This window comes from Brassica napus, chromosome A8 (genome assembly GCF_020379485.1).
Source record: "Brassica napus cultivar Da-Ae chromosome A8, Da-Ae, whole genome shotgun sequence".
Classification (NCBI taxonomy): Eukaryota; Viridiplantae; Streptophyta; class Magnoliopsida; order Brassicales; family Brassicaceae; genus Brassica; species Brassica napus.
In genome coordinates this window covers 9,018,357-9,160,674 of record NC_063441.1, presented here as the reverse complement: position 1 = coordinate 9,160,674, position 142,318 = coordinate 9,018,357, and the positions used below count along the sequence as shown (strand labels likewise).

Here is a 142,318-nt window from a genome sequence, read left to right as displayed (position 1 = left end):
TATAGGGGATATTGGCCAACTTAATATATGCATATCTAGAGAATTTGTTCACGACTAATTTGTTCATAAATAATTTGTCTGTTGTTGGTTATTATACAAAGGAACAGCTCCATGTGGTTATAATTTGTAACTCGTGCCAAAAAATAAAACTAATAGTTGTACATATAAATACTTCATGATGATGAGACAGAAGGAAAAACACCGAGATATAATACATACTTCAGTCATCATTTGAGCTTGTCTGCCAAGATCTTCACTGAAAGGATAGCGATTGGCCCCCAAAACGTATCTTAAGAATTTTACTTTTTGTTCTATCCCCAAATAGAATATATAACGAATACATGTTTAGCCGTCTGGAACATTATTTTAGATCAAAAGTCAAAAATCTAATAGAGGAAAGCAGTAAAAATATAGTTTTTTCCTACAAAAACCTGCATTCCATATAAAACTATTCTTGGCTAGGTAGATAACAAAACAAAATAAAGAAATAGAGGCATAACCAATGTCAAATCACTACAAAAAAAGTCCACATTAATAGCACATTGTTATAGTACGTTTTACCGAACTGCTATTGTAGATGAGTTTGAAATTTTTGTACTATATAATAGCAATTAATAAACGCTATTATAGAGTGAAACCTAAAATAGCACTTAATTAATGCTATTTTGAAAATTAAGTAAGTGAGCGGGAAGATAAAACCAATGATTCCGCCAATAATTGACGAAAAATTATAGTTAAGCGCCAAAAACATTATTTAAGCGGTTTCAGTAATGCTATCAAAAACATATTATAGCATTTTTCTAACGCTAAAGAAAGCTATTTGAACCCCTAAACTCTAAACATGATTTTAAACCCTAAACTCTAAAGACATCCCTTAAAACTTTAATATTTTCATATTATAACTTCAAATCTTAAAATTAAACTCAAAATGTAATCTTCTTGATCTTAAACTATATTTTCCTAAACACAACTCTTTAATGTTTACTCAAACTCTATATCCTAAAATCCTAACTTCATACATAAACTATACATTCACTACTCTAAGTAAAAACTTCAATCTTTATATCATAAAATACTAAAATTTGTTTTAAACACTAAACTTTATTTATATAACTTATACCATAAAACACTAAGTTTACTTTAAATATCAAACTCTATATCTAAGCTTTTAACCCTAATTATTTTCTAACTCTTACTTACAAAAGTGACAAAATATTAAAAGCTTCAAATCCTTATTAAATTTATAAATGTTCAAACTTTTCAAAAAAATTTAATTTCATACACTATATCCAAACTTTAACCTCTTATCTTAAATTTAAACTCAAAATTTAATATTATATCCAAACTTCAACCTCATATTTTAAATTTAACCCTAATAATACATACTATAACCTCATATCTTAAATTTAAACTCAAAATTTAATCTTTTTATTTTAAATTATAATTCTCATACCCTCTATCATAAACATAACTTTTAAAGTTCAAATTTTAATATTTTGATTTTCATATTAAAAAAAATTAAAAATCTTGATATATAAATTTTATATTATCTAACATATAAATTAAATAGAACTATAAATGAAAATTTTATATCACTTTACCAATAAAAAATCAACTAACAAAAAAAATTGTCATTGACCAATGATATCAAAGTACTCAGATCACAACCTCCACCATTGGATTAGATTAATCCAACAGACCAAATCTAATCCCGCTTTATCTTTCCCTTTCCTCTCTATTTTCTTCTTCTGCGACATTCACTCTCTTCACTTCTTCTTTCTTTTCTCTTCGGGTGTAACTGGATTACTATTTTTTGGAATAAAACTGTTTGGAATAGCTTATTCCAAGAGATTCCAAAAAAAATACACCATTTAAGTAGAATTAAAAACAGTTGTCATTCCATTAATTCCTGTGGAATAGGTGGAACCCAATGGAATCTAGTTATAATCCTTTCATGATAAAAAAGAACGTGAATGACTGGAATGGAATCAAATTAAATCAAAAATAAAAGTTTAATTAAGTTTAAATATTTTTCTTGTTATTTATGGCAGTCAGATAATAGATTTGTTAAGGTTTTAAAATTTAAAATTTTGTTCTGGTAGGTTTTTAAGGTTTTTTACTAACTAAATAATAGCAACATCTTCTTCTTATTTAAACATTAATACGTAATCAAACCCATCGATCAAAATTCGTTCTCTCCTGGTAAGTCTTATTTCCTTTCATAATTGCTATACTGTTTTTTTCTGAGAAAAAGCTTAAATTTTACCGAACCCTATATCTTAAACCTTAAACCTTAAACCCTTGAATGTTTAGTGTTTAGTGATTTTGATTTAGAGTTTAGGATTTATCCAAGGGTTTAGGGTTTACCCAAAGGTTTAGGGTTTAGGATTTAGGGTTTAGTATTTTGCTGACGACGTTAAAAATATATTTTTTTGTAATTATTAATATTTTTTATTTATTTATTTTTACTTTTTAATTTTAAATACATAATATAATTTGACAATTTTTTGTTTCTTTTTTTAAAAGATATCGAATATGAAATAATACAATTCTATTGGTTGGTGAACCTAGAAGTTCACCGTAGGAGGTGAATTCAAGAATAAGTCTTGTTTTTTGGATATATTATTCTTTTCAGTCATCTATTTTCACTTGTTTTTTTTTAAATGTTGACCATCTCATCTTGATCTAGTGTATTTTTAAAGTATTTATTCTATATCAAGATATGTTAGACTTTGAAAAAAATAAATCCAATCAAACTAATAAATCTGTTTGATTTTTGCAATAACAACCGTTCATGTTTTAAGATATTAGTTTTTTTCTGGGTAGAAATATGTAGCGAAATCATATAGTTAATTTTTGTTTGTTTGTTTTGGAATAGTTGGTGATTCCCTGTAGGTAGGGATGTCAAACAAGTTTACCCATCCCGTTCTGTCCCGTACTGCAGCGGGTTAGTCGTCGAGCGGGTTACAGCGGGCCTGTCCCGCGTGGGCTGCGGTCTTCAAAATGCCGGCCCAAACCCGTACCGCAAAATATATAGGCCTTCGCGGGCCGTCCCGTGGGACGCCTCCTTATTAAACCGCCTACTACAGTTTTTTTCATGAATGCTCAAGTATAAGAGTGTGTAAGAGAATTGAAGAGAGCTCATTTAGCTTCACTAAAGACTTATCAAAATCAATGCCACAAAGCTCCGTTTGTGCTTGCGTTAAAAGCCTTCTTTTGTTATCAGCATAAGCTTTTGTTGAGTTTGAATCTGATTGAGTTATTATCTTTGTAATAAGTTGGCTCAAGTGTTTTATGTCTTCATCAAACCATCTCTCTTTTTAATTATTTGGATTGCAAAGAAAATCGTGAATCACTTTACCAAATTATACAAGTGACGTTTAATACAACTAACTTTTCTCCTAAACAACACCACTGTAACCAAATTTAGTTTAAGAAAAACACCACTTCACAATACTGAAAACAAAACCAATCAACTTAAACAAGAAATATCACATTGTAATAAAGCAATTCATAGTTGTGTGTAATAAAAAGAGAAAACCAAATCAAAACAACACCAAAGCTCGAATCGTATCGCTGGAGCTGGAGTCGTCATCGCCGGAGCTCGAACCATCATCACCGGAGCTCGAATCATGCATCATCGTCGGAACTCCTTATGTTTTATGGGAGAAAAGTCACAAGAATCGTTTTCTCTCTCTCTCTCTCTCTCTCTCTCTCTCTCTCTCTCAATGTTTTAGGCGAAAGCAGAAATGGGGACTTAGGGTTGCGGGTCTTCAAAATCCCGCGGGTTAAGCCCATCCTGCTTTCGACCCATCCCGCTTTTGACCCGTCCCGCTTTTAACCCGTCCCGCTTTGAACCCGTCCCGCGAGGCCCGCAATTTTGCGGGCTTACCAAATGGAGGCCCAATCCCGCCCCGCAGCAAGCCTTTACGGGCCAGGCCCGCGGTCCAGGTCCTTGATTGCCATCCCTACCTGTAGGGAGGTGCATAAACACTTGAAATAAATAGATATAGATACCAGATCATAACCGAAGTTTATGTAAAAATTCTGTCTTAAACCTCTTTATCATAAAATCAGAAAAGTAACTGCATAGAAACCTATAACACACATGTTAAACTTTTGAAAACAAACCTCCAATAACTCGTATGTGATAGCACGGTGACGTTTGAATAAAAGTCCACTTCGAGAAGACGGATGTGATGCATTTGTGAAACTGGTCATAGTACGATTCGAAATGCCTAGCTTGTTGGGAGGAAGAAAAACATGATTAAAATTCTTGAAATCATTACTGGCAAATTACTCAAGAGCTAGATAGTGTATATGCAATAATTCAAAACTGAAAGTTTGTAGGGCGTTAATTTCTATCTTTGTTCAAAGTTTGCATAGGATATATATAATTGTAGCCAAAAGTGACGAATCAGTCTTATTTGTGTGAAAGATAGGAGTATTGACATTTGGAACTCTCAACACCCGTACTGTTAGGAGAGGCACATTTGTTTATTGTGTTTAGAGTTTTTCCATTCGTGAGCCTTGGACAATGCGGATTTGGCCGACAACCAGTTCCAAAACAAACAAAAAAATTTTGTTAAGTAGAGACTGTTACGAACCAACTCTCGATTGATCCATAACACACAATACAATGTATCTCAAGTGACTCTCTCCTCAACATCTCACTTTCTCAGAATACGATTTATCAATTAAAACTTAAGAGATAATAGATCGATGAAGATCTCTTTCACTCTTATCTCTTTATTTATACCATTGCTTCCCATAGCTGTCAAACCCTCTCTTTCTCTTCAATTCTTTGCTTCTCTCATCTCTCCTTCCACATAAGCAACTGATGAGTATTTACAGCTTATCAGAGACCTGAAAGGAGAGTTCCAGCCGTTATCTGGCCATGTAGACAACTTATGTTATTTCTTTCCATTAAAATTTCAAGACCTAGTTCAAGAATCACATTTAGTTAATGATACCAGATGAGGATCATGCATGAAGAAAAAATTAGGGAAAGAAAACTCAAGAAAAGATTTTTAAAAGTACAGTTTAAGTGAGCTCAGGGAATAAATTCAAAATGTGTAGGAGAATATCGTAATATTATACACGCAGTATGCAAAGACATAGATTCTATACCATGTAAGATAAGCAAAAAAAAAGTGAAATTAGAATAGACCACCATTGTTGATGACACCGTAAGAAATGCAGCTACGAATATTCCTACTGTTAGTTTAGCGCGTCATAACTGCAATGAAGAAACATTTAAGTCAACTGAATGATCCAGAATTAAAGCCTCTCATATGTCATAGTTTGCTTGGGCCTGTGAAACAAAAATAAAATAACAGCCACGACTTGCACAGGTCTACTACTATCAGCCTGAGAATACTACAAATGCCCAATAAACAAAATCATCCTTCCAAGAAACCATAAGATTTTCTTGACGCATTTATTGCCCACCAGAGCTTTTTTTTGTCCCCTCCCCCCTCTCTCTTCCCTGAAGCTTGAGGCTGAGATTTAGTTCAATCATCATGTATTCTGGATTTGAAAGTCCCTTTGTTTTCTTATCATCTCTGTCCCTGCTCTTCTCCCTTGCACGAGGTCAGTCATCATCATGTCTATGTCTTTATCTCGTCCCAATTTCTTGTGTTTCCAACTGACTCTTGAAAGTTATCTTTGAAGATTCCTGCTTCGAAACAAATGTTAAAGGCTTCTTCAAAAAGTTACGTAAAAGTAAAAAATATGAATTTAACATCATAGTATAATATATGAAGGCTCCTGATGCTGCAGCCAATTCAAATCTAATTCGATGTCGGCTTCTTGAAGCACCATATGGAACAACAACCACATTTTCTCAAAGTTCTCTTTGAGTTAGGTACTTGTATTCTCCTTATAAGCTCAGAATCCTGATAGCAATTTCATCATCAAAAGCAGATCAAAACTTTGACCTTGGAAAAACTCCAAACAATATGATACTGAAAAAGAGAGAAAACCTGGTGAGTGAGAGATCTACTGCTGCATGTGACTAATTCTCATGAAATTTTCTTCTATCTCAATTACCACATTATCCCAGTGAACATGTTTTTCTGCTATCAGCGACGTTTCCATTTTGATTTGATAACTGGAAAGATTGGAAAATGATGTTCATACTTATTATCATAACTTAGGCAGGCGTAAGTTTAACATACTATATTTACCAGTGTTCGGTGCACTCGGAGTAGAGAGAAACTTGATCTGCAAATTGTGAAACTTCATCCAGTGAATGGTTTGTGCTTCCCTTCAGAATAAGAGATCTATCTGTTAAGTTTCTGAGGCAGGACCTGCAAACTTTCGGATCTAAGATTGTATATTTGTTGTAATTCACATGAGTCTCAAATTTCTTCTTGTTTCTGAGATTTTCATTCCATAGTCGAGTAGTTTCCATCCTCAAACTAAAGAAAACAAAAGAATATCATCGATTAGACTAATTGAATAACCTTGCTCTTAGAGAACTTTCTTCTCCTAATCTGATCCGTTCCATAGAGGTAGAGCGTCAAATATCTGAAGCTCCTTACTTGATGAGAAGGAGGCGATGAAGCAAGGAAGATGAAGGATAATAACAGAAAGAGGAAGGAACATTTAGATTTGCCGTAGCTAGAAGTTGACATCGGATTATATAGTGCTGCAGTCATAACAGAGGAATTAAAAAAAAGGATTTGAGGAGTTATGGAGGAGGGAGATAGTGAAAGGTGGAGAAGACCGAAGTTTCGTAATATGCGACGTTCGGGTTGTCAGGGGAGGCGTGAGAGAAAGAAAGAAGGCAGCTAGCTGACGTGGAGACTCTGATGAAGTGTGAACTCGTGATAGGTTGATTTATTTTGACACATGGACACCCTAAACACTCAGAGTATTCTCTTTTAGTATTGTGATTAGTTATTATGACATTCGGTCCTCACAAACGAACGAGTCCTGGAACCTAAAATTAAATGCTCAACGTTAATGATTAAAAAAACTGATCGCTCTGAAAAACACTTATATTGTTTTCTGATTTGATTTCGGCTAACTTAAAATGCTCGACTTAAATAATTATTATATGTTGTTACCTATTTAACATGCGAAGCTGTTCTATATGAGCTAAATCGGTAAAATATATTCACACATCTACGGGAAAATTGCTGCCATGAGGCAGAAGACCATGTCGTAACTGGTGGAGCCAGACCAAAGTTTCATAGGGAGCAAAGTAAAATTTGAGCTTCAATTCATAGGGGGCAGTAGAAGAAATTTTACCCACTTAACCATATAAATTCTGAATAATCAAAAAAATATACAAAAAAATAAGAATTTCATAGGGGGCAGCTTCCCCCCCCCCTTCCACCCTCTCTCCCTCCGCCACTGGTCGTAAGCTCGGGTAATACTAGGGTTGAGGCCAAGGCGGAGGATCTGGTGACGACTTAACCCTAACCGTAAAACTAAACCTCACAATGCAGTTAGATATCGTATACTTTATCGGCCGTTTTGAGGTCCACTTCGACCTAGGATGATTATGGACTGTCTTCATCAACTATGACGTGTGTATCAAGTCGTATAATAGGTAGGAGGTTTGGGCGAGCGATTTTGTACGCCGACCTGAGCCACGGAGAGTACCCATTAGCCGTGTAGACGTAGTCTTAGAGGTAATTACTAGTAGTGCACTGTTTTTTTGTTATTTTTTTTTTGAACTGACAATTAGGTTTCTTTTTTCTTTATTTTTTCAAATAACCAATATAATAAAGAAATTTATAAATTTTAAAAACGAAAATATATTTTATATATATATTATAATTCATAATAAAGAAAATTCACAAAATTATCTTGATTTTAAAGTAAAAAAATAACCTTCCTTGTAAAAGATAATCTTAAACAACATAATATATATTTTAAAAGTATCAAGCATTTTATTTAAATCAATCTACTTATCAAATTATTAAAAAATAATAATTTAAATAACATAAATTAAGATATCTTTAATGAATAAATTTTAATTTAATCTTTTTTTAGGTTCCCTTTTTTATTTTTCAAATAAGATATATGATAAATAAAATATTAATAAAATTTAAGACGAATATATTTTTATATATATAATGTATATTCATAAAAAAAAAGTTTAGAAAAATAATCTTGATATTAAAGTAAAGAAATAATCTTTCCTTTTAAAATTTATCGGTTATGTTTTTATGTAACTTTGTACTTATCATCACTTTATTTTTACAATTTTGTTTCTCCAAACTAACATATACTAAATTACTAAAAAATCAAAATATATTTACACATCTAAGATGAAGAACCAAACTAATACAATGAATAGAAATAGTTATACTTTAATTTGACGGAAGATATGTAACAAAATATATCCACAAAATATTGTGTATGATTTATGATCAAAATATTATTGAAAGGAGATAAGATGTTCAGATTATTACTATAACAATTAAAAATTCTACCCAAAAATATATGTAAATAATAACCACACATGCTATTAAATAACCAATAAAAATGCATAGCAAAATGTTACCAATCGTTTAGTCGTTTATAATAACAATTATGATGTATAGCATGGATATACACAATTAACCAATCATTTAAATGTTACCTAGACCAATTTTAAATTTTTATACAAAGACAAACATTAAATTAAAAATAATATATTTTTATTTATAGTAATACTTTTATACATATAAATTATAGAACGGCTTAACATATTAGAAATAAATATAAATTTTTCAAATAATATTATAAATATTATAGTTGAATCGGAAAAGTAAATGTTATCTAATATATCCAAATAATAACCAAACAGCCGAGATATTATATATCCAAAACTATACATCTAATTAAAATAATATAATATTGTTTAAAACTATTCATATTGATTACAATATAAATAATAAAATAATTAAAAATTTAAAATAAATTATTATTAAATTATTATAATGTATTTATTTATAATATTTATACTTGTGCATAACCACAGGAAAATCACCTAGTATTACATTGGAGTAGCTAATCACCATAGCAGTGCATCCAATCACTGGAGTAAATTAAGTAAGATTCAATAACCAAACGACACCAACAAATGTTTTTTGTAGATAAAGCTATCTTCTTCGTTCTCCTTTTTATGTTCCAATTTCGTTCCCAGATGTTGAATGCTCAGGCCGACTCTTTAGCAAAAGCAGCTCTCTGTATGGCACTCTCTGTTTCTGCAGCTCATTAGCAATTGCCTTTTAGTGAAAGTATGTGTTAAAAAAAAAAGCTAAACCAAGTGAACAGAAAAAGAATTAAAACCTACAAAAGGTAAAAGATAAGCAAAACAATAATGTTTTTAGTGGTGGTGGTGAGATTGAGGTAGCGGATTATAGCGAGAATTCAAAGCAGAGATGGTAATGAGAGTAATCCGGTGACAGAGGTGGTGGACGTCGTTGATAGAGATCCTACTGATATAGACGCTGGAGTATTTCTTGAAGTAAGATGAAGCAAATAAATTTTAATGTTTTTCACCTTTTTTTTATATGTTTGTGTCTTTTTGTTGTTTTTAAGACCAAAAATAGTTTTTAGAAAAAATGAGTTTGATTTGTTAGATCAAAACTTAGAAATATAACCTGCTTTGATACTATATTGAACATAAATGATTGTACTATATTATTGATTACGAGACTACAACTTATATATAACCACCATATAACATAAACTAATGGCATAATTAAACGATTACACAATATCTCTAATCTAACTCATGTGTATCCAATGAAACAGAGTCATTCGGAAGGTGAATCATGGTTTAGAAATCTCATATGGCCTTCATTTGATGCATGGCCCATATTACTTATATATTTTTGTTTTTATGTACAAATTAAGAAAAGCCTCCTGTATTTCTCTTTCAAGAGCATGAGATGACGAAATACTTCATAATCAGTTTGGATTGGTTCGATGACGTTAGGTTTTTAGGTTATTTAGTAACTGATGTTTTCACCGAATCGTAACCAATTTTTTTCGTTCGTTTGATTTTCATAGAAGAGAAATCATTATTCAATCATATATAATATGTTATTATTTTCAGAATTTTTAATTTTAGATTGCTGAGTTATCTGTTAATTAATCCGGTCAGATTAAATTCGACTTGGTTTAGCAAAATACTCATCGGTTTAGAACTAAACTTTCCTTCACATTGATAATTACAGTTTGGTTAGAATGCCTAGTTCTATAAATGTTTGTGAGTCTGTCATGTGCTCGCGTTTGTTCTTTTAGATGAAACATTCACCAAGAAAAGGAAAAGGAAAAAGAAACAGAGAAATATACCTTCATTAACCGAAGAGTAATACATTTATTAATTTATTAATTTAAATCAAACCAGACAATCTTACTAGATTATCACTCATTGTACCTTTATTGGAGAGAATAAGGTCTTAGACTAGACTCAGTGACATATCTATGTTTTGTAGTAATGGACGTTTTTAGACTAATTATCTGGTTGATATGGTTCATATATGTATGTTTATGGAATACAACTCAAAGAAATCTAATTGTGTGTAAACAAGTCACTTCGAAGGTGGATCAAGGCGGAGAGCTCCCATTTTGCTCTCAATTGACTTGGATGAAGATCCATCATTATTATTATTGTTTTGAGCATCCTGAGAAAGAAAGACATTTAAAGAACACCATAATTGTATCCCTTTGTTTAAGATCTTCATATTGCATATATACGATAGACTATTCTAGTTATAGTTTGTGTTACAAAAAAAAAATTCTAGTTATAGTTTAAAGACTTCAAGTTTACCTGAGTGTTGGAGTTTTGCCTAGGAACTACATTCACTTGCAACTCCTGGTTACAACCAAGAAAACAATTTAATATTGACAGAACATATGTAAATTTGAAGTTTTTTATAATACGAACCGTGATGTCGTTTAGATTGAAGTGGTTAAACCCTGAGATACGTTCATATCTTCCATCCACCCTCCACACACCTACTGTAAAAGACCCCATACAAAAATCATTTGAGTCACGACAACATAAAACTAAACAGAAAATTAACAAACGAAAGTAGAAACCCTCTTTCAAATTTTGCTGACAAGTTAACAAGAAAATAAATCAGGTTCTAAGATATTTTCAATCTAAAATCTTAAATTTTCAAAAATCCACCACTACTCTCTCTACGGAAAACACAAGTAGAAATCCTAATTCATTACTCATAGAGTTAATATATATTGAACACACCGTTCTGGATTCCAAAAAGGGAACCATTTAATTGGGGGCTAAAATAGAAGACCGATCCATGAAACCGCTCTCCGGTACTCCTCCTTTTGAAGCTAACCGTAGTTCCTATGGCTAATTCTTGGAAGCTCGAGTTTTCGTTCGCCATTATTGAAAAAGTTGTGGCTGATCTTGTATGTGGTTTTCTTTTTCTATGGGAAGGTTTGTTTGTTATCTGACTCATAGCGGAGTAGTGCTATAATCATGTGTATTATTTATACACCATTTGGAGCGTAACAAGTTTGCTTCAATATCCTTCTCTTCGAAACCAAAAGCCATTTCTTTTCTTTGAAATACTTTCTCTATCTATTTAGGAAAATATTGATAAAGTTACTTTCTTACAAACAATTTCGTCACCGTCTTGACATTTTTTCCCTCAGATTTATTTCTGTTTCAACTTTATTACTCTTTTTGTTTAGCTGACTTTGCATGGACGTGGTTTTTTACATTTACCCAACCATACAAGAACACAAACTGGCTATGCATTTATACTTTATGACAAAATACAGCTAGCTGTTTATTTTATTTGTAGGCAGAATTACACATATATATATATATATATGCTATTTCAATTGGCAAGAAGACATTAACGTACAAGAAATCGTGTTATATTTAGCTCTAATGCTAATGCTTTTTATACGCAGATGAATGTAGATATTATTGACCTCGATCTAGTTTTCATGAACGTAAAACGTGCACTTCATCGAGGAATAGTTCAAGAGGTACGTTCCCCATTTAAGTAAATAAATTTCAGACCACCCATATAGTTAGATGGGTGCATATGCATTCTTAGACACCTGACACCTGGTATTTACGCATTAGTCGTTCGGTTGGACATAGTGGAAAACTGAGTAAAACATGGAAAACAAAGTTTTTATTAAAAACATGGAAAACATGGGAATACACGAAAAATAGTTGATAAACAAACACTAGTAGAAAACTTTGATATAGACACGGTAATTTTCGTGATAGGGACTCTTTTTTCGTGACTATATGACATCATAGACACGAAAAGTCACGGAAAAAAAATGTGTCTATACGATCGTGACCAAAATTGACCGTGATAATTCGTGACTATTTTAGTCACGTTTTGGACACAGTTTCATTTGTGGCTGTAATTGTCACATTAAGTCATAAAAGCAATCGTATCTACTCAGTCACGTTTTTTGTTGTGACTTAACGTGACTATCTACGAAAAATATTTAAAAAAAAATAAACACAAAATAAAAATAGATTTTTATTAATTTAATTCAGAAAACACAAATTATGTAATATACATAATTACATATATTTACAGAAAATTACATACATATATATATATATATATTATATGGAATCAATGCCTCCACCGCTCCACCATCGGCTCCGCCACCGGCTTCTCCACCGACACCTCCATCAGCTTTTACACCGACATCTCCACCTGCTCTGGATGCCATGGGTTAAGCGATGACTCAGTCTGCTGGTGGTAGGCCACCGGTGTTACGGCTGAACCGACGAACTGATATGCTCGCCACGCCTTCTCCGCCGTCAGGCTTCTTATGCCTCCTCCGCCATCAAGCTTCTTCTATCTCCTCTGCTGTCAAGATTCTTCTGCCTCCTCCTCTGCTGTCAAGATTCTTTTTTAGATCTGCATCTGAAAAAAGAAAAAGAAAAAAACACTGAGAATATAGAAAAATAAATAAAAAGAGTAATCAGGTAGAGAAGTGGTGAATGAGGAGGTGGAGATTGAGATAATGGTGTCGGAGGTGGTGGTGTTGGTTGTTAAGACTGTTTAGATTCACGAAGACAGAGAGATAGAGGATACGAAGAGTTGAGAGGAGAGAAAGGAAGAAAGAGATGGAAGAAAAAGTGTGTTTTTTACCTTAGTGCATTTTGGTCCGTTAGATTCACTTTTATCAATGGCTGTGGTTAAACAGAGCATGATCCGAGCCCTTGTATCTGATAGGCTGCTTTTATGTTGACCAATCAGATCTTATGTATTTGATTTCCTATTTTTTTCCTTTGATTTCCTATTCTAATTTGTTTTTAATAATTCGTAAGAGCAATTGGTGCCAAAATTCCATCATAAGTCCAAAATTGAGTCTAATTTTGATATAAAATAGGGTTTAGTTTAAATTTTGAAACTGAAGTTTGGAAAAATATATTTAAAACTTAAATATAAGATTTAGAGTATAGATATAAGAATTAGAGTGGGATATAGGGTTTATGGTTTATATTTAAGATTTTATATTCAGTTTTGAATATCAGTATATATTAATTATTATATTTTATAATTAAAATTAGTTAAAAGTCTAGAAGTTAGTTTTTATCAGTGTATATTAATTATTATATTTTATAATTAAAATTATTTAAAAGTTTAGAAGTTAGTTTTTATACTTTAGGGTATGAAAGGAAATAGGATTTATATGTTATATGTTTAAAGTTTTGGATTAAGATTTGAAAAATAGATTTGAAAATTTTGATCTTCTTTAGATATTGATTTTAAGAATATTGTAATAACTGAAAAGTTATTTTAAAATTAAGGCTTAAGGTTTTTAATCTAGGGTATGGAGTATATATATAGTATTTTAAGGTTTATAGTTAGGTGTATATAGTGTTTGGAGTTTAGATTTAAGATTTGAGTTTAAGTTATGAAAAACAACAAATTATGAGTTTAGTTTTGAAGATTTGAGTTTAAAATATTATGTTTTTAGGTTTGTGTGAAGATTTTAGGGTTTAATGCTCCATTTAGGGTTTAGGGTATCATATAGTCACTAAAAATTTGTGGCAAATTCGTGACTTTTTTAGTCACGTTTTTAATTTCGTGATTATTTCGTGACTTTTTTAGTCACGTTTTTTACTTTGTGACAATTTCGTGACTTTTTTAGTCACGTTTTTTAGTTCGTGACAATTCCGTGAGTAACTAAAAAATAGTCACGTTTTTTCGTGACCATTTCGTGTCTATAGACATTTTTTCTACTAGTGAAAGGGACTGAAATAACTCGTTATACAGTAGTTTTTACAAAAAAAAAAAAACCCGTTATATAGTAGTAGTCTGATAGACTATACCCCGTTTATGATTTCTGTTTTCAATCTATAAGTATTAGTAAAACATGATTATTTCAAAAGTTAAACAAAAAAAAACAAGGTTATTCATCAAAAAGACTGAATCTCATAAAAAACTAGAGGTAATTATAAAATAAGATTATACAATTAAACATATGTTTCAAATAATACATTAATAAAATACTATTCCAAATAATATTAAATACTGAATCTCATGATATTTTTTTTTAGTTTTGTTTTAGATCCAAGTATAAATTATTTGACAAAGCAAATAAATCTTAATAAAAATATCCATTACAACTTTCTAAGAGCATTTTCAAAGGAAATTTTATTTTAAAGTTTGGTAAATTTTAAAATATAGGGTTTTGATATCATCTCGAAAAGCAAAATTTTATACTAAACTTTAAATTTTATATATTTTACACTTTTACTATTGATTAAAATTAGTTAGAATCATAAAATTTTTATAATAAGTAAAGAATCTACAAGAATAATTTGATGAATTCATTAACAACAATGACTTTAGATTAAGTAAAAATTATGTGGATAACTTTTGGAGATTTTGCAAATTAAAATCAAATATACATAAATGTTAGTATTATTTTCATATTTTAAATTTATTTATGATAGTTAAATAATAAAATATATATGTAAATTTTGATGAGATATTGAATTATAAAGATTAAAATGATAAAATAAAAAATTTAGCAAAATTCTTTGGAAGAAACATAAGTATAAAAATTTAAAAGTAGAGACCTCAAAAAATAAAATTTGAACCGTGAAACCTTATATAAGAAGTTTCCCTGTTCAAAATTTTAAATTAAAAGTTTTAAGGTTCTTTTTAGAATACACAAAATAATATATTTAAAGTTATAAGGTTGTTTTGATAGATACTCTAATAATCAACCAGAATAATTTTTAACAAGCAACCATCAATACACATAATAATTTTATTCATATAATAAACATTTGATTTGATGATTTAAATAACAAAACATTTATCTTTATAGAATAAAAGTTTTTAATTTAAAATCGTTATACGTGTCCAAAAAATCATCTAGTATTAGAATTTTGTAATATAAACATAACTACAATCTTCAAATAGATAATATTACTTAAAATCAAATATAAATAGTCAACCTAATGATATGGATCAAATCATGTATTACTAATATTTATATAATAACATAATTACCTTTAGTTATGATAGTTAAATAATAAAATATATGTAAATTTTAATGAGATGTTGGAATTATAAGGATTAAAAAGATAAAACTAAAAAGTTGACAAAATTATTTGAAGAAACATAAGTATAAAAGTTAAAAGTAAAGAACCTCAAAAATAAGATTTTGAACTGTTTTTAAATTAAAAGTTTTAAGGTTCTTTTAGAATACACAAAATAATATATTTAAAGTTATAAGGTTGCTTTGGTAGATATTCTAATAGTCAACTAGTATAATATTTAACAAACAACAATAAAAAAAATATTATTTTTCTTTATATAATAAATATATGATTTGATGATTTAAATGACCACATTAATCATTTATAGAATAAAAATTTAATTTAAAATAATTACAGTTGTCCAAAATATCATCTACTATTAGAATTTTGTAATATAAACACAACTACAATCTTCAAATAGGTAATATTACTTAAAATTAAATATAAAATGGTCAACCCTAATGATATGGATCAAATCATGTACTACTAATACATATAGACTAGCATAATTACCTATTGCTAATTGTTTACATATTTTAATATAAAGACTTTTAACAGTTTTGAAATGAGACTTTGAAAATAGATTGTAAAATAAAAATTAAATTTTAAATAATATAATTTTAAATACAATATAATAAAAATTATATAACCATATCATATACATTAAAATAAAATTTTATTTGCATTTTATATTTTGACATATATTCTTCATACAAAACAGAACCAGAAAAAATAAACAAAAAAATATTTTTAATTTTTAGAAATGATTAAAATTTATTACTATATCATGCATCTATACTAAAATAAGCCCATCAAACATATCTTAAATTTACACAGTTATGAATATATATTATCTAAAAACTCAAATACATTAAAATGTATTTCTCTTGGATTAGAATGTTGGTAAATTTCTGTCAATATAAACTTGTCCTGATCACTGCAAAATTTAAGATGTACATAGAATCCATATATAACTTAAATAAAAGTTATATGACCTGTTGGTCCATTTGAGCTATGCAAGAACGATATCTCCTATTAATGTTTTTCTTTAAATTATATATATATATATATATATTTAAAAATATATTATTATATATTTTAAAAATTTTGGTATCTCCAATAACAAAATTTAAATATAATCCTCGATTAATAATGTTATAAGTTGACTAAGATCATTTAACTCTTATAAATATAAAACACACATTTAAAACATATTACAAAATATTAGTTAATAAATATAAAATTATAATAATTAATAATTAAAAATACAAACTAAATAATAAATTACAGCTAAACTATCAAATTACTCAGCAAACTATTTTCTGCAATGTTCTAATATATAATTAATTGATATGTTTAAAATATTTATTAATATTTTGTTATTTGTAAATAGGCAATGAGGTAAACATTATTGAATCCGGTACTTTTAGATATAAAAATTCTTCTAAAACGGCTTTATTATTTTATTAGGAATTATAATAAATATTACATATATGAATGGGAAAATTTCAATTCTATCACTTTTCAAATTTATCATTAATGAATGACTATTTTTACAAATATCCTAAATTTGTGATAAAATAACACTAAGTTAATTTTAAAAAATATTTATAGAACATTTATAAACCCAATCCTAACCCCTTAATACTAAACCCTAAACAGTTATCACTAAAGTCTAAACCCAAATATTAGTGTATATTTTTTATTGGTGATATTTTTAAAAAGTGATACTTAACTTGTGGTATTTGTAACAATTTCTCTATATGAATTTAAAACATATAATATTACATGTTTTATGAAGATTCACTTCTACGATAGTTATATTTGTACCACTATGAATTGTCTTAAGAAATTTTACGCCTAACAGTTTTACTTGCATCATGTAAATATTTTCTTCATTAATATGTATAATTTTTAATCAATTATTTACCTAAAATACAAAATAATACTTCCTAACGTATATGCATTAACAAATTTCCAGTCAAACTATTGTACCTATGGGGCTTTCACATATATAAAATATTTATAAGATATAAAATGGTATGAACTAAAAATAATAACTATTAAACTAACCATTTGAAAGATATATAATTGTAAATAATTGAAAATACACAACTTTAAATTTTAAATTTTTGATTAGTAAAACTTCAAATTTAAAATTTTACTATTCAAATTTTTTTATAAAAAAATTCAAACTTTCGAAATTAAAAAGGTTCTTTTGGGAATGTCATCAATGTTAAACACAATCTTATATTTTACCTTGCATGATTGACATATCCACCCGTCCGCATACCCACCCATGGAGTATAGTACACATTCATCCTTTTAATGTTTAGTTTATTGAATTTTAATAGTCTTAAACTTAAAAAAAAAAGCTTGAAGATTCCCAACGTAGTAACACTGAATACTTTTTAAATTATATAAGTACATATAGTAGTTTTTCAAAAAATTTTATACAACATCTGGTGTTAATATCTTAATTGTTATAAATCAAAGATATCATGCATTTAACTTGTCCCCTAGATTCAACTATATACATGGTGATTGAATAGGTTGTAAAGGCTATTTTATCTTTAACTTTTACCAGTTGATCAAAAAAATGCTTTAATTTTACCTATAACCTAAAAATTACTAATACTCCTTTCATTTCATAATATAAAATATTTTGAATAAAGCACATAATTAAGAAATTTAAATTTTTAGAAAATATTAATTATTAATAATATAAATTTTAAATAAGTTAACCAATCATAAATAATGTCAGAAAATATAATTTGTTAATCAGTTTAGAACAAAGTTAAAATATCTTAAAATATTAAATTATTTTATATTTTGAACCATTAATTCAGATTTAAAACAAGCCTCATCCGACGACCTAAGACACACCGACCTAAGATCCGATCCACATGACTTAAAGATCAATACCAGATTTCACCAAGGTCCAAAAACATATACCAACGAAGGTTAAAGAACCACCCCTGACTCAAAGAGTCAAACATGCTGAACTTGGGGAACTCAATGCAAAACATAAAGAAAATCAAGAGCATTAAAGATCATTATCAAATCAATTGATCCGTGCTGAAGATCATATCACCGTTACTATTCGCCGTAAGTACCTACAAAAGAGGAAGAAGGAGCCAAAGACAGATGATCTGTATTCTTTAATAGTGACACTATACTCTTATTTATACAGTCTCCTTTGTTATCAAGTACCCTATGAACTCGTTACAAAATCATCAATACTCATAGCCTAGTGTTTTATAGCTTACTTATTAGTCAAGTTCTATGATCACAAACTCTACTTTTGAATGAATTTTAGGATTTATCAAACAACGAATTCCTTCTCATTGACATATTAATTTTAAATAAGTTAACCAATTATAAATAATGTAGAAAAATTATTATTGGTTAATTAGTTTTCAATAAATTAAAAATAATTTGAAATATTTTATATTTTATATTTTATATTTTGGACCATTAAATATTATCTCAAACATCTTATATTATGAAACAGAAAGAGTATAAGTTATGCTAAATTTAAAACTACAAAACAGCTAACAACCCATAGATTGGCCTAAATTCAAAGCAGACTTCGAAGAGTTCAGCAGCTTAGGGTGTTTTGCTAGATTTCTAACTTCTATACTCTCTATTTTATTTTAATTGTCGTTTTAGGTTTATGTATACAGATTAAAATACATGCAATTTTGCATATTTCTAAATAAAAACATCATTACCCATAAATCTAACTATATTTCACCAATAGAATGCCGTTCCCATGGATGGGAGCTTACAGTTTGGTATACAGAGTCAGTATGAGTATGTTATTTTTAAGTTGATAACAAAAAAAAATAAAAAATTCAATCAATAGAAAAGTAAACTGGAAAATATTGTCAGTAAATTATGCATTAAATTTCTAAAATAGTACTTATTAAGCGAAAATTTTACTTTACAACGACAAATAAACTAAAACGAATGAAATATATCTATGTTGCACAAAAAAACAACTTATGTATATATATCGTTGCCTTAATAACCATATTGATTCCTTTTTTAAAAAGGACATGTGTACGTTGTTCTTTATCATCCCATATAAATCAGAGCCAAATCCATGCTATCGATCCTCCAGAAATTCAAAATAGTTACCAAATATGATTTAGACCAAATATGATTTAGTTTATATGGGTTCTGTTAACAAACATAAATACATTACCTTTACTAAGTTTGTATTTATTATATCTTACTTACTAGAACAGAAATCACAACTTCTATGTGACTTTTTTTAAAGTTGGACTATCTATTAAAATCTTTATTAAATGTATTTTTGTACTTATCTAATAATCTTAACAATAAATTTTGACTTTGATTTTCATTGTACTATTAAATTATAAATTTCACACTTCCATAGATTTGCATATAAATTGTGCGCCTTCTACATAATATAACAAACCTAAATTTCAGAATAGATAAAACTAATTATGGTTTTTTTAGAATATAAACTACAGTGAAACCTCTATAAATTAATAATGTTGGGACTACACTAAAACTATAATTTTTTTATTAATTTATAAAAATATTAATTTATCGATATACTAATTGAACCAAAAATTCAATTTGAGACTATAAAATTATATTATTTTATAAAGATTTTTAGTGTACATTAATTTATAGAGGATTAATTTAAAGAGGTTAAACTGTAATTATGTTTCCCATCATTATGCAACCTATATCAGATTGGCTTTCCCAATTAATACTTTAAAAAAAAATCCAATTTTTTTTGTCTCAAAATTTAATCTAATTCGCGAAACAAAATCCATCTAACTATGCTTCAGCTAATTTTTTTATTTTTTTTAGTATCAAAAGCTGATCTATTACTCGAATTTAAAGTAGTTTGAGAATTCATATCAGAATAATATAACAAACAAAAACTAAATTTTTATGAAAAATTTGTGCAGTTTTAATCAAAGCATTAGTTGTCCAGTTCTGCATTTTTCGTGTGCGATCTTGAAATCCTGAAATGCTATTTCTGTTAATTCTATTGAAAATTTTGGCCATGCTATCAGATTCAGATAAGTTTGATCTTATCTAGTATTCTCTTTGTTCAGTACATACTTCTCTTCCAGAAGCAAGATAAACATTTTGTAACGTAATGTTAGATCGATACAATCTAATCAAAATTCATTGAAGAGGGGGGCAACTCTATCGTACTTTCAGATTGGTTAGTTTAATGCATACATACAAATGTAATTTATTTGTGGGTGAAAAGGCATGTTCTTCGCACTATAAAACGTTGGTATATAATCATAAATTTCCTGCAAATATTTTGTGGTTATAATTTTAGAACCATAAATCTATAAACAGACACAATTTTAAAATTTTGTAACTACATGTTTCTTTTGGTTCCATTATACAAAAGCAATGTTTAGGCACAAATCAAACAGCCACAAACAAATCAACTTTAAATGTTAACTAGATTTTCACCCACACAACCGTGCGGATATATATTTTTACATTTATATGTATAGATATTTGCTTTACATAATTATTATATATTTTTAATGTTACTCACATATTTAAATGTTTGTATAATTATGCCAAATATAATAATTTTATAGTTTTCATGCTGTAAATTAAAATCATCACATATATATGTTGCTTATTGTATGTTTGTCCTATTGAATTTGCGTTTGATTACTAAACTAAATTTTTTAATGCATGAAACAACATATATGCAAACAAAATTTGTATTTAATTTATTATAATCATGATCTGTAATTCAAATCGCTAGATTTTTTAGTAATTTTTTAATGTTTATTAATTTTATATAATAAATTGATGTATATTAAAAAGTTTAAGATAAGATAAATTTTTATACATGTATTATATAGTTTACTAATATTAACCCGTTCTACCAACATATTATATTTTTAGCATAAATATTTAATATTTATGAAAATAAAATATGTTAACTTATCAATTTAAAATAATTTTATCATATTTTTTTCAATATAACGTTTTTATTTTAAAATGATAGATATTATTATAAAATTAATAAAAGAGGATATAATTTTACTCTTTTAGTAACATTTCATTACTAATTAAAAAATTAGTTGAAAATATTTATATTCAATTTATGACAATTAAGATCTTATTATAATCTTTTTTAAAAGATTTGTTAGAATTTTAATTTTTTTTAAAAAAATTAAAAGATATAAAAGATATTATGATTAAAGTAGTTAAAAATATTATATATATTAGCATTAGTGATGTACATTTAATAGAAAATTTAAATGATGGTCCAAATAAAAATATCACTCATCAAAAAATCATGATTTTTATTTTATTAGAAAACAAATTTGAAAAAGTTATAATAGAAATAAATATTTATTTCTAACAAAATCTTTAAAAATTATTAGTAAATGTATTTTTAAAATTAATTAATTTCATTTTATTTAAATTTTCGTTTATAAACCAAAATTATATTCAATTTTTATTTCTAATTATATTTTATGATAGTTTAAATTAAAACTAACTAATTTTCGAAAGTAAATTTAAAAAGATTCTGAAAAAATTTTAAAAAGATTTTGTTAGAACATTTTAAATATATTCATTTGTATTTCAAATAAAAAGATAAAGATATTAAAAAATATAATAATAAACTTATGTAAAATATAATATTTTTTAAGAATTGTCCAAACTAAAAAAATCACATATAAAAAGAAGTAATGACTTCTGTTTTAATATATTAGATATATATCAGTCATAACTCGAACCAAATTAATGCCACTCTTTCATAGATATATAAAGATACATTAAAAACAGATAACACACACGCATATATATTAAGCTTAATATCAAGTTGTTACATACGATAATATATAGAGAAATCATAGAGATCGCGAAATATCATATTCATATGATCATTTCCACTTTCTTCGTCCGAACATGCCATGCTTGCCTCGTTTGCCTCCAAACATGCCGTGCTTGCCACGCTTATGCTTCCCTCCAAACATGCTGTGCTTTCCTCGCTTGTACTTTCCTCCACCGAAAAACCCTTTCTTGTACTTACCACCGTGATGGTGGCCATAACCACCATGATGGCCCGCGTGGTGACTTCCCATTGCAGCCGCCGCAGCTGTTGCCGCTCCAGCTATCAATCCCCCGACTCCTCCTCCAAGACCTATTCACAAGATGTGCAAATGATTCGTGTGAACCAACCAGAACAAAATTTAGCTCACACTAAAACGAAACTATTTATAAACTGAGGATGTATCTCGAAACCAAACCAAACCCACAATGTATTCTACTTGAATACGTTAACACAAAACAAATTTATATTTGAATAATAAATAAATTCGTACCATATTTACGAAAAAACAAATAGAGTTAGAATTAGTTTTATTAGGTTTGATTGACGAAACCAAATTTTCCTTAAATTTACTCAAAATGAAATTCTACATTAAAAAAAAACAAATTAACCAAAGCATCAAGCAAACGTGTAGGAAGACATAAAAATTCACCCTTTACACTTAGTTAATGTTTTCTTTAACGCCACGTCCAACAGTTAACTAATTTACCGCTATAGTCCTAACCAATTCAACCAAAATTCAATTTATAATCAAAAGGTGTCTGAGCTTCACATAGGCATAAGACTTTCGTATGACTCGAAATCAATAAAGTCTCTTATATAATTTAGAGAACCAAACTCATATGTTAAGTATTTAAACTCATCTTTACTTATTGGAATTTCAAATCGCTTAAATGGACCATATACAAAATTTAAATCCATATTCCTCAAGATATGGTCTAAGAAGCTATTCTCTTTGGATTAACCAAGCAAGACATCCAGCAAAAGAAAATGATATGCACTTGTCTTTTAAATTAAATGCATATTTTGAGACCTAGACTGGATGAAACTGCATCTAAAACATACAACTACAAACCACAATCGATCGGACTACTAAACTGTTCATTTCAATTCCAAGGCGAGGTTAATTAAAGAGACATGAGACAGAAATTAAATTAAATAAAAAAACCTGGACGGTGAGGACCAGGGTAACCGGCGGGAGGATAAGCACCAGGAGGAGGTGGATAAGCTGCAGGTGGATAGCCCTGCGGAGGGTAACCCTGTGGAGGGTACCCTTGCTGAGGGTAACCATGCGGTGGTGGATAAGCTCCCGGCGGAGGAGGAGGATAAGCTCCCGGTGGATACCCATGGCCGGGATGATTATGATGTGAAAAGAATCCTTTGTCTTGTTCGTGATGCTTGTCTTTACCCATTCTATAATAACATAAAGATCTTAATTAAAAAAAAATTAGAGGCTAAATTAGATTCATATAAACTAAAACATTAGTAGGAAATTCAAGATACGATTACAAAAGCTTTTGAATTACCTGATTTGAAATCAAGAGGCAGAAAGATAAGAAGATTTATATGAAAAACGATAATACAAGATTTGGTAAGATGTAATTATATAGTCTATAACATTTAGATACACAAACGTATATATGTAGCGGAAAGAGCTCTTGGCTATTGATTTGAAGCGAAAAGGACGCGTTGATGTATACTCGTTTTAACAACGCATTTCGTCTTCTTACATAAATAAATGACACGTGTAATCTAGTATAATAAAATTGCTGACCAATTCATTTGAAAATAATATTATAAACAACGAAATCAACAGAGTATATAAAAGATATTTAGCAAGTTAGTTTCCTCCACGATACATCCACCATCCATCATCCATCATCCATCATCCATCATCCATATTTGATTGTATTTTAGGTTCAGAGAATCACTGAACATAAATAAATGTAAATCAAAGAGCAAAGGAAGCAAGCTCAAAGACAACAAGTATCAATGACAGTGCGATAAAATTGTCACAGTGCATATAATATTCCCTAACCGACGATGGATCAATATGATATGACAAACGAAACCAAATTCAACAAACAGAACCCGAGAATCAGATACTACAACGCAATACACATACCCAGAGATGCTCAAGTGATTTTTGTACTACCACAACACAATACATTCACCCAGAAATGCTCAAGTGATTTGTTTGCATGCAACACGTTGTTCTTTATTAATGGAACTTATGCATATGAGCTTTACTGGACTTCAAAAAAATATGGAACCCGGTGGATGCTTTATGGAAAGGATTAATCTGCTTTTCCTCCTCCGTAAATAGTCTTCGTCGTCTCCGCTGCATAACGAAAACGATAAGGTGAATGGAAACTCTAATTAACATCAGTGGGATCGAATTTGTGTATTAGATCGAACCGAGAAGAAATCGGTTGATTTTTGTTCCTCTGTCTAAGGCAAAATTTTAAGAAAGCTTGACGCTATTATATTGCATTTTCATGTTGAAGTCTTGACTATAGTTTTTATTAGGAACCGATCACTTGTGTATGAACGTTGCTGTTTAGTTTCTTATGTTTTTCGATCAATCTATGTTGGTGTTTAATACAGTTTGAACATTTTCTTGGTTGACCGAGTTTATGTTGAATGGGTGAGTCACAACTTGTTCACTCAAATAGTGAATGCAGTTAGGCGTAGGTCCTCATAAGACATGTAGTATTGTCGGTTGTCGAATCGTCTATGTAATCTTTCTCATATCATAATAAATCAGCGTTAAAAAAAAGTGAATGTTTGATTCATAAAAAGTTCAGATTCTTGTTATAGCCTGAGAATCTTGTACCACTACTCCTATGTAACGACTAGAGATTTCTCAAAACATATATGTCGTATCCGGGCTACTTAATCCAGTAGATGGTTCATTTTGATAGATGAATTCTTAAGTGTCTGGTTAAATATTTGGATAGAATATGAATAAAAAAAAAAGTCACGCCGAACCGGTTCATTGTCGAATAAATATAGGTTCGGGTTGGTTTGTTCATAAACCGGTTCGATCTATTATAATTTAGGTCAACCAAAGCCCTTAAAAACTATAAAGATACCCAAGACTTAAAAATAGGAGGCCATTGATTCGAACTCGGCTGAGTAGTTGTAATACTCTTTCAAGTAGTAATGAACTGTTTGGTCCGAAAACAAAAGAAAGTAGGCCATTGACATTGACTAATCTACGATGAGAATGACGTGAAGCATTTTAACATACGCGCAGATTTCGCACGTGTAAAACACGTATGTGTTTAGGAAAAGATTTGTTAACCTTAAGAGTTTGGAGTAACAGAACTACTAAAGAAGAGATAATGAGTACACGTTAGTAAAAGCGACACGTCACTTCTCTCACCATCTTCTTCCTCCTCCTTCCTCTCTCCGCTTCACTTTTCTTCAAAATTTTGAATTGCTTTCATGCTCTGTAACTGAGGCTTCTCCAGCCAAATCCGGTTTCATGGCTATGGCGTTTCCTCTTTCATATACGCCCGTTTCTGTTAAACCAGTAACTCACTCTCGGAGATCGAAACTCGTGGTTTTCTCTTCTTCTTCTAATGGAAGAGATCCCTCACCCTCTGAGGAGAAGTCAGTACCTAATGGAGTGAAAAGCATCGAGAAGCTTCAAGAGGAGAAGCGTCGTGCTGAGTTATCTGCTCGGATTGCTTCTGGAGCCTTCACTGTACGCAAATCCAGGTGAGTTTTCAAATCAACAATCAACATGGATTAGACATTAAAGTATTGATGATAATTCTTATGTTTGTTTGTCTTTTTGTAACAAATGATAATTCTTATGTTGCTTCAGACACAACCATGTGTTCTGTTATATGACATGTGCTTTTGTTTTTTTTTTGTTTTTATTGTTCATTGTGAAAGCTTCCCATCAACAGTAAAGAATGGTTTATCTAAGCTTGGAGTTCCCAGCAATGTTCTGGATTTCATGTTTGATTGGACCGGAGCTAACGAAGATTACCTCAAGGTTCCAGAGGCTAAAGGGTCTATTCAGGCTGTCCGTAACGAAGCTTTCTTCATCCCTCTCTATGAGCTTTTCCTTACTTACGGTGGTATCTTCAGGTTGACCTTTGGTCCAAAGGTGTGTGTTTTGCGCTTTATATTGATTGAGGATAGTTCTGAATCCAATCACTTATGTGTTCTTGGTTTTGTCCGTAGTCGTTCTTGATCGTGTCGGATCCTTCTATTGCTAAGCATATATTAAAGGACAACGCTAAAGCTTACTCCAAGGTGAACAAAACAACACACTAGCTGACATTTAGCAACCCATGGTCTTGTTTCCTTATACGTCTCTACTTGTTAATCTTTAGGGGATTCTAGCTGAAATTCTAGATTTTGTGATGGGGAAAGGACTCATACCTGCTGATGGGGAGATATGGCGTAGGAGAAGGCGTGCCATCGTCCCTGCCTTGCATATGAAGGTAACCCAATTTATGACCAAAAAGGACAGTTGGAGATTGTAGTAGCCATTTGTGTTTTACGTTTTCTCTGTTTGTTTTAGTATGTAGCAGCTATGATCAGTTTGTTTGGAGAAGCTTCAGATAGGCTTTGCCAGAAGCTTGATACAGCTGCATCTACAGGGGAAGAAGTAGAGATGGAATCACTCTTCTCTCGTTTGACGCTTGATATTATTGGCAAGGCGGTTTTTAATTACGACTTTGACTCCTTAACCAATGATACCGGTGTGATCGAGGTTCGAACCCTCCTCTGCTTTCAGTTTTGTTACCTTTGGATTAACGAAAATGAAAGCTTTTTTTGTGTTACTCTTTTGTTTAGGCAGTTTACACTGTTCTAAGAGAAGCTGAAGATAGAAGTGTTTCACCTATTCCTGTTTGGGACATACCAATCTGGAAAGATATTTCCCCACGTCAGAGGAAAGTTGCTACTTCTCTCAAGTTGATCAATGACACCCTCAATGATTTGATCGCAACCTGCAAGGTATAAGTCCAAGAATTTTGTTCATTCTCTCTTGGATTCTCATCCTGTTGTCTTTACAGAGAATGGTAGAGGAAGAGGAGCTTCAGTTTCACGAGGAGTATATGAACGAAAGAGATCCAAGCATCCTTCACTTCCTCTTGGCTTCAGGAGACGATGTAACAATCTATCTGTGTCTTCTTCCAATAGTTTTTATCAGCTTCAATTGATTCTTGGACTTTGTTTTCAGGTATCTAGCAAGCAGCTACGTGATGACTTGATGACAATGCTTATAGCTGGACATGAAACATCAGCTGCGGTTTTAACATGGACCTTTTATCTTCTTACAACGGTAAAGAGTGTGGACATATAACAACAAACAGTTAAATTTGCTCCCAAATAAAAAAATGTATAACTTTTGTTGGTAATTGCAGAATCCCAAAGTAGTGGCCAAACTTCAAGAAGAGGTATGGATACATCTCATTCTCGCATACAAGAACATTCACATGGTCAAAAAAGACATGTTTGGTTCTGTGTGTAGGTTGATTCTGTTATTGGAGATAGATTCCCAACCTTAGAAGATATGAAGAAGCTGAAATACACTACCCGAGTCATGAATGAGGTTAAAAAAAAAGAAGAAGCAATTTGAATATCTTGTACTTATTTGGTTTAACAATTTACTTTGGTGTTGGTGCAGTCATTGAGATTATATCCACAACCACCAGTACTGATCCGTCGTTCCCTAGAGAACGATAAACTTGGACCGTATCCCATAAAAAGGTCAAACATTATGGTTTTCATTTGTATACGCTTTTGGTAAATAGCATGTGTTTAAGAATGCAACTTCTGAAGATTTGTGTTTGAAAAAAACTGACAGAGGAGAGGATATCTTCATTTCTGTTTGGAATCTACATCGAAGTCCCCTTCATTGGGATGATGCGGAAGAGTTCAATCCAGAGAGATGGCCTCTTGATGGACCAAACCCAAATGAGACAAACCAAAACTTCAGGTACAAATATATCCTTATTTTGCTTACCACTTGAGTTGAACTTTTCTTCTACAGTTACTTGCCGTTTGGTGGAGGACCTCGGAAATGCATAGGCGACATGTTTGCTTCATTTGAGGTAGAGAAACAATTTACATCAATCAATACTTATTAGTTATTACATGTTAGCAGATCTTCTTATAGTAACTGGGATATGTTTGTAGAATGTGGTAGCAATCGCAATGCTTATTCGAAGATTTAACTTTCAGACTGCACCAGGAGCTCCTCCGGTATAGTCTTTAATCAAACTCTTCCTTTTTTTGTCTCGATACAACGCAAAGATTTCATAACCTGAACTATAAAGATAAAGGCTTGTTGACATTCGTTTTTGTGGATGGATAGGTAAAAATGACCACAGGAGCTACAATACACACTACAGAAGGACTGAAATTGACTGTAACAAAGAGAACACCACCTCTCTCTGTTCCTATCCTTCCAATGGAAGCTCCTCGAGATGAAGTTTCCTCTGCTCGGTCTTGAGTCTTCTTCATCTTTGCAAAACTGAAGAAATAAACAAGCTCAAACAAGAACAACAACAAATGCTTCTAATTGTTTCTCTGCATTATATTATGCAGACAAGTAGAATGTAAAGAAAATTATTATTCTTTGAAAAAAGATATACAAAGTTTCAAATATTTTCTAGGACATACACACGAAGCTCGGATTTTACATCAATGAATGAAGTGATGATCATATAGAGTTTATACTTCCATCATCAAAGTTGTCTATGATCTAGGAAAGATCTCTGCTCGTGTTTGGTATGTGCAACATCGAGTACTATAAAACAAATCTTTCATCGGTCTGAACCCCTCGGGTTGTTAACGTTCCATGTCTATGGATTCTGGAGGTTAACATCATTCGTTATCTTTCTTTGCCAATGGCACCTCTTTAGTTGCATCTTTCTCTAGCTTCTTCTTGTCAGCCTCGGCCTGTTTTTCATTCTCCTCTCGAGATTTGATGAACGTTTTCATGAAAAGAATCAGAATCTTGGTCACTGCAGATAATCACAATGGAGATGAGTGAGTTGCATTTATCACATAATAGCTTTACCATATCCTCACCGAAGTACTGGCACAAGGAATCTGCATTTCCTCCCTGTAAATTACAAATCAGTATTAGGACTTCGAAGTCCCAAAGGGTGTGTGCAACTAAATAATAGTATAACTCACAGATTCTTTATGTAAGGAAGCAAGCAACCTCACTTCTGCTTCAGCGATATCAAGAAACTCCTTCAACACCTGAAAAAATGAAGTTATCTCATTTAGAACAGCTACCAAGATTTTGTGGATCTTATCATCAGGCTACGATGAATTAACAAATATGAGCAAAAAACTATGAACATCTATTCACATGTAGCTCACCTTCCGGAAACCCAGAGAAATTGCACCATCGTTTTCTGAAGCTACGAGTTCTTGCACAACCTTTTTAAGGCCTTTATCAGCCGCCTGCATTTCTTCAGCCAATGTTTTCAATTCAATCTGCAATTTCAGAACCTAGTAAGGAAAATGCAAGCACTAGCAGAAGGGCGTAGCAAAGCAAGCATGAATAAAAAGGGTACCTTAGGCAGCTTCCAAGTGAACAAGGTCATTAGCAAAATCCAGCAACTCTGGCATTTTTTCACCAACAAGCTAAACAGTAGCAAAGAAAATTTACAAAGTTCATCTTAAGGAAACTAACAGGGTAAACAGTTTTATGCACCTCTAATACAAAAGTGCACTCTGGAATTATTGAGATAAGAGAAATATGTGCATCTACCTTGCATAAGTAATGCATCAAAGTCATTTTGTTATTTCTTGCACGAGTGTCGGATAATTTAAGAAGACTGTCCAGTTTGAAACCCACAGCAGACCCTGGAACACAAAAGGCAATACATTACCGAAAGATGCTACAGAAAAAAAAAAACATAAAATTGAAAATGAATAGGAATATATGTAACCTCTTGCAGTTCCCTGATTTAGAGCATTTCCCAGTGTTAAAATTGTTTGCATAATCTGACGCAACTTAGCTGACTCCTTCACCTGTAACATGATAATAATCACTTAATTACCAAGATGGAGGTATATTTCCATGACTTAGAAGATCTTACCCTCCACTATATACCTCTTTAGTAGCAGCGTTTATTGTATTAAGGCAGCTTTTTAAGTCTTCCGCCTGAAAAGAGCAAAAAATAAAATCAGCACAACATGTCTGAAGACAGAAAAGACCAATTGCAGAGAGTATTTGTAGTTATACCTGAGAAGCAAAGGTAATCTTGAAGCCAAACACTCGTAACTTTGCTTCTATACGTGGAACCTTCATTAGTTCCAAGAAAAACTGATACATTTGCAAAGTTAGGAGTCAGAACAAAGGTTATGAACATGTAACATCCAATGCTTCAAGAACTGGAACAAACCTGTTCACACTTTCCAAGCATTTCTTTGTCACCAGTATAAATTCTGTAGACAATAAACAGCATGGGTTAGCTTTAGGTATTAAAGAATTGCTGAAAGGAATATATGAACAGAATCTTTCTTTGGTACAATTCTGATCGAGCTTGCTGGTTAATAAAATCAGAGTAGATAAACCTTTCACAAGGAAAAGCAACTAGGGTTTCGAAGCTAAACAGAACATACTCAAGAAAAGTATGACAAAAAATAATATTAAAATTACCCTCAACAATTCCATTTCTTCCTTCGTCGGACAAAACTTGATGAGATTTTCAACCTGGTCGATGTCCAGAACTGACGAATCTAAGGCTAGAACTGCGCTCTAAGATAAGAAATAGATATGAAATTTTCGGTTAGTATACACGTGAACATGATATAAAAGAGATTCAACTAGGTAAAATGATAGACAAAGACATGTTTCAATGCTAAAATAATGAGCGGCGGATATACTGACAGCAAAAACTTACAAGCATATCTGGTAGAGGAATCTTTATTTTCGTAAGCATTATTTCAGTTATTTGCTCTTCGCAGGTCAGCCTGATACAATACAAAAGGAAAAAAAGTTAGTTAGCACTTAGCACTAAAAGAATAAGTACACCTAAGAGGCAAGAATCATAGTCGTTAAATTAGTTATAGTAATACCCATTTAATGGAATAAATGTAACTTGCAAAGCATATCAAGTGTCAAAGCCTTCTAGTAACCAAAGAATGGAGTTAACTATCTATTTCATGCAGTCTAAAGTTGTCGGCAATACCAACTTAACAAATCCTACTCATGGCAATATTTTGGAAATTTTACAGAACTGCATTTACATATAACAAATTTTACAGCTGCCTTACCAGTTGAACTTTTTCAGGTTTGCTGATACTCGAACGGCGACCTGTGCTTTTCTTATAAAAATGCAAAAAATCATCTTTTCAGAGGAAGCATATATTATATAATTTTTATTAATTAAATTAAAGTTAGGTAAATACCTGATTTGTTTGTTGTTATATATATGCGGGATAATTGTGAAATAAAATATGTTTGGAGAGCAAATGTATAATTTACGTGAATCAAAACGTTAAAACGGAGTTTTATACTCTTACTAATTAATGTTTTTAAATGGATTGCGTTGACAAAAGATGGAATGCGATTGATTATCATGATTATGATGCATGTGGTAACGGACATATACCCTGTAGATAAGATTTATATTCAAATTAACAGGATGATATCACACACAGATAACCTATGGTCACAATTTTCATTAAGCCGCTTCGTTGAGACCAATATCACAAGAGAGAGCCCAAACCAGATGACATATTAAAATCAAGACCAAGTTCACAAAGTAAATACAGATTCATAAACGATAGAAACACAAGAAACAAGAAGAACAAGTCTTATGCTAAGTTATTTGAAGCTTAGATATAGGACTACTGCAGACAGAGGATGAATCATTATGTAAATATTCATCAAGTTGAAGCCGCGGCAGCCTCTGCTTCAAGGAGTTGCTTCACCTTAGTGATGTAGTCACTCATGGCTTCGTCAGTCGATTTCCCTGACATCCACAAACAAAACCAAGACAAAATCAAAAACCCCTCTCGAATCATGGGAGAGTACCATTGAACTTCAGACAGGAACAGCAAAAACTACATCAGGTTACAAGGAAATCAGTAGCAACTCAAATATGAAATGAATTACCTTCAACAGCCTTCCAAGCATCCCACTTGGCTCTTTCCTTCATGCTGAACATTCCAGGACGACCTTCGAGACAATCATAACAAAAAAAAAAAAAAAGCTTTATTAAAACAGCAAAAGTTGAACCAAAAAGCAAACTGAAAGATCTTAACATGGGCAATATTAACTGGTGGTGACAGGCCAGACGGTGGCTTGCTTGTAGAGTCCGTAGAGGATGAGCAAGTCCTCGTTTGAGGGGCTCGTTGTGAGCTTCTTGACATTATCAGCATGCTCCTCGAAGTCCTCCTGCACAAATCAAGAAGAACAATTTCTAATTACTTTAAATAAAACTCAACACATGCGTCACTACAAACAAAGATTCAAACCTAAAAAAAGATTCGATTCTTCATGAAGCTATATACGCTTATGAGAACAAAAGATGATGCTTAACCGGGGAAAACAATTTCGCAGCCCAAATCTGTTAAACAGTTTCACAGCTACATAGAAAATCGAGGATTCAATCGAGGATTCGAGATCACTTAACAGGTAAGATCGATTACATTCTTTGTCTGATATCACATCTGAAATGATAATTAAGCAAACAGTAGATCCCAATATGAAAGCAAAACCTAAATTGGTCCGAACTGATCAATCGTACCTTCAAACCCATGATGATAAGACGACGGAAGTTTGATATAAGTAAAATATGGAGTAATAAGACGGAGACGAGGACTACGCGTGGTGCGGTATATATATTGCCGACACACTCACGCTCTCAAGTATATTTTTAATTTCTAAAGAAATTCTTTAAAAAAGTTTTTATCACAAAAATATTATTAAATAAAAAAAAATCACCAAAATAAATTTTATTAAAGAGAAAAAATCTATTTTTATTCTAGAATTAATTAATTTAAACTTAGTGTTTAAAGTTAAATGGTGAAGTTTTTGGGATAAAATTTCAAATTTGTAAAAACAAAATATAAATATTAAAAATTTCAAAATAAAAAAATTATTTTAATTTTTTTTTAGTATTATTTTTAGAGAAAAAGACTAGGATAGCACCAAACCAAGTTTTTGTTCCCAAAGTAGCACTCAAGGCTCAAAGTCACAAAAATAGGTTTCATTAAAGAGATAAATATACACTTATACCCTTTGGGTTAATTAATTCAAACCTTAGGGTTTAGAGTTAAGGGGTGGGGTTTAGGAATTAGGGTTTAAAATTTTATAAAAAATAAATACTAAAATAAAAAATAAAAATTTTAAAAACAGTTTCAAAAAGTATTTTTAAATTATAAAAAGAAAATTTGAAAAAAAAATAAAAAAAAATTTCAAAAAAAAAATTTCAAAAAAAAAATTATAAAAATTTCGAAACTGAAAACATATAATCTGAAACTATAAAAATTTTTTTTTTTTTTTTTTATTTATTTTTATTTTTTTTTTATTTGTTTATTTAATTTTAAACCAAGGGTATTAAGGATATTTTACCCTTTAATGAATGTCATTTTTGTGACTTTCTCCTTTTAGTGCTATTTTTGAGACATAAACTTCAAAAGGTGCTATTATTGACAATTGCCTTTATTTTTATAACAAAACCTTAGAAAATAATATATGAAAGAATTGCTCTTCTAACAATTATATTAGTATTTTTAAAGAGAGAAGAAAAAAAAAACTTTTACTGTACGTGTAGACCCATGAACCTCGCCGATTAGCTTATCCCGATCAACGTGGGCACAAGGCAAACATGTTATGTGTTTTTATTCTCTACGATCATGTTCCTTCTCCATTTAAACGAAATACACCAAGGCATAACTTCTTGAAATTGAGTCCGTGAGAAAATATTAGTTATTATTGAAAATAAGCTTCGTATCTCTATCAATATTCGATCCAGTTTGAAAAATGTCAATTCATTCTTAGGTTCAAAATAAATTTATAAACACGATCCGCTGAGAAAAGATTTAACGATGAAAGAGATGGATTTACAAAACACTGTTAAAAAAAAATAACTAAAATAGCTTGGATTTAGTGGTTCAACCGCAGGTCCGGATTTGGGTTTGAATTTGGGTTTACAGGTTCAACCGCAGGTTCGGGTCGGATTTCAAAACACTATTCAAATCCAATCTCATGCTCGAGGGACCACTAACCAAAAAGTATGCTTGATGAATCAACAAGGTACGAATGATTTAAGTCTAACTAGTATTTGATATCTTGAAACGAAATAAGATGCATTCGCATCGTAGAGAATATGTCACTTCATCTAACATCACTGAATATATTGTTAGAACTATTTTTACAGACCTTTTGGGTTGAGTAAAAATTGAGTATATGTGAATAGTATATTACAAGCATGTTGGACTAAGTAAAAAATCTAATCTAATGTGAAGTAAATGTTATACTTTGTAAGAAAAAAGTTCATCAGATTTGCAAATTTATGGGTTGAGTAAAATGATAGAAAAACATTTTAGTAAAGTTGATGACTAAGCTAAGTCTATTTGTGACAAATGGCTTAAGCTAAGTAAATTTGGTGACTAATCTAACTTAGTGACTAAGCTATGCAATTTAATGACAAATAACAATTACTAAAGCTCACTTGGTATCTAATTTTGATGACTTAGTAACAAGTGTTAAAAGCTTAAGCAAATTTAATAACACATGTCAAGTAGCTTTATGACTAAGTTTTGTGAATCTCTCCTATAAATAGACATCTTAACTCTCCATTAAGAACACACTCTCATACACTTGAGAACTCATAAATTCATACATAAGCTTTCCACATACAAAAGTTCCATCAATACCTCTAGTTTTTCAAAGTACGTCTCGAGAGTATAGCGTGGTATAATTGGTTCGCAGATTATGTTTTAGGTGAAGCAAAATAGTCTCACGTGGTTTTATCCAGAGACTCAAAATCATATAGAAACCGTCTCACCTACGGGTGATTTATTGAGTTAAGGAAAGTGATCATATCACGACTCCACGTATTCATCTATTTTTCATATCGGTTTCAAACGTTTTACCGCTTTATATTATTATGATCACACTTTGTTTCGTAATTTTCAATATGGATTCTCGCGTTCTAACATACTTAACTCAATAAATCCGCTTCCTGCTTATCGCTTGAATCAGATTAAATATTGCGAACAATATTTCTAAACAATTTTATAAATGGTTTTATAAAACGTTTAAATCAGTCCAAAACGGCTTTGTGAACGCTCTTTAGCTATTCGGCAGAACGCTTTGGTAAAAGTCGAATTATCTTTAGAAAATGATTTACGTGACATTCATTGAAAGGTTCACGATCTCATTTTTCTAAAAAAAAAATAGCGTTTAAGATAGCCTTTTAGTGAAATCTGAAAAACGACTATTAAAGTTCAAGAACGCTTTAAGCGATTCTGAGAACAATTATTCGCAATTCAAAATTGCATGTTCGAATTTAGTTCTCAGTACGGTTTTTAATTTGTGAACAAATTCAACAATGGCTTATGTCCATGGGGAGAATGGTAGTTCAAAAAGTGAGGAGACAACCCAAACTGGGAATGGTCTACCACTTAGAACGCGGCCTAAACAAGTTCTGGTTGTACTAAGTAACATAAGCAGACTTGAGCCCAACAAGTTCGAAATGAACTATGAAATTATGGATAAATCTTTAAGATTGTGTCCAAATGAAATATCTCTTTTGAACAGATCACAATCTAAAGATTGAAGATTGCATTCAAATGATCATGAAATATTTTATACAAATGTGACGAGTGAGACGACAACCCTCTTTGGGAAGGGTCATCCACTTGGATCGCTTTGGCTATGCCTAGTAAGACCACTATATAAATATATAGTGAGTTGAATTCTTCCATGAAATTTTCGTTTACAATGACATCAAGGCAAAGAACACAAGCTCAAAGAAGTGTTCAATGACAAACTATCTGTTCAAAGAGCTTTGATTCTTCATGCATGAGATGGAGACTGCATGTATGACAATTTATTTGCATACTAGGTCTATAGTTAAACTGGGAAAGAAAAATCCAGAAAAGCTATTTCTCATAAGCAATGGCTAAGAACCATATGACTTGATTATCAGGCAAGACAAAACTGTGCAAATCACAAAGCATATAGTCTTCATAATTATGAACATAATGCGAAAAATGATTTTAGCAAAAGAACTAGGTAAACCTAGAATCCCATAAAGTTGTACAACAAAAGTTCTAAACTTTAAATGGATGAGTGAAAAAATAAATGATCTTGAGTTGTCTAAAGAAATGTGGGGATGTGTTGCTTACCACATATAATAAATGGCAAAATGCATATACACTTAGGTAATGTATATTCGTACAAATACCAAAAAATGTAAGGGTGCTTAGTAAAAGTCAAAGTACTAACTCCTAAAAATATGGAGATGCTAAGAAAAAGTTGTAAAACTACCTCCTATGTTATTTTTTTTGTGCAAAAAACATAGAAGGTAGTTTTACAACTTTTCTTAGCATCTCCATATTTTTAGGAGTTAGTACTTTGACTTTTGCTAAGCACCCCTACATTTTTTGGTATTTGTGTGAATATAAAAAGTAAAAAATTATACCTAAAAATTGTGATCTCATAAAGTCAGTTGACAACCTTATGGATATTTTACCAAAGGTTTAATATGAGATTAAGTTTTGAAATCATCAAAGGGAATGAGTTTATTGTCTACGACTAAGGATGTTTGATGGAAACCCCACCATCGAGACTGGAGAACCCAAGAAGTTGGTTCAAGGGAACAACTAAATCAAACAATATCCGATAAAATCACTGAAACCTGCCCATATCCCAAGATTATTACAGTGCTCCTATACGTATAAGGTTAAAAATTGGCTTTTAATGAGATAATACCATGGCCTTCATATGCGTATATAAAGTATAACATGGTACTTTATTATGTTTATGACATGTGTACAAGGAAATCACCTAGTGAGTGAAATGAGGTCGTTTATAGGAAGTGATCAGGCTACACCCTCCAACTTCACTCATGAAACACCAGGCAAGTTCACGGCCAAAATGAACACAAACATGAAAACTTAACACCACGAGAAAATGCAGCTGTGTTAATATATGTTGACTCGGTTTACATAAACTTTTAGGTGGTTCATGACATCAAGTTCACCACCAGAAAAGTAAATCCGACAAATACTAATAGTGAGTAGTGCAAGGCTAAAAAATGCTATAACATCATGTACAATTATTTTTTCGCTTATACTCTCGTAAAGTCAGTCTGTCTAGTCTTAGTTAAGTCGAGTCTGTATAAGTTTTTTCGAGGCTTGCATATGTTTAGATTATTTCTATTCATGTGGGGGATTGTTGGAACTATTTTTACAAGCCTTTTGGGCAATGTTTTTAAACCCAACCCGGACACCGAACTGGACGACTTACCGGATTGTTGGGTCACTGGATAGACCGCGGGTGAATCGCAGATTAATAAATAAATTAATTTTATTATATAATAATATATTAGCTAGGAAAATAAATATATAAGAACTACAGTTTAATATTTTTAAATGTTTTCTAAAACGTAAAATAATAGTTAGGATATGTATATATTTTATGTTTAAAAAGTATTTAGAAAATACTTAACTTTAATTTTTATATTTTTATTTTCATTTGACATACAAAATATCAAAAATTAGTTTAGATTATTTAAATTTTTCTGTAACAAAGTAAGAGTTATGACATCTAAAAAATCAAGATATAAAATTCATAAATATTTAAATGTCTAATGTGAATAATAAAGTAAAATTCAAATTAAAAATAAACCAAAAGTAAAAGATTATTGTAATAAATTATCAATATCGGAAATAAACAAACACCAAATCACATCAACTAATGGTTCTCTCTACCGTCGTTGACTTCATTTTCTTCAAGTGACATAGTGAAATCTTCATCAAAATCTAAAAATCACAAATATAAAACTGAAAAGGGAAAACCTAACTTTTTTTGTCAGCATCTAACTTCTTAATTGGAAATTTAGAATATAAAACATAATCTAAAAACTAAAAAAATGACGTAAAATTTATTTATTGGTTCAACCGGTATCGGGTTCCGAGTTTTAGTAGGTTTTTGTGAGTTTTTAAATATTGGATTTTTTTCACAAAACCCAAACCGGATTTTTTCTGGGTCACCGGGTTTACCAGTTTAACCGCGGGTCCGGATCGGGTTTAAAAACACTACTTTTGGGATAAATAAAAATTAAGTATGTGTGATAAAATCTTACAAGCCTATTGGATTAAGTAAATTGATGGAAAAACTTTTTACTAAAGTTGATGACTAAGCTAAGTCTATTTGTGACAAATGGCTTAAGGTAAGTAAACTTGGTGACTAATCTAACTTAGTGACCAAGCTATGCAACTTAGTGACAAATGGTAATTACTAAAACTCACTTGGTGTCTAACCTTGATGACTTAGTCACAAGTGTTAGAATTTTAAGCAAACTTAGTGACACATGTCAAGTTTCTTTATGACTAAGTTTTGTGAATCCCTCTAAATAAACAGCTTACATTTCCATTAAGAACACACTCTCATACACTTAAATTCATACATAAGCTTCCACATACAAAAGTTCCATCAATACCTCTAGTTTTTCAAAGTAAGTCTCGAGAGTATAGTGTGGTAGTTGATTTGCAAATTCTGTTTTGGGTACATAAACCGTGGTTTTATCCAGGGACTCAAAATCGTACATAAACCATTTCACCTACGTAGACTTATCGAGTTAAAAAAGTGATCATATCACGACTCCACGTATTTGTCTATATTTTTCATATCGGATTTCAAACATTTTACAACTTTATATTACCGTTATGATCACAATTTGTATCGTAATTTTCAATCTGGATTCTCGTGTCTTAAAATATATGACCTCAGCAATAAGAATAACCAGCTATATTTGGTCTATTCAAACCACCAACCGTTTTGCAAAAGAAAGCTTAGGGTCCAATTGGCATTAGGGCTTTCAAGGCTTTGGGATGAGAAAATCTCTAAACCTTCATTTTTACCAATCAGACTTTTTAAAAAATTAACCATCCAAAAATCTCTAAAGTCTTTTGAAGTTTTTCTCTCCTTTTTGTGTTATTTTCCCTAAAACCAACAATACGCGATTTTACAATTTTTTTTTTTCTATGGAAATTTTTCTTTTCTTTCCTTCATAACTAAATTTTTTATTTAAGTTTGTAACAATTTTACTAAAACTTAAAAAAATTCTTGTTCACTTGAGATCCATATTGTACAACTTTTATAATCATATATATTTAAACTTGTAGTAATAATATAATTTCACATTTTAACTATCAATTTTATTTTAATAAAACTTAGACTAACAGTCAAAGTTTCAACAACCAAATTCTCTACATCCATATTTGTAAAACCAAAACCTAAAGCGGAAATCGTTACCAATCTAAGCCTTAATCGACTAAAAAAGATCTAGTTTCTCCCCAGAGCTCCTAGAGAGAGATCTTAAAGAGATAAACCAATGATCTTAATACTTTATTTTAAATTATACTCAACAACCGCAACTATATCAAAGGACTCAACCATTTTCGTCAATCTTCAGATGGAAACTATGACAACGGTACGTATTTTATGGTATATTAATGTTGTGCATAGGTAATTTCGACGAGAGAAATGAATAGCTGGATAACTATCATGGAAAAATAATCAATTCAGGTCCAATCAATGTTGGACCATGATTAAGAATTCACTTAATAATTATTTAGAAGACTAAGTATGTAACCAATACATCTACAATAAAGCTCCTAATAGATTGCCACATCAACATTGACAAAGCATGCAAAGATTGTTACTAACTTAAGAAGATGAAAAAATTAATTATCTTCCTTCTAACAAGATAATCACAAAACAAACACATGCATTTACATTTCTTTTTCCTTTTGGAAAATCAACTCTACTTTATGTTTTAAGTTTAGCTATATTAATTTTGGTGCAAGTATCAGCTATTTAAGGCCCGACTGGTTCAAATGTAGCGGTTGCAGTTATGGGTGCAGGAGTTTACGGATGCGTGTGGTTGCGGCTTCAAGCGCTATTAAGCGTTTTGTATGACTGGCACAACGTTTGAAAATTGTTGTGTTTGCGGGATATTTGCGACTGTTGATTATAAGATATTACAGCGGTTTAATAATAAATTATCAATATTAACCTATTATAACATTATAAAATATAAAAACATACAATTATATAAAATATAATAATTATCAATATAATATGATTAATAAAAGTATTATGTTTATTTATTAAACTTCTTAAATTAGTTGAAAGTTATAGATTTAATAAAATTTTTTTTGGAGATTTGTATTAAAACTTTTAAAAGAATATTTTATTTCATTTTATATATGTGTATATCTTTATATATGTGTATATTAATATTTTAAAAATTGTAATGAATGGTTAGTTTAAAGATTTTGTAAAACAAATTATGATATTGTTTGTGAATTTAAACTAATGTATAAAATATGTATATATTTTTATTTTTAACATTTCCAATTTAATGTTTTAATTTTAAAATTTTAAAATAATTTTGAAAATAATTTTATATTTATTTATCCACATGCAACCGCAAACGCTAGTTGGAACCAACTTTTGATTTTAAGAGGTTCAGAGTGGTTCTAAGCGGTTTGACGCGATTTGTAGCGGTTTGTATGATTGTTTCGAAACACTGTCAACCGCTACCAACCGTAAAATCTGCGTTTGCGGGTAGTAGCGGGGAAACCACTCAGACATGTATTCAACTTTTATTGAATCGAGCGGTGAAAACTACATATACTATTGTCAGTAACAACTATCAAATGGATCAAAAAAAAAATTAATTCATTAGAGAATAAAACATACGAATCCAAAAAAAATATACAAACCCGGCGCGCAGTGCTGGAATACCACTAGTAGAATATAAATAGTATGTGTATAAGTGAGTTTATTGACCTAAAGTATAAATCTCTCTTGAAAAATCCTATTATGTATTAATTGAGAAGTCACTTAAATGACTTTTGTTTAGGTGTCATTCGTAGGTAAAATTTAGAATTAATTTTCTTAATTTGAATGGTTGTTAGTATTTGTATTTTTATTTATTTAATTAAAATTTTAGAAAGGAAACTAATTCTAGAACTACCTAATCTAATCTATATTATCATATAAACAATTAAACATTTTAAATATATAAGAATTAACATAATGTTTTTATAGAAACAATTAAATATTATATATTACATTATAAAATTTAGAATATATATATAAATACATATGATATGAAAGAAACAATTATATAAAAAAATTTAAACATATTTCTTTTAATAGTGGATACAATAAATCATAAATTACAAAAAAAAAAATTAACCTAAACCTAATAATATTTTTTATACTCAATATACATATATATATATATTCTAAATATGAGTCCAATGAATACAGTCAAATATACAATTTGAAAAACATTCAGTCATTTTTCAGTGACAAATGTTGATAGTATAGTTGAGTTATCATTGTCATAATGATTCAAGTATTTGTATATTTAAAATATATATATATGGTAAGTTTTTTAATATATATATATATATATATATATAAATGAAAATATTTACTGTAATATAAAGTTGAAAATGGAACATTATATTAATACGAGACTAGAGCTAATATACTCTATTAATATAATTATTATAGTTTTGATTATAATAAAATTATATGTTAAATAGTTTAAAATAATATTAATCAATGAAAGTTTTATTATAATATAAATTTAAAAAAAAAACAGAAACAATATATTAATACAAGACGTTAAGATCTTATTGATATAGTTTTGATTGTAATAAAATTGACATGCTTATTTTTTGTAATAGGAAAAAGGAAATGATACATATATAAAACATGAGTGAAGAATAATAAAATTTGTTTATTGTATTCTTGCTTATTTTATACTTTTAGATACTTAATTTTTTTATTTGTTTGCCTAAAAATATGGATCTTACGTATTACTACAACTATTAGTTTCATCTGTTTTTATAACATGAAGTGTAAAAAGTATTATAAAATAACTTTTTGTTCATTAATCTTTAGGTTTTTTATTCATCATAAATTATGTTATAAGAAGATTTTTAGAAATTTATGTTAAATTTTATAGAATTATCACTATATCTCAATACCAAGATTTTTTATTTTCAAACTATTTAAAATAAAAAGATTATTTTTAATAACTATGATACTATTTAAAATTATACCCGCAAAATAGCAGCCAACCATATTCCTTTATCAAACGGAGAAAAAAAAATTGTTTATTTACCAACAAAATATTTTCTCTACCAAAAACGACTTAGAAACTGAAGGTAACCTTTGAGGACATTGTTGACAAAAAAAAAAAAAAAAAACCTTTGAGGACATTATTAATCTGTTTTTAATGACATATTAATCTCACTCTTAGTGGTCTCTTCAGTTCCAGAGAAAAGGCGAATCTTTTCTGTTCTCCAGAGTAAAGTCGGAGCAAATGCAACCCATTACAAAAGACACTGAAGTAGAAGTGTCTTACGAGGAGGATGGCGTCAAAGGCGCTTGGTACAGAGCCATTCTTGAAGACAGCCCAACCAAATCACAACGCAAGTTGCTCCGAGTCCGTTACAGGACGCTGCTCAAAGAAGACCTTTCGTCTCACCTGACCGAAATCGTGGATCATAGCTTAATCCGGCCTGTCCCACCTAAGGATGACGGAGCAGAGGAGTTTGAGGAAGGCTCGGTGGTCGACGCTTATTACAAAGGTGGTTGGTGGAGTGGTCTGGTTGTTAAAAGGAAAGAGGAGGATGATACATATCTTGTTTATTTCGATTCACCACCAGACATCAATCAGTTCGAGCGAAAGCAGCTAAGGGCTCACCTTGACTGGTCCGGTTCCAAATGGGTCCGACCAGAAAACAAGGTATACGATGCTCTGATTTATTATATAAACGTTGTGGGTTTTTGTGTTGCATGTCAAAGTTTTGAACTTTGGACTTATCCTCTTTGTTATATGTCTTTGAAGGAGCTGGGCAAGTCCGAGTTTAGTTCTGGGACCATGGTTGAGTTGAGATGGTCATCCGCTTGGCGTCCGGCAATGATCATTAAAAAGGTGGAGAATGAGGAGAGATTCATTGTCAAGTACTGTGATGATACGTCCTTCAGATGCAGCAAGAGATCGAGAATCAGTGTCATTGATTCGCGAGAAGTCAGGCCAAGACAGCCTCTTTGTTCTGTTGGAGAGTATGAGTTGTTGGATCGTGTTGAGGTGTTTGTTGGTTCTGTATGGTGTGAAGGTGTGGTGAGAGGGATTGTCTTCAAGGGACGGTACATGGTTAGTTTGGGGGAAACAAAGGTGGCCTCTGTGCAAGTCAGTTGCTCTGATGTTAGGCCTCCAATGGAGTGGGAAGATGGGATCTGGCACAAAAGACCAAAGGTAGAGATTTGCTTGTTTTGGTTTTATCTAATGCAAAAATATTTGTCATTGAACTGTCTGTAATGTTCTTTCCATTTTTTCAGACAAAATCCAAATTCTTTGGCAAGTTTTATCGTCGTAAGAGGAAACGAGGACATGTACAACACAAGTCAGACCTCAATGATACTGGTATGTGTTAAAGCTCAATGTTTCTTCATATACTTGTAGATATGCTAAAGAATAATGTCTTTCTTTTTTTGTCATTGTTTTGGATCTGTCTAGTGCGAACCCCTACTTCTAATGTGGAGGACACTCAAGCAACGGACACAATGAGGGTTCTGCCCTTTGCAAATAAGTCACCGTTGTGGAAGATTTATGAAACAATGGAAGTCTTCAAGAAACTGCCACAACGTCCTCATTTTAGCCCGTTGATTGAGTCGACTAGTGAAGATTTCCGTGAAGGGTCTGCGTTAGGGATGATGGCTACCTTTTCTGGATTATTAGAGAAACTGAAAGATATGGAGGCCGACGTGGCCGTAAGCGAACTAGATAGCCTCAAAGACACGTTTACCAAGCTAGAGGAGCATGGGTTTGATGTTACAAGGCCTTTATCACGGATCAACAAGCTGTTGGCTCTCAAGGGTAGGCAACTGAAAATATTGGAGGGACGTAGAGGTCTTGACAAAGAGAGGATGGATGAATCTAGCAAAAGGCACAAGGCTGAACTAGAGTTTGGTGAGACCGAGCGCAAGATGGTTGAGGTTAAACGCAAGATTCTCGAGCTGCAAAGGCAAGAAGCGGCTCTGAAAGAGAAGAAGGAAGCAGCGGAAGAACAGAAGGATCAAGCCTGCAGAAAGATATGGAAGGTTGAGTCATGTGCGAGAGATCTTGGTGTAAAGCTTGAAGATGTGGAGTTTGATTTTGAGACAATTGTGTCTGCTCCTTGGTAAGTTAAACAAAAACAAAAGGTATATATGATGAAATCTCTCTCTCTTTCTTGACTCAAAAGATTTGTCTGAGATTGTTGTCCCTTGTGGATTTATGGTTGATCTTAATTTATGTTTTGTTGATTTCAGGTGAAGAAGAGTGAAATGTGTGTCACTGAAGCTGATGTGGTAAAGACTTTTTTTTGTATGTTCACCTGATGTGGTAAAGACTAGCAATGTAAAGGTCTCTTGACAATGTTATTGAAATTGTATTTTGCTTTTTCATTGTCCTAAGTTTTAACTTGGAAAATCTTAATCCCAAGTTTCTAAACACAAGTAGTGTAGTTGCACAGAGGTTATTGGAAGTTTTGGTTGATTTTAAGAATAACAAATTTGTTAAATTTTTAAAGAGTTACCGAAAGTTTTGTATTGTTTTTTGGTCATCAACATTTGGGTCATCTCCAATCTCACTCTATTTTTTACTCTAAAATTAAGTTTAGAGTAAAAATGCTCCAATAGTATTTTATTTCCCACTCTATAATAGAGGAAAAAATAGGTTTACTCCAAATATAGAGTAACTTATTTATTTTTTGTTCATCACTTTATTTTCTACTATAAAATAAAGTACCATTTGAGCAAACTCAAACTTTATTTTAGAGTGAAAAATATGATAAACCATTGGACTGATTCTGTAAATCAAGTTGGTAACTCTGCATCCATATGAACGACAAAAGACGATTGTTTTCTGACATGCGTGCTAGACTATCCGTCCTCTTATTCTCCGTCCGAAGTACATGAATGATATATGAGTTTATGAAACTTTCTCTCAACATCTTTATATCTTCCGGATACATTTCAAAAGCTTTGTTAATTTATGAATTTTCTTTACAAAAATAATACTTCAAAAATTTAGAGATATACATATAACACATGATGACTTTGAAAGTTTGAAAACATAATAACACCTAAATCTTGAATAACAATGAACTTTACGAGAAATTACAAATCAGAATTAATAAAGAATTAGATCTTGTTCCGCGCAACCGCGTAGATGTTTGTGTTCAGTTTTATATACATAGATATTTATTTTAGATCATCATTAGTGGTATATACTTTAACGTTAATCATATATTTAAATGATTATATAACTATTTCAAATACTTTAACTTTATAATTTACATGTTATAATTGATAAATTGTTTAAAACTGTCACATATATTTGTCACTTCTTATTATATATTTTTCTTATTGTAGTTGTATTTATTTATTAAACAAATTAATATATCCATGAGAAAACATATTTGAAAATTATTTTGTATTTAATTTATGCTAAATTTTGATATGTCCCTTCAAAGCTGAATTTTATTTTACCAAAATCTTTTATGCTTATTCATTTTAGATAATATATTATTGTATATAGAAAATTCTAATATATTTTAATTTTAGACACATTTTATATTTTTAACATAAATAGTTTATATTTATGAAAATAAAATTATAAATGTATCAATTTAATATACTTTTATCATATTTAGTTCAATATGATAATTGTATTTTAACATTATAATTAAAAAATAGATAAAATAGGATAGAATTTAATTTTTTTCATTTTATGAAGAATAATTAAATATATATTAATGCATAATAATAGTTCACTGCTAATTATGAAATTAGTGAAAATATTTACATAAATTTTTTGAAAATTAAGATATTGTTAAAATATTTTTCAACATATTTATTAGAATTTTTAAAATATAATATAATATATATATATATATATTTATATTTCAATTGAAAAGATATGACGATCATAGTAGTTACAGAGATTTTATATTATTGGCTTTAATTAAAAACAAGTAAATGTTTATACATGTATTATATAGTTTGATAATCTTATCCCGTCTTACCAACATATTATATTTTTATTTTTGAACATAAATATTTTATACTTATGAAACTAAAGTATATATATTTATCAATTTAATACAATTCTATCATACTTAACCCAATATAATAAAAAAATTTAATATGATTAATTATTATTATTATATAATTAATAGATAAAAATAAAATAGAATTGAATTTTTGTTTAAAAACGATAACTGAATATATTAATGTTTAATAATATTTTAAAAATAATTTCAAAGTTAGTGGAAATATTTAACTATAATCTTTGAAAATTAAGATCTTGTTAAAATCTTCTTAAACAGATTTTTTTTAAAAAATTAAATAAATATATTTATATTTAAAATGTAAAGATATCAAAAGATATTATAATTAAAATAGTTCAAAGATTTTCTATATTATTAATTTTAATATAATAATTTAATAAAATTTCTAAATGATGGTCCAAATTAAAAAAAAAAAAACATGAAATAAGTCATGATTTTTATTTGAATAAATAAGACGACAATATAATACGAAAATATTAACGCAATACAATTTTCACAAAATCCATTAGAGCAGAAAAGGAAACCGGGTTCGCATCACGTGTCACTGATGTTTGATTGTATGAACTGAACGGTTATTTTATTGCTGGGTCAATGAACGAATCGAACATTGCGTTTTAGACTGTAAACCGGATCGGATATGCGGAATAACCGGTCCAGTCCAGTTCATAAACTTCTCCAGCCGCCTTGATCTCTCTGTTTTGCGATCGTGACTCTCAGGTCTTCTGAGGCTGTATGTAATAGCTTCGATCTCTAATTCATATTCTCCTGTCGAACTCTCTTCTTCTCTCTCTCTCTCGAGTCGCCAAGCCGTCCATAGGTATGCAAGTTTCTTAGTTTTAGGGCTTTTGCTTTTGATTCAATAGATGCTTTGTCCGACTTTCCAATGTCTGATTGGATTTTGCCATTGAGTCTCTCAGTTTCTGAAATTTGTTTCTTTTGTTGTGATTGACCAAAGCTGAAGTCAGTTAATCTGGTGTGTAGGTAATAACATTACATTTGTGTTGGATTAGGCTTTCATAATTAAACATTTAGGCAAATCAACACAAAGTATTATCTCCGCTCAATGCAAACTCTTCTTTATTATTATAGATGTCTTAAACTCTTTGAGTTTCACTTGCAGTCGTTTTCTTTGAGGCAATACAAAGATGACAACAATTGAAACAGGTCCAAAAACTACTCAAAAGCCATCTCCTCCTTCTACTCTCAAGCAGCCATCGTTTAAAAGGTGGGGAAGGAGACACCCTTTTGTACGATACGGACTTCCCATGATCTCTCTCACTGTTTTTGGAGCCCTTGGTCTCAGCCAACTCCTCCAAGGCAGGTCCGAGTTTTGTCTTCTTTTTTCATGACTAAGCTATATAATCTCTCTGAAACTAAAGAATTCTCCACATGATTGGTGTTTTTTTTTTGTTAGTTCAGTAAGGACATCGCAAAGGTGAAAGACGACCAGGAATGGGAGATTATTGAGACCAGAAAGGCTCTTTCTAGAACAGGGCCTGTCGATGCTTACAAACCTAAAAACACTTCCATCGAAGACGAGCTCAAGGTTGGTTACTTTTTATTTAACGCATAAAAGAAAAAAAAAAGCTTTGATGAAGAACACTTTAAATCTTGACAGGCGTTTGTTTACTCACCGTGCAGGCTATGCAAGGGAAGGTGGACATTAACTCGTACGAGTACAAGAAAATTCCAAAGCTAAACGAAGGCAAGTCCACTTAGATGTGTTTCTGTTTTAGCTTTTTAAAGAACTCTTCACATAAACTCTGTGTTAGTTTTGACCTTGCCTAAACCATTAACAGAGATGGGTTGATAATAATACTTGGTTGGGTTCATCTACAACGTCTGGATAACTATTACTTCTCTGCATGTATTCTTTTTATATACCAACTGCTTCTCTAACACTTGATTCTGAATTCATATTGGTTGAGGGTATTGTATAAGCTCGTGCTACTTCATAATGAATATATCAAAGAAGACTAAACTTTTTATAGTATTTGACATGTTGAGTGCATTTTCTAATACCATGATACGATATGTTATGTCATGAACCATGATAACATATTACTTGTGTTAGTAATGTAATTTTTCTAAACCAAGATGTAAAGGGATCGTCTTAACTCTTAAACCTCAAATTGTCCCGTCTTCAATCTTATAGCCATTTCTTCTTCTTAAGAGTATTCATGCGCCTACCAGTAAGTAAGCATCACATCATTAATCTTATATACGACAATTTTTTTGATACAGAACATCAAATGTTTAAATAATACAATTGAAGATAAAGATTAGAGAAATTCTTTATGATAGTTTTTTTTAATTTTTTTTGACACAAAATAGCACTCGAGAAAAATGACCAAATTTTTTTTTATTAAAAAGTAAAAATATATTTATATTCTATGGTTAACTAATTTAAACTTGGATTTTAGAGTTAAGGGTTGAAGTTTTGATGATATGGTTTCAAATTTTAAAAGATATATATTAAAATTTTCAAAATAAAAAAAAAGATGTTTTGACAAAAACTTAAAAAAAATGATTCGAGAGAATAGTCCCGAAGATTACGTAGTTCAAAATCAACGCTTCAGATCATTGTCTTTATTTTCATTTTCATTTTAACTCCATAAACACACATTTTACCTCTAAATATGCCGTTAGTAGAAATATCTTCACATCCGAGGCTCCGGAGTTTATTTTCATTCAACCGATCACTTTTAGAACTCATATATGATTCTTTGTAAGCAAGACTTTTTATAAATAAAAAGTGAAACTAATGCTGCACAAATGCCATATTGAAATCTAAGTTCTAGAGTATATATATTCATAGAACAATATAAAACAAAACACAAGCTTATGTGGTCTCATTTTGAAAAGCTAACATCGATTGCTCTTTATAATCGGGTTTCTGGAACTAAAATGAATTACTAACGTCCCGATTCCTGGCATATGATAAAAAGTTTAATATAATTGATTTTGCTATCTATGTTACTAAAGTGCGCTTATTTTTTTGTCACACATTTGTTCTAAACTTCAAAGTTAAGCGCGTTTGAGCTAAAATAGTATAAAAATAGGTCAACTATATTGAAGTGAGTCGTGATATCGCGCAAGTGAAGCCAAAATACAAAGAAAGTTCATGTGATGATTGCACGTGAGAAATCATATATCATTGTGGATCATAAAACTCACACACTAGGTATTATTTGGTAGTGATATTAGTGATGTTTGTAAGAGATTAGGAAATACAATAATGTGGACAATGATATCCTGGTAACATAACGATGTAATCTGATTTTGATTGACAAAAATGGACTTTATTGATAAGGATTGAATTAATACAATGATAACAAAGAGATCCGGTTACAACAACTAAAAACTAAGAACAAAATATCGAGAATGAGAGAGTGAGAGATCGAAGTCGAGGGTAATGTGTGTAAGCTCTAAGGTTTTGAATGTGCGCTTCTCTTCTCTTCTCTCCCTTTATGATCGCTCCATTTTCCTTGTATATTAGCGAGATCTTCTCACGATGTTAACGGCTCCGAAAGCTTTGATCCTATATTTTAGGAGAATATTCTTCTTAAACTGATTTAATTCCTTCATGCAAGCTGTCGACCTCCCTTCCTGCGACCCTGCGACCACTTATCGGTCTAACGTGAGCGAACTCCGTGTTAATAATAGTGGGCCGGGTCTTTGTCTGAGTGGTTTATATTGTCGCTATTTGCTCCTATATTTCAGTTTCATGGAAATAAAATTGAGATTATTGGCTTACATGACCCCAAATCCACTTCATATTAGCGGCATGCCTACACCCAAATCCTTTACTTTTCCTTCCCCAACTTACCCCTACTATCCTCACGACCCCTACGTAATAGACTTCTGATTTCTGTCAGAAATTGGACTTCAAAGGGAGAAATAAAATGTAATATGATGAGCATTGGTGTCCATTGTGTAGCTCGAGAACATGAGGCCGTCTGATGGGTTCCAGGAAAAAGGCAACTGCACCTCTATTACACCTCTTCATCTTTAATTATATTTTTATTACATTTCTCTTTCTTATTCAAATCTCAATCTAAATTTTCCTCGGAACCCAGTTTTCCGTCTAGAATGTTTGCGGCCGGTGAAAAACCCTTCGGTGAACAAGTGACATACATTATCTGGAGTAACAACATACATTCATGAGAGTCAACACCAGTTTAGTTTTCCAAAGAATACTCACTCATGAAAAGAAACTCTTTGGTTTACTACTTCAAGTTCAGACAAGTGAACGTTAACTACACAATGTACCAACTCTTCTCTTATGTTTTAAAATCTACTTATCTTCACGATAGATTCATGAAGTATTGTTGATTGCTTCCATGTGCTTACAACTGCTGGTGATGGCATTTGCGGAAATAACTTTGTTCTTTAGGAAAGTGATGCAAAAGTATAGATAAAATGAAACCGTTAATATTTCAGTTTATTAGTTCATCAGTTATTTAGTTTAGATTAGTCAGCTTCCAGGTATTATTTTCATTTACATTGGCTGGTTGTTATCGATTGTTAGGTTGTATCTCAAATTTTAAACCATAAAGCTAGTTTGGGTCTACAATTATATGTGTACATGTTAAATTTCTCTTATACACGCAAGTTTTCTGATATTAATATGGTAGACTGGTCGGTTATCCTAATAATGCTTGGCTATTTATCATTGTTATATCTTCTCTTACCAGTTAACATAATATAACAGTAGCTAACCCACTTGCTTAACCCTTCATCATTGTATGCAACTGTTATGGGTTTTTGTGGTAATGATCAACTACATTAGCCGACACACCGTTGAAGCCTTTTACTGTCTCACGGTGCAAAGGAGCTCATCAAATCACCACTTTATTCTATGCAGCCGTCATGATTGTGCTCCTTCTTGAAGCCCATGCATTTGCATGGCATCGATGAGTGTAAAGCATAACCAACCCTGTTCTACCTAAAGCAGCGAAGCAGTTGCTAGTCAAGTTCTTCAGGAACTTGAATCTTCAATCTTCACAACATTTTCCTACCTAATTTAAACTCTATGACCATGTACTGTTGCAATCTGTTATTTGGTACTCTTTAAATAAAGGTTGCTTATGCATGTATCTTGATTATTTTAAAATGTTGTTAGGTTACGGTGGACCTTCCTCGTAATTATATTTTATATATTAAAACAGAAGTCACAACCTTATTCATGTGTAATTTTTTTTAAAAAAAGACATATTCATAGAAAATCATGTTACATTTAATATCTAACTAGGTGTTTTGCCCGCACATGCAGGCATAATCATATTACAAATACTTATTAATTTATGTCTTATTAATCCAAAAATTGGCATAATAAAACTCTAATTGGTGACCATGTTGAATAAAAATTTTTATTGTGAATTCGTTGTTCCTCAAAATTTATATCAGTTATGTTGAAATTTTAGTCAAAATATTGAAAGGTGGATTCCATTCTTTTTCCTCTAAATTCCATATGGAGGAATAAATTTATAAGAAAAAATTTCCTTATACAATTTTAATAAGGAACTAATTGAACAAAATTCATATTTTATTTTATTTTTTCAATTCGTCGAATGAAAATTTATTTTTCATTTTGTTCATTTTTTTCATTCTTCTAGTGATCACCAACTAAAGCCATAGTGTTTCTCAGATTAAACTTAAACTGGTTTTAAGTAAAAGCAATTAAAAGAAGGATTTTTAACATTAAACCCCCTCAATTAAGTTTATTTTGGGTAGAAACTCCTAAATTAAATAGTCAATGAAAAAAACCTCAACCTAAGTAATGGTAATAATAAATTGGCCCCTCCGTTACTCGTCACGTTAAAACCAAATGCAGCGTTTTGGGAATGTCTTAAAACAATAGGATTTGTCAATAAAACAGTACGATGTTTAAATACAATGTCTTGTTGTTTACCATTTAATTTTAAATTCTTAAGATTCTTAAAAGTTCCACGAGATATTAGGATGATAAACCCTAATTTTTAAAAGAGAAGGGTTTTGAGTTTCATTTGGTGATTGTGAGAGTTTGAGAGACGCTAAGTTCGAGAGAGGGTAAGTTATAGTCTGGTGACGGAGTTGAAGTTATATATATGGTTCAAATGAACTTACTAGTCACTCCTCGTTACACTTTTGATCGCCACTGAACTCTCGCATCACCTTAGCACACTTAGTCTGCTCATCTAAGAACTTGCTGTTTTTTTTTTAATTTTCGAACTCAGCTTTAGAATCCATGTTGGTGTTTCAGATTAACTAAAATTAAGTTCATTTGAACCATGTTTTGGTGTTTTTTATAGCTCAGGTTATGGTCGTTACAACCATTAAAATGAAGTGAGCTATGTTTGCTTGTTGCTATGTGACTTGAACGATCATGTTATTTGTTTACTTCCAACGACAAGTGCAAGACATTGTCTTAAAGGGTCACATTATTAATCAACTCGTCAAACACAACAACAGTAGAAAAAAAGTTAAAAACAACACATGAAACACTACCAAATGTCATACATGCCAGTTAAAAACGTCAATTAAACCACAATGATGATAGTCCTAGAACAAGCTACTGCTGAACTTTTTCTCTTGGCTTGAGCTCTCACTCTTCTCACGGCCAGCCTCTCTTTCTTCTCTTGTTCATACTTGTTGAGCTTCTCTCACCCTCATTCTGTTTTACTTCATTCACACTCTCTGTTTTTGTTTACTCTTGTGTTTCATCTTAACACAAGCTTGCTCTTTCTCTTTACTCTCACGTTTCTTTTGTGTTTATGTAGAGAGAGAAGAGAGTTTAGTTGGCTTTTGCTTCTTCTTATTTCCTTGGGTGGTAAACTAAAACTTTACTGGGGAAGAGGAAACCGAAAGCTTTTAACTTGAGGAACAGATATAATCTCAAAATTTTGAAGAACCTTAATTTATATTTGGAAATTTTTGACTCTCACATATGAAGAAGAAGAAAGTCGGGTCGTTTTTCTTTTGACACTAAACGCTGTGTTTCAACTAACGGAGTTTTTCAAAAATTTAACTTGACGAGTAGTGGAGGGGCCAATTCATTAAGATTATTTAGGTTGGGGGCTTTTCTGCTGAATTTTTAATTTAGAGGTTTCTACCCGAACTAAACTTTTTTTTTTTGACAGCAAAAAAACATCTACAGACTCATATTGACTCTGTAAACCAATTCGGTAACTCCGCATCCATGTGAACGACGAAAGACGGTTGTTTCCTACCACTGCGTGCTAAGCTATCCGCCCTTAAGTTCTTCGTCCGTGGTACATGAACGATGTCTGAGTTGAGGAAACGTCTTTTCAAAAGCTTAATGTCCTCCAGATAACTTCCAAATGCTGGCCATTCTTCTGGTTCCGAAACCATCTTCACCAATTGAGAACAATCCGTTGCAAACGTCACCTGAATCTGTCTTAAATTCTTCATACATTCCATTGCCCAAATCAAAGCCTCCATCTCCGAATGAAGAGGTGAGAGACATGCCCTTACATTTCTTGCCCCTAATAAACCATCGAAACCCGGTAAAGTACTATACCAGCCTTGCCCTGAAAATAAATCCTTATCTTTCCATGATCCATCTATAAAGCACCATCGTCCTGACGTCACTAACGTAGAAGTGGTCTGTACCTGCTGCCCCCTTGTTGGGTCCTTTGCTACTTGTGCCTCAGACCAGAGTGATGACTCCAATTCTGCTAATTTAAGTGTTTCCCTCGGATCAATATCCAGATTGCTAAAAACTTTACTATTCCGGCCTTTCCATAAATACCATAATATCCATGCAAATTGGTGGTCATCCATATGTGGGTTGACTCTCCAAAAAAGATGATCCATATTAGCAAACAAAGAACAGACAGGAAAAATATTGGGATGCGATGGGATTTTAGATAATGTCCATACTTGACGTGTTGGAGGACATTCAAAAAACACATGGTTTATTGATTCCTCTGGATCTCCGCATCGGGCACAACATATATCTCCTTGTATCCCTCTTGATTTTAGATTTTTCAGTACCGCTATACATCCTGAAAGAAGTTGCCATAAGAAGTGTTTCATTTTCGGGGGGCACAAGTTAATTGGAGAATTTTTACATTAAAAACCCTTAAAAGAAAATTTGTTTTAAACTCAGTCACAAGTTAAGTTATTATTTATGATTTCAAATATTTAAATCAAACGCCAAATTATTAATATATGTCAAAAAAACGTTCATCAAAGTATACATTTATTATTTTGTTAAAAGGTTTTAAAACACTCATATATTAAAAATAGTTAGAAAATATCTTTATATGAATATTGTTCTTTGACTAATTTTTAATTATAAATTGTTTTATATCTTAATTTTTTAAATTTATAATAAAAAATATTGTTTTCAGATAGCAACATAATATATATAAGAATTCTCTTAATTTTTAAATATATTTTCACAATTTTATTATATTAGTTTATAATTAATTATTTAATATAAAATATAAATTTAATATTTTTAAAATAAAATGCGTGTTTTATTATATATAAAATTCATTACGGGTTTTATGAAAATTAATAAATACTCAGTTAAAAACTAATAATAAGTCAATGACCTATATAAAAGCTTAAAACCTAATAAAATATGACAAATAAGAAAATAAGAATTTTAATATAACATACATATTTAAATATTATTAAATCAAAATTCGTTTTCAATTATATATAAAATTCATTACGCATATTTTTTTAAATTAATAAATTAGTGATTCAGCTAAAAATTATTAATAAATCAATAACTAAGGTAAAACTTAATAAAAACATGGGTGTTTTTCAAAACCAACCCATATTTTCAATTCAAACCCAAAATCAACCCCTTTTTTTTTGTCCATACTATTCATCAATAAAATTTCCATACTATCCTTATGTTTTTGAATTATTCACAAAATTGCCATTTTTATTTATTTTTTTATTAATTTCGAAATTAACAAAAAATCAAATACACCCTAACAATTTCTTCTTATTTACAAAAATGCCATCATCATCAATTTTTCCAACCACCATGAACCACCATTTTTGAGCTCTAAAGCTCTAGAATTCAATTTTCAACCACTTTTTTTTCTCATTATAACCCAAAAAACTTCATTTCCTCTCATCTCCTCTACATTTTCATCTAAAAAACTCTCATAACTATCATTTTCATAATTACAAACTTCATATTTTTGAGTTTCTTCATTAGTGAATCGTTAAAGATGCTTCTTTTTGCTCATATTTGGAGTTTGGACGGTTGAAAAGGTTAGAAACGAGCTTTACACATGAAAAATGTAACTATTTACATGGTTTTCGTTCTTTTTCAGATCTGTGTCGCGACGGTAGACTGTTTTGTATGTCTACGCCTCCGTGGAGACTTACGATGCAGTCTATTTGTCAACGCACGGGTTAGTTTTGCAATTGACCAGACAAATTTTTTTTCTAACGCAGACTTTCGCAGTAGTCTTCGTCTTTACCTTTGACAACAAAAATAAAACTTTCGGTAGACTTACTAAGACGTCTACCTAAAAGAGGTTAGTTTTTCATTTGACCGAACTTTTGACTTTTCAAAATAGACTTCAACGGAAGTCTACAAAATGTAGACTGCCAACGAAGTCTATAAAAGGTCAGTTTTGCATTTGACCAAAACTTTGATTTCGTGGAATAGGTTAGTTTTGTGTTTGACCAAAAAGTTTAAAAAGCAATCAAAAATTTATTAAATTGTAGACTTCATATGCAGTCTTCTTATCTTAAAAAAAAATGTAGACTGCATATAAAGTCTACTTTTTTATTTTGGTCAAATGCAAAACCAACCTGTCGGATTTGAGAGTAGACTTCACAAGAAGTCTACACACCCGTAGACGTTCATTTTAATCTACTGATTTGAAGTCAAACTTGGTCAATTGCAAAACTAACCTCTTTAAAAAAAATTTAAACATGTAGACTGCATATGAAGTCTAGTTCTGAAAGTCAAATCTTGGATGAATTCTGGTCAATTGCAAAAAGTAACCTTTTTAAATTGTAAACTGAAATGAAAGTCTACATGTACAAAATTACAACTTTTATTCAACTATAGAAAGCAACCCGTAAAATGGTCAATTGCAAAAACCAACCCAAAGAGTAGACCTATTTGACAGTCTACGTCTGTAAACTGAAAAGAACGTCAACATCTTCACAGACTAAATATTAAGTCTTCATAGAAAAATCTATAAAAATGTGAATTTGTGTATTATTCATTAAATTTTTTCTAGTTTTTTTGTTTGACAGTGTGTGTTAGTTAATCCTAATGGGTTTGAGTGATTTTGAAAATAATTTTTTTTTATAATTATGAAGGTATAATTCATTTGATTTGATAATGTTGTTAGCTAATAATTGTAGACGTATTTCTAAGTCTTCGTTTATAGTTTTGCTAGTAAGGCTGAGCTTGTTTCAAAGCTGAAGTCGGTGACTGTGGAATATAATTTTACATTTTCAGCATATAAGACAACAAAAACTCTGTATGTGGCTAAGTGTCGTGTTCAAGGATGTGGTTGGAAACTTAGAGCGAGTGTGAAGTATGGGCCAAAGATATTTTGGGTGACAAAATATTCGAAAAGGATGAAGAATCGGAAAGGTTGAAGAATGTTCCTTGTGCATGATGGCTGTACACATGGTAAACTTCTTGAAATGACACAAGAAGATTATGATCTGGACAACAAAATTGAGAAGATGGTGCTAACCTATTCCTTACCAAACATCATTTAAAACAAATGACTCCGAATAGGAATATACTCCTCTTATGTCTGTCATGAATAATCGACAAGTACAGAACTTGATCGAGTTATCTAAGACACACTTTGTACGCCTTTGTGTATCAAGCCTGCGCCAATACACTAAAAAAATTTGGATTGACTATATGTTAAATAATAAGTGTAGACGTTTTTGTAAATCTACAAATGTAGACTGCAGTTGAAGTCTACGTCGTAAATTCTATTAAAAGTGTATTTGTGTATTATTCATCATATTTTTTCATGATTTAATTATTTTACAGTATATGTTAGTAAAATTTTAATGGTCTTGGATGAATTTCACAATTTAATGTGTTATAATTATACACTTGATACTTATTGCAAATTGTTTTGATTAGTGTTATTCTTGAAAATTTTTGGGAAAATTTTGTATAGATTTTCTTCTTCTCACATGTGTGTTAGTTATTATTTTAGCTTATGGTGGTTTTACTTGTTTGGTTGGTTAGATCTTGTGAAAGAATTGATATCTAACAAAAAATTAATAATATCATACAAGTGAAAACAACTAAAAATGAATACAATGTTTATAGATTATGCATTAAAAAATTATTTAAAAATTAATATTTTATTATGAAAGTTATTACAGAGCAATATATTAAAATGTATTCTTGAGTATGTTTGATTTTTCATAATCTTGATGCTTCAAATAAAGTCTTGGAAAAAGTACCTGCCAAATAAGATAGAGTTATGAGAAAAACATTAGATAAAAAATGAAATCATATTTTAGTAGACTTTTTATTAAGTCTACGTAAAGTTATTGTTTAGTAGACTTTAGTTGAAGTCTACACTAATGAAAAATTTTCATATCTAAAAGTGTGCATTTAGAAAATTTGAAAATACTTTGTTCTGCAAAATATTTCAAAAATGGTTTTTTGTCATTCTTGTAACAAAGCAAAAAGATAATGTATGAATCTATAAATTTAGTTCATTATAAACACAAAATATCTTATAATGAATATATGGAAAACTTACATTTTTGGGAAGATGATTTGAAAATATTAGAAGAGAATACCTGCAAAATAAAATAAAATTTTAAAAAATAAGATAAAAATTAAAATCATATTTGAGTAAACTTCTAATAAAATTTGCTTAAAATTCAAGGCTAGTAGACTTCATTTGAAGTCTACCAGCCGTAAGTTTTAAGTAGATTTCAAATGAAGTCTACTCTATAAAAAAAATAGATCTGAAAAATAATACATTAAAAATATGAAATAAGTTTAAATCTAAAAAACTTTTAAAAATATGATTTAATAGACAAAATAGTTATAAATTAAAGACATATTAATATGAATTTTAATATGTAACTTTATTTGAATATAAATATTAAAACACATATTTTAAATCTATAGATGTAAACCTTACATTTCTAGGAGGAGAAGAGAACAACTATGGAAGAAAATACCTGCAAAATAAAATAAAATTATTAAAAAACATAGAAAAAAAATTAAAGTCATATTTTTGTAGACTTCCAATGAAGTCTGCTTAAACTTTGTAGCTTAGTAAACTTCATATGAAGTCTGCAAGCTTTAGTAAACTTCTTTAGAAGTCTACACTGTCTGATAATTTTCAGATCTGAAAAAATCTATATATTTTGAAATGTGAAAATAATTTTAAATCTGAAAATACTTTACATAATAGAATTTATAAGGTAAACTAGTAGCAAATTAATGTAGAGAGCTTGATCTATAAATTTATTTGAATATAAACATGTAAATACATATTTAAAATCTATTAATCTAAAACTTACATTTTTAGAGGAGATGATGAAATCCATGAGTGATAATACCTACCAAAAAAAGATAATATTGTGAGAAATAAACATAAAAATACACATTTAAAATCTATAGATCTAAAACTTACATTTTTTAAAGGAGAAGATGAAAACCATGAATCATAATATCTAAAATGACAAGATAATATTGTGAGAAAGACTTGAGAAAATTTTAGAGAGAAAGAAGATAATGAGAGAGATTTAGAAACAATTGAGAGAATTTTAGAGAGAAGAGAGAAAGTTTTAGAGAGAAGGGAGAGAGTTTTAAGAACTTGTGCAGCCACTTTAGAGAGAGATTGAATAAATTTTGTTTATATAGGGAGACAAAAATGTAACTAGGTTAAAATTTACGATACTGTAGACTTCGTTTGAAGTCTACTTAAATTAAAATTTTGGAGTAGATCTTACTATAACATAGTAGACCTTTTTGGAAGTCTACTATAATAATTTAATTATTGTTGTTTATTCTTTATTATTTCAATAATTTTAATATATGATTTATTAAATTTATTTCTTTATTTTTTAATAGTTATAGTATATGATTTCACTTTTTTATTCTTAAGGAACTTAACTTAGTTTAAATATAATGATTTTTTGTAAAACAAATTGAAAAATATAGACTGAAAAAGACGTCTTCAGATAAATAGACTTTATTGTAGGTCTACGAAACCCTAAACCACAAATATCAAACCCTAAATGTTTTGCTTGATAATCAAAAAGTCTCATTTATACAAAATATAAACTACTAAACATTAATATGCAGATTTAAGTTAATAAAACAAAAAAAAAACAAAATCTAAAATCTAACCCTATGAAATCAACTACTAAAAGACATAACATGTTAGAACCTTTTGTTTCTAAACTATGAACATAGTCTAGCACATGATAACCAAATTAGTATATATTCTTCAAAATTGTTCGATTATATGAAATTTTAATTTGTTTACTTCATATTATCCATTATATTGATGATTAGTTAAAAATATCACAATAATTATTTTTATACATTTTTAAAATTAAATTAGTAGACCAAATTAGAGTGGAGACTACAAAACAAGTCTATTAAATAGACTTCGTAGGAAGTCTATATATATGTAGACTTCTTTTATTACGTGTAGACTTCCAAAGGATAGAAACGTAAAATACATTTATGTTTTTTGTTTGGTCATAAGGGTGAAATAGTACTTACACTACTCCTTTAGGTTGGTTTTGCATTTGACTGAAAGTGGGGTACACTTTTACAATTGACTTGAATATTTGAGTTGGTTTTAGCAAATGTCCCTAAAAACATGACAAATAAGAAAAATTGACTAAAATCATGGAAAATATGACAAATAAGCAAAATCAAAATAATTATATATCTAATTACATATTTTATAGTTATATTATTTAAATTAATAAATAATGGACTCAACTAAAAACTATTAATAAATTAATGACTCAGGTTAAACCTAATTAAAATATGACAAATAAGCAAAATTACCTAAAATCATGAAAATCATGACAAATAAGCTAAATCACTTCATAAATAATACTATATAAGATCTTATCTTAAATTTTAGACCTACCAAAATTTTTATTGGGCTATCAATAATTGGATTTAAACAATAGATGATCCATTAGATTTATAGATAGTATAAATTAAATAAATATAATTTAATATTGTAATATTATACCTCTATATGCTAAATATTTAAATATTTGTCGATGTTAACTTTTAAAATTATAAAGATTTTTTTTAAATAACAAAAATCATATTATCTAACAATGATTAATATTTACTACCTTAAACCAATGAAAACAAATTTTAAACTATCTAGTTTATTTTAAAAATTAAACAAAAACTAAATGTTTATTTATTTACTCGATAATTTAATCTATCAACTAAATTATTTTATAAATTAATTTTTAAAAAGCTTTATAAATTTGTGAAATGTTACAATATCTTTGAATATGACAATAAAACAATATTTTACTAATGTTTATATATATAGTTATGATTTTAATAATAAAATAATAATCTGAAAAATATATATATAAGAAGATACAAATACATGTAAAAGTTGAAAACAATATATTCAATAAAAAAATATACAGTAAACTTATTATGTTTTAAAAATTGATATACACATATATATTATAATATATACTAATTTAGAATTAAAAAAATATTTATATAAAAATAAATAAGAATAAAAACCCGCGCTGTTGCACGGATCGAGATCTAGTTATCCCTTTTATTATTATTTTAGGAGCATTATTAACAATTAACCTTATTCCCATGTGTGATTAACCAAAATGCCATTACTTATGTGTCATTATGAGAATCATTCTCACAATCTTTATTAAATAACTAATCTTTGCCTAGACTAATTACATGTAATGTCATTATTATTATTTGGATCCTTTCATACAATATACAATATAATTCATAATATTAGTGTATTTTTCGATGTGTATACTGCATTATTTTACAAATTCATAGTATAATTTTAGTGGATTCTTCGATGTGTATGTTGTATTATTTTATAGAAGTTAGCATACATTAAGTGTATTTGTCTTACCTATTATATCATGGCTATATAACAAATTTTGATGGATAAAACAAAAATCCATATTTTTATTATATATTGTTAATAATCATGTTTTTGAGTGATTGTAAAATAAATTCAAAAACGAATTTTATATTAAATTTCTTGCAATCCCTTAACTTTTGCATCAAGACTTTTTGATTACAAAATTAACATAAATGCTGACAGATATTAATTTGAAAATTTATATAATTCTTTCCTGTTAAGGTTAAAGTCAAATATCATGTTCTTTACGATTCATAAATGATACATGACATATTTTAGGGACACGATTCATAAGTATGTTCTTCTATAAACATTGGTACGTACGTGACATTAATTTTGATTAATTTGTTTTGTATTTTATGGGATACGTGACATTTATTTTGGGATTGAGCAATAGAAACTCGATTATATTGTAAAATCAAAATATTGTATATAAAAAAATTTAACGCAATCTCGAGTGATTGTAAAATACATTCAAAAGGGAATAACATATTAAATTTATTTCAATCTGTTAACTTTTGCAGCAAAATTTTTTTATTACGAAATTAACATAAATGGTGATAGACATTAAATATGGAAATTTATATAATTCTTTCCGGTTAAGGTTAAAGTCAAATATCATTTTTAATATGGACTTCTTTTATTTTGGCTCCTTGCATATAATACTTTCTATAACTGTATGGAAATGTACGAACAATAGGGATTTGCAACATTTCTTTGTGGCAATGGGATATTCATTTTTTTTTTTAAATCTCCTGGGTCAAAAATTTATTAGTTGTGTATATATATCATACTATCCTAATATCTACGGTATTACAACCTAAACGTTTCAAAACTAGCAAAGAAAATGAGTGGTATGAGTTTCATCTCTGACTTGAAGCCAAAGAAGTCTTTGTGGAAGATTAGGTTGAAAGTCATAAAACTTTGGAAGCAGTATTCAGCTGCTGATGGAAAGACAAGTGAAATGGTTTTCTTATGCGGTATATTCTTTAAATCTTAAATAAATATCGAATGTTACTTCTGCTAATCTCTATAGAGGTGCTCAATTTGGATGTCGGTTCGGTTTCTTCGATTTTTTCGGTTTTTTGGTATTTCATTTTATAAAAATAGCTACCATATTAAGACCATATCTATTTTGGTTTGGTTCGGTTTATATACAGCCAGCTTCCGATTTATTTGGTTTTATACCAAAATACCATAACTATAACTTTTTATAACATTTTGTCTTTAATAGCATTTTGTTTCAAAAAAAAAATTTATCTTTTATAATTTTATAAATTTTACTTTATATAATTAGATATTGGCTTTAATAAAACACGAAGATACTTTGGTTTTTAAATAGACTATTTTTCTTTTACAATTTAAAATAATTAGTAAACATATTAAACTGATAACAATAATATTTTCTATAGAATAGAAAAATTAGCAATCCATAATATTATTAACTAAATATTAGTATACATATATGTCAGCGTAAAAAATAAAATTATGTTTTTTTTTAATTTGATAAAGATGAAATATATCTTTTGAGTTAAAACAAAATACTAAATTAGTAAAACAAAAATTTTAAGTATGAAGATCATATCAATAAATAAATTATGTATGTGTTACTAATTATATTATAGAATTTACATATAATTATACAACATATTTTTATTTTATTCGCTTTGATAAGTATAATCTGTTTATATGCCAAACCATATCCATATAGCGCGTTTTCTTTAAAATAACATCCATTTGGTATATTCGGTATTACCAAATTCAAAACATTTTTTCTATTTCGGTTTAGTTTTACCGGATTGAAAATCTAAATCATGTATAATATCTCACTATTATTTTTACCTATTCAATATCTATTGATTAAAATTTATAAGTTTTTTAGTCTACTCACTCCGCGTAGGACGCAGATCATCACCTAGTCTCTAATTATTTTACTAGGCATTTATAGAATAGGTGTAAAGTATATCCATATAGCTAAATTTATGCGGAGGTCCAATCAGTTATTTCACGTCATAGGCAATCTTTCGATTTGGACCTCCACTTTGAGTATGTAGCTCATTGTCTCAGGCTTCGAATGACATGCAGATCAAGAAAACGCAGATCAAACCCATAACGCAGATCAAGCAGAACAAATGCAGATCAAGCAGATCATGCATAACAAATGCAGATCTAACTGGTTAAGCTAATTTATCGAATTAGTGTATTTAACCAAATATTAAAAATAATTTTGTAAATTAAATATTTAAAACAAAAATACAAATTCTTATCAGTTATTTTTTTATTAATTTAATAAATGCAAAGAAAGTTTAAACATTATATAAAAGTTAAACACAATTATAACAAAAAAATCATAAAAAAAATATATAATTCTAATAAATATATTGAAACTTAAAAATTATATAAAATTCATTAAAATGACAAAGAGTATTCCTTTTTCATTTAATTATTTTTATAGTCCAAATTACGAGTTTATCGATTTTTACGAGATTTGAAGGTTTAATTCAAATCTGATTTTTAGAGCAATCCGAAACATGAAGATGTATGAGTTACGGTTTGACCGGTCAGTCCAGTCTGGTTTTCAAACACTATTCAAAACAGTTTTATCTTCATTTATCAAATAAACTTACTAAATTATCATATTTTATTAAATGTTAGAAAATAATAATTAAAATTAAATATATAAACCAAATATACAAATTGTTATTTATAAATAATGAAATTTAAATTACCAAACATCATAGATATATTCATTAGAATAAGTTTTACAAAATATTAGAAAATAAAAATTTATAAAAATTTATTAATTATTTTAATTATATTACTCATAACAAGAATAAAAATAAAATATACTATAATATATATGTTTTCTATCAATGTAAATATTATAAATGATTTTTAGTAAAGCAAAGAAAATAGATAATACAAAAATAATATATATATATATATATATATCTAGTTATTGCAAACATAATATATAAAAATATGAATATGTTGAACATATACTTTTATGTAAATGTTTTATAAAATTATTTAAATTCTATAAAATAAACTCGTTTTAAAATAAATTATTTATAAAACGAAATTATTAAATTTTTGTTTTAAAGATTTAGTTATTTAGTTTCAAAGTGAATAACATGAATTAGTAAAGTAGACTATCTATTTAATAATTAATAGCCATTATAAATAAATTTATATTATTGATCTGTAAGTGTACAGCCTCTTCTTCTTCCTTAGTTGCAGATCAAAATTTTTATGTACAATTTAGATCTGCATGCAGATTTTTTATTTTTTAATCATTTATTTTTGATTTGCAAAAAATGTGTTGAATGACAAAAAAATTACAGTCCATTCTGTATTTAAAATGTCCTGCATTTATTCTGCATATGTACTGTGTTACATTCAGAGCCTCAATAAAATTTTACACACTTCGTAAGCTTAAACTTATGGTCATCATAGGCTCCTTTTCGACTGGAAAATATAAATATTTTTGAACGAGTAGAATACGAATACTATAAGAGACGTTTACACTGAGAGACACTTTGTGTCTTTTGTTAACGCTGAAAGGCACATTATGATATGACACACATTGTTGAGACAGCTGTCTTTTTGGTGGACACAAAAGCCCTTTAAAGACCAAACCAGATATCTTCTCAATTGGAATAAATGAAAAAGGTGCAAAAGTAAAAGTAGTTGTATGGATTTTAGAGTCTCTTTCCTGACCGTCGGATCATTTTTTAAAAGAAAATCTAATGGCTCAGAAGAAGCGTATTGGTTTGGCTCAGAATAAATGTTGTTTTTTAAACGTAACTTGTTGTGGGTTTCGTTTTTCAACGAAGGTGAGAGATAAGGCGAGAAGAGATTAAGAGATAGAACTGGCGAAGGGAGCTTCGTTTCGAGTTCCGTCGCTTCAGAAGTCATGGTCAGTTTGGTTATGGATGTCTTGTTTGTGGTTGTGGTGGTTGGGTTGTGGCTAGAGAGGGTGTGGCTACATGGGTGTTGTGGTTGAAACCATAAAGGTGGGTTGTGGTTAGAGAGGTTGTGGCTACATGGGTGTTGTGGTTGAAACCATGAAGTTGGGTTGTGGTCAGTTTGGCTAAAGTTTCGTGTGTAGGAGATGCCTGTTTTTATTTTTAATATGTGTGGATACGACCGTGGGGATTGTGTGTTTGTGGTTAAAGAAACTTTTTTAGATTTGGGAGTCAGCACAATGGTCGGGGACCCGCAATGGCAATGGCTGGGGATCTGGATTTAGAACCATAATTAGACCTTAGATCTAATACACTCAAAAACCTCAACAATCTCGCTGATATCTTACTTCATGTCAAGAAGTTCTTGCTTTAGTTGGATCAGGTCTTTGTTTTAACCTGGCCTGTTTATCTGCCAAAAGGGCCAACTCTTCGGAGTTTGCTTTGCCAACCCATTTGAAACATGATCTGTAACGAAAGAAGAACCTTTTCCCAGGGCTTTCTTTAGACTTGGAAGTTAGTTGGACCTTGTTGATGTAGAGGAACTAAAAATTTGTATTTGTGGTTAGAAGGGTGCTGTTGTTGATACCACGAAGATGCATGAACTATGTTTTTATACTTGTGGACAGGACGGAGTGTATTTTTTGGTTGTGGGTTAAGGAGTGATTTTTAATTGGTCGTGGATGTTATGTTTGTGGTTCGGTGGTGTATTTAAAATATCATCCACATTGAGGTTGGGTTGTGGTTAGAGAGGCTGTGGCTACGGGGGTGTTGTTTTTGTTACCACGTAGATGGGTTGTGGTTAGACAGGTTGTGGTCAGAGAGGTTGTGGCTAAAGTTATGTTGGTAGGCGATGACGAAATTTTTTTTATACATGTCGATATGATCATGGACGCTTAGCAGTGGTTACAATATAGATGTGGTCATGGACACGTAGTAGTGGTTGGTGAGTGGTGTTTTGTTGCGGGAATCTATCAGTTGCAAAAAACCTTTCGGAGGAGGCGGATATCAACTGCGTTATCTGCAAAGTATTAAACAAAAAGCAAAATTTTAGGGTTTGTTGCGAGCAGACGGAATCAATTAGTTTATATGTGGGAAGAGTGAATCAAGAAGTTTAAGAAGAGGGATCTAACCTTCCATTTGGAGTTTATCTGAGAAACGATAGAACCGCAAAAACCCAGAACTTCGAGGTCGAGACACTGAGTGCGAGATGATGATAACGCGAAACACAGACCCTAATTTGGTGAGGAGAAAAAGCAAATCAAAGAGATGAGGGTTGGGAAGGTGAGATTTGGGTCGAATTTCAGATTGTGATTTTTGGATCTAGAAGATGTCGCTGGCGAAAGGAATTAGGGTTCATAGGTTTTGGAGAAGATTAACAAGAACCGTAAAAATGGAAAGAGATAAGGTAAGATATGGTTTTGTAAAAAGTTAAAAATAAGGAATCGGTTTTCTAGTTTTGAATTGGTTAACAAGATTGGTTAGTTGGGTGAGTTTCTAGTTAACTAAAGATGTGTCTTAGTTGAGGGTTATATTAGTAAACTTAGCATAAGAAAGTGTGTTGTAGTATAATGTGTTCCTGAGTGAAATTGTAAACACAAAATGTGTCTCTGAGCGTAAAAATTTCATACTATAAGCTGAGTCGTTTCAGACTATTGGCAAGCTGATTATATTTGATTTCATTACTAAACGTACATTTATTTAGTAGAATATGCATTGGTAAGTCTTATAAAATCAATAAATCCCTTTTTTTTTGCAACTAAATAAATCCCTATATTTATAACTAAATAGTTATAGTATAATGATAAGAAGAAGAATTTGGGGCAAAACATAAATATGTTAATATTAAAAAAAAAAACTAAATTGGTACTATGTAGCCAGACGAAGATGAAATGCCTCACTAAAAAAAACACACTCAGATTAGTACATCGATAATACTTTGATCTTATATAGTTTCAAGTTAATTAAAATTCATAATATTTATAGATAATTAAAATTGTAATATAAATTTGATAACTATAACCCTGTTCAATTATTCTATTTGAACATATTGGATCCGATCCTGATAAAAAATATTATTGGTAGAATATATTATATATTACATAAATCATTTAATTGTAATCTATTAATATGAATAAGATATAAATTTTTAAAAATAATAATAAAATTGAGTTATTACAAGGAAATTATATTCAATATAACATTTGAAATTTTTTAAAAGAAAATAATGATTGTTAGATAATTTAAATTCATTATGAAAATTGAGATTTGAATTAAAACATTTTAAAATCTTATCTAAAAAAATAACTTAGATTTTGATATTGTAATTGATAAGTTCTACCAAAATACGTCAAATTTACTATTTGGTATATTTCTAATAATAGTTTTTTTTTGCTAAATATTTCTAATAGTGATTTCAAAATACATTTGAAACTCATAGATTCAATACCACTAATTTTAAATAATATTTTTACATTTTTTATTTTTAAAGATTAAAAGTTTGGTGAAATAAGGCCAATAACAATACTTTAAATATACAATGTCTTTGTATAACACCGGTGATCCCAAAAAAAAAATATTTGATGTGATCATGTATCTCTCTATACATACACATACTATGCGAATGACTTGCCAATTCCATGAATCTGCATGCATTTGGAGCTGAGAAGGTTTGATTGGACCACACCACCATATCCATATTCCTCTATTTGCCAGCTATCTATTCATTTATTTATTTCAGGAACCATATACTTTTAAAATTCCACAAAATATTTTTTAATAACCAGAATGTGTTGCCTCTTTAAATGCACACATTCAAACAAAATCCACCGGTCATGCATGAAATTTTATATGCTCTAATGAATTAATACTCGCCTACAATTTACAATTTATCAATGGCTTCACAGCTCGAATCGAAAGCATGAGATATCGTGTTTTTTTTTTTGTGTATACTTGATGTTTATTCAACAAACCTATGAAATGTTACCTACTAAAATGAAAAAAATAGACTGCTAAACGGAAAAGTAAAAAAAAAAAAACGGAAATTTAAATAAATGTTTGATTAAGGCCATATATAAGACGCTAATTATATTTCCTTTTGTATTTTCTCAATACATTTGTTTTGAAATGTGAAGTGAGTATCGTTCTATTCTTGAATATACAATCAGCCTTATGACATTAACATGCTTAGCAAAAAAAACCAGCCTTATGAGAAGTTTTACTTGATGGGCATGCCCATGCGGGCTGGAAGATAGAGACCGAAGACAACCTTACGGCACAGTCACACGTGAAGAAGGTACGAGGGAAGTGATACGTGGCAAAACTTAGACAGGATTTAAACCAAAGTACAGAGAGACGCCATTTCCATGCCAGCTTGTCACTCCCATTATTTATTTGCCTTTTAGTTTTGTCCACTTTCTCATTTCATTATAACCTTTTTATAAGAAAAGAGAGAGTTCAATACAGAACAATGGGTTTGATTGATTTCAATTATAATGCATGGGAAAGCTCTACCAATCTGCAGAATGGGAAATCCGTAATTAGAGCCTGAAACAAGAGGCAGGACCTAATCATTTATGGTTCTCCATAAACATTTGTCCTCGTTTATCACTATACACAATGATTTATTATCCCCTTCCTTAAATAAAATATTTATTTGGGATTTGTAGATGTATCCGAAATACGAACTAAATTCAAATCGAACAATATGAATTTGCATCCGATCCGAGTTTTAAAAGTGCTTAGACGTATTTTGTGTATATCGATACCCAGTAGAATTCAAAACTAAAAAAAACTGAATCTGAAAATCAAAATTAGTATCCACAATAAGTAATTGAAATTTAAATAAGAATATTTCACATATTCAGTTTTATAATCATTTTGATCCAATATGTCAAAATCTAAATCTAAAGAAGTATTAAACAAATCTAAAAGAGCATGGATCCAAAATATGTCTCATACAAAGTTACGAAATTATCCGAAACTGAAGAAGTATTAGTTGAATCCGACCAAAATATAGACTAATATACACAACTTGAATGGAGCGTATGAGATTGAGCACAAAATTTCAAAAATATGAAAATCCGAAGACTCGATATATATCCAAGCGGTATGCTATGCCTACTAAACTTTCAAATTTTATGTAATTATAAATTTTCCTCTATAATTTAAAGAAGGATGTTATAAAAAGTTTTTGTGAGGTTAATATTTAAATTTTAATTAATGCATGTTATTATTTTAATATTAAAATACATATTATAATGTAAAATATGATTTGTAGTTTTATTGGAAAATAAATAAAATTATAAAATAATTAAAACTAAACCATAAAAAACAAGCAATATTATTGTGTAAAAATCTAAAATATCATTTTAATACATAAAGAATTTAAAAGACAACGGTTTTGGTGATCCATTTCAACGTAGATTAAGGGGGTGGTATTGGATCCAGGAATGTAATTGAATTTGAATGAATTCATAAGTAAAAGCTTCTGCAGTATTTTAAAAGAATTGATGAGATTTTAATGCATTCATCCAATTCTTTTTATGATGGATTTTAAAGGAGTATACATAAATTTGATAGAATACTAAAACTGTTGAAATGTATATTTTAAAAATTTCACGAATAAAATATTTATTAATATTAAAACTGAAAGAAAAATAATAATAAGTACTACAATATTTTATTGAGTGTAGCAATTTTATTATAAAATCATAAAACTAATAAATAAAATCTATGGATCATCTTAACTCGTAGCATCTCTCCACATATCTTCTGCTATAGTCTTTCTCCAAGTATTTGCATTTTCTCTATCTTGCTCTTGTGTTCCTAAAGGCTCTTGAACAACTTGATTCGTAGTCGTTGCAGATTGTTGAGTGTCTTCTTCAGCAGGAAATTCAGCAACATCTGATCGGCATTCTTTACGAAGGAAGTTATGCAACGCTGCACATGCTAATACTAATCCAGCTTGTTTTTTGTAAGAAAAAGGAGGTGCAGATTTAAAGATCGCAAACCTCGATTTAAACATTCCAAATATCCTTTCGATCACATTTCTCAAACTAGCATGACGAAGATTGAATAATTCGGATGCAGTGCTAGGATCACGTCCTTGGCCAGTCCATTCTTGTAGATGGTATCGAACACCACGAAATGGAGCCAAAAAATTGACTCGATTTGCAAAGCCACAATCAACTAGATAGAATTTACCTAAAATGTATAAAAGATAAATATTAATAATGGTTAGACATATAATTTATAAATAAATTGTAAATTTTTACCTTCTGGTACTTGGAAATTGTTTGTTCTTCTAGTTAAAGCGTCATTTAATACTTTTGAATCGTGTGCTGAACCTTCCCATCCACTAAGAACATATATGAACTCCAAATCAAAGTTACATACAGCTAACACATTTTGTGATATTGTTCCTTTTCGGTTACGATAACTTGCCACCTCTCGTCCAACTACCCTTGCAGGTATATGTGTACCATCTAGCGCCCCTACACAATTCTGAAATAAATTAAAAAGAAAGGTTAAATCACATTTTTTTAAAAAAAATAACAAAGATGAAATAGCAGAAAAATTTAATAAAAAATGAAATAATGTACCTTAAAATATGGATAGAATCGTGTACTTTCTCTAATTTTCATAGGAACTAAACCATTTGGTTTCACCATTTGGCTTGGAGCTATGACAAGTAAAGCTTTCAAAACACGATTAAAGCTAGTGCTTATTGCAAACTTGGACCTTTTAAATGTATCCTTTACTGAGCAATATCGTGAATTTTGCCCAACAGTAAGCATGAAAATTGCAAGCATCTCTTCGACAGATATGAATCTCGTGTCTTGTAAACCAGCTTTCTCTCTCAGAATACTGGATAACTTCAGAAATACATCTGGAAACATACGGTACAACACCCGAAAATGTTTAGAATCTTCTTTTAATACCTTTTGTATGTATTGTTCTCCAAGGTTTGTGACTGGTCGACGAAGTGGACGTTCAATGAAATGTTGACCCATGATACGCTTTCTTGAGTTTTGAAACTGAGCTCCGATAGCAACCATCACCACCATAAGAAATAGGCTTGCATCAAAATCATCATTATTTGTTTGATCGATATCCATCAAGATGTCTTCTTCTTCGTGGAAATTTTGATCCATGAAAAAATAACCAAGGATTATAAAATGAATCTTTAAAAAACTGAAATTTGGTTTTTGAGGTTCTCTTTTACTTTTAATTTTTGACTTTGATATATGGGTTATATAGGAAATATGTAACGTTAAATTCTAAATTTTAAAATTGAAGTAAGTACTATTTTGTAGGGATTATATGCTATTAGTTGACTACAATAAAAACTATTTTCAAGGGCTAGTATGATATTGTTGACTACATCTACAACCAACACTATTTTTAGGGGATAGTATGATAACAAATCAAAGGATTTTATATTAAAGAAATAACACCAGGAATTTATCAAGAGAACACAATGTCATACTACGACAAATGTTGTTTACTTGCAAATATGATTTCATGCTGCGTATGTTTCTCTTTCCCTCTCCATGTGAACTTTTCTGCAATCACTTATATTTAAATAGTTTTTTTAACACAAAATACTTAAAACCACATGAAGGATATCAAATTGATCAAGTATGACACATAAAAAAGCTAGACTTTTTATTATTGGAAGAAAACAAAAGACATTATTTCAAATAAAAACTAGAAAGACTACTGCTAGTAGCACGATTATTCAAATCAAATTAAATGCATAGCTAAAGCCTAAAATAATATCCTAAACATTACGTCGGATCCAACCCAAGCGTTCTTCAACCTTCATCCTAAGAAATACGTCTTTCATATTCAACGTATGAATTTTAGTTACTGCATCATAGCATATATCCTGTTCCAAGTCAGGAATCTCTTTGATTGCATCCCATACATTATTCTTTCTCTTTTCAGCTTCTTTTTCTTCAGCTTCTTTTTGATGTCTTTCTTCTCTTTGTTGCATAAGGTTCATGATATTAGTGCTCACTCCAATCATTTCAGTTAGCACCTTTTCAGAACGATCACCAGGATTAATTGACCCTGATGCATCTCCATCACCATTGGGTTTCACTCTCTTCCTAGAAGGCAACTTTTCTTTAGAAGCTCTACGTGTGGTTTCATTGGTTTCAATGACATTCTCTGTATGAATCTCATCTTCTTTTTCTTGAAAATCATTCTCAACTTCAAAAGCTTCAGCATTTGCATCATCACCGAGTCCAAATGAGTTGTTTCCCCTTGCTGTAGCACTTTCAAAAATGATTTGTAAGTCTTCAAAATCTTCAAAAGTGTTGTCCCGCATATTTTCAGAGTTTGGATGTCCCTGGTGAAAATATGAAATATCAAAGTGAAACTTTTTTAAAAACAAAAATTTAAAAAGTTAATAAAACTTTGAAGAGGAGTTACAAAAATTACCTTAAAATATTCTTTCCATACTTCATCTGGAGCTGTGAATCGTTTTGTGATAGGGTCCCAGCCAAAACCAGAGCTACATCGCAAAAGCTCAGCATAACCATTATATTCTTTTCTCAAAGATTTCATTCGATTTGTGTAATGCTTGTAACTCTTATTGCATCGAAGCTGTTTGTTTAGAACCGGTAATATCTTCGCCTCGACTGTTGTTTTGGTCATGGAGCCATTTGAATCACGCCATCCCCGCCTGATACCATCAACTAGAAGGCGCATCAACAATTGACTCTCTTGAGATGTCCATTGCAGATATCCAGCTCTAGCTTTTTTTGGTAGTGACGGTTCTCCAGTTTCCATCCTAATACAGAAATAATATACTTTTATTAGTCATCTTTCACATTCATATAAAATCAGATTATATGATATATACACACGTAAGTGATTATAAACATATAAAATACAGAAATAAAAACTCATGATAGACAAAAACTATTGGAGACTACTGGAAAAAACGCCATGAAGTAATGATAACAGAAACAAAAACTAGTAGTTTAACTTTTGGGAAAACTATACTTTTTCTTGATGATTTTTTTTGCTTTGAGAATGACTGGATACGCAGTGATGTATATATAAGAGAAGTGTATATATCATATAATCTGATTTTATATGAATGTGACCACAGGGGGAAAATCTTCAACGGAGGAAACATGTTGTCTCTGTCTCTGGACCGGGTTTCCGGGTCGGGGTTCAAATCCAAGAAAGAGTATCTATTCGGACGTATCGATATGCAGCTTAAACTCGTCGCCGGTAACTCAGCCGGCACCGTCACTACTTACTACGTACGTTCTCGAAACTTACACTGTTACAAAAATTTGAATAAATTCTTTCTAAATGTTGTCAATAAAATTTGCAGTTGTCGTCACAAGGAGCAACGCATGATGAGATAGATTTCGAGTTTCTAGGGAATGAGACAGGTAAGCCTTATGTTCTTCACACCAATGTCTTTGCTCAAGGGAAAGGCAACAGAGAACAACAGTTCTATCTCTGGTTCGACCCAACCAAGAACTTCCACACTTACTCTATTGTCTGGAGACCACAACACATCATGTAAAGATTCCATCCATCTCTCACTTCAACACTTTGTTTCTAGATGCAATGACACTACAAAAGAGATCTTGACTTTTTGTTGTTGTTGCTCTTCTCTCTGTGCAGATTCTTGGTGGACAATTTGCCTATAAGAGTGTTCAACAATGCAGAGAAGCTTGGTGTTCCTTTCCCAAAGAACCAACCAATGAGGATCTACTCGAGTCTGTGGAATGCAGATGATTGGGCTACAAGAGGCGGTCTGGTAAAAACTGACTGGTCCAAGGCTCCTTTCACAGCTTACTACAGAGGATTCAACGCTGCGGCTTGCACTGTCTCTTCAGGATGTGATCCCAAATTCAAGACTTCTTTAAGTGATAGTGAATTGCAAACGGCAAATGAGCTCAATGCATATGGCAGGAGGAGACTCAGATGGGTGCAGAAATACTTCATGATCTATAATTATTGCTCTGATCTCAAAAGGTTCCCTAGAGGATTCCCTCCTGAGTGCAGGAGGTCAAGAGTCTAATGAAAAACAATAAACATCCCATATGATTATGTGTCTGCTTGTTGCAGTTTCCTCTCTTTGATTCTAAATATTTGTTTCTTTTTTTGCTATGTTTCCATTGTACATTCTCGAGGTCAATAAATCTATTTCCTGCTTTTAAAATATAAACAACCGAATCTAACGCTTCAAATTACGAAGACACAAAGATCACAAACAAACATATGTAGTAAACATTTTAACAACCACTTCTTGTTATATGCAACTTGCTAAAATATGATCGCAAAGGGCTCTATTGACATGTGATACTTAGGGAATGAGCAGCTCTGCAATTCAGAGGTGCAATGTACTACTTAGGGATAGTATTCAAACTCATATCACAAATTAGATTTCTGGTTTCGAATTAAACTAGACAAGTAAGTAGTAAGCAAGTAACTAGCAGTAAGCGATTAAGAAATACGCTATACTAAAGGAAATTCACAAGTAAATCAAAATTGTAGAGAAATTAACTGTTAAGGGTTTATGAAGAATAATTATAGATCTCAAAGAACTAAAATCAAATCAATTAACTTTGGTTGCGGAAAGATTATATATTTATATAGTGTATATATATCCTAAATTTTTAACCAGTTAAGATAAGCATTAAGATCATGTTAAGTTCAATAAATCCCTAAACAATTTTTTTTCGCAAATATATATTTAGCTCATTCATGATTAATTCATGCAATCAATAACACTTTTGTTTCTACCAATTATCTCCTATGATCTAGATTTCAGGTTGTCAATCCAAATCTAGCAATAAGAACAACCAAAATATAAAATAACTCTACCAATTCAGTCTAACAATGCATCATTTCTTTGAAACCCTAAATCTAACATTCCAATGAAACACAAATCATAATCGGAATAAACTGTATTAATAAATAAAAGTAAAAAATTAAAGAGGCTGATTTTTTTCGGGAAAAATGCCAATTTCAACCCCAACAATTTCAGTCGTGCCAAATACAACCTGAACAAATATGCCAAATACAACTTCAACTCAATTATAATTCAAAAAAACTATCCGAATTTCTTAAAACGTGCATAAATCTACATTGACTCTAACATGAGTTTGTCAATCGTTAACAAGCTAAAACTACGTCTTTTTCATCCCGAAATGAACATATTTTTTTAAAAAAAATTAGATCAAAATAACGTCGTTTTAGCTTGTCAACGGTTGACTAACTTCTGGTAGAGTCAATGTAGATTTATGCATATTTTAAGAAGTTCAGGTAGTTTTTTTGAATTATAATTGAGTTGAGGTCGTATGTGGCACTGACTATTTATTCGGGTTGTATTTGGCACGACCGAAATTGTTGGGTTGAAATTGACACTTTTCCCGATTTTTTTCTCTAAAGAAGTTCTTACTTGTCTTTCTAAAGATCTATAAGATAAAATAAAGCGTAGCCTAAACAACAGTTTTTATAATAGTTAATATAGGTTAAAAAATGTCTGAGACTCATTTGTAAATAGTGATGTTCGTTTGGCAGACACAACTACCTGGAGCTGCGGCTATATTTTACATAAAGCTTGTTCGTTTGATTGACGCCGGTACATGCGGCTGTGGCGATAAAATTTGAACGCTGATTTTAAAAGCGTATGCGACTAAAATTCTGTGTTCTGCGTTAGAAACGTAATTTACACATTTGCCCTCAAAATATTTTATTATTTAACCCTAATTCCTAAATTAGACGCAGCCTCTTCTCCATCGACGCAGCATCTTCTCCATCGTTGCAGCCTTCGATCTCTCTCATCTCAGATTTTTGGGTTATCCTCTCAGGCTCTCACTCTCGAGTCTCGACCTATGGAAGTTGTATCTCTCTCGATGACCCTCTCAAGCTCACTCTCTCGATGACCCTATCAAGTTCACTCTCTCGAGTCTCAACCCTCTCAAGCTCACTCTCTCGATGACCCTCTGAAGCTCACTCTCCCGACGACCCTCTCAAGCTCACTCTCTCGAGTTTTGAGGTATGATGTTTGATGGGTTTCTTTGATTTGTTGAACTTGTAAGGTCTTATGGGTTGTTTCTGTTTTTGTTGATGCTTAGGTTTGTGTAAAGCCGTTGAGAAGCCTCTCCAGATTGATCAGACTGCCGTTGTTCCTCTCAAGCTTCCTCAGACTGCCGATGTTCTTCTCCAGCTTGCTCAAACTGCCGCTGTTCCTCTCCAGCTTTCTCAGTCTGCTGCTGTTCTCGAGGTCTGTTGTTTTGTAGGAACTGATGAACTCTTTAAGATCATTGACTGATTTTGTGTTATGATGTGTCTTTAAACTAGAATATGTTGTATTTGAGATTCAGATGTTTGTTGGTTTCTCTGATTTGCGATTTTTTTATGTTTTAAGGTTTGATTTTTGATGGGTTTTCTTGTTTGATCTGTTAATATTTATGGCTTCTAATTGACTTCTTCATTGGTACATCTTTGCTTCTTTAAATTCTTCTGAGTTCTTACTGACTTACCTATTTCAATTGTTTAGTTTACTAGCTTGTCACTTCTTTTACTTACTTAATTTGTGAAATGTCTTTGTACTTTAGATAGTAATGAAGACAAGTATTCATTGGTTCTATTTGGTAAATATTTGTTTGTTTATGCTTTATGGTCTGTGTCCTGCTTTGTTTTTATAATTGTTTGTTGCTACATTCCCTGAGACACTTGAGGCAGTTGTGATTAAGCTTTGGTTGGTTTTAGTTGGTAAACAGATTATGTCTTTGTTCATTTTTTATGATTTAATGATTAATTTGGCACTAAGTTTGGTGTGTTTTAGAATTGGCTTCTTAAGAAAACTTGGTTTGTTTTCAACTTTAGATGGAGGAGAGAAAAAAAAGAAATAGAACGAGTACATCAATGAATAAAATAGGGAAACATAACACCATGGAGGCGTTTGAAGAGAGGTTTAATAGAGGATATCCCAATTGGAAGATTTACCAGAACAAGTAAGACAACTGTAGGAAAAAATACACCAAGTTTAAGAAGATGACTCACAATAGAAATGGCTTGGGTTTGATAAGATGGAAAGGATTGAGATGTCAGATAATTGGTGGAATGAACGCGAAAAGGTCAATTTCACTTATCTCTCTTATGTGTATTTTTAGACCTGCTATACTTCCTCTGTGCAAGTTTAGTTCAAGTGTTCCAGCTCTTATTACATAGTACTGATTGAATTGTCTTCTTTGTTTGATTTTTCTGCTATTGTGATGCTCTGATTTGTCTTCACATTTGTTACTTATGCTTTATTAATTGCAACTGCTCACTTTTCAGTGTTGTTAGTTTAAGAGATGATGAAATAAAGCTTTATATAACTGTTTTGAATTAGTTCCAGTTGCTTAAAAATGGGAACACAGTAATAGTGAGATGTTTAGGCTTTGTCTACTACTGATGCTACTGACTTACTTCTGTTTCTTTTTGTTATATAGGAGTGGTATGGGCTTAGAAAATCCGTATGCAAAGAGATTGCTAATATGGATATGTTTGAAGAGAAACTTTATGGTGTGGTAGTAATTGGACCTGAAAGAAGGAACGCTCAACATGGAGAAGCAAGTTTGAATTCTAGAGTGGGTAGAGATGATGGTGACGAAGCTGATTCTGTTGATATTCCAGCAACAGAGACTCAAGCACTCGAGACATAAACTTAGCCACAAGCTCAGACAGAAACTCAGAAACAAACTCAAGCTAGAAGTTCAAGAGCAAAAAAAAACGTAAATAGAAATATATGTCTGTAGACGCTTGTGTAAAACGGACTGAACCTCTTGAGGTGAAGAATAGGATAGCGGAACGGATGTCGGAGCGTGAACATGCCACTACTGTTGAGAATGTGTGTTAGAGATATAGAATGCATTGCCTAGAGTGAGACATTGGTCTCTATTGCCCGAAGCAGCAATTGGACTTTTTATAGATAGTGAAGGGAGCCGAAGGGGCATTATAACGTTTAAAATAGCTGAAGATAAGATTAAGTTTCTAGAGCTTAGGACCAAGATAAACGTGATAATTAACTAGTTTGTGAGTTTGAGTTAGTTGGAGTCTAAACCCTTTTGTGATCTTGGCCTGATCTTGTTTGCACTTGATGGAACTTGTTGGAACTTTTGGCATCTTTGTATGAAACTATGCCTTGCTGGAACTAGTATGGAACTTGTTGGAATTTTTGGTATCGCTATATAGTTTGTGATTTTATGAAACTATGCATTTTGTGGCTTGATCTTTGATTCATTTTTATAGTTTATATAAATATGTCTTGATCCTTGTTTATAATTGTTTTTATGGTTTGTTGATGCCATTGAACTGTCTTTATATATTGTGTGTAACTAATGTTTTGGTGTTGTGTTAAAACAAATATGTCTTGTGTAATAATATATATATGATGTGTAACTAATGTTTTGATGTTGTGTTAAAACGAATATGTCTTATGACTTCACTGTCTTAGTAATCCTTGTATTGTTGGTGTTATGTTTTGACACTCAATATTTTTATAGTGTGTGCATGTTATAGCATTTTGATAATCTGTTTTTGATGATGATGTATTCAATGTTTTGTAGATGGTTGAAAGATTGATACTGGAAGATGAGGATGGTGATTATGATGATGAACTTGGCTTGTTTGATGTCGTTAATACTGAGAGATTGAGTCATAGAACAGATCAAAGAGCATGATTGCGTCATGTTCAACAACTTATGTATGAATCTGATCAGCAATGTTATAACATTTTTCGAATGAATCAACGAACTTTTAAAGCTTTGTGTAAGATGCTAACTGAGCGATATGGATTACAAGAGTCTCACAATGTCTACATTGAGGAATTTTTTGTGATGTTTCTTGAGGTGGTTGATCAGGATAAGACTATGAGGGATATAGATGAAAGGTATCACGGTCATTGGATACTGTAAAAAGAAAGCTTGAAGATCTCTTAAGTGATCTTCTCAAGTTTGCAGAGGATGCACAAAACCACAATAAGACGAGTTTGCAAGAGTAAATCATGTTTTGAAGAATGATGATCGATATTGGCCTTATTTCAAAGATTGTATTGGAGCACTTGATGGAACTCATGTGTCGTTCCTCCAAGTCAAAATGCAAAAGCATATAAATGAAGAAAGTAAGATCCTACGATGAATGTTCTTGCTATATATAACTTTGATATAAATTTCATATATGCATATCTCGGTGTACCTGGTAGAGCACATGATACAAAGGTCTTTACTCATTGTGCGAGAAATGAGGCTTCTTTCCCACATCCTCCTCCTGGAAAGTATTATCTAGTTGACCGCGGATATCTGACCAGGATAGGGTATCTTGGTCCGCATCGTAGTATGCGATATCATCTTGGTCAGTTTGCTAGAGGAGGATCACCAGTTAGTGCCCAGGAGTTGTTTAACCAAAAGCATTAAGGTCTAAGATCACTGTTTGAGAGGACATTTCGAGTATGGAAAGCAAAATGGAAGATTTTGAATCGTAAGCATCAAAATATGGTCTGGTCAAATGGATTAAGTTGGTAACATCGATAATGGCTCTACACAACTTCATATGTGATTCACATCGGAAAGATTGTAATTTTGTGCAATGTCAAAGTGATGATGATGGAGTAGGAGAAGGAGAAGAAGGTGATAATGATGGCGATGAAGAAGAAGGTGATAATGATGATGGTGGTGGTGGTGGACATATCGTATATGAGTCGACCGGTGATAAGAACATCACAAATGAATATAGTAGATACAGTTTACCGTATTAAATATTTTAGTTAATGACTTGGTTTTTATTTGCTTATAACTTTGACTATCATTTAATATTTGTTTTATTTATTTAAGACTTATGTATTATTTAGCTTTTGTTTTGAGATAAATATTTTGATATATTATTTTTGTTTAAATTTAGCTTATGTTTTATGACAAAAATGTTGTTATATTTATATATTTGACAAAAAAAAATATTATTAATTATTATAATATTTTATGGATGTAAATATATTTAAACTACATAGTATTTAGAGAAACACTTTTAGATAGTTTTAAAAATTTTTTTGTCACAAATATAGCCCATAAGAATCAAAATGACCAAAATGTTTTATTAAATAGATAAATATACATTTATACCCCTATGGTTAACTAATCTAGACATTAGGGTTTAGTGTTTAAGGGGTGGAGTTTTGGGGTAGGGTTTAAAATTTTTTAAAATTAAATTTTTTTTAATAGTCTCAGAAAAGATTTTCGAATTTAATAAAAAATAAAAATATAAATAAAAATATTTTGGAAAAAAACGTTTTTAAAAAATGAAATTTGAAACCATATAATTTGAACCTATAAAAATATTATTTTTTAATTTATATTTATATATCTAGGGTATAAGAGTTTTTTGCTTCTTTACTAAAACCTATTTTGGTCATTTTTTCATTGAATGTTCTTTTTGTGACAAAAACTTAAAAATGGTCTGTTTGAAAGAATTATCCTATTATTTATTTAAATACAGTTATAAAAATAAATTATGAATTAAATGAAAATAGCCGCAACTTTTGACAAACGAACAACACTTAGCCTACTTCCAGCGTCAGCATTAACATACGTCTATGAAACGAACAACAATCTGTGGTTGCGACTGCTTTTGCAAAACGAACAATAACCAAACGAATATAACGCAACTTCAGCCGCAGCGGCTGCTAAATGAACATCACTAATAAAGAAAATTTCTAGGTCAAATTGTAATTCTTGAAACTTTACTAAAACACATCAGGTTTACTTGCTCACACAGGGTGTCGACCGACACCAATGCTAGTGTCGATGGACACCGGCTTCAAGTACTTGCTTTTCTTGATCTTTTGAACATCAGTTTTTTTCAAGTTCCAAAGTGTTCCAAATTAGAGTTTCGATTTCGAAATACGTGGATTTAGGTTTTGGGAATAAGATTTAGAATTTAAAATCTAAAGTATTAAATTAATAATAATAATTTTAATAAAATATTTTTGGAAAAGGGGTGTAAGGAAAAAAGTTCGAAAACAAAAATTTTGAAAAAGGTTTTGAGTATTCTTTTTCCAAAATAAATAAAAAAATCGTTTTGTAATATTTATTTGTTTATTGAAAATGGGTACAAATGGTTTTTACCTTTTTAATGAAATAGTATTTTCATCTTTGTAGGCTCGGTCATAAAAACATTTTAAGTTTTTTTGGGGAGATTTGTCAATAAAACTAGAGCCTGATGATGAGGTACTGAAGATGGTTTTGCATACAGAGCTCCCTTTTCCTTGAAATCCGATTTATGGATTCTGAATCATAGATAGATAGATAATGTTAGAGATATTTAGTGCTAGGAAAGCTTATTTCAGAAGAAACTAGAGTTGGATGAGAATACAAATAGAAAAGCCTAATGATATTGAGAATGTCGAGCCATATATTTCTTTTGATATCTCTGATGACCTTTGCAAGTTGGTCATGATTCATGTGTTTCTCCAAGAAGGTGTCCATCAATGCCAGCTCGTATGGTTTCTCTTGCTTCTGTTGAACCAGGATCATGACCCGACACAGCAAGAATTGGTATATGCAAACCGTATTTTCTATACCCACGCCATGGTATTGGTTCAACTTTTTGGCGTGGTTTAAATTGAATTAGGATCGGTTTAAACTAACCGTATTGAAAAGGTTTTGAATAAATAAAACCTATAACCGCAGAACAAATTGTCTTTTTTTTTTTTCCTTACAGTGAGTTTGTGAAGAACTATCGATCGTCCCCCCCCCCCCCCCCCTCGCCAATCTCCAAGAGTAAACCAGTAATGGATCTCTCTCCTGTTACCGATGCTTTAGCCGTCAAATCCTTTGATAAAATCGCCGACATCTGCGATACTCTCATGCTTCAGGTCCCAATTTTTTCTCTCGTTATCACTGTTTCTTTGGTGTTCGCTAGGGTTTCAATGATAATCCTTCCTTCAATGATAGGTTGCTGCCGAAGGAATCTCATTCCATGATGACTGGCCTTACGCAATCCATCTTCTCGGTTACTTCTACCTTGACGATTGGTCTGTTTAAATTAATTTCCTTCTTTGTTTATATGTTTTTTTTTGTGTGTTATTGTGCTTGTTTGGATGATAAAAAATAATGCAGTGATAGTGCACGTTTCCTATGGAAAACAATACCTGCAAGTGTGAAGGAGAGCAAGCCTGAAGTTGCTGCTGCTTGGAGGATTGGTCAGAAGCTCTGGACACGTGACTATGCTGGTGTACATGAAGCTATCCGGGGTTTTGATTGGAGTCAAGATGCTAAAGATATGGTTGCTGCTTTCTCAGGTATGTATTATGATGATACCATTAGCTATCTTGAACTAAGCTGACAAACTTATGTAGCTGTGTTTGGTTTTGTTTGAAGATGTTTACACAAAAAGGATGTTTCAGCTTTTGTTGTCTGCCTACTCCACAATTACCATCCGTGATTTGGCTCTTTTCCTAGGGATGGCAGAAGATGATGCCACTACTTGTAAGCTTTCTTTTTCTGAAATTTCCTCGGCCTCATCAGTTCTACTTTGGGACAATACTCGCAATGTCATAGCTTAGATCAACCATCTTTGTGTCGGAGACAGAACAGTGTAAAGATGATCAATTAGTTAGTCATAATCCTTTACCGTTTTTTATACTTAATCATTGATTAACTATATATCATTGTTTTGCTATAAATAGAGTGTGAATGTTTTAGTTATCTATAAAAGCCTTTCGTGTGTTCATTCCCCTTAAAACTTCGACATCCTCAAAACACTAAAAATGGCCAACTCGGTTAACGGTTGTAGTCATCGTCCTCACTACTTGATTGTAACTTTCCCAGCCCAAGGCCACATAAACCCCGCGCTGAAACTAGCCAACCGCCTCATCCACCACGGAGCAACCATCACATACGCGACCACCATCTCAGCCCTCCGTCGTATGGGCGAGCCACCTTCCACCGAAGGCTTGTCCTACGCTTGGTTCTCCGACGGATTCGACGAAGGTCCCAAGTCCTTCGAGGACCAGAAGAACTACATGTCCGAGTTCAAACGTCGTGGCTCAGACGCCCTGAGTGACCTCATCAGAGCCAACCTCGACGGAAACGCCGCCAAACACCCAATTACCGGCGTTATCTACTCGGTGCTCGTCCCTTGGGCTTCTACCGTAGCGCGTGAGTTTCACCTCCCGACCACGCTTCTCTGGATTGAGCCCGCCACTGTACTCGACATCTACTACTACTACTTCAACGCCTCTCACAGCCACCTCTTCGACAAAGAACCGATTAAACTACCGAAACTGCCACCCTTCTCCACCCGAGACCTCCCTTCGTTTCTCCAGCCGTCGAATGTGTTACCGTCCGCTCTTGTAACGCTGAGAGAACACATCGAAGCTCTGGACTCGGAGTCGAACCCCAAAGTCTTGGTGAACACTTTCTCCGAACTGGAACCGGACGCGTTAACCTCCGTCGAGAAACTCAGAATGATTCCGGTCGGACCGTTGGTTTCCTCTTCCGACGATGGTAAAGCCGATCTTTTCAGATCATCGGACGAGGACTACATCAAGTGGCTAGACTCGAAGGCCGAGAAGTCGGTGATTTACGTGTCCTTAGGCTCGCACGGGGACGGTTTGTGGGAGAAACACATGGAGGCGCTCACTAGCGGCGTGTTGGCCACGGGAAGACCGTTCTTATGGGTGGTGAAGGAGACGAAAGCTGAAGAGAAGAAGAGTTGTTTCGTGGACTTGATCAGAGGAGATGATAAAGGTCTGGTGGTGGGGTGGTGCTCTCAGACGGCGGTTTTGGCGCATCCCTCGGTGGGGTGTTTTGTGACTCATTGCGGTTGGAACTCGACTCTCGAGAGCTTAGAGAACGGTGTTCCCGTGGTGGCGTTTCCGCAGTTCGCGGATCAGTGCACGACTGCTAAGCTTGTGGAGGATGTGTGGGGGATTGGAGTGAGAGTGAAGGAAGGGGAGGAAGGACATGTGGATGGAGATGAGTTGAGACGGTGTCTGGAGAAGGTGATGGGAGATGGGGAAGACGCGGAGGAGATGAGAAGGAATGCGGCGAGGTGGAAGACGCTGGCCGTTGATGCGGCGGCGGAAGGTGGACCCTCGGATTTGAATCTCAAGGGATTTATGGAAGGGTGATTTGCTTCTTTTTTAGTTTTATGTAAGATTAATAAAGAGTTCAAGAACTATGTGTTGAGAGATGAGGAGTGAAGATATGGTCTTTCTTCATTCTTCTCCAACTTTTCTATCACTGCAAATTTCAGTTTCTATCTTTTAAACGTTTTATATTATAGTGTTTAAAAAAGAAAAACCTTGAATTATAATTTATTAAGTAAAATGTAAAACCAATATTGCAAAAAGATTTACAGAAACCTGAAAAAGAAGAATGTATCAGTATGGACCCGGTTCGGTAGAAACGAACCAACCAATTTAAAACGGTAATATCACACTTCAAGAACTCTATTTCCTCCGACCGGCACTAAGATTTTGAGAACCGTAGATGATTTAGTAATAATTTTAATACACAAAATTTTTGAGTCATAAACCAATGTTTGGCTGAATTATGCCCATGACCGATCCTGATTTCATTGTGTTTTTCTTGAAAATACCATCCTCCCAAAAGACGCCATGGAGATACTTGTAGCTTCATAAGTCAAACAAACTCTCAGCACATGTTACTCCACCTTTTCGAACTACATACTGTTGAGGATTCATCCTGTAATTTTGGCTTAACTCAATAATCATCTCAAGCCTAAACGAATCTAATCAATCACAGAGTCAAGCAAAAAAAAATATAAACACACGAGATTTTGTTTATCCGGTGTTCACCGCACTTCTCCAATGTGGTGAAGCCGCTATACATCACCGGGGAGAGAAACGGTTTCTCAACCAATCCACTACAATCAATGTGATTACATAATGCATCACCAGAGGTTCACTCTTCTTCTTCCTCTCTCGGTTATATCCCTAACCCGAGGTACAATTAGAATCGAGGAAGAAGAACAAGTCTGTGAGTCTAGATACACCAAGACATATGTTCAGTGCTATAGTTATTATACGATAATTTCTAGTTGTTCCTCGTAGAGCAGGTCCTAAATTTTGGAGACCATATTCAAAATTATATATTCGGTTACTGTATTTCTTACTTAGACTTGGTGTTTTTATTTCAATAATAGTTAAGTTCACCCATTTACTAAACTCAGTTACCTTCAACACTTCCTTTTAATTGTGGTTTGGTCTAATTCCAAACTCTTTGTACTTTGCTTTAAACCATTCATGGTGAACCTTTCTTTGTACTTTATTATACGTCTATATGCATCTCTCTTGATACAATATAACCGCTTCAAAATATGTTACTTTTGTTTATGGGTTTGTCTACAAGTTTCCATGTTATAGTCCTATCTATCATCTGAACTTCTTCACTTATAGCATTACTCCTTGTGATACGATCCTGGTCAGCTCGATTAGTTCCAAACTGCATGGAGTCCAGTGAAAGGATTAGCTAAGCTAAAAGGACGGTTTCAAAGTCTTATTGGGATGATCATGAGGTTCCGGACCGAGATAGAGAAATGAATCTTGATACGGCTTGGAAACGACTTGAACAAGAAAGCTGCCAACCAATTGGACGAGTTTGAGAGGACGAGCTGATTGAATCATCGACGGTGAACTGGACGAACTTGCGCATGGAGATAAAGGTGCAACCAACGGGACGTAAACAGAGAGGAGATGAGGAGCAACATGTTTGAGCTCAGTCTGACCTATGGATATCAGTTTCCTCGTGCAAGCGGGCTTGAGGAACAAACCAATCAAGTCAAGAAGGTGCCGGATCAGACTAGAATTGAAGATGGACAAAACAAGATTCTTTCGGCCCAAAAAGAGGATAATCTCGTTCCACTTATTTCCTTGGTTGGGCCAACAATATGTGCATGTCTCAATGCTTATCAGGAAGAATTTCAACACTTTGTTCAAGTTATGGACGAGCGCCTAGGAAGAATTTGGCTGAAAAAGACCTTATCGGTCCATGAAGATAAATGATCGACCACCATGGCCCATCCATAGTCTAACCACGTCCTTAAGTGTATTAGACTTTATTTTTGATGTATTTGGGTTCTATTTGATGTAGATTTAGTTGGTTTTGGTTTTGGAGTTTTTTTTTTGTAATAGAATTTGGACTTTCTAAACCCATTATGAGTCGGTTGGTGCTCTTAAACCAATTAGCAATAGGAAAATAAAAGTAAAAACAGTTCTAAGACATTAGATTTATTTTAAGAGGCAAATGGGTCTCTTAGATTATATTCCAAGACAAAGTCCAATACCATCCACCACTTATTTGTAGGTTTCCGTTTATCCTATTCTTTTTTGGTTTTAGTGTTTAAATTTTTTAATATGACAAAAATCTGATTAAACTGACCTACACCAAACTGAAATAAGGAATATAGTTTGATTTTAGTTATAAACGTTATTTCCAGTAACCATTATACTTATATGATTTAGTTAAATACAGTATTATAAAGTGGTGTATCTATATGTAAACTAGATAATTTTCAAAATATTTTTTTCAACAATATCGTGCGAGCGAAACCAAAACATAGTTATATATCATTGAGATTGTATCAAGTAAACAAATCTTTTGAATCTCTAAGCACTGTTCGTCCACAAAATGAGAAAACATTTGGAACTCAAGAACTGAATGAATCAAATTCAAATCAATTTAAGCCATAACAGAAACGGTTTCAATATAATATCTAATTTTGTAAAACAGAATTAAAAAAAATTCGAGCTAGATCAAACTCCCTTATTCTAGTACTATAACTAGGCCTATTGTTTTCTAAAATCGAGAATATCGTTACATCTCAACGTCATCGAGACCTGGTAAAGGGAACCTGAGAAGAGCTGCAATTCCAGTATGCATTGCCAGTTGTTCACCTGAAACATGCATCGAAGAAAATATAAAAGCCTCTCCTCCTAATTTTTTCACCGACTCCACAAAATCCACATACTTCTTCCTTTCTTTCACGTCAGAATTTTTGAACAGCTCATCTGTAATGAGAAGTGTTTGGATTGCCTTTTGTTCATGAGCAAACTCCACTTGCTTCGGTCCGTAGCATGCCCGATATGGATCCTTTTCGAACATGGTGAAGAAATCCCTGAGAGCGTTCACCTCTTTCGATGCTTTTGTATCTTGGATCATCTTCATCACTTTGGGGTCACTCAGAACCTCTCCAAGGCTATGCCTATATCCGGAGTTTGCATGCACCAGAAGTATACGTGATTTGTTCTCAGTAATAGGTTTCAACTGTCTTCTCTCTGCTTCCAACAACAAGTGGCGATGAAACTGATCCTTCGTAAAGCCAGGACTTGCGATCACTACACACCGAACGACATTGAAGTCAACGTGTTTCACAAAGGCACGCACAACGTTCTCAAAGAATTTCTTCAACGCAGCCTCGTAACCAGCATGCTTACGATTAGGGATTGATGTTTCTATTGGTGCTCCCACACTTTTGCCGACAAGGAAGATTTGTGCATGTCCTTCTTGCATTAGAACTACAGCTAAATCAGAACTGGAATTATGATGTTTTGCCTGGTTGAGTGTATCAATAGCCAATGAATCCCATATTTTTTTCCTCAATAGGAAACGTCGTTTCAGCACGAGCTCCAAACTATGGTATGCACCAAGCGGTACGTGCTCGTTCTCAAGGATATTCGTCCCAAGTATGCGCAAAACACCACCGTCTTTGTCATAGTTTACCTCCTCAACTTGTACTTCTAGCTTCAGTGTCAGACGTTCAGACACTAGAGGTTTAGAGTCGTCAAGCTCAGCGTCTAAACGATTTTTAGAGTCACCACGTTTTTTAGAGCCTACAGGTTTTTTGGAGTCAACACGTTGATCAGAGTCAGAGTCTTCACGTTTAGAGTCAACACGTTCAGAGTCTACACGTTTAGAATTTCCTCTCTCTCTCAGAACCTTTCTCGATGTGACAGCCATTACACTATCGCCGGGGGCAATCAAGTTATAAGTAAACCAGAGATCATCCGAGTCCTCTGCCATCAGTTTAGCGCTTCCTGGTCCATCACGAACAAAATCCCTGCGGAGGATTCTCATGTTTCAAGCTTTTTTTTTCAAAACCAGGGAGCCTCGAGAGAAACTTTTGTTTTAGTAAAAGCAAATTATAATCTCTTTATATAGAGAGCATTCTTTAGGTTTTTTTTCCTGCTCCTGGTCAGTTTTGTGTTTTCCTTCTCCGGCTTAGTTTGGTCAAAGAAAAAGGAAATTCCCTTTTCACTTTTTGTTTTCATTGGTTAATATTTCAATTTTTTTTTTGTTTTCAAATAAAAACATGTAAAGTACAAAAAATTAAACGGTTCATAATAACCATAATCCCATCCAGTCTTCTATCCCACTTCAAACCCGGTTCAAAAATCTGTCCCAAATCAAAAGACTCATTAATAAGATAACAAATCAAAGAAGAACGAAGACTCTTTATAGGTTACTAGATCCTTTCTCCGTGCTACGCGCAGAAAATATATTTAAATTTGTTATACTCCCTCTGTTCCCAAAAGAAGAATTTTCTAGAGTATTCACATATATTAAGAAAAAATTAATTTTTTACAATTGAATTTAATATTTATTTTCTATACATTTTCCAATAAATATCAACCAATAGTATTCAACCAATTCAAATATTTCAATTAATGTTTCTTAAAAGTATACAATTTTTCAACATTATTTACTAAAAGTACCTTAAAATTTTAGAAAATCTATCATTTTGGAACAAAAAATAAATGTAGAAAATCCTACTTTCAGAAACAGAGGGAGTATTTATCATTTTTATTTGTATGTGAATTTTTGTATATTAAATTATATATAAATAACTTTAAAATTTGTTTTTTTTTATATTTTTAGTTTGAAGTAAGTATTTCTATTATATGTAACACAATTAACTAACAAAATATGAAGAATCAAGTACGAGATTTAGAGTTATGTAAAAAAATATATAATTATGTATAGAACATAAATTATCTTAGTTTAAAAGATCGGAATCTCATCACGAATAAATTCACGAAAAGAAAAAGTACTCTAATAACCTATTTAAAATATAAAACCCTCTTTTCAAAAAAAAACGTACTTAATAATATTTTTTACGTGTAATAGTTGAAAACTGACAATTGAATGTCGATCTAGAATATTATTTTAATATATCTAAGGGTAAAATGTTAATTGTAATAAACAAATTTTGAATTTTGTAATATTACATGAATTAGAAGTCTTTAAATTCAAAAATCTATTTTATTAACATAATATATTTTTTATTCATTAATTATTTTGACGTTACAAAATATTTGCTTTAGTTTTATTTGTATATTAATTTTTTAATAATTTAGTTTCTTTTTAAGTAATTTTAAAATCATCAAGAATGTAATATATTTAAAATTATATATTTAAATATATCCAAATATGATGTCTCTTTTTTATGTGTGTTTGCTTCTCTAATTTTACTTGTTTTAGTTAAGTATCACTACAAGAAAACGTATCAGTAACAACGAAGATTTACGACGAAAATTATTTCCTCGTAAATTTGCAAGGTGTTTACAACGCAATTACGACGAGACCAAAATTCATCGTAAACTCCATGGAACTTTACGACGAAACTGTTTCGTCGTAAAGTCCATGTAAGTTTACGACGAAAGTACGTAGAAAGCGAAAATAGTCGTAAACGTTACATCGACACTACAACGAATCATGTTACCATTATATTTAGGTGAAAACGTGTATTCAATGTGTTTTAAGTTACCTAAATTCGTTGTAAAGTCGTTGTAAATATTATGTTAAAACCATGTAAAATCTATGTAAAACATTCCTTGTAAAATCGTTGTTATATTTCAACTACCCAACTCGAAAATTTCTCTATATATATGTCATTTCGCACAACTCTCTTCCTCACAAAACACAACTCTCTTCCTCACAACACACACAAAAAAAAAAAATCAGCAAAAAAAAATTTTCAAAAAAAAATAGTCGGTGATGGTAGTATTTACGAGTTACGGAGTTGGATGTATTTGCACAAAGATTCCGACGGGAGGGTGACGAACGCATTTCTGAACGGGCTAGAAACATTTATACACCAGGCGGGCTGTACACCGATCACACAGGAAAGCGGTAAGATGTTCTGCCCCTGTCAAAAATGCAAGAATTCAAAATTTGCACGTAATGAAACTGTATGGAATCATTTAGTAAACAGAGGATTTACACCACAGTACTACATTTGGTATCAACATGGAGAGGGTTATGGGGGAAATGAAGCTAGTAGTAGTAATAATAATTTTGAGGATGCTCATCATAATGAAGAACCGAATCATGTGCATAATGAATATAATTATCATCAAGATGAGCAGATGGTAGATCATGATAGGGTTCAAGATATGATTAGTGATGCATTTTTAGAAACAACTACAACAATAGCTGATGGAACTGGAAATGTAGAAGAACCTAATTTGGATGCAAAAAGGTTTTATGAAATGCTAGATGCTGCAAATCAACCAATCTACACTGGTTGTAGAGAAAGTCTCTCTAAATTGTCTCTAGCAGCTAGGATGATGAATATTAAAGCGGATCATAATTTACCTGAGAATTGCATGGATGCATGGGCGGAGTTGTTTAAAGAGTATTTGCCAGAAGACAACGTGTCTGCTGAATCTTATTATGAGATTCAGAAATTGGTTTATAGTCTTGGGTTACCTTAGGAGATGATTAATGTTTGCATCGACAACTGCATGATCTACTGGAAGGAAGATGACAAGTTAGAAGAGTGTCGATTCTGCAAAAAAACTACGATTCAAACCGCAAGACCGTGGGAGGAATAGGATACCGTACCAAAGGATGTGGTACCTACCAATTACAGACCGATTGAAAAGATTATATCAATATGAGAGAACTGTTGCGTCGATGAGGTGGCATGCTGAACATGTCCAGAGAGATGGTGAGGTTGCACATCCATCAGACGCAAGAGCGTGAAAACATTTCAACAAGGTACACGCAGATTTTGCTACAAATATTCTGAATGTCTATCTTGAGTTATGCGCCGATGGATTTAGTCTATTTGGAATGTCTGGTAGACAATATTCTTTGTGGCCAGTCATTCTTACGCCGTACAATTTACCGCCGGATATGTGCATGGAACAAAAATTTCTATTTTTGACCATATTAATCCATGGGTCGAAGCATCCAAAACGATCTCTTGATGTTTTTCTTCAACCGTTGATAGAAGAGCTAAAGCAATTGTGGTCAGAAGGGGTGATGACGTACTATTGTTCCTTGAAAAACAATTTTACGATGCGAGCAGTTCTGATGTGGACGATAAGTGATTTCCCTGCTTATGGGATATTGTCTGGCTGGACAACACATGGAAGATTATCTTGTCCGTATTGTCTTGGATCGACGGATGCTTTTCAACTGAAGAATGGTAGAAAGAGTTGTTGGTTTGATTGTCATCGTCGCTTTCTTCCACTTGCCCATCTGTACAGAAGAAATAAGACATTGTTTCGGCACAAAAAAATTGTCAGAGACAGTCCTCCTCTATTTTTCACCGGCCAGCAGATCGAAGCGGACATTGATTATTACGGAGCTCAGAAAACAGTTAAGGTTGGAGGAAATTGGCATGTTCCTGGAAATATGCCTGATGGGTATGGTGTCTCTCACAATTGGCATAAGAAGAGTATATTTTGGGAGATATCCTATTGGAAAGATCTTCTCTTACGCCACAATCTGGATGTCATGCATATTGAGAAGAACTTTTTTTAGAACATCATGAATACATTACTTAACGTCCTTGGGAAGACAAAAGATAACAAAAAGTCAAGGATGGACTTACCTGATATTTGCTCAAGAAGTGAGTTACATATCAAAAGCAATGGAAACTTTCGTGTTCACATCTTTCGGTTGTCATCAGAAGCCAAAACAACCTTGTTTGACTGGATTGCATAGGAAGTTAAGTTTTCTGATGGTTATGTTTCAAATCTGTCAAGATGTGTTGAACGAGGTCAAAAGTTCTCCGGAATGAAGAGTCATGATTGTCATGTGTTAATGCAACGACTGCTTCCATTTGCTTTTGCCGAGCTCCTTCCAGCAAATGTCCATGAAGCACTTGCAGATAATTATAAATTTATAATATATATACATATGTTATGAAATGTTATTAATTTGATTAGTTTTGCAATATACAGCCATCAGAGCATTTTTCAGAGATCTTAGCACACATACGTTCAAGGAAGAAGTCATCGAACAACTTCATCAGAACATTCCAATCATATTGTGCAACCTGGAGAAGATATTTCCTCCTTCATTTTTTGACGTCATAGAGCATCTAGTTGTCCACCTACCGTATGAAACATTGCTTCGTGGACCTGTTCACAACGGATGGATGTATCCGTATGAGCGACAGATGAAACATTTAAAGGGGAAAGCAAGAAATCTTGCAAAGGTAGAAGGTTCAATAGTTGCGGGGAGTTTGACAGCCGAAACATCTAACTTCAAATCATACTACTTTGCTCCAACAATTCGTACGAGAAAAAAAATTCCTAGAAGATATGATGATGGTGGAGTACCGACATCATATCCAATTGATGGTATTCCTGACATTTTCTGCGAAATTGGACGGTTTGGTGGTAAAACGAAAGAAGTATGGTGGTCATGTGAAGAGGATAAACATAGTGCCCACACTTATATTCTGCTCAACTGCGAGGATACAATGACCCGTTACTTTGAAAGGTAAATATTTTTGTGAATGTTAATTATATGAATTGAAGTTAATTATGTATGACTTGATTATTTGTTTAATTTACAGCATGTTTGTATCTCAAGTTGAAGAAGCAATACCAGAAATATCTGCGACTGATGTGGACACACGTAAAGATAAGCACTTTGTCAAGTGGTTAAAATCACATGTACGTAATATATCTCATACATTGATTAATTAAGTAAGTGTTTTGATACTTCAATATTCATTTTTTATCTTCATACTACATGACATATTTTTAACAGTCTTGTTTTCATTGATATTTTTTTTGAGACACCACTCATACAAACGAAAAATTAGAACACACCAAATACGAGACTTACCGACAAAGAGATCTTCCGAAAATCACATGTCAAACAAGAAAAATATATCATAAAGTGTGGGAATGTTTTTATTTGTACACAGATTTCAGAAATCTTATGAATAGACATGCTATTTTCAAAGTCTAGCTTATGAGTAAAAATATAAAGAATTTAGTTCTCAATAACCATAGAATTTAATAGAATAGCAAAATCAATAAAAACTAAACTTTTTGAATAACAAAAGATTTGAATAAAATTTAAAAGTGTTTAAACCAATAACAATGATTTTTGAAAAGACTTTTAAAATTCATAAACCAATAACCATGAATTCTTAAAATTTTATAATTCTTTAAAAATTCTTAAACCAATAACCGCCCTAAAATAACAAATCAAAGAAGAACGAAGAGGTTATGGAGAAAGTCAACGCCAAAATAACCGGTCAATCAAAAACATAAAGGAGATCAGATCATTAAAAGAAGCATTGATGGTGCTAAATAGACACCATATATCATGCTTCCGATAGGGTATGTGCAATTGTGCAGTGGAAGTTCTTCCACCATTTCTAGCAAATATAAAAATATAAAAAAAATTCAAAAAGAATAAAGAGAAAGTAAAAATAAACAACATGACAAACAAACTCTTTGTTTTTCTTTACCTAGAGAGTCCCCTTGAGTTATGATACATAAGATTAAGAATATGATTTGTCATTAGTCTTCCCAACTCAATGTACTAAATAAAAAAAGTCTTCACAACTCACAACTATTATTAATATATTTTTTTCAATCTACAGTTGCCAATTTATTGATTTCATTTTTGTACAATTGACAACATGTATAAAAGTGATAAATTTGGAGAAAGATTGACTTGGTTCAATTTGAACCATCCAACCAACAATCTTTTAGCACAAAAGAACTCAGCTATATATGCTACAATTTCAGAAGAAACCAGAAGCCAAAAAGAAGCTATTCTTGCATGACTCAATATTAATCTATAAGCTTCCTTCACACTAAACTTACACCCTACTCCTACTTAAATACGTCAATGCAAGTTCCACACAATTCCCACTCAAATCAGAATCTGATCACCACTAACACATTGCGAACCAAACACAGAAAGTCATGTCTGCTGTTGCTTTCTTTCTCTTCACCCTCATCTACTTTTCAAGTAAGTCATCTTCTTCATCAATAAATCAAAATATGTTATACATTTTTCCCTTTTTTTTCCTCCCATAATGAACATAATTTTATTGGTTTTACAGGTTCATGTTGCTCCGCGGCCCGATTCCAGCATCGACACAGGTACATGGAGAGGAAACTAATGATAGCGTTGGCAAGCAAGATTGGTATCAACTATGGTAGACAAGGAAAAGACATCCCATCACCTTACCAATCAATCAATTTCATCAAATCCATCAAAGCTGGTCATGTCAAGCTCTACGACGCGGATCCAGAGACGCTAACACTCCTCTCTCATACCAATCTCTACGTCTCCATAACCGTCCATAACCACCAGATCACTTCCCTCGGCACCAACCAAACCACAGCTGAAGATTGGGTCAAAACAAATATCCTCCCTTACTATCCGCAAACCCAAATCCGATTTGTCCTTGTCGGAAACGAAATCCTCTCCGTCCAAGACAGGAACATAACGTCCAATCTCGTACCGGCGATGCGCAAAATCGTGAACGCTCTCAGAGCTCATGGCATTCACAACATCAAAGTCGGTACACCTTTACCTATGGATTCTCTCCGGTCGACGTTTCCACCGTCGAACTCAACGTTCCGGGAAGATATCGCCGGACCGTTGATGTTGCCGTTGCTGAAGTTTCTCAACGGAACAAACTCTTACTTCTTCATCAATCTTCAACCTTACTACCGTTGGTTGAGAAACCCTATGAATACCAGTTTGGATTTTGCTCTCTTCCAAGGGAATTCAACTTATACCGATCCTCGTACCGGTTTGGTTTACCATAATCTCGTAGACCAAATGTTGGATTCGGTTATCTTGGCCATGACCAAACTCGGTTACCCACACATCCGCATTGCGATCTCCGAAACCGGGTGGCCTAATTCCGGTGACATCGATGAAACCGGGGCCAATATACTCAACGCAGCGACGTATAACCGGAATTTGATCAAGAAGATGACCGCAATTCCACCAATCGGTACACCAGCTAGACCCGGTTTACCTATACCGACGTTTGTTTTCTCATTGTTCAACGAAAACAAGAAATCCGGTTCGGGAACACAGAGGCATTGGGGAATCTTGCATCCTGACGGTACACCAATCTACGACATTGATTTCACCGGTCAAAAACCCTTAACCGGTTTTAACCCTTTGCCTAAACCGACGAACAATGTTCCTTACAAGGGTCAAATGTGGTGCGTACCTGTTGAAGGAGCCAAGGAGGCTGAGCTTGAGGAAGCTTTGAGGATGGCTTGTGGCCGAAGCAACACAACGTGTGCGGCTTTGGCTCCTGGGAAAGAATGTTACGAGCCGGTCTCTATTTATTGGCACGCAAGATATGCGGTTAGCTCGTATTGGGCTCAGTTCCGTACCCAAAACGTCGGATGTTATTTTAATGGACTGGCTCATGAGACTACGACTAACCCTGGTGAGTCATTTGTGCTTCTTCCTAAATTGGACAAGAATAACTCTACATATTGTCACGGTTCATGTGGCAGAGGAAGGATATCTGTGGATTTTTTTTTTGTGTGGAATGTATTGTAACTAAGAAAGCGTTTTTACAGGAAATGATCGCTGCAAGTTTCCGAGCGTTACTCTGTGAGGAAGAACAACTGAAAGAAATGGAAGATGAGTAAAATTTTACTCAATATTGTTTTTCATTATGCATTTTGTGCTTCTTGTGTTCTGAATGTTGAGAAAAAATAGAATAACTAATAAATAAAATTTTTGTAACAAAAACTGAAGACTACATTGTCCATCAGTTTTTGGGGTCAAACATTTCATAAAAGAGAAATTGTTTACAGTAGATAATTAACAAAACGGAGAAATTGTTTAGAAGACCCTTTTCCGAGAATTTTTTTTTGTGTAACCCCACTTTTGTTATACATTTCTCACTCACTCACACTTTAAACTTTCAAATTATCTAACTAACATTTTTAACAATCAGCATGACATCAAAATCATAAAAAACATTCAAGTCTTATTTGTGCTTCAAGTCAAAAATTTGTACGGTACTATTTATTTTACCTATGAAATCGATGACCCGTCAATTTTATGTTATAAAAATATTCTATGTTAACAAAAAAAAATATAAAAATACAGAATATATGAAAATTCAAAAAATAAATAAAAATCAAAATTTATTTAGATATATTATAGAATAAAATTTAAATCTCAATAAAATAAAATTAATAAAATAAAAAAAAATCCAAAAAAATAAAATATTTTTTTGAGTTAAAAATTGTTTTTATCAAAATATTTAATGAAAATTGCGATATATCTTTAATGACCAAGACAGTTTCCGCCATATTACATATGACCATTGTTGGAAATAAATAATTCATGAAGTTACTACTCCTGTTTCGCAGCAGGATACATGTCTTCAGTTCATGCCCAAATAAAATCTAACTCAAGATCTTGATCAATTTCTGCCTCTGAGTAAAATAAAAAACTTCTACTAAATGAGTATTCTTCCATATCTCAAGATATGATTTAATCTAATTTCTGACTACGGAACAACCTATTTAAAGGGACCTAAATCTTTGAACATTGGATCGACTATTCAAAATATCAACCTAGTTAGGCGGTTAAAATTAGGTTTATAAACCCAAATTGTTGTAGTCATGGCTCTAAAGATCAATAGAACATTATTTTTGATCATTGTTCATTGTTATTATTTCTTACTTCATGTTTCCGCAGTACCAACAAAGAGGCTGCACAAATTCAACCTAATAGTTTGCCATTAGATGTGAATGTGAAAATGCCAGAAAGTGAGCATAATGATCCGCATGCGGCCACCCAAGTCGAAACCGAGTTTTGAGACCAGATCACAGCTATGCAACAATAGATCACGGCAATGCATACAGCTCGAGCATCACATCTACTGATAACCATGTACTCATCTCCGAAGTCCAAACCTTGAGCCGCATGCGGCTTTTTTCTCGGTTGTTTGTGGTAACCGACTAATCTTCTTGTCCTATTCTGGGTAGTTTTGTCATAGTCAAACTTGTAGCTAATCTTTTTTATTTTCTTCGGTTATTTTCTATTTCTTTCTGTTCTTCTTCGTTGATGTTCGTAAATTGTAACTGTGTTCAATGTTTTCCATTTTCAGCTTCTTGTTATTTTTGTAACTTAAAAAAAAAAACAAAAATCTAATATAAAATTTAACATTTTGTTCACAAAAAAACTAATATATTAATTTCTCATTGATTTTATATTTATTTTTCTAATCATTTCTATAGCTAAGATCCATCAAATGAAGAAGTCAGAAATAAGCATTCACATTTTGTAAATCTAGAAATTTGTGTTAAAAACAGAAATCATTAATTCTGGAAACGAGAAGGCAAAAACAGGTGTTGAATGCTTATCCATCAGTATCTTCATCAGCTCAAGCTCTGCGCGAGGAACCGAACCCTAACCACTGCCAAGTCCCTCCATGCCCAAATCTTCAAGCTCGGGATCACTCAATGCATTCCTTTGGCCAACACCCTCGTCAACGTCTACGGAAAATGCAGCGCCGCTTCTCATGCACTCCAGCTGTTCGACGAAATGCCTCACAGAGACCACATCGCTTGGGCCTCTGTTCTCACGGCTCTTAACCAAGCGAATCTCTCTGTTAAGACGCTCTCGATGTTCTCTTCTAACAGTGGACTGCTTCCGGATGATTTCGTGCTCTCTGCCCTTGTCAAGGCCTGTGCGAACTTAGGCTCTATTCATCACGGGAAGCAAGTTCACTGCCGTTTTTTAGTATCTGAGTATTCTCATGATGATGTTGTTAAGTCTTCGCTGGTTGATATGTACTCCAAATGCGATTCACCTGATAGTGCTAAAGCGGTTTTCGATTCAATAAGAGTTAAAAGCACCATCTCGTGGACCGCATTGGTATCTGGGTTCGCTAAAAGCGGAAGAAAGGAAGAAGCTTTGGAGCTTTTCAGGAACATGCCTATCAAGAATTTGTATTCTTGGACTGCATTGATCTCTGGTTTTGTGCAGAGTGGTAAAGGGCTTGAGGCTTTCTCTGTGTTTACCGAAATGAGGAGAGAAAGTGTTGACATTTTGGATCCTTTAGTTCTTTCTAGTATAGTCGGCGCTTGTGCTAATATGGCTGCTTCCATAGCAGGGAGGCAGGTTCACGGTTTGGTTATATCTCTAGGATTTGATTCGTGTCTGTTTATTAGTAACGCCCTCATCGACATGTACGCTAAATGCAGCGATGTTGTAGCTGCAAAGGATATTTTCAGTAGGATGCGTCCCAGAGATGTAGTTTCGTGGACATCGCTTATAGTTGGAATGGCTCAGCACGGTCAGGCTGAGAAGGCATTGGATTTGTATAGTGACATGGTGTCACACGGTGTAAAGCCTAATGAAGTCACGTTTGTTGGGCTGATATACGCGTGTAGCCATGTTGGTTTTGTAGCTAAAGGCCGTGAGCTTTTTCAATCGATGAGAGAGGAGTATGGCATCCGCCCGTCCTTGCAGCATTACACATGTTTATTGGATCTTCTTGGTCGGTCTGGACTGATTGATGAAGCTGAGAAGCTAATCCGTACAATGCCGTTTCCTCCTGATGAACCAACTTGGGCTGCTTTGCTTAGCGCTTGTAAGCGACAGGGGAAAGGTCAGATGGGTGTAAGAATCGCTGATCATCTCTTAAGTTGCTTTAAACCGAGAGATCCATCGACTTATATACTTTTATCAAACGTCTACGCAAGTGCTTCTTTGTGGGGGAAAGTATCAGAGGCAAGAAGGAAGCTAGGAGACATGGAAGTTAGGAAAGATCCAGGGTACAGCAGCGTAGAGGTTCGGAAAGAAACCGAAGTGTTTTACGCGGGAGAAACATCTCATCCTCTGAAAGAAGAGATTTTTGGGTTGCTTAAGAAGTTGGAGGAAGATATGAGGAGAAGAAATGGTTATGTTCCTGATACGAGTTGGATCTTACACGACATGGATGAGCAAGAGAAAGAGAAGCTTTTGTTTTGGCATAGCGAGCGATCAGCTGTTGCATACGCTTTACTTAAGGGTGTTCCGGGAAGTCCCATACGGATTGTGAAAAACCTAAGGGTTTGTGGGGATTGTCATGTTGTTATGAAACATATAAGTGAGATTACAGAAAGAGAGATTATAGTTCGAGATGCTACTAGATATCATCATTTCAAAGGAGGAAAATGCTCCTGTAATGACTTCTGGTAAGAGGTCCTGTGTTCTTTGTTGTAACATTTGTTTTTTTATGAAAATTTGATGAGATTTTTGAGGATTGCGTATAGTAATGATTGTCACAGAAAATCGAATTGTGTCCTTCAATAGAGACGACAAAGATGGTGGCTTCACTTCACATCCGTGACAGATATTATTAGATAACAACAAACGAGTCACTGTGTAATCGCACTAACTCACTCACGCACCAACTCACAGAATTTAGTAACGTGTATTTATTTATCAATATTTCACCCACCAACTCAGGAACATAGTAACAACGTGCACTTATTCAGAAAATATATAGTCTTATTCAGAACTAGAGTTAGCTATTTTTTAGAAATTGATTTAAAGAATAACTATCTGTGTACAGAAAGTTCGAACCGGAACACAAATAAATAATCTCTTTCACACCACCACTAGTGTAGACCATCAATGTTCTGAGATAAATAAAAATCTGTATCATGGTGTTTATATACAGAATCAAAATAAAAGCGGTAATTATCGACCTAAATATTTCATATTAATATATTTTCCTTGAAGATGGAGTGATAGATAGATCATAGATGAAACTATTATTCTGTTAAGAAGACAATGTAGTTGTCCTGGATACAAACATCAAGATCTTAGTACACGTGATTGTTGGCAATACAAAGTGCAGCTGCTTTATCACCGAACAAAACAACCAACTCACTGGCGAATATAATAACAAAGTTGCTACATGTTAGCTGATTAGGTGAAATGAAAAGTGAATTCTGTTTAAAATGTACACTTAAACCCTCTTAGCAAAAGTATAATAATAGTACTACTATATATTTGTGAGTATCAATTGGTGTCATATGCTCTATATATATATAGACATAAAGATAACAACGACACAAGTCACCATCGCGCTTACTCACTCCAAAAGCTTCCCATTTATAAATCTCACACTTGTGCTTGTGTTTGCGTTTAACTCAGATACGCCTAGCTTCACGACTTCCACATAATTACAGATGGCAACAGAGACTGTATTGGCGACGGCGGTGAGCAACGGCGTAGGTAAAGCTTGTTGCAAGTCCGGTCCGGGTTATGCTACGCCTCTAGCTGCCATGTCCGGTCCACCTGAAAAGCTCATCTACGTCACCGCCCTCTACTCTGGTACACATTTTATTTTATTTTCCTCTACTTCCAGTTTTTATTCAAAGTTTTCTTCAGTATTTTTGGACTTAAATTAATCTTACTTTTAACGTTAAGAGAACTCGGCAATGATTGGATTTGTCCATGTTCTTTATATATAAGTATATAATTAGTCCTAATTCACTTTCTGATGTGAGATTTTTAATTTTAAAAGTATGAATATTATACGGTCTAATATCTTATAATTGTTGAATAAATTTAACAAGAATGTTGAAAAAAATCCTTGGTTCCTCTGTATTTAAATACTTTTTTGAATTGGGTTTATAATTAGGAACGGGGCGAGAGCAACCAGACTACTTGGCGACGGTAGATGTGGATCCAAACTCACCCACATATTCAAGCGTCATTCACAGATTGAAAATGCCTTATATAGGCGATGAGCTTCATCACACTGGTTGGAACTCTTGCAGCTCTTGCCACGGTGATCCTTCTGCTAGTAGACGTTACCTCGTCTTACCAGGCTTAATGTAAGACTAACCTTGTTTGAGCGGCCTTTCCCTCCTTTTCCTTTACATTCTAGATCATTATGATCTAACGTTTTCTTTCTTGTCTTGATGAAGATCTGGTCGCATCTACGCAATCGACACAATGACTGACCCAAAGGCTCCGTCCTTGTACAAGGTTGTAGAACCTAAAGAGATTTCTGAGAAGACAGGATTAGCATTTCCGCACACGTCTCACTGCCTCGCCTCTGGCGACATGTTGGTCTCTTGCCTTGGTGACAAAGAAGGAAACGCCAAAGGGAACGGGTTTCTCCTTCTTGACTCTGATTTCAACGTCAAAAGCAGGTGGGACAAACCAGGGCATGCCCCAAAGTTTGGGTATGATTTCTGGTACCAGCCTCGGTTCAAGACGATGATCAGCACTTCTTGGGGAGCACCTAAAGCTTTCTCCAAAGGTTTCAATCTCCAGCACGTTGCTGATGGCTTGTACGGAAGTCATTTACATATTTATAAATGGCCAGAAGGTGAAATGAAACAGATTATTGACCTTGGTAATACTGGTCTCTTACCTCTCGAGGTAGTAACATTACTTCAACATGTTATATAAAATGTGAGGATCTGTGTTACCGAGGAATATAATGTAATGTTTTATGTGGTTGTTGCAGATAAGATTCTTGCATGATCCGTCTAAAGATACAGGATATGTTGGGAGTGCCTTGTCGAGTAATATGATACGATTTTTCAGGAACAGTGATGACACATGGAGCCATGAGGCAAGTGTAGTTTCTGATATATCTTCTTAAACTCTTTTTTTTTTTTTGGTTATTTCGAAGCTATGATTTACCCTTAAATTGATTTTTTGGTAGGTGGTTATATCAGTTGAACCACTGAAAGTAGAGAACTGGATTCTTCCAGAAATGCCGGGGCTTATCACCGACTTCTTGATCTCCCTCGATGATAGGTTTTTCTACTTTGTGAACTGGCTTCATGGAGACATTCGTCAGTACAACATTGAAGACCCTAAAAACCCTGTCTTAACTGGTCAAATTTGGGTGGGCGGATTACTACAAAAAGGCAGCCCTGTAAAGGCGGTTAGAGAAGATGGTACCACTTACCAGTTTGATGTTCCTCAGATCAAGGTTTGTTTTACTTACAAAAATAAACATTCATTTGGGAGCACATTTTTCTTTAATATCTCGGGTATTTGTAGGGGAAATCTCTACGAGCAGGACCTCAGATGATCCAGCTGAGCCTTGATGGTAAACGATTGTATGCAACAAACTCACTGTTCAGCGCGTGGGACCGTCAGTTTTACCCAGAACTCATGGATAAAGGATCACACATAATTCAGATTGATGTTGATACAGAGAAAGGTGGTCTCTCAATAAACCCTGATTTCTTTGTGGACTTTGGTGAAGAACCTGATGGTCCTGCGCTTGCCCACGAGATGAGATATCCCGGCGGAGACTGCACATCTGATATCTGGATTTGAATTGGACCCCTAAAACGAGTAAAATTGGGTTTGACTCACTGTTATGTTTTTTTTTTATATTCAAACTCAGTGTTATGTTTTTAAGCAAAAAAAATGACTCATTGTTATGTTTTCCAGAGTGTAATAAATAAGAAGTCGCTAGATTCATGTGTTTTGAATCGACCAGAATGAAAAGTTTTTTTCTTCTATATTGTTGTTCTTAATCCGTGATAATAGAACCTCCTACGTCCCTTTCTTTTGAGGTTTGAGCATTACCAGTGGTGCAAGATTTAAATATAGAAATCAAAGATCGAAATCACTTCAAACACTTTCGTATTGCTTTAGAAAATAACTCAAAACTAAAGCTCAATCACTCACACAATCCGTAAGTTGATTCAACACCTTACACTTCAATATATAAGACTAGATAATCCTAATCCTATTAGTAATCACACTTTCAATATTTCCTATTCTCTTATGGATAATCATAACACTTCAATTTAGGATAGCTTGTGTTTTAAGCTATCTTTCAAGCTTAAACCAACATTCTCCCCCTTAAGCTTGACTTCATCCTCACACACTACTTGCATTCCAATAAGACTCCTCATCTCTTTAAAACGAACTCGGCTTAGGGACTTTGTTAGAATGTCGGCTCTTTGCATACTTCCCGGAACATGCTCCACTTCAATTGGTTCATTCTCGACGCACTCTCGTATGAAATGATACCTTCTATGAATGTGTTTACTTCTACCATGGAATACAGGATTCTTGGTGAGCGAGATTGCGGATTTGTTATCGACTTTTATTGTCACCTTCTTGCTTTCATGCCCCACGACTTCACTCATAAGTTCTTGGAGCCATATTGCCTGTTTCGCAGCTTCCGTAGCAGCCATAAACTCTGCTTCACAAGATGACAAGGCTACAATTTCTTGTTTCTGAGAACACCAGGTTATAGGACTGGTTCCGAGATAGAAAACATGTCCAGTTGTAGCTCTGCCATCATCCTCATCTACGTTGTGCGAACTATCGCTAAACCCTATTAGTTCTTCTTGTTCTGTTGCTTGCGAGAACCTTAAACCAAGAGAAGTCGTTCCGCGCAAGTATCTCAACACTTGCTTTAGAGCTGCACCGTGAGATTGTTTCGGTTCTTGCATGTACCTACTAAGCACACCAACGCTGTAAGAGAGATCGGGTCGTGTGTGCAGAAGATAACGGAGACAGCCAATACTCTTTCTGTATTCTCTTTCGTTGATACTCTGTTCTTGAGGCGATTTTGACAGCTTTGTATTCACGTCCATTGGTATGTGTATAAGATTGCAATCATTCATTCCGGTTTGCTCAAGAATCTTCTGAGCATATCGTTCTTGTGACAATGTAATTCCTTCATTGGTTTGTCGTACCTCAATGCCTAAGTAATAAGTCAATCTACCAAGGTCACTCATCTCAAACGTTCGAGCCATCTCTTGTTTAAACTTGATAATCGAACCCAAAGATGAACCTGTGACAAGAAGATCGTCGACATACACACAGACAACAAGCAAGCCTTTCTTTTCTTCTTTCCTATAGAGCGAGGGCTCTTTTGAGCAACGCACGAAACCTAGTTTCTTCAAGATCCCGTTGAGTTTTATGTTCCATGCTCTAGGGGCCTGTTTCAAACCGTAGAGAGCTTTGTGCAGTTTATAAACTTTTCCTTCCTTTCCTCTGATCTCAAATCCTTCCGGCTGAGTAACATAGACTTCTTCTTTCAGCTCTCCGTGTAAGAACGCTGTCTTAACGTCCAGATGATGTATCTCCCATTCCTTTGAAGCCGCAAGAGCTATGATCATTCTGATTGTCTCAATACGAGCTACTGGTGCAAAGACTTCATCATAGTCAACACCATGCCTTTGAACATGTCATGTCCCCGATCCTGGATAGGATCGTCCGGACGGACTGCGGTGCAAGGAAACGCACCAGTCAGGTCACATGACCTAAGGACAAGTGTGTCATGGTCCTGAATGAGGGTTAAGGGCATCAGTCAGCTGAGACTTAACCAGGATACGATGGAAATAAGGGTAAAGGAGCTGGGTGAGTGTTTAGGCAGCTGGACGAGTGTTGGCTTGAGTTCAATCAGCTCGGTTCAGCTGGTATTCAGTTCACCATGATCTGTTCAGCTCACAGGAGCTGGTAGACTAGCTCACTCAGCTGGGAACAGCTGGAGGTCAGCTCAATCCGGTGAACGGTGCGTTCTGGTTCGGATCAGTGTGGGCGAGTCCGGGACGGTTACTGGGCGAGCCGATGGTCCGGGTGCAGGACGGTTCGACCAAATGGGTCTTAGTCTTGGGACAGGGAGTGGCCAAGCTTCCAGAGTGTGAGCTGAGGCTCAGTGATCGATTTGCCAAAGGAAGAAAAGGGGAGAAACCGCCAATGGGCGGTTATGGGGCGGTTATGGGACGGTTTTGGGAAGAAAGGATGGGATTTTGGTAACTGCTCGCCCAGGCGGTTGGGGACAGTTTAAATCGTCCTCTCTCTCTCATTTCTGATAATTCTGGTCGATTTCTACATCCTGAAACACAAAGAAACACAGAGAAAAGACAGAGAGTTGGTCGGATTCCCAATCCAAGACCCATGGTGGTGTGAAGGCCATAAAGAGGCAGTTTTGGGAGAGATCAAGGGGGGAAAGTTATGAACGACTTTCTGGTGGCTTTTGATCCGTGATGTTATCACCCAGAGCATCCTCCAGGGCCTGAGAACACACAGAAATGGTGAGGAGAGAAGGTAGATGGCCGGGATCGGGTCTTACAAGTTGGTATCAGAGCATGCTTGATCCTGTTGAGGACAGTGCTCAAATATGTTAAGTTCCAAACCGAAATTTTTTCTGAAAACTGAGATGACTTGGAACCTTAGTTGTGGTGAGCCAAGTGAGAGTTGAGATAAGTTTGGGTTTCATGCTTGTGAACGGGGAAGTTCCAAGATGAGCCGGCTTAGCCAAGATACACTCTTCCACGGCAAGACCCAGAAAACATAAAGGTTAGTTTATCTAGTTATTTGGGAATAATAGACGGATTGGATGATGGACGCAATGCAAGATCTTTGTATGGACGACCTGGACAAGGGAAGTAACATGGACCAGAGAGTGGCTTAGGTTGAAAGAAACGTGCAGCACTCTCTTGGAGGTAAATGTTATTCCTTGGTGGCCGTTCAAAACAAGTGAGCATATGCAATGTTCATGTTAGTCTAAGGGAGACACTACATGGCTAGTACATGAGTGGGCTTGTGATCAGATGGATCAGCTTGGACTCAGTGTAAGTCAAGGTAGGATTCCTTAAAATTGAGTGAATGGAATGGATCAATTCCAAGAGGAATTGGAAACACGATGTTAAGTATCTTAGTATGATGAGGATTGAGGTATACTATAAACACTTTTGTGAATGGTATGGGACGTTCACAGATGTGTGATGCTTTGGAGAATGGTATGGGACATTTTCCAAATGTGTGATCAAACCGAAATCCTACTCATCTAAGTACTTAATGATCGGTGGTGTGGAAACACATTATTTGATACTGGAGCTACACATAGTGCTGTGAGTCCAGGAATGGTTGGAAAAGGTTTGTTCCAGTATGGAACATGGGATGGTCCTGAACGAGTGAGTGCGGCCGGAGGGCAAGTTATGAACTCACTCGGTCTGGTTAAGGACATCCCTGTGGTGATCTTGGATAGGCCGATGCCTATAGATCTGATTGTTGTCCCCCTCAAGCATCATGAAGTGATCTTGGGCATGGACTGGTTGGGAAAGTATCGGGCAACTCTAGATTGTCACCGGGGAAGGGTGCAACTTGAGAACGAGTTTGGACCCCGATTAAGTACCAAGGAATCAAGCCAACCTCTTGTAGTTGGTGGTTTCAGCAGTCCAAGTAGAACGGATGCTTGGAAATGGTTGTGAGGCCTTTTTGGCTACCATTTACACCGATGAGGTTGTAGGGGCCTGTGACCCAGAGGGTATACCGTTGGTTCGGGAATTTCAGGATGTGTTTGGGGCACTACAGGGCATTCCCCCTGATAGGGCTGACCCATTCATCATTGAATTGGAACCTGGAACGGCCCCATTATCTAAAAGTCCATATAGAATGGCACCAGCTCAGATGGCAGAGCTGAAGAAGCAACTTGAGGAGTTGCTTGAGAAGGGGTTCATACACCCTAGTGTATCACCTTGGGGAGCACCAGTCCTATTTGTTAAGAAAAAAGGATGGTAGCTTTAGGTTGTGCATTGATTATAGGAGTTTGAACAGGGTGACTGGGAAGAACAAGTACCCTTTACCCAGGATTGATGAATTGCTGGAATCATAAACCTTATTGTCCAGGAAGGACTTAAGGGAACAGAACAATCTGTTAGGACTCATGGTAGAGTGAGCAGCCTAAAGATTGGAACATGTTCACTAGGACTTGGCTGGTGCATCGAGTGGCTTGGAGATTGGTTGAATCTACTAAGACTTGAGTACTCAGTATGTTCCTAGGTACTGAATTTGATCTAGTCATGGAACTAAAGTGTTCTACATGGACTTGGTGTCTACTAGGAACGCAACCTGGAGAGTTGGGTCAGTGACACAAGTCATGTCTTTGTATGGGTGCTTGATGGACCACTTGATAAGATTTTGGGTTAAAAATCTATCAAGTGGGGAAGACTTGTTGTGTATATGATGACCAAGACATGGTCAGTGAGAAAGAACAAGGTGGGAGATGCAACGAACTGGTTAGAAAGAACCAATCGAGCATGCTCCATGTTCTGGGTACAAAAAAGTCGGATGGAACCTTGGTCATGAGACAAGAGGTTAACACCACTGGATTCGAGGACGAATCCTTCGTAAGTGGGGGAGACTTGTCATGTCCCCGATCCTGGATAGGATCGTCCGGACGGACTGCGGTGCAAGGAAACGCACCAGTCAGGTCACATGACCTAAGGACAAGTGTGTCATGGTCCTGAATGAGGGTTAAGGGCATCAGTCAGCTGAGACTTAACCAGGATACGATGGAAATAAGGGTAAAGGAGCTGGGTGAGTGTTTAGGCAGCTGGACGAGTGTTGGCTTGAGTTCAATCAGCTCGGTTCAGCTGGTATTCAGTTCACCATGATCTGTTCAGCTCACAGGAGCTGGTAGACTAGCTCACTCAGCTGGGAACAGCTGGAGGTCAGCTCAATCCGGTGAACGGTGCGTTCTGGTTCGGATCAGTGTGGGCGAGTCCGGGACGGTTACTGGGCGAGCCGATGGTCCGGGTGCAGGACGGTTCGACCAAATGGGTCTTAGTCTTGGGACAGGGAGTGGCCAAGCTTCCAGAGTGTGAGCTGAGGCTCAGTGATCGATTTGCCAAAGGAAGAAAAGGGGAGAAACCGCCAATGGGCGGTTATGGGGCGGTTATGGGACGGTTTTGGGAAGAAAGGATGGGATTTTGGTAACTGCTCGCCCAGGCGGTTGGGGACAGTTTAAATCGTCCTCTCTCTCTCATTTCTGATAATTCTGGTCGATTTCTACATCCTGAAACACAAAGAAACACAGAGAAAAGACAGAGAGTTGGTCGGATTCCCAATCCAAGACCCATGGTGGTGTGAAGGCCATAAAGAGGCAGTTTTGGGAGAGATCAAGGGGGGAAAGTTATGAACGACTTTCTGGTGGCTTTTGATCCGTGATGTTATCACCCAGAGCATCCTCCAGGGCCTGAGAACACACAGAAATGGTGAGGAGAGAAGGTAGATGGCCGGGATCGGGTCTTACAGAACATATCCTTTTGCCACTAATCGTGCCTTGAATTTGCTGATGCTTCCGTCTGCGTTTCTTTTTATTTTAAACACCCATTTTAACCCAATAGTTTTGAAACCTTTTGGTAGGTCAACGAGAATCCAAGTGTTGTTCTTTTCGATTGAGTTTATCTCCTCCTTGCAGGCGTTCACCCAGACTTTGTGTTCTCTAGCCTCATTGTAATCATAGGGCTCGTTATTTATCACCATCAGAAGCCTTTCACACTCAATGTCAGCGAGAAGGACATAGTCATCAAGGTAAGAGGGTTTCGTGCTCACTCGGTTTGATCGCCTCAACTCTGGCTGCGGCTCCTCTTCTTCATTATCATCTTCTTCATCTACATTCTCTTCACCTTCATTATCACTTACTTCTTGAATATCCACTACCCTAGTTTCACTCTGTTTCAATGGTAGTAGTTCAACCTCAAACGGACTTTCTTCTGTTCCTTCTTCGTTGCTCCAGTTCCATTGTTTATCCTCTTCAAAGTGAACATCACGGCTCACAACAATTTTTTTACTCGTCGGGTCTAGTAGCCTATAGGCCTTAGAACCTGGTTCGGTTCCTAAGTGTACCAATACTCTTGACCGATCGTCAAGTTTCTTTCTTCCCACCTTTTCCGTTCGAGCGTAACATAGGCATCCAAAGACCTTGAGATGGGCGAGGTTTGGTTTCTTGTTTCGCAGAGCTTCATATGGTGTTGAGCCTTCGAGAGAACGTGTTGCAACTCTGTTAATTAAGTACGTTGCGTGTCTGACTGCTTCACCCCATAACTTGTTAAACGCCTCACTTTTCTCTTTTATCAATACGGTCCACATGTATCTTGAGAAGTCATCGATTAATACGAATACGTACCGCTTCTGTCCTGGTGTAGAGGGTGTGATAGGTCCACAAAGATCCCCATGAATAAGCTCAAGTGGATGTATAGCCCTAAATAAAGTAGCCTGCGGAAACGGTTTTCTTGTTTGCTTCCCAAGTAAGCACGATATACATGTTTCTTTCTCGAGGGTTATATCAGGTAAGCCATCAACGAGTTCCTTACTCATCATTGTCTTTATTGTTTGGGTGTTTATGTGCCCTAGTCGGGCGTGCCATCGTGAAGAGTTGCTTGTTGCAGAGACTTGTAGACATTGTACTATATCAGCTTGCAGAACCACTCTATACAACCGGTTCTTTGACCTTGCGCTTTTAATCATCAGGTATCCACTTTTATCAAATAACATAAGCATGTCGTTCTTCATATTTACCTCACATCCAGCTTCGGTAGCTTGTCCCAAGCTAATAATGTTGCTTCTTAATCCGGGTATGTAATAGACGTTGTTCAATGTTTTCTTCTCACCTCCGTCTAGAACAAATTTGATTGATCCTTTGCCTCTTATGTCAATACGAGAATCGTCTCCAAAACGAACCTTTCCTGTAACGCCTTCATCTAGTTTATAGAAAAATAATCTATTTCCACTCATATGATTGCTTGCTCCATTGTCAAGATACCACACATTCTCCAAGTCTTGTTCGAAGTCGCTTGGTTTCACTTTCTTTTCATTGAGATAAACTACTTCATGCATCATCAATTCATCTGCTTCCTGTGTCTCTTCTTCTTTCTTTTCCACGGTTTCTTGTAGTTTAAGCTTCGTATCAGGGCACTCAGAGGCATAATGACCTGTTTTATCACAAACAAAACACGTGATGTGACTCTTATCACGAGTTTGAACTTGCTGTCCTTGTTTGTAGGCTTCTCTCTGATTATAGAAACCTCCAGATCGTCCTCTGCCTCTTCCTCCTCTCCATGAACTTCGACCTCCGCGTCCTCTTCCTCTTCCGTACCCGTAGCTTTCTTGTTGATTCTCGCTGTTAGCGTACATTAGTTTTTCACGATCATCACTCTGCTCCTCCTCTTCTTCTTCGCTTATCCTTTCTTCATATGCCTTCAATCGTCCAACTATATCTTCAAAAGTAGTCACATTAAGATCCAAAACTTGCTCAAGAGATGCAACCATGTGAATATATTTTTTTCTTGGTAAACTTTTCAAGAATTTCTTCACAAGTTTTGGTTCTTCTATGATTAAACCAAGAGAAGCTGATTTTGAACTGATTTCTGTTAACTTGCCGACGAAGGTATCTATACTATCTTCCTCTTTCATCTTAAGCTTGTCGAAATCAGCCATGAGTGTCTGCAGTCGTGCTTCTCTTACTCTCTCGGCTCCGACATGGCGAACTTGTATTGCATCCCAAACAGCCTTGGCTGTATCGAGATGTCCTACCTGCAACGTTAAGGCTTCGGGTATGGATTGAAATATCAAAGCAATTGCCAGATTATTCTTCTCTTCATGTTTGCTTCCAGGGTCAATCGTTTCCCAAACCTTGTTAACTTTAAGGGCAATTTTCATCCTCATAGCCCAAACTGTGTAATTAGAAGCAGTTAACATCGGGAATATGGACGAAGGTCCAGTTTCCTTTTTACTCATCTCGGTTTCATCTTTTATGTCTGCCATGGCGTCTTGTCTTCTTCGTTATATCGCTCTCACGTTTTTATTGATTTCAATAGGAGGCTCTGATACCAAATATAGAAATCAAAGATCGAAATCACTTCAAACACTTTCGTATTGCTTTAGAAAATAACTCAAAACTAAAGCTCAATCACTCACACAATCCGTAAGTTGATTCAACACCTTACACTTCAATATATAAGACTAGATAATCCTAATCCTATTAGTAATCACACTTTCAATATTTCCTATTCTCTTATGGATAATCATAACACTTCAATTTAGGATAGCTTGTGTTTTAAGCTATCTTTCAAGCTTAAACCAACATTAAATACCAAATGAGTGAAGAAAAGTAGCAAAATAGAGTTAATCTTTATCTAAACTTCCTGACCCAAAGATGGTTTAGTAACTGTTTATGTTGTGCAAACCTTGAAGATTCCCTTAAAACTCTATAAGGTGGGTAGGCGCAATATTCATAAGAAACTAAAACAGAGTTATTTTTGAAAGAAAATGATTACAAACAGAGTTAATCAGATTTGTATTTGGACTCCACATAAGAAAAAAAGTTAGTCTATTCTAGATTTGAGATGAGAGTATGGAGGACCCATTGATTCTACATATTCCTGCGAAGTCAGTTCGACAGGATGTTCTGGTTGTTTATCCAAAATGACGATGAATGATTTTTATACAGGAACAACCTAAAGAGTAAGATGTGGGAATGTTGAAGAACCTAGTTGTATGGGAGGATATACCATTTATTCAGATTTTGGCCGTTAACCAATGTTCCTGAAGTAATAAGTTTTGTTGGAGTTACACAAAAAGTGGTCAATAACTCAATATAGAGTAAAATCATGTATTCTAAATCTTGAATCTGAGGCTATGGTAACTAAACCTATTGCTTGAAAATTTAAGTGCTATTCAAAAGATATGTCATCTTATATACCAAATAGTAATATGATATTTTGCGGTAACGAGAAACCAGAAATATCATTATATGCGATGTGATTATTGCCTTCGTTGTGGGGAAGCAGAATGAAAATTTTGAATGTTTTCCAACTTTACAAACCTGAGCACTATATTCTACGCTTTGATGCTCATTGGATTTTCCTAGTGCTAGTATTTATACCCACTTAGATTATCTATTCGAGAGAAAAATGATGGAGAAAATTTTATGTTTACCATTTTTATGTTACCACTTTTCATCTTTACCAATACTAAAAAGACATTTTTAAAAATACATTTTTCATAAAGTGACAAAATACTCTTATACTCTTGTTATATATCCCTTATATACTAAAGCACAAGTCACATGACCAATAAAATTGTGACACATGGCTTATGATTCAATATAATTTTAATATCAAAATTAATGCATTGTTAATATATTTAAGATTTTCCTCCGAAAATAATAAAGTTGCGTAGGTCTCTAAACCGTTCCTCAATAAATGCCACGATCCCCAACATTTTTCACGTAAATCATTTCTTATTTGTGCACTGAATTTTTTAATCATTTCAACAAATTTTCTTTTTACAAACCAGTCTTTGTTCCGACAGTTTCTTCGTATCTTCTTTCTTTATTTTTGAAACTTTTATTATTCAGTGCGTGTATTACTTTGCACGACGGGGTTTTCACTAAATTCCATAACCAGTTTGCAAAATCTGAGTTAACAAAAACACAAGACATCAATCTTTGTATTATTCAGTTTTTGAAACTGTTTTAGTTGCCGCAGACGTGTATGAGAAATCAAAGGTACAAGAAGAAGAAGATATGAGCAATAAAAAAAAAGGTTGGATTAGATATGTTTAGAGTAAAATTGGCAAAAGTTGAAGACGTATGGAATAGTGAGAGTTGCAGAACGTTTGCCATTCAGAATTCAGGTAAACAATAATTTTGTTTACTTTTTATTCTTTACAAGTTTTTTTTTTTTTAAATCGAATCGTTTTCTGTAGTTAATTTTGAAATTTGTCAAAGTTTTGTTTTATAAATTTACTAGGTTTTTAATAACTATCTAAAAACAAAAAAAAACAAAAATTAATATTTTTAGATAACACACTTTTCCCGTGAGACTCTTAAATAATAATTCAAGGATGCTGTTTTCTTTTTGATAATACAAGCTCAAAAACTGAGTTCACGCCATCTCCGAAAATTAGAAAATGATTATGAAATGACATTTTCGGATGTTAATCACATTTCCAAATTAATCATGTACATTTCTATATGTTTGTGGTTAACCAATCATAAATGTGTGTGTGTGTGTTTTTCTTTGAACACTGATAAATGTGTGTTAATAGTTTGTTTATGTATATTCATCTCTCTCTGATAAATCACAGTTATATTATACATGTAATATTAGTTATACATAATATTATTTTTTACAAAAATAAATTCCCATGCGCAGCATGGGGTAAATACTAGTATATAATAAATCATTATTTAAATAAATAAAAAATAAAAAACATATATTTTTTAACTTTTTTGAATTATATTTTTTCAAATTCAAACTTTTTATAATTTTTTTTTTACTTTTTTCAAAATTTCTTTATGAAACTCGACAATTATGTTTGAAACTATTTTTAAATTTTTAAGTATTTATTTATATATTTATTGAAATCCTAAATTTCACATTCTAAGAACTCAACCCCACTTCTCAACTCTAAACCCTAAGTCTAGATTATTTAACTCCAATGGTATAAGTTTTTTTTACTCTTCATTAAAGTAGGAGTAAAAGTGATTAGTGTAAACATAAAAAAATGGTACTATGAATGTGGTATTTGTGGTAATTTCCCAAAAATAATATTGAACCTGGAATCAGAAGAGATAAAACTTGGTATTTCTCGAAACCTCACAGTGATAGATTATTTAAAAGAATCACAAGCGATCCTCTCATAATTTTATATAAGATAAAATTACTCCAAAAATTTGTATTTTAAAATTTTCATTCGAATAGAAGTAAGAAGCAATAAACAATAAACTTGTGTCATATAATTTTTGAATACTAGGAGGTTCAGAGGCAAACCCCCATACTCGAAACTATAGCATGTAATATTAGTTTTGTCTCAGCAGTTACGCGAACTGGAGACCTCTGATACAATGCCCAATATCTTTGAATAGAAGTAAGAACCAAGACGCTGACCGACTTGCAAACGGAACATAAACTAACATCTGAAGAACAGCCGAGAAGGACCCATAGAACCGGAGGGAGCGCCGAGGCTAGAGGAGAACAAGACGGAAGCACCACGAGCACAAATTGAATCGAAGCCATAGACGACTCTGAATCGACAGCCTAGTCGTGGCCGCACACATCAAACGAGAAGCTGCCAGAGACGACACACGACGAACCCGGAAGACCTCAGATGCACCATAGAGGTGAGACCTCGCCGAGACGCCTCACACAAAGGAGAAAGACGCGCCGTCAAGCCACTCAACCAGGACAACAATAGATAAGAACCGCCAGAAGAAAGAATAGATCCGGGACGGAGGAGCCCTCCACCGTAACCACGCGCCGTCAATCACAGAGTTTCGCCATAGATCTAAGAAAGGAAAAATGGCTTCGGACTAAACCCTACCCAAAGAACCGACTCCAACCTCCCGCCATTGCACACCAGCCTCCCAGTGTCACCAGAGGAACGAAACGACCGCCGGAATCGGCCTAGGCTCCTCCGCCGGCGGACGTTCGAGCTCCAGGGACAACCACATATCGGAGAGCGGCTAAGGAGAAAAAATGAAGCAAAGGAAAATGGAGAAACATGGAGGAGGAGAGCCCTTCGACGGCAAAGGAGAAAACGACCACCGGAGGCAAGCACTTCAAAGGACGAATACCAAGTCAACCAAAGAATGAAGTTAAGAGTAACTTCACCTGTTCAACGAGACATAAAACATTAAGACAAATCAAAGCTATAGCCAAAAACAAAAAAACACTCTCCAACCTCTTTTTGTTTGTTTATTCTTTTCCTAACAAGCTATTATATTATCCCCTCGGATATAATAAGTGCAGTCAAATCTATTTTCATCAATTCTTTCTTTAATTTTATCTCTCTGCCGATAAATTGTTTTTTCCAAAATCCAATCAAATCTTAATTACACTAAATTTTCATATTTGCAAATATTTCCATCCTAAATATAATATATTTAAAAACTATTTTCCGCGCGTAGCACGGCCAAAGACTCTAGTATGTATAGAATTTATAAATTCAATCACATCCCATAAATACTAAATCATAAAAAAATAATCAATAAACTCTAAAACTAAATATTAAAATATTTTCTATTGAGTGTATTTTTTGAAAATTAAGTATTTTAAAAGTTTTCTCTTATTATTATATATAATATAAAACTCTCTCAAAGATAAGACATGAGGAGGAAAACATTATTAAAGTTTGGGATAACGTGGTGAGGGGGTAAGAGGATGAGGCTGGAACAACACTAACACGTTTCAAGTTCAGTTCAGCTGATGCGCGAAACTAAATCACATTACTCCTAGATAATTACGTGAATATGGTTTTATTTTTCGGGTCCATTTGCAAATCCATGGATTTGGACATCTCCAAGTTAATAAGACAACAACATTATTAAATAAATTATTTTCAACATATGGAACATTTACAACTAGGCCTGGAACGGATTTGGTATCCGGGCAACTTTAAGGTATCCGGATCCGGATCCTTATCCGGCGGATCCATAATTTTACTATTTTTATCTGATTCCGGGGTTTTCGGATATCCGGATATCCGATATCCTTCTCAAAATTGTAATATCCGGCGGATATCCGGATTCGGATTTGGATCCTTCACAAAAATAAAAAAATAATATTAATATATATAAAATATTTAAAATAATTTAAAAAAATAAAAAAATAATTTTTTTAATTATTTCTATGTATAATATTAAAAAAATTACATAAAATTTTCATATAATTTACATATACTATTATAAAAATGAAAATATATTAAATAAAGTTCGTTTTTATATATCTATATATTACTATTTTTAAAATAGTTATTGATAAAACTTATGGATCTGAATATCCGGACTAAAAAATCAAGATATCTGAATCTGAATTTGGCTTTGACGGATCCAACATTTTACTATCCGGATCCAAATTCAACCATTTTGGATATCCAGGTTTTTGGATCGGATCCAGATCAAATCCCGGATCTCGGATAAAAGTCTCAGGCCTAGTTACAACGGTGTCGAAAGGATAAAAATAGTAGATTTGTCTGAGTTGAAAACCAAGAAAATATGGACCACGTATATTTTTAACCAATAAAAAAAAGGTCATGTGTTCCACGTTTTGGAAAAAAGAGAGCTTCCAGTCTTTTCTGAATGAAACAAATATAGATTGATAGAAGTGACGAATTCTACTTGGTTGGTAAGATGTCTTAGATATTTATTCCAGATAAATTATACTGTAGCAAATAAATATATTTGAAAAATATTTTTACCAAAATTTATTATTTTATGTTCTATTCATATAAACTTGGTTCAAATAATTTTGGGAACAATTTTGTTTTCTTAACTATAGTGAAATTATTTTTTAATAAACTATTATTTTTATAACTAAATATTTTTTTGTGTGAAATGGATCGAAAAAGTTAAAAATATATAATTTTATGATACTTACTTCTATTTTGTTTGATAATTGTTATTGATACATATTTATAAATATTGTAAAATATAAAAATATTAAGCTAGGATGTTAAATTTCTTAAAATAAACTTATTTTAAGATATAAATGAATTCTTTCAAATATGACCTAAAATTGTGGTAAAAAAATAACTTAAAAAATTCATTTGCCTTTTATTAAAGAAAATGTAATTACTTTGATTTTTTCTATATTTTTTTTTAAATACTTGTTTTACTCGTACATTTTTATTTTCATCACTTATATATTCAATTTTTACTGTCATTGTCATCATAAATACTCAAATCACCATTAACAACTAAAACCAAGCTTTAAGTGCACCTAAAAAGGGAAATTGCCACAAATACCATTTCATAGTATTATTTTTCATGTCTACACTAATCACTTTTATTTTCACTTTTAATGGAGGGTAGAAGACACTTATGCACTAGAGTTAACTAATCTAGACTTAGGGTTTAGAGTTGAGGGGTGGAGTAGGGTTTTTGGAATATGAAATTTAGGATTCTAATAAATATATAAATAAATATAAAAAATATAAAAAAAAATTAAAAATAGTTTCAAACATAATTTTCGATTTTCAAAAAAAAAGAAAAAAGAAATTTTTTTCGAAAGTTCGAATTTAAAAAAGTATAATTCGAAAACATAAAAAAACAATTATTTTTTATTTAGTTAAATAATAATTTATTATATATATATAGAACAAATGTGTAAGAGTCTTTCATTAGTATTTTTGAAAATGTTCCTTTAGTGGTAAAGATTAAAAGTGGTATTATGAAAGTGGTATGAAACGGAGAACGGGATGCCGATTACTACCAACCTTTCGTGAAAATCTGGTAGGAACTACACTTAATTGGTTTTCTTGGTTGGAGGCCAACAATAAATAACTCTAACCAACTCTCAGCTGTATTCATGAAACACTACTCGATGTTCATAGAGAAAGGAGCTTACGATACTGACCTGTGGGCCATGTCTCAGAAGGTTCCCTCCTTCATCGGCATATTCAAAACTATTCTCTCCAACATCGTGTGAGTGATGGTGCATGAATATCTGCATACCAAAATATCCTATGGCATGACTCACGCTTCAGTGAAGAATTCCTTAATAAGCCAGCTATCTTAGTGGATTCCCTCTACTGAGCTTCAAAGTATGTGGAAATTGAAAAAGAGAAGAAAGCTTTTACTGAAAAATGTCGCCAATGTCATCTCAAAAAGATAGGACAAATGAGGATAATAATTATGGGCGAAGGGGACGCAGACCAAATAGAGACGAAAATCCCATAGATCAGTCCTTTAAAGTAAGCGAAGAAGACAAATCCGAAGAAAACAAAGAGAAAGAAACTTCAAAATCACGGTCAAACTGACCCAAGTCGAACACATGGAACAAGAAAGACAATGAAATAAAAAAACCCCGACAAATGGTGTGATTATCACAGCAGAGGAGGATATACCACTCAAGAATGTCACAATTTCAACCAAATTACACGAAGAAGTGTTGGGGGTGGATTTACATCTTCCCTCAAGGCCCATTAAGACAATGAATTAGACATACTTTGTTAGGAAACCCTAGACATTTCTCTTCTATAAATAAGTAGCTACCTCCTTATTAGAGAGGATCCTCTCTTTTCCACTTTGACCTAGAACATATCCTAAAAGGATTTTATACATTCTTTGATTCTATCTAAACTAGAAATCATTCTTGTAATGCAATCATTGATCAATAGTCTTTGGATGTTCTTTTTCTCATTTGCTTCTATGAAGATTTCTCCTAAACCTCATGAATCTAATCATTATCATTAGATTCTTTATTGTATGATTCTAACAAACACCACCAGCATAAACATCGTTTTTGGATCAAACAGTTGGCGCTAGAAGGAGGGGACCAAGGAGAACTATCTTCAAAGCATATCGAACTTGGGAGAATCCAGATCTCTCTCTCGCGGTTACTCGGCACGGATCGCTCTATCTCGGTTACTCGGCACAGATCGCTTTCTTGCAGTTACTCGGCACAGATCGTTCCCTCGCAGTCGCTCGGATCGATCTCTCGCGGTCGCTCGACTCGCTCTCTTGCGGTTACTCGGCACGGATCACTCCTTCGCGGTTACTCGTCTCAGATAGCTCTCTCACAGTTATTTGGCACAGATCTTTCTCTCGCAATCACTCGGATCAATCTCTCGCGATCACTCGACTCGCTCTCATGCGGTTACTCGGCATAGATTGCTCTCTCGCAATTACTTGGCTCGGATCACTCTCTCGCAGTCACTCGGATTGCTCGCAAGTCTCGAGCATGACATGATACCACGAAGACACGTCCACCCGTGGCGATTTGATTGTGATGGTTTGTTCATGGCGGTACGTTCATGATGATGTTTATGGCGACTTATCTTTAGCAGTTAGTCGATTGACGCTTCATCCATGGCAACTTGCTCCGGTGGTTCAGAACACTGTCCTCACAGATCGTTCGCACAACCATCCTGGAGTAAGAAGTCTGATCGAAATCAGAAGTATGTCGATGACAGCTTGTCCGAGATGGTCTGTCTATGACACTTCATTTATGGCAACCTAAACATGACGGTCCGTTCATGACAATCTTCTGCGACATGGGTATGTATGTAGTGAGATCAATTTCGTCTCTCTCTCTACAAACTTGGGGGGCTTACTGTTGGGGGTGGATTTACATCCTCCCTCAAGGCCCATTAAGACAATGAATTAGGCCTATTTTGTTAGGAAATCCTAGACATCTCTCTTCTATAAATAAGGAGCTACCTCCTTATTAAAGAGGATCCTCTCTTTTCCACTTAAACCTAGAACACATCCTAAAAAGATTTTATACATTCTTTAATTTTATTTACACTAGAAATCATTCTTGTAATGCAATCATTGAGCAATAGTCTTTGGATGTTCTTTTTCTCATTTGATTCTATGAAGATTTCTCCTAAACCTCAAGAATCTAATCATTATCATTAGATTCTTTATTGTATGATTCTAACAAACAACACCAGCATAAACACCGTTTTTGGATCAAACAAGAAGGATGAGCACATTTCAAGGAAGCTATGCCAAAATCCAAAGAATTTATTGTAAAGAGAGATCGGTAGACCAAGAGCTCGGAAATACCATGACCACAAACCCAAGAAAGAGAGGTAACGTGATAATAAAAGGAAACCCCTTCTGTGATAATTCCGTATGAGCACTCAAGGGATATGGCAGGTAAGTAAATTATATATCCACAAAGACTAGAGAGATGGTAGAAGATGACACAATCATTGAATTCACAGACCAAAAGTGGAGAACCTAGACTGGCCACATAACAACCCATTGGTGATATAGATAATGCTGATGGACTGGAGATAATCAGGTCATTAGTAGACACTGGAAGGTCAGTAAATGTGATCTACAAAGACATACTGGAGAAGATGGAACTAACTAACCTTTAAATCAAATCATCTAGGCAAGCCCTTACAAGCTTCAACGGTTTCTCACAAAGTCTTTTTGGAACCATAAGGCTACCGACCTATGCCAGTGGAGTCATGTTGGACACTAAGTTCACAATCATCGACTGCCCATATATATATAAAATTATCCGTGGGACACCTTGGATATACACAATGAAAGCGGTTGCATCGACCTACCATCAATACGTCAAATTTCCAACAGCAGGATGTATAACCACCAAAAGAAGGCGAGGAAGATAAAAAGAAGTAGAAGGAGTTCAAAAGCTAAAAACACGGTTCATGATGAACCTCATATTTTGTAATAAAAGTGAACTACAGCAAGGCTTGATCCCACTTACGATACGTAGACAACCCATTCTGAGTACATATAATATATTAATAAAATAAAATTTCAGAACATCAAGTTCATTACGAGCTCCTTAGCTCTGAGTCAATACGAGCTCCCTAACTCTAAAAATAGACACAAGCTTCTAAGCTCTATCCTATAAATTCTATAAATCTATAAAGCCTCATGTCTTAAAAATTCTATAAATCTATAAAGCCTCATGTCTTAGAGCTCCCTCGTTCTTTACATCGGCACCCTGGCCAGGCAGTCCTATTTCTTTTGGGCTTCTCTCATAGGTTCCTTGGTGAAACGACACCCATGCCCGTGAAAAGAATCTTCTGAGATCACTTACCGTGCCCCCGCTCCCCCACCCCCTGGTAAACACTTGAGAAATACAAACCACCAAGCGTCCTAAATAACACTCAAGTGGATACAAGATAAGCCGAATTACTCGCACCTATTACCAATTCTGATATATTAAGCTGAATCTACTTCACACCTATTTTTGCCTTGAAATACGCCAGCCCTCCTGCATATGGTGCCGCTCATACATAATAACAAAAGTCTTGGCAAAAGACGATCTTAAACCTTAACGATAAGAAAAAAATTAAGCTGAAATGCTGAAATGTCTAAAGAAAAAAACTTAAAAGCCTCGTCATCCTTTATATACTAAAAGAGAAGCATTGTAATGAATGCATTCACACTATAATAGACACGTGACAACCTTACAATGATTTGATAATAAGTATGCTAATGCGTTTACACTATATTCATAAATGTGTTTACACTATGTACTTCGCAATTTTTTTTAATATAAAACACACATACATGGTTCCAATTAAACGCTGGATTTTTCGGTTCAAATAAAAATAGATAAAGAATCAAAAGCCGAACAATATATATATTATTTTTATTGTTTACGGATAAAGTTGAACAAAATATTCATAAATTTTGATTCGATTCGTTATTCGTTTTGATTTGAACCAAAAAATCTGGATATCTATAACTCTACAAAACAAATCAAATACTAAAATACAATATCCAAAAAAGAAGCAAATCACAAATACCAATATTTTTTGGAACATATATCTAATTCGATCTGTTATATGCATATATATACATATATGTAAAGAATTATATATATACACATTATATATATTATACTTTATATCAGTTTTAAATTAATTTAAAGAATTAAATTTATTATATTAGGTACTAGAATTTAAAAAGTTAAATAATGTTTTATTTTTGTAATAAAACGTTATTATTAAAATTTTAAATTATATTTTAAATTTTATTTTCTCTACGGATCAAATCAGATATTCTTTAAAATTTTAAAACATTTCGGATATCCGAGTCACCAAATATCTAGGTGGCTAAAGATTGAATGGACACGAATACTTTCATATACCCAAATATTCGATATGTGCCCACCCCTATTTACGGAAACAATTTTAGTAAATTAGTTATTTTTTGCATCATGTGCATAAATTAAAATTTTAAATTTAAAAAATATTTAAAACTAAAATTTTGTTAATATTTAAGATTTTATTATTTTTAGAAACATTTTAATTTTAATACTAATTTGATTGAACAAAAAATAAGATAAAATTAACAACTTTTTTATTTTAAATTTATATATTTAAATTAATAATTTTGGATAATTTTTTTTATCTATATTTTTGGGTAAAGTGTATTAGACCAAATTGTATAAAACAAAGAGAAACTTTTATTAGATTTAAATATTGTATAATTATCAAAAAATAATATTAAATAGTATTTCTAAAATTGTTTTATATTAAATGGAAACCAATGGTATTAGGATTAGAAATTCATAAGTTTTCATAAATTTCATAAAATTTTGAAGATTATTAGTATTAAAAATTGTATATTTACTTAGAAGAATTCAATAAACGCTTAGAAAATTTTAAAATATTATTATATTTGTATTTACATTTTATATTATTTTCTCTTAATAGTTTATGAGTTTTTACAGTTGCCCCAAAAAGAGTTATTACCATATTTTTAAAAGCTTAGGAAAAATATATATCAACACTAAATGTGAATGTCCTTGTTACAATTAATTTCAAGTCATATCAAATTTTGTAGCAATCCATATCATTTTTCCTCATAAAAATAAAAATGGTAATGACACATAAGAAAATTTCAAAAAAAAAAAAATCACTTCTTAAATAATGGATAGGTTAATGGAGAATTTTCATCTTTGCCAATTTTTAGTACAATTATTCATGTTTACCAACATTAAAGAAATATTTTCAAAAATATTGTCTTCATTAAGTGAAAATGATTCTTATACCCTTGTTTTCTATATATATATAATAAATATTTTTTTAATAAATAAAAACTTTTTTTGTTTTTGAATCATACTTTTTAAACATGAAAATGTTTTTTTGAATTTCTATTTTCGAATTTTTATTTAAAATTTATTCTTAAAAATCGAATTTATTTTTTAAACTATTTTTTTTATTTTTTTTATTTTTAAAAATTTATTAATATATTTATTAGATCTTGAATTTTCACATTCTGAAAATTTTACCCTACCCTTTAAGTATAAACCTTAAGTCTAAATTAATTAATTATAGAATTATATAAATATATATTTTTATCTTTTATTAAAATGTGAGAGTAAAAATGATTATAAACATGAAAATTTGTATTATTTTCTTTTGTAACACATAAAAAGTAGTATTATGAATGTGGTATTTTTTACAATTTCTCGAAATAACTAGGAAAATTGATAAAAAGCACGTGGGTTTGCAATTCATGTGACGTTTCTTAAAACCACTACCACATAATGGGATCCCACCACATAATATATAACTACGAGATCTGATTTCAAAAGGCAGAGAAATGGCGACTGAAACTAAAGTGATAGCTCCGGTTGGAAGCGGAGAAAAAGGATGCTGCAAGTCAGGTCCCGGATATGCCACGCCACTTGCCGCAATGTCTGGTCCACGGGAAAAGCTCATCTACGTCATCGCCGTCTACACTGGTACACATTTCATCGTATTTGTTTCGTTTATATGATACACGTGCTTTTATACATTAAATAAATACGCAGATATTAGATTGACCTAGGATCAATATTTTTAAATCCGGTCTGGATGTTTAACGGATTATTCTCTGAGTCATCGGGTCATTGAGTCGATGGTGGTTCAATAGATTAATAAATTGTAATATAGTTATATATAAACAAAAATAACTTTATTAAGCAGCAAAAAAATTAAAATTATATCAAATTTTATATGTAAGATATAGTTAAATATTTAAAATTTTCTTATGATTTCAATTTTTCGTTTCGTCTGCAGTAAAAAAACTTTTAATTTTTGGTATTAATTTTAAATACCAAATAAGAACTTTGGCTAAAAATAAGATAATAAATAATTAAATAAAATATTATGAAATTAACTTTTAAATATAAAATAAATAATTATATAAAAACTTATAATAATTTTTCAATATTAAAAATAAAATAATAGTTTCATATCAATAAATTTTGGTTTTCTTCATTTTCTGTAAATAACATAGTAATTTTTTTTATCAAAGTCTACAGAATCATAAATCTTGTAGTTTCTTCTATTTTTGTAATATTAAAAAGTGCATGAAAGGTTTCATCAACTTTTTCTAGAAATGTTATAAAAAATTTTGAGTTTTATTTGGTCAACTGGTGTTGGGTCAGGGATTAATACCATATGTTTGGGATTTTACTGAGTTTTATCGGATTTAATAAACGGTTTTTTTTTTGCTAAATCCAAACCGGATTATTTACGGGTCATTGAATTTACTGATTTGACCATAGATCCAGATCGGGTATGAAAATACTGCATAGGATTAAAATCGTTTATCAAACAAGTATAATTTCTTTTTGAATGGTTTGAATGGGATTTTAAGGAACGGGACGAGAGAAGCCAGATTACTTGGCAACGGTAGATGTGGATCCAAGCTCAGCAACATATTGTAGCGTCATTCATAGATTGCCAATGCCCTTTCTTGGTGATGAGCTTCATCATTCTGGTTGGAACTCTTGCAGTTCTTGCCATGGTGATGCTTCTGCTGATAGACGTTATCTCGTGTTACCATCCTTTATGTAAGATCTTTCAGCCTTTCCTTTTTTCCCTTAAGTTTCTTTCTTGAGGATGACACAGTAAATGTTTTTTTTTTCTTGTTTGATGAAGATCTGGTCGCATCTATGCAATTGACACAAAGGCAGACCCGAGGGCACCATCTTTGTATAAGTACGTAGATCCTAAAGAGATTGCTGAAAAGACAGGATTGGCCTTCCCACACACAACTCATTGCCTTGCCTCTGGTGAAATCTTGGTGTCCTGTCTTGGGGACAAAGATGGAAATGCCCAGGGGAGTGGGTTTCTTCTTCTCGACTCTGACTTTAATATCAAGAACAGGTAGCTTATTAAGAAAATCACTCTATTTTAATTTCTTATCACTTTCTTTTCAGAAACACTAAACTATAAATCCAAGTGTTATAGTATTTTGATTGAATGTATTTTTGAAAAATAGTATACAACTTAGTATATTTCAAGTAATTTCTCTATTAATATCTTAGCACAACTCAATATTCCAAACCCAATTTTTTTCTTAATTTTTTTATAATCACTATTAAAGGGAAATTCTAACTTTAACTCAAATTTAATACTATTTTCAAATTTACTTTTAAATGATAATTAATTTTACAAATAACTTAAATTTATATGAGAAAAATAAAATTAACCTTCCTAAATTATTTATAAATATTTAAAAATGATTTATAGGAGCTTATAAACCCAACCCATCCACTAGATATTAAACCCTGAAAAATAATCACTAAACTATAAATCCAAGTGTTATAGTATTTTGATTGAATGTATTTTTGAAAAAATAGTATACAACTTAGTATATTTCAAGTAATTTCTCTATTAATTTACCACTGTTTGCTTATTTGTTATTTTTTTTTTAATTCTGAAAGTTTGGTGAAATAAACAGTCTCGGGCAGAAAATGCTATATTAGCACAACTCAATATTCCAAACCCAATTCTTTTTTCAAAAGTAATGCATAAAGTGGAAAACACAAAACCGTTTTCATTAAAAATAAAAATATTAAGGTGATGATTTTTGCATTGTTTTTAGATTTTAGTTTTTGGTTTTTAGTTTTTAGTTTTGGGATTTTTAGTTTTTGGTTCTTGATTTTGAAGTAGATTTTAGTTTTCCAAAATCTTGAATGGTGACACCAGATTTTGGTTTTTGATTTTCAAACTAAAAAAGTTATATATAATGGAAACCATTAAAAATGTTATTATTATAATTAAAATAAAGAAATTTATTTAAATTTTTTCCAAAATATATTTTAAAATAAAAACTAATAGCTATATTTTTAAATAATTAATTTTAAAACTCCAGAAAAATACACAAGTAATAGTTAATATATATATTTTTAAAACTAAATAAAATTTAGCTATATTTCAAAAATATAGTAAACTCAATAAAATTTATGAAATTCAACTTTTAAAGTACATATAATTCAGTAAAATTAATAATCATGTTTTATAAAAATATTTTAAAGATGGTACGTATAAATAATATTATGTAATTCAAATATTTTAAGATATAATGTAATAGATTTATTTTAAATAAAAAATAAACGACAATTTAGTAATGTGTAATCGTTATAACTAACAAATTTAATAAATTTTTAAAATATTAAAGTCTGAAATATAAATTAAATAATTATAAAATTAATTTAGCTAAAATAACTCAAATAACTTAATTGTTTTTAAAATATTGCTGTTGTGGAACTCAAAACAACATGAATATAATCATCCACCATTTGTGATTCTGAATAATTTAGAATTTTATTTTTAATTTCTTTCACTTAGTATTTTATTGTATAGTTTAATTATTTGTTCAAAATTACCTAACGAAAGTTAAGACGTATATGATCAAATATTTTTTGAGTACTGGGATGAAAAATAATTGGTCAAATTGTATGTCTAATCACTTATTCTATACTAATAAGTATATTTTTTTTGATAACATGATGCTGAAATGAGGGTATGGGAGTTGGAGAAAGAAGATATGATTTTTTTTTTAAATATGACTCAAAACAAAAAGTCAAACACAAAACTAATCCATGATTTTTTGAAACTTTCATTTGCCTTTTTTACCTCAAAACTTTGGATTATTCACAAAAATGCCATTATTTTTTTCTTCGAAAATGAGTGTTTTACTCTATCATTCTCATCTTCATCAATATTTACAATATTATCACTGCCATAATTACACAACCACCGTAAATAACTAATTTGAAGTTCTTAATGCACTTAAACATGAACAACCAATCAATTTTCACTCCTATCTCATTTCTTATGCACTAAAACATCACTTTCACTTTCTCTCTATATCCATAAAAAACTCCAAGATTTTGATTCTAAACTTTTTTAAGGTTCATAGAGCCATTTAAGCTCATGATTCTGGATCATTAACAAGTAAGTTGCTTTGGTGGTGAAATTTTGTGTGGTTAGAGAAGTTAAGCAAGTTATCTCACTGGTTGAAGCTATGAAATCATTTTTTTCTCTGACGGGAATACTTATACGAAAGTCTTCTGGTCAATGCATATGTTAGTTTTCCAATTGAGTTTCTGTGAGTTTTTTAGAGACGACTTCTCTGTAAGTCTTCCAACTTTTACGTGTTAACAAAAAAATCTCAAAAATACTAGAGAAGACTTCCCGGTAAGTCCTCTAGGATAAATATATTAGTTTTGCAATTGACCGGATTGTGTCAAAAATTTGACTTTTTTTTCTAGCATCTAAAATTTAAGTTTTTTGAGATACAATTGATTATACATCCAAACTCATCATCAAGATATTGATTTTAAAACAAACAAACAACATTTGAGTATTTGCCTAAAAAACATTTGAGCATTCGCATCCTAATATAGTATGCAGCCACAAAAAAGAACATATCACAAGTAAAAAAGTGTATATATCATGAAGGGATGGCCAGTGAAATTGCATATCAATGCCATGACTTGTGATGTAACATAGTGTTCTTGGGTAGACAAAAGGCAAAGTTTTAAGCATTAAAATGGACTTGATATGTATATTTTTTGAGGGGATTTCTCAGGTGGGAGAAACCAGGACATAGTCCCTTGTTCGGTTATGATTTCTGGTACCAACCTCGGCACAAGACAATGATCAGCACCTCTTTGGGAGCACCTAAGGCCTTCTCCAAAGGTTTTGATCTCCAGGACGTTGCTGATGGCTTCTACGGAAGTCATCTTCATGTTTACAGTTGGCCAGGAGGTGAAATGAAACAGTTAATTGACCTTGGAGATACTGGTCTCATACCTTTGGAGGTAACCTGTAGTCAAATATCTCACACAATCGTCATTTGCTTCTTCTTCTCGTCAGAAAACATAAATAAAAGGAAATAATTGTTATCAGTTTTTTTAATCTTTTTAACTTATAATTTATATGTGGTTGCAGATCAGATTCTTGCATGATCCATCTAAAGATATAGGATATGTTGGGAGTGCACTGTCGAGTAATATGATAAGATTTTTCAAGAATAGTGATGAAACATGGAGCCATGAGGCAAGTCTACTTTCTTTATCTTCTTCTTTACCTTAAACATATGATAACCCATAAATATTGAACTGGATTTTAGGTCGTTATATCAGTTAAACCCATAAAAGTAGAAAACTGGGTTCTTCCAGAAATGCCAGGGCTTATCACCGACTTCTTGATCTCTCTGGATGATCGATTTTTCTACTTTGTGAACTGGCTTCATGGAGACATTCGCCAGTATAACATCGAAGACCCTAAAAACCCTGTCTTAACGGGACAAATTTGGGTGGGTGGTTTACTACAAAAGGGTGGTCCTGTTAAGGCTGTTAGAGAAGACGGCGGTACTTACCAGTTTGATGTTCCTCAAATCAAGGTTTGTACCAAACAAAATTTAATCTTTTGGAGCATCTTAGCTTCTATTGTTTCTTTGCTATAAGCTGTTATATTATATCTCGGTGTTTTCAGGGGAAATCTCTGAGAGGAGGACCTCAAATGATTCAGCTTAGCCTTGATGGTAAACGACTGTATGCAACAAACTCGTTATACAGCGTGTGGGACCGTCAGTTTTACCCTGAACTTATGGATAAAGGATCACACATAATTCAGATTGATGTTGATACAGAGAAAGGTGGTCTCTCAATAAACCCTGATTTCTTTGTGGACTTTGGTGAAGAACCCGATGGTCCTGCGCTTGCCCACGAGATGAGATATCCCGGCGGAGACTGCACATCTGATATCTGGATTTGAATATGATCCATAAGAAAAGATTTGAGTCAGTTGTTGTCTTTTGTAGTGTAATAAATAACTGTTTTCATCCAGACATAAAGCTTGTTCTTTTCTTTTGTTACTTAATCAAAACTTTCAGTTTATATTACGTCCATATCTTTTGAGTTTTGAGCATTTCCAGTGGTGCATGTTTTATGAATAAGTAGGGATTAGATGATAATCCGTGCACGGCGTGAGTTTTTATACTAATGTTTATGTTTGTTCATTAAATGGTTTATCATTTTGCAATACTACAATCTTTATCGATTGTAAAATGACGATACAAATATTGGTCTTTTAAATATACCATCATTGTTGAAGAGTTAACTAACGTATTATAGTTCATTTTAATTATTCTTATGACTTCATGTGCATAAAAGAAAATTAACTTTTGGGGCTGACACAAATCATTAAAACCAGATACGCAACATGACAAAAGGAGATTAGGTTTTCTACTCTCGATTTTTTTACTATTGACTCTCTGTAAGTTATCATTTAATATTAAAATCCCAATAATTTTTCAATGAAAATTTTGAAATTAACATTTTTATATATTTTTATATAGTATATAATTAAATTTATATGATATTAATATATATATATACATATAATATGCATATTTATTAATGACGCTTCATATCTACAGTAGATCATTATGATCTAACGTTTTCTTTCTTGTCTTGATGAAGATCTGGTCGCATCTACGCAATCGACACAATGACTGACCCAAAGGCTCCGTCCTTGTACAAGGTTGTAGAACCTAAAGAGATTTCTGAGAAGACAGGATTAGCATTTCCGCACACGTCTCACTGCCTCGCCTCTGGCGACATGTTGGTCTCTTGCCTTGGTGACAAAGAAGGAAACGCCAAAGGGAACGGGTTTCTCCTTCTTGACTCTGATTTCAACGTCAAAAGCAGGTGGGACAAACCAGGGCATGCCCCAAAGTTTGGGTATGATTTCTGGTACCAGCCTCGGTTCAAGACGATGATCAGCACTTCTTGGGGAGCACCTAAAGCTTTCTCCAAAGGTTTCAATCTCCAGCACGTTGCTGATGGCTTGTACGGAAGTCATTTACATATTTATAAATGGCCAGAAGGTGAAATGAAACAGATTATTGACCTTGGTAATACTGGTCTCTTACCTCTCGAGGTAGTAACATTACTTCAACATGTTATATAAAATGTGAGGATCTGTGTTACCGAGGAATATAATGTAATGTTTTATGTGGTTGTTGCAGATAAGATTCTTGCATGATCCGTCTAAAGGTACAGGGTATGTTGGGAGTGCATTGTCGAGTAATATGATAAGATTTTTCAGGAACAGTGATGACACATGGAGCCATGAGGCAAGTAGAGTTTCGGAATTATCTTCATAACCTCTTTTTTTCTTTGGTTCTTGAAAGCTATGATTAACCATTAGTTTGATTCTTTTTGGTAGGTGGTTATATCAGTTGAACCACTGAAAGTAGAGAACTGGATTCTTCCAGAAATGCCGGGGCTTATCACCGACTTCTTGATCTCCCTCGATGATCGGTTTTTCTACTTTGTGAACTGGCTTCATGGAGACATTCGTCAGTACAACATTGAAGACCCTAAAAATCCTGTCTTAACCGCTCAAATTTGGGTGGGGGGGATTACTACAAAAAGGCAGCCCTGTTAAGGCTGTTAGAGAAGATGGTACCACTTACCAGTTTGATGTTCCTCAGATCAAGGTTTGTTTTTTTACCCACAAAACAAAAGCATTCATTTGGGAGAATTTTAGCATTTTTTTTCTATACAAGTTGTTTTTTTAATATTGAAGTATTTGTAGGGGAAATCTCTACGAGCAGGACCTCAGATGATCCAGCTGAGCCTTGATGGTAAATGATTGTATGCAACAAACTCACTATTTAGCGCGTGGGACCGTCAGTTTTACCCAGAACTCATGGATAAAGGATCACACATAATTCAGATTGATGTTGATACTGAGAAAGGTGGTCTCTCAATAAACCCTGATTTCTTTGTAGACTTCAGTGATGAACCTGATGGTCCTGCGCTTGCCCATGAGATGATGTATCCCGGAGGAGACTGCACCTCTGATATCTGGATTTGAATTGGCCCCCTTAAAAGGGTAAAATTGGGTTTGACTCATTTTTGTGTTTTCTAGAGTGTAATAAATATGATGATGACGCTAGATTCATGTGTTTTGAATCAAAATGAAAAGTTGTTTCTGCTATATCGTTGTTCTTAATCCGAGATAATAAAACTTTCTATTTACATTGTGCCCCTTTCTTTTGAGGTTTTTTTAGCATTACCCATGGGCCATGGTAAAAGATTTATATGTGAAATGAATGAAGAAAAGATTGGGTAACCAAGCAAACGCATGTGTTAGCTAGGAAAGGTCCTTTTAGTGGTCTTTCTTAACAATTGTTGTTCTTATACTCCCTCTTAGTTAAATCCAATTTTGTATGCTTGCTATGTTTCGAGCAGTATTTTTAAACCCGGACCGGGTTGAATCATGAGCCGACAATAATTCGGGTTGGGTTAATGCCAAAGCCCAATTAAAGTTGAACCGGTTAAAAACACATATTAAACGGTCAGAAACCCGGGAACCGGCGATCCAATGAACCGACCAAACCCCGGTTAGTATATAAACCTCAGTTAGTATATAAACCAAAATTTTAAAAAATATATTTTGAAACAAAAAGTTCAGCTTCTTCTTAAAGCAAAAATATGATTTATTAAAGTTTAATAAAGTATTGCCTCTCATTTTTTTTTTACTTCTCTACAACTCATAAGTTACAAGATACAAGTTTAATATTCACGTTAAGATATTGTTTTTGTTTACTTTTCATTTTGTTTAAATTTTATTTCATGATTATTTGTTTTGAAGACTTTAATAATTGAAACATTTACGTTTGTGAAATTTGTATTTCAAAATATATTTTTTACCTAATGTGTATATAATTTTTTACAGGTGATAAGGATTTAGAGTGATAAGATCTGAGAATAAATTTTAAATGTGATTTTCATATTGATTTTAGATTTGAGCTATTAATTTCTTTTTATTTTTGTTATATTTTGTTATATATAATGGCTATTTAAATATTTTATTTGATATGATCTATTTTGTAAATATATGCTTATTATTTACAAAATATCATTAAATTTAGTTTAGTCCAATTAAACCCGATCGAACTACAATGACCATGACCCAAAACATTTTCTGTTCGCTAGCTGGTTCGGTTTAAAAGTTAATACAATTTTAAGTTTGCCGTAAAAAATAATACACCGTAATTAGACAGTTGCACTTCACAGATTCATTTTTATCTTCTTATTTTGTCAATGGACGAATTGCATTATTGTTTTATCAGCTTTTTGCATGGAGACGTATTTTTAATTCAGATACATCCTGCGGTCTGGTCAACACAACCTACAAATTTGGCAGTAGTTATGTATTAAAATACTACAAATCCAGTGTTTTCCTAGAAGATTTACATCTATAGTGACGCGGAAGATATTGTTTTCCGTCACATATCTTACCTTACACATACTTTTTGTAAGTAAAAAGATAACAACGAAAAGTCACAGCTAAAATATTTGCACTGACAAATCAAAATCACGTGGGTGTGTGTTTGCGATAAACTCAAAGGAGACGTGAAGCTTAACCACTACCTTATAATATTAAATTATATATTTAATAGATATATCTTGATTTCAGAGACACAGGACTCAAGAAAGGCAGAGATCGAAAATGGTGACTAATACTGAAGTGGTAGCTCCCGCGAGCAACGGCGTTGACGGAGGATGTTGCAAATCAGGTCCTGGTTACGCGACGCCACTCGCCGCCATGTCTGGTCCATCGGAAAAGCTCATCTACGTCACCGCCGTCTACTCTGGTACACTTTTGTTTTATATTTTCTTTTAACCTGTTAGAGATCGAACGTTTTCAAAAGTATTTTCAGACAGAATCTGTACTTTTAACGTTGGTTGATGAATGATGATGTGAAAAAATCTTTTTAGTAGGTCCTACGGAATCTCAAAGATTCTAGATCGAAATCACCCCTTGTGATCTCTCTCTGTTTTCAGTTTCCTGATTAGATCTCTCTGTTTTAAGGATAAATTTATGACTAAGAATCTTTGTTCTTTTCTATTGTCTGGTTGAATCTTACTTTTAAGTTCTCTTTTGATCCTACTGTACTTTGGTTGTGGATTCTTCTTTTTAATATATATATATATATATATTTTTTTTTTTTTGTTGGTTTTGAAGGAACGGGACGAGAGAAGCCTGATTACTTGGCAACGGTGGATGTTGATCCAAACTCACCAACCTATTCAACCGTCATTCACAGATTGCCAATGCCTTTTGTGGGTGATGAGCTTCATCACTCTGGTTGGAACTCTTGCAGCTCTTGCCATGGTGATGCTTCCGCTGATCGACGTTACCTCGTCTTACCATCCCTTATGTAAATTTCCTTCAGCCTGAATTCATTTAGTGATGTTTAAGTTCACTATCTTGATCTTTCTCCTTGTTTGAATTAAAGATCTGGTCGCATCTATGCGATTGACACAAAGGCAGACCCGAGGGCACCGTCTTTGTACAAGTATGTGGATCCTAAGGAGATTGCTGAAAAGACTGGATTGGCTTATCCACACACGGCTCACTGCCTTGCCTCTGGTGAGATCTTGGTGTCCTGTCTTGGAGACGAAGAGGGAAACGCCAAGGGGAACGGGTTTCTTCTTCTTGACTCTGATTTCAACATCAAGAACAGGTCGCTTATTACAAAACTAACTCATTATGTTTTACTTTCTTTCTTGTCATTGTTGATAATAATAGTTACTCTAAATCATTATGGTTATTGGGGGATTATGTCAGGTGGGAGAAAGAAGGACATAGTCCCTTGTTTGGTTATGACTTCTGGTATCAACCGCGGCACAAGACAATGATAAGCACTTCTTGGGGAGCACCTAAAGCCTTCACCAAAGGTTTCGATCTCCAACACGTTGCTGATGGCTTGTACGGAAGCCATCTCCATGTTTACAGTTGGCCAGGAGGTGAAATGAAACAATTAATTGACCTTGGAGAGACTGGCATGTTACCTTTAGAGGTATACATAATTAATCAAACGTCTCATTTATATGTTTTCTTTCTTCAGACTAACATTAATAATCTTTCCCTGTTGTGGTTGCAGATTAGATTCTTGCATGATCCATCTAAGGATACAGGGTATGTTGGGGGTGCTTTGTCGAGTAATATGATACGATTTTTCAAGAACAGTGATGAAACATGGGGCCATGAGGCAAGTCTTCTTTCTTTTCTTGTTTTATTTCAAATGTATGATTAACACCTAGTACAAATTGATTTTCAGGTGGTTATCCAAGTTAAACCACTGAAAGTAGAGAACTGGATTCTTCCAGAAATGCCGGGGCTTATCACCGACTTCTTGATCTCCCTCGATGACCGGTTCCTCTACTTTGTGAACTGGCTTCATGGAGACATTCGTCAGTACAACATTGAAGACCCTAAAAACCCTGTCTTAACCGGTCAAATTTGGGTGGGAGGGTTACTACAAAAGGGCAGTCCTGTTAAGGCGGTTGGAGAAGATGGTAACACTTTCCAATACGATGTTCCTCAGATCAAGGTTTGTTTGTACCCAAAATATGAAATCTTTTTGAGGTTTTTAACATTTTGCATTGTCTTGAAACTGCTTCTTCTCTGGTAATTGCAGGGGAAATCTCTGAGAGGAGGACCTCAAATGATCCAGCTTAGCCTCGATGGGAAACGGTTGTATGCAACAAACTCGCTCTTTAGCGCATGGGATCGTCAGTTTTACCCGGAACTCATGGATAAAGGGTCACACATAATTCAGCTTGATGTTGATACAGAGAAAGGTGGTCTCTCCATAAACCCTGATCTCTTTGTGGACTTTGGTGATGAACCTGATGGTCCTGCACTAGCACATGAGATGAGGTATCCAGGTGGAGACTGCACTTCCGATATTTGGATTTGAGTTTGCAAATGTTTAAAGACTGAGGTTCTTGTGTTTCGTTTAAATAAAGTTTTATTAGTTGTTGAATAAAACGTGAATCCGTTGCTCAAAAAAAAAAAAAAAAAGAAGAATAAAACGTGAATCCAGACCATTTATACTTTGTTTGTATACTTGGACTCCTTGTGGCTAATAATGCTTTGTAATAAACACTATGTTTTTAATCGTTTTCTTTATAAATACCCCAGTCTTTAAACATTTCCAAACTCAAATCCAAATAATCATTAACAAATTGGGTTTGCTCAATTTGCTAATAAGTACTAGTTTTTATATTATACTAGGGCCAGTCCAAACTACTACCCGGTTTTTGTTTAAATTTTAGTTTTGATTCAATATAAGTATGTTTATTTTAATATATAAATTTTAGAATCTATTATAAAAATATAAGTAGCTATAGAAAAATCCTTACTAATAAAAGGGACCTTTTGAGGCTCCATAGAGCGTCCACATCAGCAAAAAAAATTCTCCCGAAAGATGACACGTGGCATAAAATATAGTTTTACATTTTAATATTACTAATTTTCAAAAATTATAAATAATATGAAACATACAACATAAAAAATAGAAAAACTACATTGAACATATGTAAAGTTACCATTTTTCACTTTAAAAAAAAAGACGGCTTAATTCCATAATGTAATACTACCGTTTTATAAAAAAACAAAAAACATTATATATAATTTCGAAAATAATAAATATATGTAAACATACAACATAAAAAAATAGAAATACTACATTAAATATAGAGTAATTGGCGTAGATACACTCATAAACTCATGTAATTTGCTATATAACCTTGAGGCTCCATAGAGCGTCCACATAAGCAAAAAAAACTTCTTCCGAAAAATGACACGTGGCATAAAATATAGTTTTACATTTTAATATTACTAATTTTCGAAAATTATAAATAATATTTAAACATACAGCATAAAAAATGAAAAAACTACATTAAACATATGTAAGATTACCATTTTTCACTTGAAAAAAAGACGGCTTATCTCCATAATGTAACATTACCGTTTTATAAAAAAAGTCAAAAAACATTATATATAATTTCGAAAATAATAAATATATGTAAATATACAACATAAAAATGGAAATACTACATTAAACATATGTAAGATTACTATTTTACATTTTTATTTTAAAAAATAATATGTAAACATACAACATAAAAAATGGAAAACAACATTAAACATATGTAAGATTACCATTTTTCACTAAAAAAAGACGGTTTATCTCCATAATGTAACATTACTATTTTGTAAAAAAAAACATTATATATAATTTCGAAAATAATAAATAATATGTAAACATACAACATAAAAAATGAAAATACTACATTAAATATAGAGTAATTGGCGTAGATACACCCATGAACTCATGTAATTTGCTATATAATCTTGAGGCTCCATAGAGCGTCCACATAAGCAAAAAAAACTTCTTCCGAAAGATGACACGTGTCATAAAATATAGTTTTACATTTTAATATTACTAATTTTCGAAAATTATAAATAATATTTAAACATACAGCATAAAAAATGAAAAAAACTACATTAAACATATGTAAGATTACCATTTTTCATTTGAAAAAAGACGGCTTATCTCCATAATGTAACATTACCGTTTTATAAAAAAAATTCAAAAAACATTATATATAATTTCGAAAATAATAAATATATGTAAACATACAACATAAAAATGGAAATACTACATTAAACATATGTAAGATTACTATTTTACATTTTTAAAAATAATATGTAAACATACAACATAAAAAATGGAAAAACAACATTAAACATATGTAAGATTACCATTTTTCACAAAAAAAAAAACGGTTTATCTCCATAATGTAACATTACCATTTTATAAAAAAAGAAAAAAACATAAATATAACTATTTGACAATTTGTCCAGTTCTTCTATTAAACATTGCCGTTTTACATTAAAAATGGAAAAATACATTAAAATTTAAACATATATCTTAAAATATAAAATATAGATATTAACAAAATATAAAATATAAGAAAGAGAAATACAAAATATATAGAAAAATAAATAATAAGTAAATATTATAAATATATAAATATATAAATTATATATACAATAATAAGTAAATGCACAGTTTTCAAAAAAATGGAAAGAGTACATTAAATAAAATGGACATCTATCTTAAAATGGTAGTAAATTATGTAAAAATGAAAATACCACATTAAACAAAAAAAATATAGTTTTACATCAAGAAAGTCTCTATAAAACTCATTATTCTATCAACATCAACCTCACACTATCAAAAAAACTTCATAGCACTCGAGCAAAAAAATGGTTCCACCATCAAATATTGCCGTCCCAAAAACCTTTAATGACCTTGAAGGAGATTTTTTATAACAACAAACTTTTTGTTAGGTGGATTCATTGTTGGAAAACCCGCAACTTCCAAAAGCCAAACTTATTCATGGGAATTGAATTGCTTTTCTTAGACTCAAAGATATTCTTACAAATTTAAATTAATCTAATCCATAATTTTATTGTTAATATTCATACTAACTCTTTCATGATCAAACCATTACAGTTAATAACCATTCAAGCGTTTATCCCGAAACACTTCCTTCCTCGCCGAATCAGGTATTGGTTCATGTTGGTTTAGTATTGTTTTTGGTTTATTAACCGGTTTAGGATGGTCCTATTGTAAATATAATTTAAGATGGTTTAGCATATATTATGCTTAAAATAACTTAAATTAAATAATAGTAATATTATGCTTAAAATATAATTTTAGAGAGTTTTTAAATATAGTTTACAGCACATTATAGGGGATGAATTTAATTCATTAAATTTATTTATTACTTAAAACTAAGTTTTTTAAAAAACATACTGAGTTATAAATATCAATTATGGACTGGTGAGTATAACATGAAGACAAAACTATAAATATTTGATTTTCAAGATAAGAAATTCAGCTTTTATTCAGTTACTCAATATATAATATCTTAAATTATTTTTTTTTTAAAATATACATAAATTTATATATATAGATTAATCTTCCAAACTTAAACTATTATATTATATATGAATGATGTTTTTAAATAAAAATAATTTCTGATTAAAAACAAAAATAAAAACAACAAATTGTTATTTTCAAATAATGGAAGTAATTTACATTATACTATCATTTAACAAGTATTAGATATGTTTTGATATATCATTATTTTCTATATCCAGAAAACAATAAATTGTTAAACAGCAATATCATCTAGGTTAAGTATACGAACAACACAAATTCAAACATCAAAAAATATTTACATAAACATTATAATACAATAATTTAATCAAAAAATACAATTCAAAAAACCAATATTCAAAAGAATAGTTATATACTTAATATTTGAAAATCAAAGATATTTTTGCTAAAATTGTACTTACCTGGCCAAGGAGATCGACCATCTTTTTACGGATGGATCGATTGTTGAGCATGTGGTCGATCCGAAAATACTCTACAGTTTAATTAAATATCTAAAACATTTATTTCAACACTCAACGGATAGTTTTGCTAAATATGATAACTAGATAGCCAACAAAATTACAAAAAAGATATTTAAATAGTAAAAAATATGTTAATTTAACGTGTTAAAATTTAAAAATAAATTTTAATTATGACATGCATCTTAACATTTATATAAATATATATATCATACCTTAAATATAAATAATTTAACAATTTAAATTATAAAAATAATAAAAATCCCGGGCGTAGCCCGGGTTAATCCCTAGTCTTATATAGGCTTTGATTGGTAACATGAGTTACTATTGATTAAGTTTGATTTGTGGTTATAACTCAAAAATGTCACCAATCATGATTTATTTTTTATTTTTTGAGTTTATGTTTGAGTTATAATGTGTTATATTTGAGGTACAATTTTGAGTTATCTCTTTTGTAAAATTGGTAACTCAAATAATTAATCAACATCAACCAAAATCGTATGTATTAGAGTTGAGGTAGTAGTTATTTTGCTTTCTGTCAATTACCTTACGGTTACTTTTACTTTTTTAACACTTTAATATTTGAATTGCATAGAAATTATTTATCACGTTTACTTTCCTTGAGTTACTAAACCATTTTCAAAAAATAAAATCATGTAAGTATTTATTAGTTAGTCAAAGATTTTTATAAATTTTCTTATTTGATTTGGATTATTATTCAAACAAAATTATTTCTTTAATTTTAACTGTTAACTATGTTTAGTAACTAGAAATTTTATATATGAAATTACATGAATATATAAATACATTTGCTCAGTTGCCTTTGCTATAATGTGTATATATATATACATGTTTAAGTATATTTATTTAATTTTTATTATATATTTTATACTTTCAGTCTAGTTTACTAAATTCATGATAAAGGTTATCATTGTTAGCATTTATAAAATTATATTTTAAATAAACTACTACAATTTATACATCAAAAATGTTACCAGTCAGTTATTTTTAAAAATTAGTAACTCATATTTTGACAGCGAATTCACTACATAAATTTACAGTTTCTACCACATAATTTTTACTGCGAGTTACATCGAATTGTAATTTTTATTATAAATCAACTCTAATACAACATGTCACCAATCGGAGCCATAATAAAGTTGGCTTGAGTCCCTCTTTATGCTGCCACATCATCAGTATGCATAGGGCATTTTTCGCCACGTGTCACTTCATTAAATTTTAAATGAAATCGATTTTTTCGTTCTGAATACCGAAACCCATTATGGGCTCTACGACAGCAAGACTTCTGTTTGGGCTTATATCATGTTGTTTTCTCAGGCCCAATGGTTTTGTGTGTGAGCTTACGATCCCTCTTCTGCTTCCTGTAATCCAAGATTAGGGTTTCTGTAATCGAAGAGCTTACCATCTCTCTTCCACTTCCTCGGCCAAGTAACTCTCGGGAGTTATGTCATTCAATGAGAAAACCCAAAAATCCCATGAACTCTTCTTTATTGCTGCCTTTATTTGTTGTTCAGTAGCTATCTTCAGCATCTATATATATTTTCGATGTGGCTTCCCCGTTTCCCATAGTCTCCGCCTATTACTTCTGGACTGAAACTCTCAAACAAGATCTTCAAAAATGGCAACTTCCAGCTACACTTTTTCGAGTTGAAGACAGGCCGGTGAAATGATATTGTTCAGACGAGACTTCTCCGTTTTTGGGCGTCTCAGAATGTGAAGAAAGGAGGTCAATTGATAAGCATGGATATGCTACTGCTTGATGCCAAGGTATTTTTTTAACTGAGATCTTTTTTGATTAACTATGTTATTATCGAAGTTGTGTTCAAGATGTTGTCTGAGTAACCTACCTTCTTCTCAGGTGACGATGGTTCAGGGCTTCAGGCATCAAGAAATGTACACCGGCTGAACATCTTCTAACAGTTATTGAGTGACAAGAAGCAACCGAAACGTCTTTATGGAGATATCCGAAACGGTTCAAACCAATCCCAGTGGAGCACTTCAGATTTCTGAATTATGACCAACTAATGGTACGAGCCAACACCAATTCTGATTTACCAGGTTAGATTTAAATTCACACTTTTAATACTTCTCAATATACTACTTTGATACAAGACTTACTAGCTTTGGTTATATTTCCTCCATAGATATTGTTGGCCAAGTAAAGAGGACTAGAACTACATACAGGGAAGGAGACTCAGAGTACAACACATGATGATTACCATAAGCATCAAAAGGTATAAACTCACATACAGTTTTTTTTCTATTAAAGTTTAGCCAACTTTCTTTATTATTATCATGCAACTAGCTCGAATTCTTAAATATATAGTATGCCCATCTATACTGAAAAGTAATGTTCTAGCTGTCTTCACTATTTCGTGATTTGGTATTATATACAAACTGCTTTTGGCCCAAAGAAAGTCAACATCATATCATATGCACTATCATATGTATGTTTTATGGATAAACGTGAAACCATCTCTAAATAAAAACTGTTATGGTACAAGAAACCGAACACGTCGTCGTACGAATGCAGGTTCCAAATAATTAATGAGCATTATCTCTGTAGAACCCATACATTTGTATAGATTATACGTTCCTTTCTTAATTAAATAATTTGAGCTGTCATCCTAAATTATAATTTGATCTTATCTTCTCTAATGCTTCGAGCAAATATAGAAAGCAACTAGGTCTATGTGTCGACATGCATAAAAAATTTCGCAACTGTCGTTCCAGGAACTCAAATGTATGCCTAAGTGTGTTTGAAGGATTGGCGAAAGCTCTTGATGAAATGAGAATTTCTATTGAACCGAAGGTGGTGGTTGCCACAAACTTCAACCCTAAATTGAGAGTAAGCAATTAACCACCATTTCTTAAGCATGATATAGCTGGTCTTAAAATGTTAATTGACTCAAGTTTTTTTCAGGTCGGCTCTTCCTGAATGCAACCTCTCCAATCCATTTCTATTTTAATAATGACAGTGGTGCAGGTAAAAGTTATCTTGAGAGGTAATGACTTTCACCACTATTTTCTACATAAGGAGAAAACCTTAATAGTCCAAACCCACTGACTGAAAGCGGTTCTTATTTAGGACATGTGGCATTGGAAAAGGCTCGACCTCCAGCCCTATAAAATATGGGGGTGTTGAGAAGATTGAGAAACTAAAAAAATAAGCAAATCAATATATAAACATATTTAGGAACTAGATGTAACCAAAGATATAAAACTCCGCGCAAAATAAAACATCATTTGTTGTTACATAATATATACTATATATTATTATTTAAGGCATTATTGAAACTATTTATATATTGCTTTAAGATATAACTTTTAATAATTTTATCACATTACAT

General features: G+C 32.6%; 16 protein-coding genes, 2 long non-coding RNA genes and 1 pseudogene across 26 annotated transcripts; 13 read left to right on the top strand and 6 right to left on the bottom strand.

Annotated features, from left to right (window-relative positions):
- Positions 1-4,478: 4,478 nt before the first annotated feature.
- LOC106399689 lies at positions 4,479-13,338 on the bottom strand. Of its 4 annotated transcripts, XR_007315662.1 has the most exons (8): positions 11,219-13,338; positions 10,898-10,971; positions 10,781-10,825; positions 6,468-10,634; positions 6,189-6,311; positions 5,985-6,112; positions 5,174-5,897; positions 4,479-4,891 (listed from the first exon to the last, which is right to left on the bottom strand). It is a non-coding gene; the product is annotated as an uncharacterized LOC106399689 (long non-coding RNA). The 4 variants fall into 4 exon arrangements; XR_007315660.1 differs by having other exon boundaries at positions 4,479-5,897; XR_007315663.1 differs by having other exon boundaries at positions 4,479-5,897; positions 6,189-6,268.
- An 8,949-nt stretch (positions 13,339-22,287) lies between these two features.
- Positions 22,288-24,067, bottom strand: LOC106399684 (glycine-rich protein A3). 2 transcript variants are annotated; one of them, XM_013840140.3, is made up of 3 exons: positions 23,915-24,067; positions 23,557-23,801; positions 22,288-22,700 (listed from the first exon to the last, which is right to left on the bottom strand). In XM_013840140.3, the coding sequence occupies exons 2-3, from the start codon at positions 23,798-23,800 to the stop codon at positions 22,441-22,443; spliced, it is 504 nt and encodes a 167-aa protein (XP_013695594.1). In that variant the 5' UTR covers position 23,801; positions 23,915-24,067; the 3' UTR covers positions 22,288-22,440. The 2 variants fall into 2 exon arrangements, with proteins under 2 accessions (XP_013695594.1, XP_013695595.1); XM_013840141.3 differs by having other exon boundaries at positions 23,557-23,819; positions 23,915-24,062.
- Positions 24,068-25,711: 1,644 nt separating this feature from the next.
- On the top strand, positions 25,712-29,024 carry LOC106401087 (protein LUTEIN DEFICIENT 5, chloroplastic). The gene is made up of 15 exons (XM_048738594.1): positions 25,712-26,114; positions 26,295-26,511; positions 26,589-26,660; positions 26,741-26,851; positions 26,932-27,123; positions 27,207-27,368; positions 27,428-27,523; positions 27,595-27,696; positions 27,779-27,811; positions 27,886-27,966; positions 28,042-28,124; positions 28,222-28,353; positions 28,408-28,468; positions 28,554-28,619; positions 28,732-29,024. Exons 1-15 carry the CDS (start codon positions 25,879-25,881, stop codon positions 28,867-28,869), a joined length of 1,782 nt encoding a protein of 593 aa, XP_048594551.1. The 5' UTR covers positions 25,712-25,878; the 3' UTR covers positions 28,870-29,024.
- Positions 28,970-30,844, bottom strand: LOC106399341 (formin-like protein 14). The gene is given in 9 exon segments (XM_048737444.1): positions 28,970-29,484; positions 29,559-29,627; positions 29,751-29,867; positions 29,931-30,017; positions 30,145-30,239; positions 30,326-30,407; positions 30,490-30,540; positions 30,622-30,702; positions 30,782-30,844. Coding segments are annotated over 9 exon segments (804 nt in total). The 3' UTR covers positions 28,970-29,325.
- A 1,255-nt stretch (positions 30,845-32,099) lies between these two features.
- Positions 32,100-33,264, bottom strand: LOC125577287 (acyl-CoA-binding protein-like). The gene is made up of 4 exons (XM_048738595.1): positions 33,134-33,264; positions 32,664-32,781; positions 32,500-32,562; positions 32,100-32,356 (listed from the first exon to the last, which is right to left on the bottom strand). The coding sequence occupies exons 1-4, from the start codon at positions 33,143-33,145 to the stop codon at positions 32,271-32,273; spliced, it is 279 nt and encodes a 92-aa protein (XP_048594552.1). The 5' UTR covers positions 33,146-33,264; the 3' UTR covers positions 32,100-32,270.
- Positions 33,265-42,891: 9,627 nt separating this feature from the next.
- On the top strand, positions 42,892-45,124 carry LOC106397853 (DUF724 domain-containing protein 2). 2 transcript variants are annotated; one of them, XM_013838475.3, is made up of 5 exons: positions 42,892-43,396; positions 43,499-43,909; positions 43,993-44,077; positions 44,171-44,834; positions 44,965-45,124. In XM_013838475.3, the coding sequence occupies exons 1-5, from the start codon at positions 42,971-42,973 to the stop codon at positions 44,966-44,968; spliced, it is 1,590 nt and encodes a 529-aa protein (XP_013693929.2). In that variant the 5' UTR covers positions 42,892-42,970; the 3' UTR covers positions 44,969-45,124. The 2 variants fall into 2 exon arrangements, with proteins under 2 accessions (XP_013693929.2, XP_048594550.1); XM_048738593.1 differs by having other exon boundaries at positions 42,893-43,396; positions 44,171-44,856.
- Positions 45,125-47,355: 2,231 nt separating this feature from the next.
- Positions 47,356-48,759, top strand: LOC106397589. 2 transcript variants are annotated; one of them, XM_048738592.1, is made up of 5 exons: positions 47,356-47,583; positions 47,887-48,087; positions 48,186-48,312; positions 48,408-48,471; positions 48,566-48,759. In XM_048738592.1, the coding sequence occupies exons 2-5, from the start codon at positions 47,912-47,914 to the stop codon at positions 48,574-48,576; spliced, it is 378 nt and encodes a 125-aa protein (XP_048594549.1). In that variant the 5' UTR covers positions 47,356-47,583; positions 47,887-47,911; the 3' UTR covers positions 48,577-48,759. The 2 variants fall into 2 exon arrangements, with proteins under 2 accessions (XP_048594549.1, XP_013693658.1); XM_013838204.3 differs by having other exon boundaries at positions 48,408-48,759.
- Positions 48,760-72,496: 23,737 nt separating this feature from the next.
- On the bottom strand, positions 72,497-73,889 carry LOC111212337 (uncharacterized protein At2g29880). Its single transcript, XM_022713852.2, has 2 exons — positions 73,294-73,889; positions 72,497-73,201 (listed from the first exon to the last, which is right to left on the bottom strand). The coding sequence occupies exons 1-2, from the start codon at positions 73,642-73,644 to the stop codon at positions 72,629-72,631; spliced, it is 924 nt and encodes a 307-aa protein (XP_022569573.2). The 5' UTR covers positions 73,645-73,889; the 3' UTR covers positions 72,497-72,628.
- On the top strand, positions 73,804-75,079 carry LOC125576915 (xyloglucan endotransglucosylase/hydrolase protein 15-like). Its single transcript, XM_048737443.1, has 4 exons — positions 73,804-73,808; positions 73,907-74,126; positions 74,201-74,394; positions 74,500-75,079. The coding sequence occupies exons 1-4, from the start codon at positions 73,804-73,806 to the stop codon at positions 74,897-74,899; spliced, it is 819 nt and encodes a 272-aa protein (XP_048593400.1). The 3' UTR covers positions 74,900-75,079.
- A 7,487-nt stretch (positions 75,080-82,566) lies between these two features.
- LOC106397232 (COP9 signalosome complex subunit 8-like) lies at positions 82,567-83,515 on the top strand. The gene is made up of 4 exons (XM_048738590.1): positions 82,567-82,738; positions 82,818-82,897; positions 82,983-83,164; positions 83,244-83,515. Exons 1-4 carry the CDS (start codon positions 82,655-82,657, stop codon positions 83,426-83,428), a joined length of 531 nt encoding a protein of 176 aa, XP_048594547.1. The 5' UTR covers positions 82,567-82,654; the 3' UTR covers positions 83,429-83,515.
- On the top strand, positions 83,515-85,130 carry LOC106397231 (UDP-glycosyltransferase 75C1-like). Its single transcript, XM_013837817.3, has one exon. It carries the CDS (start codon positions 83,633-83,635, stop codon positions 84,995-84,997), a length of 1,365 nt encoding a protein of 454 aa, XP_013693271.2. The 5' UTR covers positions 83,515-83,632; the 3' UTR covers positions 84,998-85,130.
- Positions 85,131-86,137: 1,007 nt separating this feature from the next.
- On the bottom strand, positions 86,138-89,728 carry LOC125577285 (protein PELOTA 1-like). Its single transcript, XM_048738589.1, has one exon. It carries the CDS (start codon positions 88,962-88,964, stop codon positions 87,705-87,707), a length of 1,260 nt encoding a protein of 419 aa, XP_048594546.1. The 5' UTR covers positions 88,965-89,728; the 3' UTR covers positions 86,138-87,704.
- A 5,258-nt stretch (positions 89,729-94,986) lies between these two features.
- Positions 94,987-96,870, top strand: LOC106400223 (probable glucan endo-1,3-beta-glucosidase A6). The gene is made up of 3 exons (XM_013840603.3): positions 94,987-95,120; positions 95,215-96,570; positions 96,707-96,870. The coding sequence occupies exons 1-3, from the start codon at positions 95,075-95,077 to the stop codon at positions 96,742-96,744; spliced, it is 1,440 nt and encodes a 479-aa protein (XP_013696057.2). The 5' UTR covers positions 94,987-95,074; the 3' UTR covers positions 96,745-96,870.
- Positions 96,871-97,179: 309 nt separating this feature from the next.
- LOC106399531 (pentatricopeptide repeat-containing protein At4g14050, mitochondrial) lies at positions 97,180-100,395 on the top strand. 2 transcript variants are annotated; one of them, XM_022689884.2, is made up of 2 exons: positions 98,578-98,756; positions 98,831-100,395. In XM_022689884.2, the coding sequence occupies exons 1-2, from the start codon at positions 98,578-98,580 to the stop codon at positions 100,329-100,331; spliced, it is 1,680 nt and encodes a 559-aa protein (XP_022545605.2). In that variant the 3' UTR covers positions 100,332-100,395. The 2 variants fall into 2 exon arrangements, with proteins under 2 accessions (XP_013695457.2, XP_022545605.2); XM_013840003.3 differs by having other exon boundaries at positions 97,180-100,395.
- Positions 100,396-101,180: 785 nt separating this feature from the next.
- LOC106401617 (selenium-binding protein 2) lies at positions 101,181-103,636 on the top strand. Its single transcript, XM_013842156.3, has 6 exons — positions 101,181-101,474; positions 101,785-101,980; positions 102,074-102,533; positions 102,622-102,729; positions 102,823-103,095; positions 103,167-103,636. The coding sequence occupies exons 1-6, from the start codon at positions 101,330-101,332 to the stop codon at positions 103,446-103,448; spliced, it is 1,464 nt and encodes a 487-aa protein (XP_013697610.1). The 5' UTR covers positions 101,181-101,329; the 3' UTR covers positions 103,449-103,636.
- A 20,273-nt stretch (positions 103,637-123,909) lies between these two features.
- Positions 123,910-129,552, top strand: LOC106394635 (selenium-binding protein 1-like). 2 transcript variants are annotated; one of them, XM_013835207.3, is made up of 7 exons: positions 123,910-124,111; positions 125,011-125,206; positions 125,295-125,522; positions 128,236-128,467; positions 128,598-128,705; positions 128,779-129,051; positions 129,144-129,552. In XM_013835207.3, exons 1-7 carry the CDS (start codon positions 123,970-123,972, stop codon positions 129,423-129,425), a joined length of 1,461 nt encoding a protein of 486 aa, XP_013690661.1. In that variant the 5' UTR covers positions 123,910-123,969; the 3' UTR covers positions 129,426-129,552. The 2 variants fall into 2 exon arrangements, with proteins under 2 accessions (XP_013690661.1, XP_048594545.1); XM_048738588.1 differs by having other exon boundaries at positions 128,224-128,467.
- Positions 129,553-129,652: 100 nt separating this feature from the next.
- Positions 129,653-131,549, top strand: LOC106393823 (annotated as a pseudogene).
- Positions 131,550-133,013: 1,464 nt separating this feature from the next.
- On the top strand, positions 133,014-135,666 carry LOC106390924 (selenium-binding protein 1). Its single transcript, XM_013831476.3, has 7 exons — positions 133,014-133,320; positions 133,692-133,887; positions 133,966-134,193; positions 134,298-134,529; positions 134,614-134,721; positions 134,791-135,063; positions 135,151-135,666. Exons 1-7 carry the CDS (start codon positions 133,176-133,178, stop codon positions 135,430-135,432), a joined length of 1,464 nt encoding a protein of 487 aa, XP_013686930.1. The 5' UTR covers positions 133,014-133,175; the 3' UTR covers positions 135,433-135,666.
- A 3,720-nt stretch (positions 135,667-139,386) lies between these two features.
- Positions 139,387-142,223, top strand: LOC125577284. Its single transcript, XR_007315659.1, has 2 exons — positions 139,387-140,735; positions 140,827-142,223. It is a non-coding gene; the product is annotated as an uncharacterized LOC125577284 (long non-coding RNA).
- Positions 142,224-142,318: the final 95 nt, after the last annotated feature.

What these genes read in the sequence shown, in the direction of transcription:
- LOC106399684 (XM_013840140.3), bottom strand. Translation starts at nt 23,800, where the DNA reads ATGGGTAAAGACAAGCATCACGAACAAGACAAAGGATTCTTTTCACAT. An exon ending in CCCTGGTCCTCACCGTCCAG is followed by an intron (nt 22,701 to 23,556) that starts GTTTTTTTATTT and finishes TCTTGTGAATAG; the next exon opens with GTCTTGGAGGAGGAGTCGGG.
- LOC106401087 (XM_048738594.1), top strand. Translation starts at nt 25,879, where the DNA reads ATGGCTATGGCGTTTCCTCTTTCATATACGCCCGTTTCTGTTAAACCA. An exon ending in GGTTGACCTTTGGTCCAAAG is followed by an intron (nt 26,512 to 26,588) that starts GTGTGTGTTTTG and finishes TTTTGTCCGTAG; the next exon opens with TCGTTCTTGATCGTGTCGGA. An exon ending in GGACCGTATCCCATAAAAAG is followed by an intron (nt 28,125 to 28,221) that starts GTCAAACATTAT and finishes AAAAACTGACAG; the next exon opens with AGGAGAGGATATCTTCATTT.
- LOC125577287 (XM_048738595.1), bottom strand. An exon ending in CGTCTGGCCTGTCACCACCA is followed by an intron (nt 32,563 to 32,663) that starts GTTAATATTGCC and finishes ATTGTCTCGAAG; the next exon opens with GTCGTCCTGGAATGTTCAGC. An exon ending in TGCTTGGAAGGCTGTTGAAG is followed by an intron (nt 32,357 to 32,499) that starts GTAATTCATTTC and finishes TGTGGATGTCAG; the next exon opens with GGAAATCGACTGACGAAGCC.
- LOC106397853 (XM_013838475.3), top strand. Translation starts at nt 42,971, where the DNA reads ATGCAACCCATTACAAAAGACACTGAAGTAGAAGTGTCTTACGAGGAG. An exon ending in TCTGGCACAAAAGACCAAAG is followed by an intron (nt 43,910 to 43,992) that starts GTAGAGATTTGC and finishes CCATTTTTTCAG; the next exon opens with ACAAAATCCAAATTCTTTGG. An exon ending in GTCAGACCTCAATGATACTG is followed by an intron (nt 44,078 to 44,170) that starts GTATGTGTTAAA and finishes GGATCTGTCTAG; the next exon opens with TGCGAACCCCTACTTCTAAT.
- LOC106397589 (XM_013838204.3), top strand. Translation starts at nt 47,912, where the DNA reads ATGACAACAATTGAAACAGGTCCAAAAACTACTCAAAAGCCATCTCCT. An exon ending in AGCCAACTCCTCCAAGGCAG is followed by an intron (nt 48,088 to 48,185) that starts GTCCGAGTTTTG and finishes TTGTTAGTTCAG; the next exon opens with TAAGGACATCGCAAAGGTGA. An exon ending in CCATCGAAGACGAGCTCAAG is followed by an intron (nt 48,313 to 48,407) that starts GTTGGTTACTTT and finishes CTCACCGTGCAG; the next exon opens with GCTATGCAAGGGAAGGTGGA.
- LOC111212337 (XM_022713852.2), bottom strand. Translation starts at nt 73,644, where the DNA reads ATGGAAACTGGAGAACCGTCACTACCAAAAAAAGCTAGAGCTGGATAT. An exon ending in TATGGAAAGAATATTTTAAG is followed by an intron (nt 73,202 to 73,293) that starts GTAATTTTTGTA and finishes TATTTTCACCAG; the next exon opens with GGACATCCAAACTCTGAAAA.
- LOC125576915 (XM_048737443.1), top strand. An exon ending in GCACCGTCACTACTTACTAC is followed by an intron (nt 74,127 to 74,200) that starts GTACGTTCTCGA and finishes TAAAATTTGCAG; the next exon opens with TTGTCGTCACAAGGAGCAAC. An exon ending in TGGAGACCACAACACATCAT is followed by an intron (nt 74,395 to 74,499) that starts GTAAAGATTCCA and finishes CTCTCTGTGCAG; the next exon opens with ATTCTTGGTGGACAATTTGC.
- LOC106397232 (XM_048738590.1), top strand. Translation starts at nt 82,655, where the DNA reads ATGGATCTCTCTCCTGTTACCGATGCTTTAGCCGTCAAATCCTTTGAT. An exon ending in GCGATACTCTCATGCTTCAG is followed by an intron (nt 82,739 to 82,817) that starts GTCCCAATTTTT and finishes CTTCAATGATAG; the next exon opens with GTTGCTGCCGAAGGAATCTC. An exon ending in TACTTCTACCTTGACGATTG is followed by an intron (nt 82,898 to 82,982) that starts GTCTGTTTAAAT and finishes AAAATAATGCAG; the next exon opens with TGATAGTGCACGTTTCCTAT.
- LOC106397231 (XM_013837817.3), top strand. Translation starts at nt 83,633, where the DNA reads ATGGCCAACTCGGTTAACGGTTGTAGTCATCGTCCTCACTACTTGATT.
- LOC125577285 (XM_048738589.1), bottom strand. Translation starts at nt 88,964, where the DNA reads ATGAGAATCCTCCGCAGGGATTTTGTTCGTGATGGACCAGGAAGCGCT.
- LOC106400223 (XM_013840603.3), top strand. Translation starts at nt 95,075, where the DNA reads ATGTCTGCTGTTGCTTTCTTTCTCTTCACCCTCATCTACTTTTCAA. An exon ending in CACCCTCATCTACTTTTCAA is followed by an intron (nt 95,121 to 95,214) that starts GTAAGTCATCTT and finishes TTGGTTTTACAG; the next exon opens with GTTCATGTTGCTCCGCGGCC. An exon ending in TGAGACTACGACTAACCCTG is followed by an intron (nt 96,571 to 96,706) that starts GTGAGTCATTTG and finishes GCGTTTTTACAG; the next exon opens with GAAATGATCGCTGCAAGTTT.
- LOC106399531 (XM_013840003.3), top strand. Translation starts at nt 98,502, where the DNA reads ATGCTTATCCATCAGTATCTTCATCAGCTCAAGCTCTGCGCGAGGAAC.
- LOC106401617 (XM_013842156.3), top strand. Translation starts at nt 101,330, where the DNA reads ATGGCAACAGAGACTGTATTGGCGACGGCGGTGAGCAACGGCGTAGGT. An exon ending in CTGGTCTCTTACCTCTCGAG is followed by an intron (nt 102,534 to 102,621) that starts GTAGTAACATTA and finishes TGGTTGTTGCAG; the next exon opens with ATAAGATTCTTGCATGATCC. An exon ending in ATGACACATGGAGCCATGAG is followed by an intron (nt 102,730 to 102,822) that starts GCAAGTGTAGTT and finishes ATTTTTTGGTAG; the next exon opens with GTGGTTATATCAGTTGAACC.
- LOC106394635 (XM_048738588.1), top strand. Translation starts at nt 123,970, where the DNA reads ATGGCGACTGAAACTAAAGTGATAGCTCCGGTTGGAAGCGGAGAAAAA. An exon ending in CGTCATCGCCGTCTACACTG is followed by an intron (nt 124,112 to 125,010) that starts GTACACATTTCA and finishes TGGGATTTTAAG; the next exon opens with GAACGGGACGAGAGAAGCCA. An exon ending in TTGATGTTCCTCAAATCAAG is followed by an intron (nt 129,052 to 129,143) that starts GTTTGTACCAAA and finishes CGGTGTTTTCAG; the next exon opens with GGGAAATCTCTGAGAGGAGG.
- LOC106390924 (XM_013831476.3), top strand. Translation starts at nt 133,176, where the DNA reads ATGGTGACTAATACTGAAGTGGTAGCTCCCGCGAGCAACGGCGTTGAC. An exon ending in CTCGTCTTACCATCCCTTAT is followed by an intron (nt 133,888 to 133,965) that starts GTAAATTTCCTT and finishes TTTGAATTAAAG; the next exon opens with ATCTGGTCGCATCTATGCGA. An exon ending in GATTTCAACATCAAGAACAG is followed by an intron (nt 134,194 to 134,297) that starts GTCGCTTATTAC and finishes GGATTATGTCAG; the next exon opens with GTGGGAGAAAGAAGGACATA.